The following is a 132,000-nucleotide window of genomic DNA, read 5'->3' as shown; positions in this document are numbered from 1 at the left end:
AACTTTTTCCTGATCGAGGTTTTATGCAAAGTTCGAAATTGGTGTCTTTGACCTCCCCACTCCGTCGTATTCTTGTATGTCTCTCAATGCCTTCATAGTAATAAAATCAAAACTCTTGGTAGTGGTCACACTGATTTTTAATGTAAACGGGCCACGGTTACGACATAAAGGGTGATATTTAAATTTACTCCAAACGCGGGTCTCTTGACATGGAATATTACAATGGAAAAGTGTTTTGATTTAATTCATATAAGAATCACAATTTTTTCAGCAAGATAAGTATTATTCCCACGCTTTCCCTCTTTTCTCTTCATACCATTCTAACTTCCACACCATCTCTCTCAAGGAGTTCAATTTTGGTTATCCTTTTTAGTTTCCTCCATCGATTTTTCTTTCCATAACTGTCTTCATCAGAATGGCACATGCCTTGAGATGTGCCCAAGTGGATTTTCTTCTACCTGGGCACTAATTTTGAGCATATTTCGTTTTTCACACGCCCCCTGTAGAGTTGATCCAGTATTAATTATTTTTAATCGTTTAATCCTTGTCAATTTTAGGTAACGCGAAAACTCCCCGAGGGTTCAAATGCTCCCTTTTCTGCCGCTGTTATTTTCCAAAAGCAAGCAATTTAAGTGAAACGTTGGATAAATATTTTTACTCTCATATGTAACCTTCCTCGGTGGATAACGAAAACAGAAGCAATTCATCTCACTCCCACATTCCCCTTCGCGAAGTCCAAGGGGCAGCCTCCACCCCCTTCGCCCCCCCCTCCCCACGCTCTTCCCTTCATCCCTCTCCTCCTTACTTACGCCCCCCATTCCCCAGTTACAATTTTCCTTCTTCCTCAATCTCGACCAGTCACATCGCTGACGCTTGATCCGCTATCTCCCTCACGTCCAACTTTTCCTCGAATTTCGCTATCCTATGTTTCATCCCTTTCACGGCTCTTTTCGCTCGCCTTCTCCGCACTCTAGATAAGGCACCACCCGGGAAGCACCCGTTCATTCAAACTACAATTGAGAAGTCAGATCAAAGTGAAAACGAGGAAAATGTACCAGACAAGTAAACGGATAAAGCGAAAAGAGATAATTCAACCGACGGGAGCACTGGTTGGCAGAGAAGTTTCCAAGGGATAGGTCTCAAAAGACTTATCGAATGTCCTCGTTCCGAGGGATTTTCAGATAGGAATTGATGAATCCTCCACCTGAATGATTATTTCCTTGGCTCACATTTTGGAAAGCATAGTCCAGCGATTATTTTATATAATTATTATTAGGTAATCTACCGGTTAAGGTAGGTTTTTGGATGGGCATAACTACTAATTAAATAATTTGTGACTCCTAGCAAAACACAACATCCTACTCTACATCAGGTGCCTCTTAATCTCTGAGTACTTTCTTCTTCCCTTCATCCCGTCCAACATCCCTATCCTGTTCTTTCCCTTTCCTCGTTTGCCTAACATTCTCCCCTCAATTACAGTCTTCAACATCCCACTGCCGGTCAATACCCCCTTCATCCACTTTCCCTGCCTCCATAGGATTTCTCCCAACAAACCCCTCTCTTCGCCCACCATACCAAGTACTTCCTCATTTGTTTTCTTCTCTGTCCATTTCGCCTTCATACTTCTCCTCACCCACATTTCAAAAGCCTCCAGTCTACGTCTATCCTCCTGCTTCAATGACCACGTTTCCGCGCCGTACATAGCTAAGCTCCATATCAAGGTTTTTACGAGTCTTTCTTAATATCCTTACTCAACGTCCCTGTCATCAACTCCCTCCTTGTGAAAACCTCTTTGCCTAGCGCAATTCTTCTCCTCCCGTCCCTACTACTTTGACCGTGTTGGTCCAAAACACTTCCGAGGTACGTAAACTGTTCTACCTGCTCTAGTTTTTGCCCTCCTATTTTAATGTTTAGCTTAGCCTTTTTCTTTCTAGAAAATCGCATAACCTTTGTTTTATTAATATTGATTCTCATCCTGTCGAAATGAATTTCCAATTCACTAAGCAATGCTTGCAGCCCCTTGGCTGACTGACAAACTAAAGCTTGGTGATCAGCAAAGCTAACTAATTTTACGAATTTCCCGCCGACTTTCATTCCGACCTCCAGTTCTTCCCAGGATAATGATAATTTAATCATATGTATACCCCACTTTTCCTGATAGGCCATACACCCACAAACACTCACGCCTCGCTGCATATTTGTACGCAAGGTAAGAAAGGGGTAGGTGCAAGAAAGAGAGGGGGAGTAGGCATTGCAGTGAACCATTTCAACTAATCTTGAATACTTCGTATCAGGTAGAACTTTTGGTGCAGTTGGCAAAAAGGTTGGACATTCAAACATTTGCTTTGGATAATTCTAATGTTATCTTACTTTTGTTAAAAGATAAATGACCACCAGAGATTGCTTCCCTTTTTAACCGTGAGCACCATTTTTTGGTCACGTACCTGTTTAATCAAAGCAAAAGCATTTGCAGCGGCGACGGGTCACGCCTAATCACTCATGAGCGTATGCAAATTTCCATTCTAAACTCATAAACAATACCGTTTATATTTCGCGGTCCATTTTTGCATTTAAACAGCGTCCCTGCAACTAATTGCAAGTTCCTAGTCCTTCCCCCTTTTTCAACGCACCCCACACCAAAATTCGAACAACCGCCTTCACCATTGAGCGGCAATCCGTCTCGCTGCGATAGATTCCCTTCTGATTCTCATTCGTTCATTAATTCCGTCTCCCCTTTGCCGAACTCCTTCTCGCCCCGCCACGCCCTCCTCTCTCCCACAGCTCACATCCTCGGTGCCCCTCTGTCGTCACGTCCCGACTCTCTTGGCCACCCAAACCACTCTCTCTTCCCAAAACTTCACTCCTCCCCACCCCCTTCCCTCTTGCTCGTTCTCCGGTCTCCTCCCCAATCATCCTACCTCACACCCTCCGCCCGCTCGCACTCCCTCTCGTATCCCCGGAGTACCCAATCCACAATAACTCCTTTGGCTACGATCGGTTCTAATTTACCCCGCAGAGCCTCTCCCTCGCCCTCTACCAACCCCACATCCACCTCCACCACATTCCCCGCCCCACGCATCAAAGCCGTCCCTTGCACACCTCATCGAGCAGCCAATAGATTTATGCGAGCATACGATAAGCACGCATCCATACATTCATGTACTCACACCTACTTGTTGTGTGTACTCTCATTGCCCTCGTACATCGGCGTGCCGACTGCGAAATGTGGAAGGGAGGGGGGTGGGTGGGTGGGAGGAGATTGGCCGTGGGGAATGCATAATCCCGCTTCGTTTACTCGTCCATAGACGACGACCGTCACATTTTCGTGGTCCTCCTGTTTATTCTTTCTTTCCCGTCTCACGAGTGGCGGGAAGTCGGGGAGAGGTTGTGCACGCGCCATTCGAAATGCAAACTCCGCGCATTTAAATATTGGTTCATGTCAAATAAAAAAAATTAATCGAATGTCCGTCTGACGCTAAGCGTCGAACAGTTCTGCAATTTCGGACGTAATCCAAATCACCCCTCCAACCACATCCAAAGCACCTAATGGGGTCATAGGGATGTGATGTCGCAGGGACCTGAACTTTCATTGTCCACGCGAGAAAACGTCTACCGAATGCGAACGCAATCTTACTTGCCGCTGTTTATCATAGGGTTTTACACAATGGTCCCTCTACGCAAACATCATCTAGTCACAAATTGATTCTAAAACTGATACTTGGCTCCGTCTACTAATATAACCGCGGCTATATTCTCTGTTTGTCATTCTTATCGTTCCGCCCAGAAAGCCTTGCCACATAAACAGAAATAATTTCCCATTCTTCTCCTGCCTCCAAAAATTCCTTTTCCCCTCCCTCCTCCCCGACCTCATCTCTTTCTTCCCTCTCCTCCGAGCCCCTATCCCCCCTATTCCCTCCCCGACCCCTTCCCATACCCACCCCCAATATTCCCTCACCCTCAATTCTCTATCTCTCTCATCCCCACCTCCGACCTCTCCCACCCTTTCCTATCGCTTCGAAGACTCTCCCTCGCCCCCCTTCCTTCACTCCCTCCGCATCTCACTTTCTTTCTCCCTCTCCCTCTCGAAGCCTTCCCGAAAGCCCTCCTCCTCCCTCAAGCCAAACCTCTCCACCCCTTAACTCAGATCATCTCCCCGATCCAAATCCGCTCGAGATAGTCCCCGACTGGGTGGGCGTCCGAATAGCACACATCCCCCCCTCCCACACAGACGCACGCCCCCCTCTACACCTCCACTCCCCCATCCCATCTCGCTGTCTCCGCCTCCCCGCGTCCGGCGGGCTGCTACCCTAACCACCCCCGGGCGATCCGCAAACCTCTGCCCCATTCTTCTTTGCCATCTCCCCCATCCTATCTCACTATTCACACACACACACTAACACATGTATAAACACTTTCCAACCCTATCCTTCCATTTGGCCTTTTCTCCTCCCTCTCCCAATAGCATCTCTTTATTCCGAATTTTCGGGCGGCGATGTCCCTTCGATGAATTCTTGTCACCTTGCCTATTGCGTGGATTTCCTAATTGCATGATACTAGATTTGTGTAGCATGGCTACCGATCAAAAGGCTAATATTTTTGAATATTTATATGAGTGATCAAATTTGACTATGTACATAAATTTCAAAACTGTATATTGTGAAATCTTTGCCCGAGTATTAAGGGCTTATATAAATTAAAAACCTTTCCATAACCTAGGTACGTATTTATCCATTGTTTCGTTGTTTGTCTATTCCTTGTTAACAAGAACTTTTAAATGATATAGCCATGTCGTTGCCTTAGTCCACTTCTCGTATAATCTTAGTCACCGAGGCACTTCTACGATCGAGCTCCAATATTTTTTACTCGTAATATTTCCTCTTTTCTCAGGTTATATTCTATTGTGCCATGCCCTTATGACCTAGAACCAAGCGAGGTGGCAAATTGGCTACGATTTGTGAACTTGAGCAATTGTCTATAAGCTTATTGTCCCAGACGAGAAAGATATCAGTTTCAGTTTCCGTCCTTCCCAAGAGAGACCATGGCCCACCCACCAACCAGGTCCTCCCGATTCCTACCCCTTGCCCCATCACGCATACCCTCCCTCACCCTTCCCCTTCCGACAGGGCCCCCTCCCCTCTCCTATCCCCTCCACAAACCTCCGCGCCCTCTCCCTCCCCCCCCCTCCTATCCACCTTCCACCCTTTCTCTCTCTCCCTATCCTCGACAGAAAGGAGTTGCGACTCCAATCGACAGCCAGCCAGGCGCTCGCAAGAGCTCTCCCGCGCGGGACGGCGTCTTTCTCGACACCATCCTCCCTCTCTCCCTCTCTCCCTCCGCGTCCACCGCTCCGACCGCCGAGTGTGCCTCGTCTCTCTCTCCGCGCGCGCATCCCGGCATCGCCCGACTCCATCGCCGCTCCCCGTCGACGCGACTCCCGAAGCGCGGCGCGGCATACCCTCGGCGAGAAGGAAAGAAAGAGCGAGAGTCGCTGGAGAGGACCGGGGATAGTTCCGCCGCCGTCCGCAATGACAACCGTGTGAAGTTCCACGCCTTGTGTGAAGTTCGTTTCTCTCTTTTCGACGAGCCCGTCAATTAGTTTCCCATCCCCCTCGAGCTCTTCCGGATGTGCACACGTCGTGGAGGAAAGTGATCGACGGCGGTTTGCACCACCTCCGTGAGGACGAATAAGTGAGAGGAACGAGGGAGGGGAGTCGAAGTTATCGTTATCTTTCTCCCGATACAGTTGTTGTGTCGTGAAAAAAAGAACGTTCGTGACGCATTTCGGGAATTTATTCCTCTCCCATCTCTCTTTCTCTCTTCGAGCACCCCCTTTTTCCCTGCGAAATTTCCACCCCACTCCCTCTCCGGTCAATTCCATGAAAGCCATCTCCCTCTCTGCCGGAACCTCACCCTTTGCCTCGCCGTAATCATTCCAAACACTGCCTCTCCGTTCGCGCAACCGATCTTTCACTCTTCCCCGTCACCAACCCTCACTTCCTCCCTCGTTCCCCTTTCAATCACCCCGAATATTTACACAAAGAGAAGTGTCCTCGTCAACTCTCTCTCTCTTTCTCTACCTCCTCCGTCTCTCCCCCAACAGAGTTTTCCCGCACGCTTTTCTCCTCCTCCAACCGCCCTCCCCATCTCGCCCACCCCAATACTCCAAAAGCGAGGAGGGACTTGGGTTTCCCAAACGGCGGATTCTTCCCTCCCCGTGGACACGACACGTACGCACACGCGCGTGGGCGCAACCTCACTCTCAATCTCCATTAATTCTCCCTCACTCCCCGTTCACCCCGCTCCCGACTGACCCCTGCCCTCCCCTCTCAACCTTTCCCGACACTGCCCCCTCTTTCCACCGCCCCGCGAAGGAAACCAACCACCGCCGCCGACACACGTCCTCCAAACTCAATCTCGTTCACGCCACACCCCTACACCGATACACACCCGACCCCCCCATCCTCCCGTGCCACTTTCTCCCGCGCGCGTTAATGACCTGAGGCGTCGATACGGCCACAAAACAAACAAACGACGTTTTTTTACACTCGCCCGAAACCCGGCCGCCACCTATAACCATATCCCGACCCATTCTCTCTCCCATATCGCCCCATTCCCCCCTCCAAACGCCCCCTATCAACCTCGATCCGGGCGGGGATGCCCTTTGCCGCCCCCATTCGATAGACGCACCGCCACCTTCTCGCACACGTCTTCTTCTCTCGTTTTTTAAAATTTTTTTCCAACACTCCGCGCCCGCCCACGTACGTACACACACGCGCGCACGCACACACAGGCGAGGCCGGCGGAAGGGCACGTAGACTCCGCTCCGCAGAGGCGCCCGTACGAAACACGAGACGCACGGAGGGAAGACCCCCTCTCTTGGCCCGTGGGGGCGGGAGACGTTCATTCCCGATCCGGTCGATTAGGTTTGGGAGGAGGAAAAAAATAAATCGGTTCTTTTTATATTTTCAATTTCACAAGGAACACACACACTTATCGCGTACGTGCTTGAAACCACCCTCCCCAAGGCCGTCACAAGTCGGCCACCCCAACCTCCTCCCCTAAATAAGCCTGCTAGGGGCCCGGCCGCCCCCTTTCACGACCTTCTGGACCCAAGGGCTCGCCCCTTAGGCCTTCCCCATCCTCCCAAGGGGGAAACATTTCTTCCCAGCCCAGGATTTTCGTCGGTCGCCGTCGGAGAAGAATGTGTCTCCGCCCCTCCGATACTTGATACGCTTCCGAGGAAATTCCCCCGGAGGATCCTCTTCCCTTCACTTATGACCATTCGCCGCCACCGCAAGAGAGAATCGCACATTTTTACTCCATCACGTGCAAAATTATCGCGAAATTCGGGTCGCGTGGCACTCAATGAGGGTTTAATCTACAACCATTGGGCTGCTTGCTGTCATTCGTGCGGCGACTGTGTTCTCAGTAACAGAGCAAATTTTCTGTCTCCCTCTCCTCCCCTTCACCCTTACCCGCCCACGCACACATTTTTGTTGCGTCTCATTGCTTCGTCCTTTACCACACCATAGCTTCACTCGAATTTACTTTAACCCCGCCCTCCTACTTTCCCACCTTTCGATTTCGTCTTTCACTCTCCGGCTTTTTCACTCGTTCACCTTTCCCGCCTTTCATTTTTCCTCCCGCGAAAGAAATCCTCGCATGTCCTCCGACATCTCCCTCTTCTCCTCCTTCACTCGCTTCTTCCGGAACCGCTAGCTCGTCGCAAACACGACGATTCCGTCCCGCTCGGATGGTGGTGTATCCGCTACAGGTGGCGGCGTCAGCGGCAGGTGAGTACACTCACGCTTTCAGCCCTCTTCCTCAACGTCGTCCTCTCCTCCCTCCATCCTGCACCCGCCAAGCCAACTCACGCCACTTCGACGGGGCCTCGCGGACCTCTTTCTACAGCCGTGCTTTCGAGTGAGAGCCGTCCACCAGTCACCGCACGGGGGTGTGGGACGGGCGGAATCGCGGACGCAAGGCGGGCCAGCAAAGAGGCACGACCGAGAGAGCTGGCGAAATTATTAAAGTTTTAAGTTGACCCGCTCATCTCCGAGGTAGTGGTTTTATATCTCAATTCCCTGTGTAAAACTATATTCTGCGAAAAAACACGAAAGCAGCCCGTGCTTTCTCCTCTTCCTCCCCCTTTGGTTCCTCCGCACCCTGCCAGATCCTCTATGACCCTGAAAGAGCATTGCTGCGTCCCATTGGCAAGCCTTTAAAGGGAGTCGAGGATAATAATTTTGAAAGTATCGTGCTCAAAATAATCCCGCGTCCATGGTTTCTTGGCATACATGTAAAATTTGAGCAGTATTATCCATTGTTAGACACTAAAAATGATCATCGGTCTAGGTTTACATGTACCCGGCGATCGAATAGTATAGGAACGACACCGATAAAACCTCATAGGCGAAGCTGGGAGATGCAGCTATGATCCTACAATTGTCCACTGAAGAACTCACCGTGATTAGGTAGGATGCATACTTAGTTAACGGTATGAAATGAACGCTCCCCATTACACGTCCCAAGTTTTCGACGCGCATATATTATTTCGTGGATATTTCTTAACAGGTGAAAAAGTTTCGATTTGCGACATCAGTCTTCCAGTTGGAGAACCTGCATGGCTGATTGATTGTATAGAGACGAAGTGGTTCTTGGATGACAAGATTTTTCCATTCACCCGCTCGAAACAAAGCATTCGAAAATCTAATGCACGGGAAATAGTACTGATGCCAATTATTCTTGAACCACCGAGTATCTTTCGCTACGGTCTTCTTCCCTCGCGAACGCCTCAGAAAATGCTCCACCACAGTTTTAATAACCAAAGAATCGCCACACGAAAGAAATTAATATGATTTACAGTGAGACGTGCGTGAATCCCTATTCTATTTTGGAATCTGACTTGGAGGAGAGATCGCGGCAGGCGCGCGCGGGATTTATTCCCCCTGGACAGGCAGGCATCTCGAGTGTTGACTTAATGTACTTGGGGTTGCATAATCAAAAGGTTATGCTGCTGTCGCATCTGATTGCTTCGATCGCCCGCATTAACACAGCCACCTCCACAAATGTTTTGGTCAAAAATAAATCTCCATGCTTAATATCCTCGAAGTGAACATGAGAAAGGCTTCCCGCAATAAATATTAACAGCTGTTGGCTGCGCCCGCAACCAGAAATTATTACGTCAACAATTATGCCGCTTTGATTTCAGATGCAATCGGAAAGCATCTCCGCACAATCTATCCTCTGGGATATCATATTCAAATACATGTTGCAACTGAATTTTTGAGCGAAAATATCATGAATCTCCATGGTAATTTAAATACGAGTAACCCTATATTATTAACTAAGGAGAGTATTCAACTGTTCCCGGCTCAACTTTGTGGAAGTTCATGTTTATTAAATGATGACGCCTAAGCGTTGAAACTATTTGTACGTGCATAAAGGAAAGTGGAAAGATACATTGTGTTCTTCATTTAATTATTAACTAAGGAGATATTTGCATTCTCTGTTTTTTTTTAATTTAAAGGGAGATGAAAATATTCTCCTAATTCAGTAAAAACAAGGCTACTTTTTTTTTAAATTCCGTATGGGTGAGGCCGAAGAAATTTCTATGCGCAGAAAACTTTTCATGCAGTCATGCGAATAATTGTGAACATGTTGTTCCTGTATGATTTAATTCTAAAATGAAGATGCTGAAAACGAATTAAACGATTTGGACAAGTATTTGTTCCATTATGATCAATAAGTAGGATTAAAAAATGGGAAAAGAAAGGCATACCGTCGGGAACTTTTGAATGTAGGTCTCTTTCACATTTAATAAAAGGCCTCTCCTAAAGTTAAATGGACTCAGTCGTTTAAAAACATTTATTGCTAGAATTAATGCATTCACTCAAAAGTCTTCGAAGTGGCATCCTTGTGCGTCCACACATCGCTGCCAGATTAGTTTTTCCCATGCCTCATGCGCCTTCTAGAAGGGGGCGTCCGGAATACTGCTCAGCTCCCTCGTCACAACCTGTTGTAACGCTTCCACCGAGTACGTGGTGGTGTATTTTCAGCACTGATTTGGGACGGGGGAAGAGGAAGAAGTCTGGTGGGGCATTATCTAAAACATTTGGATCCTCTCTCACATGGTCAAGAACCTCTTGGCAGATCCGTGTGAGAGTTTCCTTTTGTTCGTCCGAGAGCACTCGCGGCACCAACTCCGCACACACCTTTCTTATTCCCATGTTTTCGCTCATTAGTCGATGCACCTCAAATTTAGGAATGCCAAGTTCATCAGAAACCATGCGAACACTAAATATACGATCCCTGTCCAACTAAGCCTTCACTCGTGCAAGATTTTCGTCACTTTTTGAGGTCGAAGGGCGTCCTGAACCTCCGGCGTCTTCGACATTTTCTCTACCCTTCCGAAACAACTTGAGCTACTCATAAACACCCAATGTATTTATGGCGTTATGACCATAAGCTGCCTTGAGCATGCCATGAGTCTCTTTCCCGGTTTTGCCCAGTTTCACGCAAAATTTGATGGCGTAACGCTGTTCCAATAACCTGCTCATGACGGAGCGTAACGAGGTCACGTTACAGAGGTTTCGCAAACGAACGATCAGAACTTCGCAAAGGCTGGGAGCCAACGGCCACCGGCCTCCAGCCATTCCTGAGACTCCGCTCCCTCGAACCCAGCCAGATAAACCGCCACCTGTCCATCCGTCTATCAGGGGAAAAATAAGTTTGACTACATTTGAGACAGACCTTGTGAATCAAGGCCATAAACATAAAATAAATATCAAATAAAATACCAAACATAACATAAAATATAAAATAACGATAATGACATTCCTTAGAATTATTTTCATACCTCTCTACCGAAATAAAGGTATACTCTATAGATTACAATTTAATTTGCCAATTCGTCCAGCACTTTGCAATCAAAAGTCTTTGTGTTTTCCAAATGTTAAGACTGGGCCTTAAATTTTACTCAAAAGAATGTTGCCCTGAGTAAATGACGAATTTGTAATTCTTTGCGCAGCTTATAACCTTCTCGGGGTTTCAGTAGTGAGTAAAAATGTTACCTATATAATTGTACATACTTTTTGGAGGTCGGGAACATCTACGGAAATACTTAGAGACTATCGATCAGGAAGCTTATTTCACCAGCTCTTTGAGGACAATGTCGGATTTCCCTTGGCGAGATGTAAACTTATGCTTACAATTCAACACGTTCTGAGAATTGAGGCGGGGGATAAAAGCATTGAATGAAGGACCATGGGATATTTTAATGAGCGAGATCAGAATATATCATCCAATAATGACGTAATTAAATTATATTTCCAATAATATGCCGATATTGATAAATATATAAAACACATAACTAGTGAAAATCGATTGAAACACATGAGCCTTTCCAAATGGTTTCCGTCATGCTAAAATACACATTAATGTAAACAAAAAATAATTTTCTTACAAAAACTTTTTTTTTGGTAGAAATAGAAATTTTTTTCATTCTTCTCTGCGTTAAACTGATCAATACTGCTCTCTTCAGGCTGAATGGAATCCCCATATGCTTTAATCTCGTAAGAGCCAGAAGTTTTACTAATTATTAATACGAGGGTCATCCGGAAAGTAGTACCCGTTCGTGAAATAAAGACACAAAAGTAAATATTAACAAACATAAAAAATTTTATTTGAAAGAGGATACTTTAAACTACTTCTCAACATAATCTCCAAGCAAATTAAGGCATTTGTCATAACGTGTGACAAGTTTCTGTATTCCTGCTGCATAGTCCTTCGCCGCCAGCTCATTGAGATACGCGAGGGACCCATCTTGCACAAATTTTTGCATAATGCAGATGGTGTTTAACAATTTCATGAACAATTGTTCGAGAAACATTGGGAAAATGCTCACAGATGTCATCAATTGTGACGCGCCGATCGTTCCTCACGAATTCGTCAACTGAGCTCACCAGTTGGTCTGTAATGACAGACGGTCTCCCCGAACGCTCATCGTCGTGTGTGTTCCCCCTCCCCATGTTGAAGTTGCGACACCACCGCCGAACAGACGACTCGTCCATTACATTGTCTCCATACACCTCCTTTAATTGGCGATGAATATCACATGGGCGAACGTTTCTTGCATTGAGGAATTTAATCACTGCCCTCACTTCACAACTGGCGGCGTTCTCAATTTTTTTAAACATTGTAAACAATCACAGAAACAACACAGGCAATGCTAGCGTCACGCAACTTGGCTCAGAGAAGGCAGACAAGCCACTGAAGCTATCTGACCTCGTCCAGCGGCTACTCGCGTCGTCAGCACTTCATGCGGCACGAACGGGTACTACTTTCCGGATGACCCTCGTAAATAATAAGGAATGCCTCATTTTCATCTTTATATTTAGCAACCCTGCTCGTACAGTCCCACGACTCATTGCGAACGTATCGCGTAATTCACTCGTGCCTACTTCAGAGAAAAAAATAAAACAAAAAGACGTTCTCTCATACCTCGTGGCAAAGCTGTCTTTTGGGGAGAATACTATTTTTGGCAGCGTAAATATTTCATCGTGGCCACGGCGGCGACGCCCAACCGTGGGATTTTTGTCCGCTTCTTGTCGTGATGCTCCCACCTTACTCTTTCTTCCGGACCCACCCTGGCCACCCTGATAGGGAAATGGTGTGGCGTGGTCGGGGAGATAACATTTTCGTTCTCGGTTTCATGTTCGCCATAAAGCAAAATGCAAGGTCGGTAATAAAGAGAAGTCGACGCGTGGAACCTTTGAGATACTTTGGCAAACTGGAGCGGATGCCCCCGAAGCACGTGGCGCTTCTCTCAGGGTTGCGTTTCCCATTCATTTGGGGGAAGGGGAGGTGGATGTAGGGAGAGAGGGGACATCTCCGAGACGGACTCCATGCAAAGGAAGATGTGATGTTGGAAATTAATCACCTGAATGGGTTTCAAGTCGGTGGCTGAGGTGAAAAGAGTAGATGCTAATCCGAAATATATATATATATATATATATATATATATATATATATATATATATTTATTTATTTATTTATTTATTTATTTATATATATATATTTTATATATATATATATCCATCCTATACAAAAGTATGCTAAGACATGCTTACTCTACCAAACCTTATCCCATCGCAGAAACCCATTCTCTTTCAATTTGTACCACATACTTCCCTGGCCTAGAGTCTCTGAGTTTAATCCTAAAAATCTCTGTCATATGCTTACAAACCATAGTTCAACCACAAACTTTTTTCCCAAATGCCCTCCGTTACTTTCAAACGCCCAAACAGCTTATAATATCTCCCCAAATCAACCAATCCACTCCTTCTTTCCCCGCCCTATCCCAAAGTCACTCTCATGGCCTGCAATAAACCTCGATGTAAAACATGTCCTATTTTCAAAATCCGAACCCCATCCCTCTCCCACCAATTCTCTACTCCTTATGTACTTTCAGCAATGTAGTTTACCTTCTAAGTGCCAAATATGCCCTGCCTTTTATATTGGACAATGTACTACCTCCCTAAATATTAGAATCAAAAACCACCGGGCCTCATGCAAGAATTCTTCCCTGGTTCGGATGCTCCCAATCCCAAACAGGCCTCCTAACACAACACTACCTTTGATAAATGCTATAGTGAATCCATTTTAGCATCCCTCCTACCCTCTGAGCCAACACTCAAACTCAAAACAATAGAACAGGCGTTTATCTGGCACCTGGATTCCTGGAATTACCCAGGTATTAATATTAGATATTAATTACCCCTATCTTCATATACTTTCATCCCCCCTCCGCTCCCAACACCTTCCATATTATTCCTACATTTTTTTATTTCTCCTTTCAACTCTTCCCCTCGCAAACCTTTCCCCCCCCCTCTCCCCTTCTATCCAGCGTTCCCAGCCCCTTCTGTTATAACCTTCTCCACAGTTCCTTCCATCTTTTCTTTGAGACAGTTGGCTTGACTACCCAAAATTCGGAAACGTGTGAGTTTCACTTCTTCCTTTTTTGTGTTTCTGTGTTTTTGTTTTTTTTCGCTAGACCAGCTAACTTGATATACATTATTATTCCATCCGTGAATCTTTCACATAAATTATATATGTATATGTATTTATCTATATATATATATATATATATATATATATATATATATATATATATATATACACGTATATGCTAAGGTACATATCAAGTCCATTAATCGTTCAATTTATATTATATCCATGCCTATCAATTCACATCATTTTTAAATAAGGGCGAGCTAATAACGGCGTCATTTCATTCTTTGTTAAAGTATATTTCGGTCATTCCCACGCATAAATAAGAGGGAGAGTTTTATCTAAATTCGTCCAAACAAGTATTTACTTGCCTTTAATTTTTCTTCTATACACAAAATCTTCACTCAAAGATTGGCGATTTCATGAGAAACTCGTGAAGAAACGTCAAAAACATTTGAATGTTAAATATTTTAATACGGTATTCCAATTCTTTCAATAGTTGTTTGCAGTGGATTAAGTGCTATAAACAGGTCAAGGCTTTAGGCCATCCCATGGTTTATTTATTCTCTCTCATTTCATTATTATGCATGTGTGACACTCGTTTCACACATACTAGTATTTACTGCATGGATAAAGGACCTGTACAAAGGGCAAGTTGGATACTCTTGGGACGGCTATAAGGAATTAAAAAGGGGGCTGGAATAAAAATTCCTTACAACCCATTCTCAGATGTGAAATTCAGCAAAAGGATATCTGTTAATCATAATAAGGAACTCGCCATTCTAAAAGAAGGTATTCATTGATCAATAAACTCACAAACTCTTATTCTTAACAGACAATTACTTTATCAGAGAAGAATTATTGCAATGATGTACTAAACATGCAGTTGCAATAAGGAGCACTAACAATTGCGGACCACCACAGAGACTGACAAAGGGCATGAACCTCCTAGCGTATATTTGAAGTGGAACCGCTTTGCGTGCTATGTTTAAAGAGGAAAGTTCATTAAATCAAAACAACTGAAACATCTAACAGAGTTAGCTGAATCGTGGACATGTACTGTCTCGAATGCCTAGAAATGTCTAAATAAAAGGCTGATGAGTTTCATAAAGTGGCAATCAATATTTTAACAAGGTTGATATAAAATGAAGGTAATTTTAATCACGGGAAATTTTGTAGCTGAAATTCAAACCGAATTTCATTAACATCTCAGCATAAATAATGACTTTTACTCGTTGTAAGTTAATTAAAATAAAAATAATGAAAGATTTTTAAAAAATCAAACAATCGAGTACTGACTCACGTTAATTTACTGATATTCAGTCAAAATAAACCGTTTTTATTGCAGAGTCACTTTTTAAATTAAAATTATTTGGTAAACTAAATTTTCTCCTGCTTTATTCAATTTAATTATTTTTAATGTCTCCATTATGAAGCTTTTAATTGGTTTTATTAATTTCATCGAAATTATCGGGATTTCTTCAAGTCCACAATGTCCAATGTTTGATGCGGCGTAACTCCAATAATTTTTGCATGGTACCTCGCTCCACTTTGTGTATCTATTATTTGTATGTTCTATTTAAGTTGTAGTAGCAGTGATAAATATTAATAATTATATCTTCCAATATAATCGAACAACGGAACATGTACATAGGCTCAGATGGAATAAACTAAGTTTTTCACGCTCCATTTCGAATATGTTGTACGTATTCATCGTAACATCAGAAGGATTACTTTCAGACAAATTCAATCTCACTCGTCCATCTCCTCCAACCCCCCCACACAGATTTACTGCTCAAAGATGAACACCCAGAGAAAGTAACACACTGAAGCGAACATGCAGCTAGTTTGAAGATTCAAATACCATAAAATAAAAACTTGGAGCCACCCAAAAGGGAGATCTCATCTCTTGCTGAGATAAATACCTCGCCGAGGATTTCGAAGGGTAGTCGTCGGATCTTCGAGACACGCGGCAAGGGAGAGGGGGAAAGGCAAACTGAGCGATGCATTTGACACATCTTTCGCACTCTGAGGATTTTTCCTCCTACCCAAACAACCGAGGGGCGTGAATAAACCCTTAACCGCCACCAATCCGTATTGGTAGTGGCTGGGCTATCCAGTTTGCAATTGAATATTTCAGATTCAAAGACATGCGGTTCCTCAAGTCAAGTCGAAAAATATACACCCAGAATAACTTGACAGAATATGATGGGCTTTTCCGCTGTTTACAATCCGTTAGAATAATATTTAAACACGATTAGTGACATGTTTTGACGGGAAATTATAGATAGCATGTGCAGACTTCAAAAACCAGCTCGGCAAGAAACTAAGCAACGAGCAAATTCTGATCGGGAGTTGTGATTTTATTTGGCAAAAAAATCGTCACAAATTATTGGCAGAAGTTAAATCTAATTAAGAAAATAGTGGGGAACCCCCAATAATGAAAGAGTTTCAATTCTAGGCCCAATTTCAATTCTAGCGTTTTATCAAGGAGAGATGCATGGTAAAAGACTTCTGAGGACATCTCCGATCACGTCACATACCTAAAACTCTTACTGATCCGTATTATACGTGTACGAGCTCGTATATAACCCTGTGGCATCGTCAAATTAATGGACCTATGGTAAACCCATACGCCTATGCTGATGTTCAGAAAAATATCACTTTCCCGTAAGACGTCGCCAAAATTCTCTGATGAGCGCAAGTAATTTGTAATGGCCTCGCTCAATATAAGTATTTTACGCAACCAATTCCTTTAATTCCTACATTAAAAGTAATTCAACATTTCGATTTGTTGCTGACAACTTGGATGCTATACCCCATCCGTCAAAGAGCGACGGATTTGTCAGTACCAGTTAATTTCGGGCCCACCGTGTGTCATTTCGGAGAATCAATCGCGTCTCGTGGACACATCCTTACGGCGGGAACATTTTTAAGAAATCCCGTTCACTTATCCGTATCTTAAAATAAATTTCCCCTCCGCATTTCCCGCAAAATCACTTCCACTCGTTTAATTAGGAGGATGTAGAGGCATCGCGTGCAGGGCCCCCAAACGACGCGATGTCTCCAGACGGCAACAACCTGGCGGTGGGGACGGATACGTATTTTGGCAAGGCACGAGCGAATCCGAACCGACGACCGTGACCGTACTCCGACGGAGTTAAGGAACTGCCGTCGGCTGGGTGACAAATCACTATACGCCTCGATTCTTAGCATTTCCATCAACTCACCCACATTTAATTGGAGTGTGCGGACAATAGGAGTTCGATCGGAACCAGGATGAACTAGCGACTTCCCTCTCGACGCCGAAGCCCCATCCCACGTCCGCGCGACTCTTTCCCCTCCCCCTCCCCCCTTTTCCTTTCTCCCCATCCTCAATTACGTTGCCACCCTTCCTGGTTCACAGTTCTCTGACTGGAGGCTGTCAATACATTACGTCGCGCCCAAACGAGGAGGAATGGTCAGGCAAAGTGTGATACATTGGAGGGGAAGAGTTAGGGAAAGATTGACGTCACTCGAAAAATACCCAGGATATTGAACCCAAGAACGCCAGCATACCAAAAATGTTGACACTTTCCATCGCATCACGGAATTATGATGTATTCCATTGCATAGGGGAATTTTTCAGCCAACCTTGTAGTCGGGATATTTATTTAATTCGAAAATTCATTGAAATAATAATTTCAAATTCATTAAAATATACATTATAATTGGAACAATCATGCCCACTTAGTGGTAACAGTTTATTATTGGAAGAATGAAACATTCGACGCGTAAATACAAATGAACCACTCGTCATTAGGTCATCATCTACTATTCGCTGAGTAAATCCAGCTTTCGATAAAAAATAGGGCACATAGTTTTACTACCTCCAGGTGGTTATTCGGACAGTTCACATGAACAATAATAAAGTGGATCTGACGCAACACTGTGGCAGTGAAAATTTGTGGCCAAGTATGGTACAGAGGTGAGAGAGTTGTGAAAAGCCAAAATAAATAGTGTGACGCAATCCACGGCTAACCCCCCCACCCCCCACATCGCCCCTTTCATGTCGGAGTAGGCTGGGGAGGGAACGGGGGAAAGATAGCGATAGGCGGGGGAGGAGTGGAGTGGCGGAGGATGGCCCCAGAGGGAGAGGCACGAGACAAGGGCGGGGTGTGTGGGGGCGTGGCAAAAGTGATGACCCCCAAGGCGGCTTCGAGAATACAAGTCCTTTATCCGTGACCGGCTTGACGTGCGGTGAGCGCGAGACGATGCATGCTAAATCCAAGACGGGCAATTCCTTTGTCGCCTTGGTCGGACAACCTAAGGGCCATTGCGCAGTGCGAAGGCAGGTCAACTCCGTCTCCGAAACTTTGGGCTAATAATACACTATCAGCCTCCCCCTCCACCGCACCACCGTCCCTCTCCCTCCTCACCCTTGTACAGGCTTCCGCATTGCGCTTCGGATGAGAGGAAAATGAAACCGACGGTGGCCGAGACGATAGTGAGCGAGAGAATAGGGAGGGGCTAAAAACACAGGCAATGACTGAGGAAAAGAGGTTTGCCAGGGATGGCGTTGGGGGTGAAAGCCGATGCGTAGCGCGCTCGAATCACGCAGGGCATAAACAAAAACAGCGGCCCATTCCCGCGCATTAGGCCCGAGATCAGAGTCTTGGAAGTGTCAACTGTCACGGGCAACTTCCTCCGAGCGTCGTCTCACGGCCCGAAATTGCGCCTTTTCCCGCGGCGCAGATCGAAGCAATAGGGATTAGGATGATTTCGAAACTGACAGTTATCCGGCCATGCCAAACGCTGATTGAAAATTAATTCATGGTTTTAATTAAATATATGTATAACTACTTTATCCATTTCAAATATTTTCACAGTTTTCTACGGTATGTTTTTAGCATGGGTCATATACCAGCAAAATCTAACCTTGACCGGCAGTTAACCTTTAATTCAAGATCATAAGCAAAAACTTTCGTGAACCTTTATTCCCTAATTAGAGGATCAGGCTATGATATTTATATTTTTTGAAAGGTTATTTTGATCAAATAAAAATTTTCTAAATTCGAAAAACACAAAATAATGAATTTTATTGCCCTTGCCATTTTAAGAGAGCTCGTTGAATGTACTTGGATACATACTTAACCACCTGTCCTCTTCATAGGAAAGGTTGCTACCACAATTAATAACCTATTAAGATGCCCTAGTCACATCCAAGGTGTTTACAAATTCTGTGAGTGGAAATTACTCTTATATTAACAAATTTCCGCTCTCAATAATAATTTAAGTTAAGTCAAAAGATATTAATAAAATTAATATTGTTGAGTTGAACCTGGGAGCCAACGATACTGAGCGATTATCCAGCAACCATAGCTCCATATTATACCTAAAGTAACATTAAATCATTTATGTCATTAATGTACATTAAACGAAATTATTTCCCTTTACAACATTAATTAATTGTAAAATAAGTGACTGAATTACATTCGCTGAAACATATGGCACCAAAGTTTTACAAACATTTTGAAATGGCATTTAATTTTTCGTTGAATTACGATTATATTATATGTATTCAACAGAAATTGTTTTAAAATAACTCCTTTGTACAATCAAGGTATGTAGAGATTCCTTAGATGCTTTCGTACTCCTAATATAACTCATTTGCATTGTATAATAGATTAAGTGAACACTATTAATTTAATAAATAAGGTATGTATCGCCTCGTTTAATGTGAGGATACACTTTTTAAAGATATTTTGACTTGTTTAGCGCTAAATGTTAACGTCTTCCAAACAAGAAGGCACCTGAGACTAGTTTTTTTTTAATCTAAACAGTATTTGGACAGCAATCACGATCGTGGTACAACTCAAGTTAGATATTTTGCCATGCATACATTTTTGTACTCTTTGAGGCAACCGAAGGTAAATGACAAGGTATTTAGACACCAATGTAAAGAGGACTGGGGAATCGGTCAAAGGGAGTAGGTTTTTAGCGGGTTCGGGTATCGGGTAGGGGGAATAAGTTACCGTTCTTCCGTATTATTCGCGAAAAAGAAATTCTCAATTTCCGTTTCTGTGAAATTTATATCTCCAATTTTATATCTGCGGTTCCATCGGAATATTTAAGCTGATCACGACGAGTTGATATTGTTTCGGATATGAAAGAATACTCTCAAAAATATTTTCATTGATTTAAATTTACCAATGAATCTTCTTTTCCAGGCTAGCTCTTAAATGCATTCGCGACGTTTCATAACCATTCGAAATAAAATCAAACTACCTAATTCTGAACTTCCTGGTTGTAAAGAATCGCATTATTTTCCACTGGGTCAACACACTAAACGTGTACGATAAATGTGGTCAGAGGAGAGCAAGAAGGCACCTTGAACACCGTGGAAACAGTGGCATCACCGCAATCAGGTTGCAAGTCTATATAAGGCGCTCTCCCTGCAGAAGTTTGCGAACAGACTTCCGCTAAGCATCTTTACGGACTGAAAACAAGGATTTTTTTCCGTATTTTAATAAATCGGTGTTCCTTCAATCCATTTCCGTTTATTTCCTCTCCCTGTTGTTCCTCCGAGCCGTAGTGGCGTCATCACCAAAAGAACAAACGGATGCCAGAAGTGGGGAGAAGGGATGGGAAGTCTGCTCTCGGATTCTCGGAGTGGTTCACGGGTGTCTTACGCTCCCCTCGTCGACCACACCCGTCGGCCCTGCCATTCAACACCTCGGGGAAATTTACGACTTCGTCGTCACGATTTTCATCCACGTTCCCTGTCTCGGGAAGCCTTCCTCTCCAAGGCCTCCAAAGAGATTAATTCCAAACAAAGGACATTGACGTGATACACCTACCCTAGGCCGTTGTACAACCCATCAACGTTCCACGCAACCCTGTGCTTCCGGAATACTTTTTGCTCCCACAGCGTAAATGAATGTTATTGATTTAAAATATTTGTAATTTACCCTTTTTTTATTTTCCCATCGTGGTTTGACTGACTTATTTAATAGAAAACTAAATTGGAGATATCAAATTTGCCATGACTCCGGATATTCTCTAAATTTTCCAGTTCCTGCGGCAAAAAGTTCAGCTTCATATATAGATGAAAATTCCCTTGAGAACAACGCAGTGGCAAATAATTCTAATACTCTTGAAGCATAATATGACAATCGCTATTGCGATAATGTAGCCGTACTGTATAAAATTGAATTATGCTGTGTTATGCTTGATTATTCCGCAAAAATATTAAACATCCTACGCACTGATTTATAATATTTTAAAATTACCAATCAAGAAGCATTTTCTGCTACAATTCCATGTAAGATTAAAGAAAATTTGGTTTTAGGATTACTCATCCGAAATCTCAGGAATGAAAGATATTTCCTTGAATTTTCTTGACTTCCCAGATTATTTAACATTTACTAGTCTTGTATCGATCTTGGCTCTGCGTGAAAAGACCCATCTCCCAAAATCTTCATGAATCATACATGAGGCGAGTGTGCCAAAACAGAAAGCGCTCTTCGACATTCTTAGCTGTTGCGATCTAAAACTTGAGAGCCCCCATGCCCCCAGCAATACCCTTTCTGAGGTTCATCCTGGAACATAATATACAAATGCAAATTTTCCCAAGGATTCCATAAGGTTAAGAAAATATTCAAAATGCGAACTGCAGAAGCAAATTTTACAAATATGCGAAAGAAAGAAAATAATTCTGGTGGAAAATAGTAGGCGAAAGTATTCTCACTACTTGAGGCCATTTTTAAAACACTCATAGGCCAAAGGACAGTTTCATTCAACTCTTATCGAAATCATTTTAAAGAAAACTGAAACTAGGGTGGCACATAAACAAGTTAAGGCCATCAGCCATAAAGGTATTTAATTCTTTTCGTTGGAAAGTTAAAGATTTTTTACTTAAATTATACACATATCATGCTTGAAATAATAATTTTGAACAGTTAGTTGACTTTTAATTTTCTAAAAGATTAACCAATTTAGAACAATACTTCGGCACAGTTAAAATGGTCATCTTTAAATCCAGGGACACATAACTGTATGCTGACTTCCAACACATTTAAAAATGGACACATGATATTCTTTCCGCCCACCGAATAACTTTAAAAATTGTTTGATCCGCCGAGGGCACGGGACTTGTGTAAGGGGGCTTCGGCATAGTTACATGTCATCCCTCTGATCTAAAAACCTCCCACCTAATACCTTGAGGATTTTGACCAACCGTTTAGTTTCACCCCAAAATGCCAACTTGGAAGTTCTAGATTCTAGAACCAAGTTTCCCAAGTGTAAAAGCTATAGCAGTGGTAATAGTGAATGTGATTATAATCATTGTTTGATATAAGGTGTTGGTAGGGAACACATTGTCAAAGAAATGTCATGGTCTCAAGAAAAAGATATGGTTCATATCAGTTCTGAGAGATTGTAAAGATGAGTTCAATAAATGTATACTTGATTGACTGTTTAATACATGTGTATTTGTAGAATTGACTGAAAGGTCTCTTTCTCTCTCCCGCCCCAACAGCAGTCGCTCTGACTGTTCCGACGCGTCGCAAGCCGTCTCCTCCGCCCAAGGTGAGGCGATAGCGGAGAAGAGGAGCGGGGCACGCGGACGGGGACACCTAAGATGACACCGGTTGGAGTTAAAGTAGAGCCTTACTGCGGAGAAGGACTACGTGATTTCCAGGTGCTGGTCATCCCCAGAAAGTGTTCCGAGCACTAAACCAGAACATTTTATGGTTCCAATCAGAGAAAATCATGGGAATCAATGGAAAATTCAGGGCAGAGTGTTTTATATAACGAATTTAAAATGAGAAAAAGGTGACCTGTGTCTGTGAAATAATGAGAATTTGAGGTTCCATTTACGTGCAATGATGAAACACAGACGTTTCTTTAGTTTGGTTAGTCATTGAGTGTCCATGAAATACGAATCATCAATCAAACATATGTGAGAGGAGATTAAATCGCTTAAGAGGTCGGAGTAGACAGCTCATCTACCCAAAGAAATTCGCCAGACGAGAATATTAACTGTAACGAACGAAAGAGAATACTTGAAAGAACGCATAAATTCGACAAGGGAGAATAAAGTATGTACAAATAGGACAGCAGTGGATAAAAGATCATAAGGTAATCACCCTGGTGAAGGAATTCCGCTTTGGAAACGATATGACTATTCAATGAAGTTCTCGCTTCGTGTTATGAAATCTCGGTAAGAAATTTGAAAGCATATATGCCTGATTGAAAACTAAACTTTGGGTTGATTACTCTATTTTTCGGACTGATTTTACTCGTAATATTTTTTTCTAATTCTGTGCTTTAAAAATTGACAACTTTTAATGTTTAAAATTGAGGAATCTCTGACTCGTACAGGCTTTAGAACCAACTATTCAGCCTCATTCACGGTGTCAGAAATGGACAATGGGATATACAGTTATATATCCTATGACCTAATTTTGTTGGGATTCGATTTGTAATAGTATTATAGTGGGATTTTCAATGTGACAGATAATAGCCTGTCTGTGTTAATAATTTCGACGGCTAGTTAATCAACTGATCCTACAACAAGGCTAAATCTACGAAAATCTTTGGGTTCTATGATTTTGGAAGGTTTCACGAAGAATTTAGGTATCATTATGTTTTCATTACATTCTCAACATAAGTAGCGGTAGCTGGCTAGGCAAAATGCTGTAGGCCGTATAAAACTTCATTCTTAAAGAAATCCTGCATGAAGTTTTGACACCATATAGGACAGTGCCGAAAATGTTTCCTAAGTACATACATATCCTTGAATTTCATATCATATCGAGGTTCTCCATACTTCTATCAATGTTAATTTTTACGCAAATGCAAAATTCAGAATTTGGCTTGATGGGCATCTTAAGCATGAGACTCACGGAAAGGATACGTTACCGAATTCATAAAACATATTTTTTTCTAAATTAGATTTAATCAGTCGACACACAGAGATAACTAGGCAACCGGAGTTACAGTGCGACGAAATAAATGTGCCAAAAAGAAATGTCACAAAATAGAGTATGGACTCAATGGTAACAACAAAGATATAATCTCATATCATGTCTCAATTTTATAAAAACTAAACAAAGTGATTGGTTACGGGGGAGAAGGTAAATTCGTATAATATTAATTTAAGACATTTATCGTATCACACAATATATTCATATTACCATTATCGATTACTTGAGACCACTGGTAATATTTCAACATCAAAGAAGCATTTTAAGTTTATTTTGCCCATTCAAACTTTTTGGAACTGGTTCAAGATAAAATTACGAATCGACTTAGTGTTTCCACATTGGTTAAACATGAAAACTGTAGGTTTCGTTTCTGTGCTCCTGAAATAATACTGCTACAGCTGGCTGGAATCAGCGAGAAAGGTCGAGGGTAACAAAATTACGTGGAAAAATTAATTTTCTGTTGTAATTTCTATGATTAACGATGGCTTTGCCATGATTAAGACTGCCACGTCCAATGTCTGTGTCACTTGGGCCCATGCACCAAGCTCGGATATTTTTTTTCGACAGCTCACCGCTTTTCAACTATGATGAATTAAAATTGAGACGTCACACTGCTGTTGAATATTATAAATTCAATTTGAGAGCATAGCGCGAGCGGACAGACACTTTCTTTCATTCAACTGTGATGACATTAATCAAACTCAAAAACTCAATTCATTTTTGGTTTTTAATTTTTCAAGTGTCGAACCTCTCCTTTCCTGTCACCAACTCTTATAATGAAAGGCATGTCCTCCGGCTCTTCCAGAAGTGGTACAGGCCGATCCATGGACCTCTGGCACTCGTCATTTGTACCCTCGGCTGCGTGGCCAACGCCGTCAACGTGGCCGTTCTCTCGCGGCCCCCCATGCGGTCGCCCACCAACGCCATCCTGACGGCCCTCGCCGTCGCCGACCTCCTCGTCATGGCAGAGTGAGTCTACGGCAGCGGCGCCCTCGTCAGTGTGGCCACACACCCACCAAGCATCCTTTGATCCCTCTTCCGAAAGGCACACACTCGTCTGTGTGCGTGGTCCTCCCAACAAAATGTTTCGTCAATGCACAAAAATGTTGAGCAACCCACTCCACGGAGAAAGCAGGTCGCCCACTCACTACGTACAATCAGGCGGTGTCTTTAGTGTTTCTTTAAAACTAAATTTGAAATATTCTTCCCGAGTCGAGGAAGGGGATTCTAATTCCAAGGCCCGGAAACCGACCGTAATTTTATAGAGTAAAAACAATTATACTGAGCTCAATTTTCTTTTGAAATGTACTCTCAGATATGTGAGCATGATATTCGATGATCTGAATGGTTCCCAATTTTATGCGTAGACAGAATGAACAAAATACGAAATCCGTGACAGACACAGCGAAATGAATTACTTAATATTTAATCAATTAAATGAATGACATTACAATAAATTAAGCAATTTAAAATAATTCATTATGCTATGATTTTATCACGTACTAGGTCAGCTACTTTTAAGAACATATATAAATTGGTGAAAAACAAAAAAACAAGCACAAGTCTCCACCACTGCTCGCAACCCCTTATGTTCATGAATTATTATCGCGTCGTGAACCCCGAATATATTCAAACCTCCTCTTTCGTCCGGCAGGAACAGCAAAAACGACTTGCGGTCATCGATCGAATATTGTGATCACTTAAGTTAATGCCTATGCAATTTCACGTTCTCTCAGAACAAGGCTGCTGACTCACAAAACTTTTGGGAGCTTCCAAAAATCCTTCACTTGGCATCAAGTGAATCCTTAAGGACAGACATGCCAAGCGATTACTTGAAGTCCAAGCCCAGGTCGGAGCTCGAAGAAGCTTCAGACCTATTTTATCACTCACGAGGGTTTCGAACCCAATCTAAAGAGTATATTTCAGGAAAATGAATTCGTCTGACCAGGTTTTCCATGATTTAGGTATTCTTCTTCAATGACAAACATTCAATCATCAAGGTTGATGCGGGGCACATATACAATGGGTAACTATAAATCATTTTATCGGTTGATTTGGTATTTATCTCACGTTACAACAACCGCGGGGACACCCTCACCCGAGTACCTACATAACTCGCAATAACTAACACATTCGAGCGTGAGTATTCCTTCATGAAAAATAGAGGAAGTCATCTAGTCTACGACCCCACCGGTGATGTTCTCTCACAATTGGCAGTAAAGCTGTGGTTCTAGCGGACGGACAGTCATAAGTTCGCTGCGTAACAGAATAAAGATAACGATCAAAATTATCGCCCTACGAGAAATAAGCATGGACTCCGTGCCATAGGATTTAAAAATTTTTATTCCAACGTATACTCTCGGTCTCCAGCCACAAGAGACTATTGCTAATATTTTTGGCGGAAACGGCAGGTATATATGGCTGTACCACCAAGATAGGATTTTTCAGTTAGCCAACGCATATGTGCCATCCAATACGGATTTATTTACTCACATTTCGCACATAAATATTTTCCAAAAACCCATTTCCTTTCGTCTTTCCTAAAGAGTGAGTATTATTTTGAAAAAGGCATTCGGTTTTCACTTTCTACATTAAATTTCAATACCATGAGTGTAAACGTCATATGAAGTTCAAGTATTATCCAAAACATGCTGTGTTTCCTGAAAGGATTGATTTGCCTAACGATTAACTTGTTGCAACCCGCAACACATTAATCTTCTCTAACTGTCTAATATGTCACGTCTTATACTGCATGGTTATTGATCTCATATTTTAAGTGATTTGAGAATTTATTGTCGGTGAATTCAAACAAATGTTTCCAGTCAGAGGCACTCGGGAACTTCTACTCGGTAGCAAATGAGCTCTTAATGATGATTGAACGAATACGCTATACACATACACGGGGGTTATTCATGCAAGCACGAATGACCCCTACACTCCAACATTTGCTAAAGGTGAGCCTGAGTTTAAAAAATAATGTATAATATATTTCCCTGAATAATGTACGACTTCCTTTGGAGTCAGATCGAATCTCTCGAGTATATTATTACTATGCCTCAGTTAACACTGTCAACGTAACTGTCGCGGTACCTCCCGCAGTTCTTTGAATAAGTTATTACCTGTTATATGCCATCAAAATAATTTAAAGGACAACTGATATTTCCTTAATTAATGAATCGACTTATTTCTAATATGCACTAAGATATAACTAACCATTACTTGCTCGCCAAGTCAGATAAAATGAGCGGATGGTCAGATTCTACACGCACGCCATGGTCGAACCTCCCTTCCTGGAATACGGAAAACAATACCTAAAATGCTTCTCAGTACTAAGCTACAACATGTACATTTAGTGCAAAAATATCATTGCCTTGATCGTTCAATAATTCCAAGATCAGCCAAAAGTGGTAATATAATGAATGTTGGAAATATCCATAATCATACAACACCGTCTGTCTTTCAACAAAACAATTGATTAACTGCGTTTCCTCATTCTTCACAATTATCTTAGACTACATACGCCTACTATACTGGCTAAATATACGCGGGTTGTTCAATGATTCCTAAAAAAATTCAAGAGATTGTGCTCATGGTATCGGAAAAGGCTCTTTGCCGTAAGGTTCATCTCTCATTAGACTGCTCTTGAAGTTTCAGCTATATCATCACGTGGCTTCATTTTCGCAGTCGATTGAAGCAACAAACTTTTGCTTATTTAGAAAAATGGAAAAAATGAGTTTAGTGCGACGATGAAACACATCTATTTCAAAAGTTTAACACCCAAAGAGATCAAAACCGAGTTGAATGGACTCCATGGTACATCTACTCATGTGTTTGCCACTGTTTACAATTGGGTAAATGAGTTTAAACGTGGCCGTACATCCACAAATGATGAACATCGTTCGGGACGTCCAGTGGAAGTGACTTCCTCCGAAACGATTGATGAAATCCACTTTGATTTAGAGTAATCAACGAGTTTAAGTCCCCGAAATAGTTGAGGCCACAAGCATATCTCAAGGTTAAGTATTTTCATTTTGCCTGAAAAAATGGTGTGAAAAAAATGTTGGCAAGACGGGTGTCGCATTTACTCTCAGGGTAGAATAAACGCCACCGTGTGGCATATTCGGATGCTGGTTTGGCGCCTTTCCGTCGCAATTCTGATGAGTTTCTGCGTCGATACATAATTATGTACGAAACATGTATACACTACAACAATCCTTTTTTCTTATGGCCTCTTCATGACCCACGCTTTACTCTCCAGGTATTTTCTCTCAGATCTATCAAAGATGACATGAAAACACCAGATACATATAATAAAAATATGAATTTTCTTGGATTAGTTTATATTCTTTCAGATAATGACACCTTTGCGGATGTACTCTGCACATGCTCGCTAGTCTAAATTTCAAACCTTAGTTCGAAGTTCTGGCTGGGAAGACTGTGTGCTGGGAGTGAGATTATACACGTGATCAGTGCCAACATGAAAAGCGCAGCCCCTTCCGTGGTTCGTAAAATGCGTTATTACATCTGTGAAGCTACTGTCTTTAGACATCAATTTTAACTAGAATATTATATAATTAAACATATTCGACATGGGTTCTTGGATCAGAATCTCCGTAATTGATGCTTATCGTGAGACGGGAAAACATATTTTGAATGTGCGACTGAGATTCTATAGGTAAGATGAAAGCTTTTAGCATTAATGCCTGATTTACGTACAAAAGTACCTTTTGTCTAGAGACTCCATAAAATGTTCTGATTTTTCCATCAAAAATAGATCTGAACCAATACTAATTATTTTGGTCTTTGTTCAAGCATATAACTGATGTTAGTTATATTTTGTCTGAATTGACCACACATTTCATTTGATATATTTTTGTTATTCACATTACTCTCCCTTGTTAGAGATATAAAAGTTCCATTTTCAACATCAACAATAAGCAGCCTTTGCTAGAATATCCTAAGCCAGTCATGCATTCGTCTTAGAAAGCAGCCAAATAATTGGGGAGAACGTTCTTTCAGACAAAAAGTGAATAATAAATTACCTATATATTCAATCGAAGCAGAAAGCTAAATATCAACAATAAATCATACATTTTGCTCGTGACATTTTTATGGAGGCTCGCAAAAAATTATCTTGCAATTGCGCTCGGGCGTCGTCTGCATTCTGATGCTCTTTGAGGATGGAATTCCCTGAGTCAACGTGCCTGCTTTTCCCTCCCATGTCCCAAGGAGACGGGGATCAGTAGAATGGCATCATCTTTCGCCCTGGAAAACTACAAGTGTAGTATTAAGGTGACACAACTCAGGATTTTTCCCGTAGGTACATCCCATTTGCGGCATACACGATTCTCAGCACTGGGCAGCCACAACACCGGATCTATACCTTCCCTTGGGCCGCCTTCACCCTCTTCCATGCAAACTTCGGACAGGTGAGTCACCAGAAGCCACCCCGGCGTGGCCCTCATGCCCTTCTCGACAATGCTTCCGTTTCATTTGCCTGACTTGGCCTTTCGACTAAAATGTATGAGTCTTTTGGGCGACAGGAACACATATCAAGTGCATACATAATGATAGAATTATACTCATACTATTTATCTTCCTTTTCCTTGAGTCATTGAAATTTTACAATGCCCTCTGTCTTTCAGTTACTTTGAGAATGTTTATATTAAGTTCTATTTTAATATTTCAAGCCCTATTCATGTAAGTTCTTCAAAATAAAATATTATCTTCTATTTTTTTGTGCCTATGTACATAATTGGCTATTTCTTTGTTAGATGGTACAAATTTTAAAACAAATGTTCCTATTATGTATATTTTAATGCAGAGGGTACTTCACTAACAACGGGTTAGTATAATCTTGGTTTTCCTCTCAAACCTAGCCACGAGTGCAATTCTTTTTCGCTTAGGTCTAAGCTAATTCATTTTATTTTTAGTTCTTACTCTTTGCAGATGAGTATACGAGTATACTCATAATAAATTTGGTTATATACCCTGAATAAAGTTGGCTATTCTCCTCCGTCTATACACAAAACGATTTCTTCCTATCTGCACCCGAAAGGTCTTCCACACCGTCTCCATCTGGCTGACCGTCATGCTGGCCGTCTGGCGGTACGTGGCCGTGGGGCACCCGCTGCGGAACCGGGAGTGGTGCGGTCGGGCGAGGGCCCACCGCGCCATCGCCTTCGCCTACATCGCTTCACCAATCATCTGCGCCCCGCTCTACTTCGCCATGTCCATCCGTACGGGGCAGAGGCCCGCTGCCCCGCCCGCACCTAACGGTACTAACGTGACCCTCTACTTCGTGGGGCCATCGGAGCTAAGCCAGGCCCGGGACGACCTCCTCCAGAAGCTCAACTTCTGGCTCTATGCGGTGATCATCAAACTCCTACCCTGCGCCCTCCTAACACTTCTCAGCCTCGCCCTCGTGTCCGCCCTCGCAGGGACCGAGCGCAGGAGACGGCAGGTGATCAAGCGGGGACCCAACTCGACGGGTGGCGGCGGCGGCGGGGTCGGCCGGCGGCAGGGTGGAGGCATGGGGAGGAGGGCAGATCGGACCACGGCCATGCTCCTCGCCGTCCTCCTCCTCTTCCTCGTCTCCGAAGTTCCTCAGGTGGGCGACCCAATACTCCCCTCACCAGCGATTAGTGTAATCATCTGAGGGACGTGGTAGCACAGCGGGCATAATACAGGGCTACCCTATGGAGGATCCGGGTTCGATTCGCGGTGGCGCTCTTAAGATGTCCTCAGCTTCACCCAAGCTGTGTGATTTTATTTGGGTCCAGTTTCCTGGTAAAACATAGGCAGCACTAAGAAAGGAGCTGCCCTCGCCCCTACACTGGTTTGTGTTAATTCCACACACCTTGGTATTAGATGGGTTCTACCATCACCAATCAAATGGATCTTCAGGTTGATTACTGTGGTTGGGTACACCCGCCTACCACTAAGGGTTAAGTTAGTTCCAATTTGCGTCACTAGTATATTAATGCGCTTTCAATAAAACACCTTTCACTCTTTTAAAAATTGGATTAGACACAAGTTCGTCAGCATCCATTGCCATCCAACAGTCTTTCTGATTATGCAACACTTTTAAGACAATTGCATAGGATTTTAAATATAATTCTCTTTTTAGAACGAAGGAAAAGCGAAAAGGGGAAGGTCCGTGGCCACCTATCAGTGTTGAGTCTTCCTCACACCCTCTCATTCCCTCGTGATCGAGAGTAGAGTTATCACCACTGGGCAAAGGCTGACATGCAGCTATTCATGAAAATACCTTGTGCTATGAGGTGCTAGAAATGTTGTGCAAGCATTCAGGATCGATTTATTCAATTCCCAAGATCCATCCCAACCACAACATGCCATTCTTTTTCCTGACTGTGGTGTCAGAGAAAATTACTTGTACTGGAAAAATCACACAGCCTTGGGTGAAGATAGGAGCGTTTAGCATCACTAGCGATAGAAACTGACCCCTCTAGTAAGTAGCCCAGCTCTCTACCCCCTGGACTACTAAACCACCTTCTAAGACTGAAATTCATAGTTGGAGTTTGAATGAATTGAAATCATGGAAATCTCATAAAAATGGTACATGCTATGATGGAAAAGGATGTAAGGCAGTCAGCTGCATGAAAATCCTGTCATTAAACACATGATAGCTTTTCTCTCCATAAGTAGATGGAATACAGTTCCTAAGCATACATTAAGGCAGTCTTTGAAGAAACGCATTTAGAACAAGTATGAAAGTCAAATTTTCTTACAACGATAGAGAGAAAGAATTACAGTGGCAAAGTCCTGCACGCTATGATGTAAATAGATGCAATATGGTTGCATATGTACCACTTTATTGAATGCCAAAATCGTACTGCATTTTAAACTCTCAAAATTATTTCATCTCTTTTTAGAATGTCCACAACATGGGAATTTGGCATTTTACCACGTAAAAATGTGACTCACATTCATCAAACAATTCTTTACAGGTCAATTCAGTAAAGACATTTCATCATCAGCCTCGAATAAATTACATAAAATGACATCCCTCAATCAGACTTAAATAAAAATTATACCAGGTAGAGATGCTCTGCAGGTAAATGTATGCAAAAGCAAGGGTTACCCGGTTAAAAAAGCAGCCTTATTCAAGGCGTTAATGACAAAAAAAATAAGAAAGAGATAGTAATGGCAGTAATTTTTGATGCTGGCATATACATCAAATAACTCAATTCTTCTTCCGTGCATGGATTCAAATGAGTCTAACTTAACCTCCTAAAAACTACCATGATTAATGAAAAACTTTGCAACATCCACATAAAATTATATTTATATTCATGAAAACAGCTTTAACAACAAAAGATATAAGTTCAAGACAACTAAGAGCAGCCACAGCAGTAGGATAATTTTTTAAACCAAAAAGGACAAGATGAACATGAGGAGTGGAGAGTTGAAAGTGGGGACAGAATATGATCACCAATCCATTGTATACAACATTTGCATCCCTTGACAAATTCCAATAAGAGCAGGACAATTTCAGCGCCCGACTCCTTTCATTTCTACCCACACCAATTAATCTTAATCAATTTTACCTGATGGTCCCAAATGATGATTGTCTCAACTGATAAAAAATATAACATTAAATAACTAATAACAAATATATAATTATATACATGTATATAAATACATGCAAATTTTATAACACCATAACCACTCCCTAACTTTCATGATAAAATTCCTTTTGCCAAGAGAGATTTTCTTAGCATGAACTTCAACATTCAAAAAGATAGTGCCCTTAAAAATAGTTTTGCTTGCATTAATATAACTTATAACAAACGGCGAGAGGATTCTTTCCATAAATATAATTGACACCTGAACAAACGGTCACGTTTGAATTTGTCATTAACTACAGAATTAAATGCCTACCATCACTCTTTTTTCATTTTATATATAATTCTAAATATCCAAGTAAGACCATTTCAAAGATACTTCCACTGATTTAACTTTAAATTTGCTCTTAAAAAAAACAAATCTTGGAAAAATAGTAGGTTCTCATAAAAAGTAATAAATAGTACTACTCAGAATGAGTACCCAATATGGTTAAGGATTTTCTAAAGGAAAATTATCATTGAACATTCAGATTATATGAAAAAGTTACTTAAATTTTGTTTAAGCTATTAAAGTTTTATATTATTATTTGTGAAAAGATAAAGAGTTTAGGTGGTAAAATAATTTTTATGGTGATTATGTTTTCACATTTAGAAGAAAAGTATTTAAACAGGTTTGCCAAGTTAAGTGAAATTATTTAAAGTAAACAGGAAATATAGACTGATTCCAACATTTGACCTATACTACAGAAATTTCAGTACTAACTTTCGGTAAAGTTTCATATTCAGAAATGTAAATTTACCTCTCAAATGCTCCTGTGAGCTGTGGCTCCTAACCTGGAGATAATTGATTGAGTCTTGTGACCAACTTAGCATCCATATAAAACCCATATCCTCAAGGTCTTGATGCACATGTCTATCAGCAAACTTCACCAGGATATGAAATAAGTTGCTTGTAATAGTAATTCCTCAGAGACATTTAATAACTGAAATGTAAATTAAATTCTTATAATTATTTCTTAATTTGATTCAAAAGCTGATGAGAGAACAACTGGTTAAACATAGGGAAAGTCCAAGAAACCACAGGAGATGCTGTGACAGTAACTTTTAACGGAGTCATCTGCCAAGTGTGCCTTACAATTTAACAATATCAGAGAGCACAAATCATTCAAGTAAAAATCATTTCAATGTGTCCGAATCATCCCGGTCAAGGCAAATGATTTTTAAAATCTAAAATTGTTGCATAGTTTGGTAAACTTTAAGTTCAACAATTTAACTACTTTTTTCAGCCAAACACACAGTTTTGAATAAATTCACAATATCTTGAAGAATATCCACAAAGGTGATTTATATACATATCACAATAAGTAACCCACTCCAGGCTAGTCAGCAGCAGATTCAATTGCGGAAGCATTCCTAAGGTTGGATACAATTGAAGATTTTTTCCCACACACAAGTTATTCTCTCATTGGTCCTTGGCATTAGGCATAAAATAAAAATGAATTCATTACATAAAATTGATCAATGCCATTCTATATTCAGTCACCATTTTCATTTGTGGTTTCATTATGGCTACCATGATGATGCTTTCTGAACAGTTCTTGTGTCCTGGAGGTGTTTGATTTTAAATAAGCCCCTTATATTCCAACGATGATGTTGACTGAACTTAAAATTCTTGGGTATTTGAGTTTCAATATCAAGATAACAGGTGATAGATGGGGTAGAGGTGTTTTTATGCATTAGCATTGATTTTAGAATGAGGTTGGGAAAGTTTTACATTTCTTTGTTCCGTTATAATATCTATATTCCACGATGTGTTTTCCTTAATTGGCTGTGACAATTGAATTAAAACTTTATTTACTTTACGCTCATGGAGTGATTATATGCACAGTTACAACTGAACAGAGTGGTAGCTTAGTGGGTCTTAGTGCTTAATACCTTGAGGGTATCGGGTTCAAATCCAGGATGATTCTCAAGACAGCTTCAATCACAATCCAAGCCGAGGTATTTTGATGCAGTTACTAAGACATGGTGGGCCAAAGATGTCACAGGAAAAGAACTCCCTCCTTCTACCCACTTGGCACTGAAAATGAGTTTCACATGCCTAGTTTGGGGTATGCAGGATCCTAGCCTATAAAAACCAACATTTGGATTTGAACCTCTGATTACAATAACAATGAGAGAGTAAATAATTATGGGTACTATTCCATCAGCACCCATCTCAACACTGACAAAATTAGCAACAGTCTGGATATTATGCCTAAATCTCATAACAATCTCCACAACTTTCTTCATTCCAGGGCGTCTTAGGACTTCTTTCAGTTATAATTGGAAAACGGTTCTTTCAAGACTGCTACCACAGCCTGGGTGAAGCAATGGACTTATTGGCCCTCACGAATGGTGCTGTTAATTTTGTTGTTTACTGTACAATGAGCCGTCAATTCCGAGATACATTCTCATCATTATTTTGCCGATATATATCACACAAGGACAGTGCATCTGATGATGGCAATGGCAACATAAGCCCAATCACAAGGCCACCCATGGAAGCTCCATTGTGTGGGCAGTCGACGTGGGTCAGCAGAAGAGACAGTGGAGCAGCTGAAACTCAGGTGACTGCTGTTTAAGGTCAGGTAAGGTTTGGAATCCTTATCTGAAGCTAAAGGCAGAGTGAGTTAACAATTAAAGACTCCTAAACAACTGTTTTCTCCAGCGTTGGAATTCTGATGCTATATATACCATGCAAATTATTTTCATCGCCTATAAACATTCAAACTTCATCAGGAAGGGACCATTTAGCCACAAATTGATGCTCAACAGACTGAATTAGTCTCTTAAAGAGATTAAATATGCAAGGAGAATAAAAGAGCATTCAAACTTACTCATTGACATTTGGAACCAGTAAAGCATCATATTCATATAATTAATCATAAATGTAATTTTGGTGAACTGACCTATCTAAGTATAAAATTATTACACTTGGTAACCATAACAGTGTAATCATTTACTCACAAACTTATTCCTAAGACCTGAATTTGTATTTAGGTAACCGAGTGGCTAACAAATCATAAAATATTAATATACATGTTTTTTGCTAAACATTAACAAGTACCATTTGAGGTTACTACATTCTTGAATCACCATCAATTGTGGCATAGTCCAAAAGAGGGAATGCTGAGAGTAGGGGAAAGAGTTAAAGAACTAATTAAGGGCACAGATATCCAAAAGTAGTTTACATTGCTCTCTCGACAGAATCTGAGGGGGTTGGCCGCCAGCAAATTAGCTTGACTACTGTTCCATATTTTATTTTATATAGACATTAAAAATGTGCTAAAATGAGAGGATATAACAGAAAATCAAAAAACAAACCAATCTCAGTTTTAAACTCACTTGAATGGCTACTATTTATATGAATATTTTTCCAGATAAGATTAAAAACAAAAGATACAAGAGATGTTCAACAAAGAATGATCGTAAAAATTATACTCATATAATTTATTAAGAAAAATTTGTTTAAACTTAATGTGTAATGTACATGTGGCACAGGTGTCATTGATTTAACTCCAGTATTTCATCAGTGGCAGCCATTGCAAGTTGAAACATGTTCGGTTCACCTACAGCAACAATGGAAGAAACACATGTTTATGCAATGAAATCGTCCTTTCACCTGAAAAAATCACCAGTCAATGCCAACAGTAGGCTTATATAGTCTGCTCTTCCCTATTGCTAAAATATGGTTTTCAATGTTTCAAGATAGAAGACAATCAATTGCAAAGGAAGATGGATCCAGAGCACCAGTCAATGCTCTTCCAGAAGTAATTATGTATTAACATTGCTGTTGCCATTGTGAGAGTAGATAGTTGAAGAGTACCATTAGAATTATCAAAAATGTCATTGGTTGCCACCCTTCAGTTGGTAACAGACACCTTACACATGAGGCATGTCTGTGTGTGGGTTCTATGCAATAACAATTATTTTGCAAAAATCAATGTGAACTGTGTTCTTCATCCTCCCAGTAGTCCAGACCTGGCCAAATCTTAACTTTTTTTCCTATCCACCAAATTTAAGAAACACCTTTGTGGAAAGCTTTTCTCATCATCAAAAGTAGGGGTAGGTGAAGTGTTTCAACTTGCAATGGCTACCATTGATGAATGTATACTGGACTCAAATCCATTATTTGCATCACATATTCATTACACAATAAGCTAACAATTGAACATAACATTAATTTTTTGCATACTAAGTTATGCAAATAAAAATTTTATGACTACTTTTTATGAATAGCCCTCATAATTGTTTACTGGAATCCCTTTTCAACTGATGCTAAACAACAGCAAATTTTTTTTTACCACATCAGGACTCCAGGGTTTCAATGCATTTGCCATCTTTCTCAAGGTACTATCATTCATAGGTTCATACTATGACAGTATTACTGACTTAATATTTATTGTTCTGCAACCAAAAAGAAAATTAACAAGAATAAACAGCTAAGGAAAATCTGACGGAGGACCTCCCATTTTCTAGAATAAATGTTCATTTACATCACATGCAGTGACCACCTTTCTCCCAGACCCCCAATTGGTAGCTCCAATTGAATCATAATGCCTGCCATCATAACAGAATAAAAGCTGAAAAGACTTGAATAGAGTAACTTAATACCAATTTAGGTTGTTTCATAATAATAATAACTTATTTCCAAGTAGTAGTAAAAAAGAAATTTAGAAGAAATGTTACAAACGGTAGTACGTCATCTCATACTTAAATATTTATGAAATCAATCACTACATTACAATCTGAGAATTTTTTTGAGCAGTTACCTAATGCTTTATCATTATAAGTATTTAATCGTAACTTGGGTAAAAGGTTTATCGCCATTCTCTTACATTTAATTTTCAGCAATGAATGGCCATGATATTCATCGCAAAAGAATGAGCATTCACCACAGCATTGGTCATTTGGTGTATTAAAATTTCCATTGATCTCCGCAAATGAAGACAACCTGCTGAGAGAGACGAGAACCAAACTTCTCGCATCCACAGAGCCTGTAAACAAAATGCATCATTCTTGCGGTGAAGTGATGCCAGATTCTTCAAATGCAGCAACAGCATGGGTATTGCTGAATGACTGAAATATTGCTCATGGTGAACAGGCATGCTGGATTTCAAATTAGATCTCGCAGGACAAAAATGAGAGTAGTGGGGTTTTGGATTGTCAGTGGCTTGGATATTGTTTTCCCTTAGAAACAGCCCAGGCTCAAGTCCCAATAGTGACGAATATTTTTTATTAATACTTCAATCTCTAATTGGGTGATGTGATTTAATACGTAGCTTGAATACGACAAGTTGTACCTCTATCACACTCGGAGTAGACAAAATTATGTATTACGTCTTTTGTGAACCTTTTTCCACTGGTTCTTTCTATGAGTTCATATTATTTCCATATTTTTGCATGATACATAAATATTTTTTGGAGAGGAACCATGGTTACCAGGTTAATCCAAAAGTAAACTGCACAGTTGAAATCAGTTCATGATTAACCTGCAGGACAAATCCTTCAAATGCAGGATAACCCTGTGCATCCCTGATTCATCAGGCATCCTGATGTTTAAGTAGTTATGTGAGTAATATGTGTATGTTGATAAAATATTTTGTATATGAGGCACATAATTAAAGTTTGATACTGAAGTGAGCGCTTTACAAAAATACTTCTCAGAGGTCCCAATGCCTTTTGCAAATGCATTGTTTTTTCCAACTTAAATTTAAGCATTTAAGTGGCCGAAACCAATCTAAAGCCCAAAACATCAAGTCTGTAAAAATTATCGCACATTTGCATCACCCTGGATGTATGACAGAATTATCAGAAGTATATTCTTTACATGGAGCATTAAATTAGTATTAGAGAATATCAGTAAAAAATGAATGTGGGAATGAATATCAATGGTTTTCCATGCTGATAGGACAACTATTGGGGGTAATAACAATTATAAGATAACTGCTCTTGGTCAGAATCTTGAGAAATGATAAAATACTAAATGACAGTATAAAATATATTTCCTGAGCATACACTGCAGACAAAGCCATGAAATGATAGTACCTTGGAGTATTACAACCTTGGCTCCAACTGTGGGTAGATGTTCATTAAACAATAACATTTATCAACAGGAATTAGCAAGATGTGCTGAAGAACAATAGAAAATGGCTTGATTACAGATAGTATAAGTAAATTAAATTCCTATTTCCAATCACGAAATTTTAAATTTCCTTTCACCACCGGAAGAATAGCATTTGGGATAAGTGAAAAATACTTGTGTGGAACAAACTACATTGGAAATTAAGGGAAAACTATCATGGGCTTTACTTGTGTGGTGTCTACACCATAAAAGTAATTCACATAGAAGCCATGGATTCCACCAAATAAATTTTATAATTCCATCCATTTGATTATCATATAAAATGGTCTTCCATCCTTTTAAGCATAAATACTAGGAGTTAATATTTACAGTCTATTACCTTGACTAAAATACGGGATAACCCAGGGGCCTGGCCAACTAGCTGGAAATTAGAAGGTTCTTAGTTAAACTATTCGTCACATTAAACACGCATAAATTTAAATAAAATATTGCAAGGATGATTTAAATACTTTGGCAAGTGTTCCAGATAGAACATAGAAATTTCCATTCAAACAAATTCAGCATTTGCAGTCCTTCCAACTGTACAAGTATCTTCTAGGGGTAATAAGAACTTAAATAGTGAAACAAACTATGATAGAAAGGAAAACACAATCCTACTCTAAAAATAGTGGATATTCCCCCACTCAAAGCTTTGGCCTTTCTCACATGGTTGATAGACAGGGGAAGCACACATCAGCACATTACACTTCTGAGTAGTTTCCTTGATTTTCAATGTGTGTGTGGCCATCATTAGAAAACCTTACTCAGTGTGCACATTCCACAGACTCTTTTCATCACTCTTCCACTCTTGATAAACTCACATCCTCTACAGTTGGAACAGTATTATGCTTTCACAGATCATCACTCTCAAGGCAATAAGATTACAGGTATTGGAACAGATAATCAAGGGAGAATTGGACTACATTTCATTGTTCAGATAAATAGATAGGCCCTTATAAAAATTTTCCATGGTAAATCAACAATTAATTATCTTATCATAACCTACTCAGTGTCTCACTGGCATTTGTAAATTTCTTTTTTCAAAAGAGGAATTGATCACATATGTGTGCATACCAAGAAAATATTATAATTCATATAATCTAAGAAGAAATTTTACGTGGGAAATTACTGGCACATTTCTTGCAAAAATTGGCAACATTATAATACAAATTTTAACAATTTTGACCTCCAACCATAAATAATCATTAATTTTTGTGCCCCTTGGACATTGAAAATGGTAGAAAACTAATGGAACTCCAAACCAAAGAAAGACAAAGATTTTACTGGATTCAAAAACAGACATTATTCCCTAATGAAACTTGAAAAAGTGATTACATTTAAGGTAACTCTTGATTTGAAGAAACACAACGTGATTAGTTCAGATGAACATGCATAAGAAATAAATTACTCAAAAGGAGACCCTTAAAGGCATTTGACCAAAACTCGAGACTTCTGGGATGACTGAAGTTACTGCAATATGGACAAATTTCAAAGACAAACCTGAATAAATACACTTCCATGTACACATCCACTCTCCATGAATCACTATTCATGGAGACAATCAGAAGCTCACACATCTTGGCAAAGAAAATAGTACTTAAAGATCATAAACCTCATTCATATTTACCACTGACATTGATGCAGCTGTAAATAGGAATAGCTTATTCCTAAATACTGGTAATACATTTTCAGAAATCTCATTAGCAGCAGCTTGGAATTACACAGAACACACAATGCCAATAAATTGCATCAGCTCGGGATAAAATAGATTGTTGCAGCGAGAGGACCTGCAATATGAGCCCTAGACACTTGGACATATGCCAACCCACACTTTACCTGCTGCCTGCATACTTGTACAAACATGGTTCAAGAGCAACACAGTAGAGGTGTGGAGGTTGCCCATCCAACTTCTCACTGGGCCTAACACTGGTGATCTAACATGAACTAGTGTTCCAACATGGCTAGACCACAGCTTTACCACCAAACTGGGACTATTGACAGAAACCAATCAAATTAATAATCTTCATAGCTTCATGAATTGATCAATGACTCCCTGTTAAGTTTAAGATTCCTATTGGGGATGTTGCAATTGGAGGTTTGGGTCCCCACGGATTTATACTACACTGATATATTGAGGGGACATATGCCTTCCAACGTGGTCATCATTACTAGGGTATATGTATATATTTTTCCAAATTAACCAAAATGAGACATCCCAGAAGGCCCAGGTCACTCATTGCCCCTATTTCCATTTAGCTGATGGAATGCAATAATGATCATAATTACAAAGTAATTTACTAACTTTTCATGAGATGTCAATAACACCTAAAATTTTAATTATGCTGGAAAGGTTAAAAAGAAACACTAACAACTGTAAATTACGAATCTAAATAATTTATCTGTGCAGCAATTGCTTTGGTAACCAACTAATTATGCTTGTATTCACATATTTTCACAATGTTTTTGTGTGTCCATTATTGCTTTCACCACAATCCAGAGGTGCCAAAAAACCTATTCAAGACTTCAATCTTCTCCTACAAAAAAATGTTCAAACTACCTCCCAACTTATGCCACATCATGCTGTTATTTCAATCGGCTCGGCACTTATATCAGTTCTTAAAATTATAATAAAACATTAAGCAACCAATTATTAGCATTTAAGCAGGTTTGGTTTAAGGTATTTCCTATTCATTAGCATTTTTGAATAGGACTGTAAACTGCTGCTTACATAGCTTATTAAGAACTTGGAACTTGCACTAATGGAAAACATGTACTGAATGGAACAATAGAGTTACAGAGATTATTTGGAATTTGTGAATATGGGCCCAAATAGATGCGGAGTTGTAATTTTCAATATGTTCACGGAAGAGGAATATATGATATGAGGAGAGCAATTCACATTTGTGGACTTCTCCTTGGTGAAACTGCTTTTGGTCCTACATGAGCCTTTTATAGAGACTAAGTAGACTATCTCTTCAAAATCCATGAATAATCAGTACTTCTGGTCCAGCTAGATTCACTCATAGTCAGTCAGATTCATTAACTAAATTGAAATATGACCAGTTTACCTTAGTTTCTGCAGTGAGTTCCTGCAAATATTGTTGATAAATGTCCATAATAAGTTCATGCAAGCATGAATGGCACCAAAATAACTGTGTCACAGTCTATTTCAGTATCATTCATGAATCTAAATCAATGCCACAAACTCAAAACGATAGGTTGAGGTGGCATCCTGTATTACCTTAATGGATTTGTACTAATGAAAAACAGACCTTGTTACAATAAAATGCTATGGATCAGGCTGCATAAGAAAATTGTCAAAGAATGCAATAAGAGTTGGCTTCTCAAGATCAAATCCCTAATTCAAATCATAATCACAACTTTGAGCAGAGAGTTATGTTCCTGATTTCTGATAAGTTGGGACATCTGATAAAATAATTAACTTCACTATTCATAATTGGCTCATAAAAAAAGATAATGATAAGCAATATCTACAGCAAATGAAGCAATCCAAGATAAATTCATGGGTTGTGCAAAATTATTAACTGAATCATTCAATCCACAAAGCAAAGCCAGTTTCACTAATCTGACATCTCTGAATATGAGTTGCTACCCCTTCTGCAACTCTTTAAAATATTAAAATGTTTGAAATGGATATTTAATCATGCCCTGTATAATAATTTACCAAAATATAGACAAAAAATGCAATGATATCTTAAAAATCCACAACTATCCTCATAAGTAGAGAATAATCTGAGAATAGGTGAGTCTCTTAAAAGCATCTGACCAGCTAATGCTCACACCGGGCCTGTATGACCCAAGCTGAAATATCTTTCCCAAATCATGGCACCACCAATCACAAACCTAGTAATTTGAAATTTATTAATTTTGGTCACTTGTTTCTTATTAATGGAGCATTTGACATGGGCCTCAATGCATAAGGAGTGGGAATACCCGCATTTATTCGTGATGCTGAGAGTTTCATTTTGGTCTCACAGACCTGGTGTCACCAATGAAGGAACCATATTGAAATTCAAAAGGCTATCCTTTGGTTATTTTTTATAGCATCCTAAACCCCGCAGAAATAAAAATGCATGTGTTGCCCTCAAAACAAATAAGCTGAGAAAAGCAGTAATGGAAAGCACATGACATGTCAAACACTCAACAGAAGTTGCTTGTTCAGGAAACACAGTGCGCCTGTTAAAAAAAACAGCTGCTCCCAGTTAGCTTCATCTATTGTGGAAGAATGCTTGAAGATCTCTCCAAGATGTGAAGAGAAGTCAACTAATGGTAAAACATATGTTTCTGCTTTAATGACATAAAAATGTCAATGTCAAATATGACGCCGAATGTTGAAATCAATTTGCACTTCCCAAGGAACAAAACTGTAACTGGAAAAATTAATCTTTTGGTCATGAAATATCTCGTATTATGCTAAAGTTTATTAGTTTGAACACAAGGTTAATATCATGACCAAATACTTTCAAATCCCTTAAAATCACGGAGATATGAAATCCAATCAAAATCTCATTTTGCTAATTTACCACTACCATTCAAACTTTACTTTTGTCTTCCAGAAAAGTCATGAGAAATTATATACAAAGTTTTCCCTTGGGAGATGTAATTTATCCCTGATTAGAGATACTTAATTGTGCCTTAAACAAATCCATATCATATTGCTCATGAACAAGAACCTTATTATTGTATCCAACTTGTTTATATCAACCTATTTCATCAAAAATGTCATTGTTCTTTGTATAAATCCCAACTCCAATCAATTATTTATCTGTTGAACTTGGATTTTCACAAAAAATGTGTTTACTCCAATCATATTTTTTTATGAATAGAAATTAAATCGCATCAATAAATAATTTTAAAATGTAAGCAAGTTCTGTAAACAAACATTTCATGATTTTTTAGCCCGAGCATGTTTGTAAGACTTTTGAACAACAGCCCTACACGCAGGTACCAGAGGGAAATAATTCAAGGAGACCATATACTATTCTATAGTTTTCTTACATTCAAAGTTCCAATACGTTCATTCCAACACAGAATAAGTATTTAACTAATGGCAGTAATAAAACATAAAGCACACCCTAATATCGCAGAATATACACAAAAACATTTTATGTATTATGATTGTCGGTTGTCTACCCATTAGATATATGCTTTGGAGAATCCCTTTAAACTATCAATCAATGCCATTGACTTCTAAAGCACTTTTGCATAACTGAAATACCTTTTTCCTGCACCATACCCTTCTCCTGCTCCTCATACGTCCAATCTACCTGTGCCATCCATTTTACCTATTCCTTCCCTCTCTTTGACCTGACTCACAAACTTTAACATAAAATTATTTCTTAGAATCTCTTCCATTCATTTCTGCTCTTTATTTAATTAGCACTTCCTCCCCTACCTCACCTCTTTCTCATCAATTTTTTCAACCATTTGTTTTCTTCAGCCTATCTGCATAGATAATTTGAATCTCCAATCTCATGTGTAAAGAACACAAATGATGGCAGAAGGAGTCTTAAGTACCATTGAACCTTAATTAATCTGAACCGGTTATCCTAATGTAACATCAAAACTTTCAGCTTTTTTATAGGCATTTACAGGTAATTTCGATCTTTGGCAGCATTTTCTGGAATACCAGTTAAAACATTCATTAACATGTGAGCAGTGAGATGAAGGCACACATTTCTCTCTTGACCTGGCAAATTACCCTGTTTGAAAGTCAACAGGATACTAAAGCACAAACAGAAACTGCTAAATTATTAGAATGTTCACATTGGACAGATAATGATAGTAATATTGTATCACTCCAAATAAATTTGCTTTAGATATTAAGTTTTTCCATTGATCAAATGAATTTACCATATTTGATAAACAGCCAATCAAGAGCATTTTCTCATTATGGCTCCATATATCTACAGTCAACATGCTTCATATCCTTCCCAAGGGTCACTACCACTAATTTGTAACCCTTAACATATCTCCCAACCAACCTGCTGTTATCATCCACAGTGAACCCCTCTGAAAACAACAATGACTTGTAATGCTATCAGTGCCACTTTTCTAAATGCAATTCATCTTCCGATTCATATAACATTTGATAAGGAACAGAGTTATTGCTTGAAAGATATATCTTTCTCCTCAGGGAAAATGCTTGGTGATGGCTTGTATTTAATGATGTAAACCAAAAAATCAAAGCATAGTTACCAGTTAATTCAACAACTTACCATAGATATAGGAACTGGCATGCCTTTATTTTGTCCATTTATCTATGTGGGTTGTCATCTCTATTTTCACTCTTACATTTTCAACTCAAATATTGAAGTTGAATATAATTTCAACTTTTCCCTGTTATTTGATCAATAATATTTTTCAAAGTAGAAAAACTTATTAGCACCCGGGATTATAAAGTGGCATGACCATAGATAAGAAAATAAATAACCCGAAAAGGTATACTGTGGTGTTCCTATTCCAATGCATCAATATACGACTATAGAGTTACAAATCTGGCATCATGATTCATATTTTCAGATTTAGTAGGCTTTAGGCAATTACAAAATAGCTCTTCCAACTTTTAATCAGGCCCCTAAGTCCTACAACATGGGATAACTAAACTTTATGTATTGTCATTGCAGAGTAGAATAATTTGTAAAAATAATGGCAAGGAAACTTGTGGTCATCAGGAACCAATTTGCTGATATGGAATAGTGAGGTTTTTTTTTAAATTGAACTCACACCTACTATTTCCAGAGCTTTCAATTTTTGTAATCCACACTTTCCTTGAGGGATAAATTTTGAGGAATGAAACAAAATATTCTTAGGAGTCAACATCAAATAGCACGTGATGCACACAAAATGAAATTATATTTTTGCAGAGCTTTAAATGACCTCCCCACCATCATGAATAGTTATCTGTCTTGAGATGGCTTTGATGTCACTTTCTCCACGTCCCCTTTCACTCCAACTAAAACCTTCTTTATTTTTTCACTTTTACACCGGCTACTTCCTGCTACAAATATCAAAATATGACTATCTTCCTTTACATATCTTCATAATTATTTTGTCTTTTATGGTTTTCTTCAGTGGCATATCATACTTCAAAATATATTTAGGATGTTTAAATCTTCTAATTTTCATTGTTTTATACAGAATATCCTCGTCTATCACTACATATTTGTAGAGCATACTCGTTACTTGACCATTTAATCCACCTTCTGATATTATCACACACCCATTGTTCACAGAAAAACAAAAGTGTTAGTTCCCAAGCTCATAGGTTTTGTCATATACTGCTATTATTTTACAACTGTGGCCAAACGATCAAATTTAAGAGGAGCAATGAATTTTAAAGCCTTGACTGAAATCAAGAGAACTTACTCAAGCAAAATTTTTGTAATATGTAATCAAAATCTATCGTGTATGCCTCTTCTCATTAATGATTTCCAATTCTGGCCAAAAATCATTACAAAATTTTTAATGAATTAGCATGCATGTGTGTATTTCACAATGTTTAGCATAATAATATTTTCCAATTGCTGCAAAACCTCTTGAAAGGTTACAGAAGTAAATTAATCTGTCGCCCCTAAAAGAGCTGAGTCACTACACTGCAAATGAGAAACAGAAGAAAAATAAAACTATAAATAAATAAAGGAAAGAGAGTAAGGATGCATTTGCTCACTGGCATTGCTAAACATTTCCTTTCATGATAAAACATAAAAAACGAGTAAGAATCAAAGGAGTTGATGGGGAATGGAGGAGCTTAAGTGGGGAAGATATAAAAATACTCCATATTATAGATCAAATCCTTCTAGGAAAGGAGAAGCTTTCATCCACAGTGGAAATAGCAAAATATGTGATAGAAAACAGTCATAAAATCAGAGACAATCAAGAGCATAATCACTCAAGGTAAGGTTTCCGTAATGAGAGAACTATTATGTCCAAAGAGGATACAATTACAAATAAGGAAGTACTCATGAAAATATTTTTGCAAAGTGAAGCACTAGAGATAAAGAGTTTAAATGGGGAAGAAATTAAAAAACTCCATTTTGTACATGGGATCACAGTTATGCCATAGAATCAAGAAGACTTGGACCATTCAATGAATTCAATGAGATGAACCATTCAAAAAGCAGGCCAGAAAATGATAGAAGCCAAGATAAAAAAGTGAATTTGTATTATATATGCATAATTTTTATATGAACAATGAAATGAACTATTCACTCCAGTCAAATGGAAAACTATTCAGTACTGTAAACAAAGAAGTATAGCTCACTATAAACTGAATAACTTCCACATCAACACCATACTCCATTTTTAGCAACAAATAAGAATAGTTAATAATGAATACATACTTTCAAACTCCTCCTCTATTTTGGTATCCAGTAAATAACTTATATTGAATCATTAAAAGTGAATAGTGTCACATTAAATACTTTTTTGTTAATATTTCAAAGTGGATCAACCATTCATTCTCTCATCTTAATGGAATATTAATTTTTGTTTTCTAGTACATCATTTTTCCTTCATTTATAGGTTTGCTGTTATGCATTAAATTATACTTTCCTTCCCCTGTCTTCACCTTATTGACAGAATATTATTAAGGATACCTTATTAGCAAATGTCTCAATGTTTTATCCAATGAAGGAGGTAATTGACTATTGAGATGAGTTTTTCAAGGTGCTCCCTGATCACCAAATAATATATTTCATTGTATAACAAGAAAAAATTAACTTTAAAGCAAATTTCGGCATCATACATTTCCATTCTTTAGACCTGGACACTGATGAAATTACAAATGAAAGGTTCATTGCATTTTAACAGTAAAAAAAACTTTTGGTGAACAAGTTCATTATGTGACAAATGAGCTGGGGAAAAAGGAAATGTAAAATAACCACCTTAAAGAAGTAGCAAAATAAGACATTGATTTCATGATATCATTTGATTTTCTGCTGAATTATTGCAAGGAACCCGCTTAGTATGTACTTATCATAGAGATACAAAGTAAGGAGTAAGTAACAATGTTATTTTGCAAAACATGACCTGGGTCATTTTTTGTGAAGCAATTTGCAAATATTATGATACTTTCGTGCTGAATGTAAAAAAGAATTCATATGAAATTAACAGAAAAATATACTTGGCGCCTCCCTTAACTTTACATTTGGCATTTTCTTTCAATTGATAAGGAAGGCTTTGCTCTTCCTATAAATTCTTCCTATCCTCAACAATAACATAAGCAAACATGAAATTACCATTTACTTTTCAGATTTGATAAAATTAATTGTTTCCTGATATGTACTCAATCCAAACATAAAAAAATGAGGGGTTCCATTAAATAAGCTATTGAAATGAGTGAAATAGCTTCAATGCACAGCCAATCTCATTACTACTAGAAATGATTCTGGAATTTTGGATGAAGTATTCAAACAAATAGATACAAGATATTTTTGTAAATATAGTTACAAATTTACCAAAATACAACATTCAATGACCACTGTACAAAAGAAATTATGTAAAAATTACAATCACGACTGGCTACAAAAATATTTAGATTTTATGCTAAATGTAAATTTCATTTTCAACTTGTCCAAGAAATGAACTTCTTCAACTCCATTTTAATAAAATCACAAAACAACTTTTGATCATACATATTAACAATGAACACCAAATAATAGAAAACTTAATTTCTGGGATCACTACCAATGGAAACATTTTTTTGGTTTCTCATGAGGGAATACATTTATGCATCAAACATAAAGAAAATAAGTCTTAAAATCTTTGTAAAAAATATTAAAAGGGTACAAAATATACATCACACTAAAACATAGGCATATAAGGATACATCACTATACAATCTTATAACAGCTTTCTTAAATCTTAGGATAAATAATAAGTAATTAAAAGACTCTTTTTATCTAACATTTGGTATTTCATTACTATCACCTAAGATAAAAACAACCATATAAGTGGATCCAAAAGTTAGTGCCATATAGTAAAAGAACACAAATGAGGTTAATATCAATAAACTGATTTTCCTTTAAAAAAATTGAATTGCACAGCTAGAGTAATTATTTTGTTCAAAGTTCAATATACATTTCATAAAATGAGTTACAGAAATGGAAGCTCTTACCCTAGCACTAGCTCACTACAAAAAGGACCAGATATAAAGCATTTCACTTACTTTGTACACATACTGAATATTGGTAGCATCAAAACATTTAGATTTAAAGTATCACAAAAACAATCTCGAATACAGCTCGCCTCAAACATTCTAGTCAGACTGCAGCTTATTGTTAAAATCTCAGGCATATATCTTTGAAGTCTGTTGAAGATCTCAGAAGGAACATAGCATCACATGATAAAAATAACCTAAACTGCCACCATTGGTTGTATTCATCATTTTACACTCTCTTCACAAATGTTTATCTTATTAGGGGAGAATGAATAAGTAAGATGCTTATAATGGATTTCAATTTTCCAGGAATAGAAACAAAAGCACAGAGAGTTCCTTAAATTCCTCACAATTTCTCTAAATCGTCACTGATTATGATGATTAATACTAATTATATCCACATTGCACAGCCATAACAAATTAATTAAGCCTTCCCAGAATTTGATTGCATATACCACCCAAATACAGGATTTTGTGAACACTCTCATTAAGGGATATTATAACTTAATTCTCAAAGAGAATGCAACATAATGGTAATTTTGCTACATGAGCGCAAGACTGTATTGTAGCAAAGGTCCATTTCAAAAGAAGGTATTTTGAAAGTATCCCTGGTTTTGTTCTATTCTCTCTAAACATCACAAGCATTGGCTCAGGTATGATATTTATATGCACTTAGGAACCATGCATTATTATCTCTTTACATGTGTTAGATTCATTATTTTTCTTTTCTCATAGGATCTTCAATAAGTTCATCAAATTTGATGTAAAACCAATACAAGCAAAAATGTATTTAATATATTGAACAATTAACTTAATAATGATGTTCATTGGAGCTTATCCACAACAATTGGTACAAAATTGGTTTGAAAATGCACATTCAAAGCCCTCAAAGATGCAGCCTAATAGAAATCATGGCGACTCATTTTTGCAAAAATGAGTAATTAAATAACAGTAGGTAGTCTTTAAGCATTGTCTTCAGCAAGGCACCATGTGAAACAACAACATCAAAGAGCTTTCCAGATCTTTCAGGGGGTCACAGAGGAACATTTCTAGTTTGAGATTGATTGCTCTAAATTGTTCCAATGTAATAGTTATTTCCTCAAAATAATATCAATAAATTGGTACTAGTTTTTTTTCAGTTTTTCCAAGAACATATAACATACTGAATTAAGAAAATGTTCCCAACCAGATATCAAATACAGAGCAAATTCAGTCACAAAGGCTCATACCTTTGTGAGATGATAAAATCTGAACTAGTACATCAAACAGACCCAGCCAAAGTTGAAGAGTTCAACACAGATTCCACAAGAACCTCAATCTTTTGGACGGAACTGTTAAAATAAGATCACTAGTGGAAACATTTGAAGTTTTCAGTCCCAAGGCCATGCTACCAACAGTTTTGAGGATCAATCATGTATTCAGGATAAAGGAAGGTCACAGGCAAGCATACCCAAAGGTCTTTTGGAAATTTTCATCAACAGCACCAAACAGTGCGCTCAGCATCTGCGCGAGCAATTGCTGGACTACCAATAACATTGGGGAGAGCTGCATCTTCTTCTTTCTGGTCAAGGGCTGGATGAACCCCTGGTTGACCCTCATACACTTTAATGCTGGTACGTTGCGTGGGATCCTGAGCAAGTTTCACCAAGCCCAAAGCAACACTTAGGAAAACATCTTCAATCCCTAAGGATTAAATATTGTCAAGTTCATTACTATTGTCATACCAGTAGAACTGTTTTTTCTTACACTACTTCGACTTAAAAAGAACCCCAATCCAGAGTTTTTTTTGTCAATTATTCCAGCCTTATGGAACCATGTATTTTCCTATATAAGCTACTTTTTGCTTGAAAACGTAGCCCTAAAGCCAAACAAAAAGGTTACTCAGTCACCATGTTTGAGACATAACTCATACCTTTGGCCAGCATGGTGCCTACAAAACTAATCTGACTGGCAAAATTTATATGGACGTATCATTGACCTCAATCCCATCAAATGATCAATTAAAAAATAAGATAACCGCCTTCTCAATTAAAAGTGGACATGTAGAGCAATGCATGATTCGTACGTACGAGCCATTGCAGGTATTGCAGGATATCTTCTGTAATACTGCCCTCTTTCAACATGGAATCAATCCTTTATCCTCAAAACCAATGTCAGAAAATTGAACACAAAGCACAGCCATATTTCTTACTATCTAAGAACTCCTATTATCTTCTTCATTTGATGGGCATGAGCATGTTATTTTCAAAAGTAAAGATACATTTGTTACCACATTTGGAGCATAGGTGCCAGGAGTTATAAATAGATCAATTTTCCCTCAAATGTTTTTTCACAGGTATTACATTCATCCAGAACATATCCTAGATAGGTTTAAATGTTGGGGTTATCGAAATAAACTAATATTTTCAGGAGGGCAATGATATGGGCAGCACGGAAAGGGTGCATGGCCCTCCTTGTCCTTCCTGCCAACACCCAATCACTGAAGAAAATACTCCAAAATAGTACATACTTAAATAGATAAATAAAGAATAAACAGGTATTTACTCCCAAGAAAGAAGTTATTTCTCCTTAGAGGAATCACAACAGGATATTTTAAAAGTTACAATTACACCTGCTTAGAGAGGCTGAGAGTCTTAATACAGGGTTCGTCCGGAAAATAAGTGTACTGAGCTCAGGAAATAAAATTTATTACACTTTTACATATCTTAAGCTAATATTCCTCAAAATAGGACCCTTGTGAGTCGATACACTTGTTCCAGCGGCGTTCCCATTCCTGGAACGCTCCCGCGAAGGCATCATCGGGAACCTCTCGAAGACACGTCGTCACGGCCTCTTTGACGGCGTCCAAAGTCCCGTATCGCGTTCCTTTCAAACTCCTCTTTATCTTTGGGAACAGAAAGAAGTCCGGTGGTGCCAAGTCCGGGCTGTAGGGCGGGTGCGGCAGCGTTGCCACGCCGTGCTTGGCCAAGAAGTCCGACACGACAAGCGCGGTGTGAGACGGCGCATTGTCGTGATGCAGCCGCCAGATGTTTTTGATCGCTGGCCGGACGCGGGCGACTCGTTTTCGAAGCCTGTCGAGCACTTGGACGTAAAATGCAGCATTTACAGTTTGTCGTTCAGGTACAAATTCGTAGTGGACGACTCCCCTTTTGTCAAAAAAGACAATGAGCATCGCCTTGATCCGAGATTTGCTCATGCGAGCTTTCTTTTGACGGGGCGATGATGGGGTGTGCCACTCCGCACTTTGTCTCTTCGACTCCGGGTCGTACTCAAAGATCCACGTCTCGGCACCCGAAACAACGTTCTCTAAAAAATGTGGATCATTTTTGCAGTGATCCGCAAGTTGTGTCGCGATATCCAAACGATTGAGTCTTTGATCATCACTGAGCACTTTCGGCACCATCTTTGCACAAATTTTTCGCATCTGTAATTGGCGCCTAATAATCTCGTGCACTAGTGTTTTTGGCACATTACACTGCTCTGCTATCATCCGAACACTAAGACGACGATCAGAGTTCAGTACATCGCGAACTTTTCGCACATTTTCGTCGGTGAGTGTCGTTGATGGGCGTCCAGGCCGTGGTTCGTCGTCGACCTCTTCTCTGCCCTCCACGAACATCTTGTGCCACCGAAAGATCATGTTTCTGGACATGGCTGACTCCCCGTAAGCCTGGTTAATCATACCGACAGTTTCGGTAGACGATTTCCCAAGCTTTACCGCAAATTTGATGGAATAACGCTGCTCCAAAAACTTCGGCATCGCGTTCCGTGACGTGGGTCGAGCGTGGAGGTTCGCGTTAACAGAGCTCCTCACTACACCACAGCTCAGAGCCGACTGCCTTTTTCAGCGTCGCTTGCCAACATACCCCCCTCCAATCGCAGCCCGTCAGAGCGGTGCTGGGCGCGCCTGGAGCGGCGGGAAAAAATCAGTACACTTATTTTCCGGACGAACCCTGTAGCATTCCCTCAAACAACTGGTGTATGAAGAGACCGGAGAAGTGAAGGAAAAATGGTCAATCACAAAGAAGCAGATGGTAAAAATGTTTTCATCACCAGGTAAGCCAACTTCTGGCAATGGTTTGCCTTTTTTTGTCAGAAAATCAGATGACTTAGCTCAAGAAGTCTACCACAACATTTACCCATCCTACACCCTAATAAAAAACTGGCAATTGGATGTGCTAAGAGGCAAAAAATCAGCAGCTTGGACAGGAGGAATCTCTTAGCTACTCCTAGCCGAGACCAAGATTCACCATAGACATCCAAGTGGAGGCAAAATGTCTTTGCATTTCCACAAAAAAGGGCAAAGAACTACCTTGAGAGTGCACCATGAAACAAAGATTCCTGCTTCAGCCACCTTAGAGAATACAGTCTGTCAGGCATACAACAGATTCTAGGGGTCAAGACCCTCCACGGGAGAACTGAAAGACCTCCAGTTGATCAAAAATCAGCACAAAATATGAAAGATGCATGGAATAAGGTAGCCAGAGGGAAGGTAAAACATCCTACTAGAGGCACAAAGGCAGGCCACTAAGGAGGCATAACTGTGATAAATTCATAAGAAACATGGCTGAAAAGTTTAAAATGTTTCTAAAGATCACATTCTTCAAATCTCACTCACTTTCTCCCATTGTAGTGATGAATTAATCCAAAATTTGATAAATTTGAGGCCAAAACTTCCCGCCATCTCAATTTTTTGCACAGGTATGAAACCTAAGGCCCACAAAAGGTCCCATTTGGCCAGCCTCCTTTGAATTAATGCACTATACTGATTTGTAATTGTAGAAGCTAATTACAGGGGTACGTGGGATGCCAATTTGGGACATGACTAAAAAAGTCATTCAACCCACAACTTTGTTGTAATCTAGTGTCACAGATTCCTATTTCCATTGTTTTTCCACTTTCCACTCCTTCACCTACACGATATGTATGGCCAGTGAACATCAGAACCACTGGCACTACACAACCACAAAATTGCTTTTGTAGTGAAAAGTTTGCAATGCAATATGTTAAGTGCCTTTACAATATCATTTTGGCTTGAAACCTAAATCAAGCTTGGTAGCACTCCTAAAAGTGACAAAATTGTATTTTATTCTGAATAGTAGAAAGATAAAACTGCTAACATAAAATCAAATACAAAAATGCAACCACAACTTATAAGGTTATGAGAAATTCAGAGAGGTGGGAAAGTTGAGAAAGTTAAAAAATTGGTTCAACACCAATATTAAGTTTTAGGCAAAAAGTAAAATTCTCTAAAGCTGAGGAAAGCAAATTCTAGGAGTGAAAAATCAAAACATTTACGTGCTTTGACTAATAGATGTATCAAGTCATCAGTAAATATTAAAGTAATACCATCCTAAGTTATCAAAATGCTGAACTGTATAACTATCCCAAAGTATAAACTAATCCCAAACTTCAAATGCTTTTATTGAAGTAATCCCAGCTCAATGTTAGTTAATGTCTCAGTTAATGTGGCTTGGATATGCAATAGCATAGAGTTTAGGGCTTAGGAAGTTCACTCATATCACAGAAAGACTAAATCAAACTAATTTTAAACTTCTTTCCTACCATAACCACTAATGAATATACCATACCACCATACATCATGCAATGCTAAAAATATAGTATAACCATGGACAGCATATAATATGAACAAAAATAAATAACAAATTATACCTTGGTCTTGAAGGGCTGATGCTTCAAAATATAAGCTTCCGATAGAAGTGGCATACTGAAATGCTTCGTCTCTGGATACCTTTCTTTGGGATGCAAGATCAACTTTGTTTCCTACTACACATAGCACCATAGGTTCTTCCACGTTTCTTTGAAGTTCTGAGCAAGAAGAATGAAATTAACAATATAAGCAAAATCAAATCAGCAGAAAAATGTCAATGCTACCCAATTACCCTGCATGTATTTTATTCATAAAACAATCATAATTAGGATACTACTTTCTTGATGTAAAGATGTAAGTTGTAATTTTAGCAGCAGGTTAAATGCCAATTTTGGACAACTTGTATGTATGGTGCAGTGGAGATGGAATGCCCTTAAATCTAAAAATAATAAAAGGTAACTTTTTTTCACTCTTACAATTCTATGTTGCATAATTGCCAAAGTAACAATTTGCCACTTGGTAGGGCACCATCAATGAAAGACCCGAATGTGATATTTACCTCAACCTTAAATTTCAATACTCATGTTGATGTGGTTATTAGAAATGCCCTTAAGACTTTCCTTTAGACTTTGGGTTATATTTCTAAAATCACCAAGTCTGTTTTAATATTCTTCAAAAGGAACTTATTACTCACTTCGGTTTTGCCTATCTTTGAATAATGGATATTGGTTTAGAGCCAGCATTGAATGCCATTAATATGCACTAAAAAATTGACATAAATTTTGCTATAGTCCGCTTACATTTTGTTTTCACATTAGCAGATGTAAACAATCTCCCTTACATGCATGGAAGAGAAGTAACTGGCTTTCCCTTACCAATTTCTCTTTCCTCTCAAGATTGATGTTTGTGTATATCTTCCCTCCAAGTGAGTATTACCTCCGCTATCATCAATGATGGAACAAATCCATTAGTGAAGTAGGCTACTGACTGTCAGCCCGCTTATTAAGACTAGACTACAGAATGAGTGCAAAAAATGTGGTGTTGACACAATACTGATTTTTAAAAGTTAAGTTTGAGAATCGCCCATCAAACCTGAGGAAATCATTAATTGGATGAATTAAAAGTAGATTTTATTTTTGCATGAATATGAAATTGTTTATTGCTATTCTGATTGTTTATAATAGCTGATTATTCTAATTTTTTACTCTTCTCAGCTACTGCAGACGATTCCATTTCCTATTCCCAATACTTCCACATGCAGTTTATTATTAGGTAACCTGCCAGTTAAGGTAGGCTTTCGATTTGATTCAGGTAGGCCACACTTGGAATGAGTGGCAAGTATCCCGGATCCATGGGGGAAACTTGAATTCAGTATTTCGAAAGTGCTCAGAGGACATTCATTTACTTCACTGAAATTGCTACAAGAGGACAATAGGCATGACGGCTTTGCTGGAGGAAATTAGGCTTATAAGCTCTTGATTCTCAAAGAGAGCAGGCAAGACTTTTAGAAAGGTAAAAAACACAAGAGTTTTTTTGCGACACAGGAATTTATTATTATCAAGTAATCAACCGGTTAAAATAGGTTTTGGATGGACATTACTACCAAATAAATATTTTGTGACTCCTGACAAAACACAATCCAGCAACCTACTCTACATCAGGTCCCTCTTCATCTCGGAGTACTTCCTTCCTCCCTTCATCCCATCCAACATCCCTAATCTATTGCAATGCCTAACATTCTCCCCTCTATTACAGTTTTCAGCATCCCAACGTTGATCAATACACCATTCCTCCATTTCTCCTGGCTCCTTAGGATTTCTCCCAGCAAACCCTTCTCCTCACTCACTATACCCAGCACTTCCTCATGTGCTTTCCTTTCAGTCCATTTTACCTTCTCCATCCTCCTCCATAACCACATTTCAAAAGCCTCCAATCTACTTCTATCATCCTGTTCCAGTGACCAGGTTTCCACGCTGTACATAACTACGCTGCATATATTTGACGAGTCTTCTCTTAAGATTACTCAACGTCCCTGTCATCAAATCCCTCCTCATTGGGAAAGCCTCTTTGCCAAATGCAATTTTTTTCCTTAAGTCCCAACTACTTTGATCGTTCTGGGTCAAAACACTTCCAAGATACATAAAACTGTTCCACCTGCTCTAGTTTCTGCCCGCCTATTTTAATGATAAGCTTTGCCTTTGTCTACCTGGGAAATTGCATAACCTTTGTTTCATTAACATTTATTTTCATCCCATATCTATCGCACTGAATTTCCAATTCACTCAGCAATGCTTCCAACCCCTGATTTTATTAATTCTCCTCCAACTTTTCCTACCTCCAGTTCTACCCATGCCTCTTTTCAATCATTTCCTCCACATAAAGATTGAACAGCACCAGTGACAATGGACAACCCTGCCTTACACCTCTTCCTTACACTGCCAATCCGGTCTCTCCATTCCCCACTCGTACCTGAGCAGTCTGAGACATGTACAGGTTCCGGATTAGCCTCCTGTCCTTCCAACCTATTTTTATTTCCTGCAATATACTAATTAGTTTTTCTCAAAGCTCTCTATTGAATGCCTTTTCGAAATCTACAAAACAGGCAAATACATCCTGATCATATTCTATATTCCTCTCAATTAGTGATCTGATTACTGCAATGGCATCGCGCGTGCCTCTCCCCTTTCTAAACCCAAACTGATCATCTCCTACGTAATCATTTGCCTTGCTCTCCATCCTTTTGTTGATAATTCTGAGGACCACTTCATGGGAAATCGAACATATTGTTCTGTAGTCTTCACATGATGTAGCGCTATCTTTTTTGGAATAGGAACTAACACTGATCTCACAAAGTCTTCCAGCCAGATTCTTTCCAAATAGATGCTACGAATCAGTCCATATACAGGTAGACTCTTCCTCCCACATTTTCCTAAACCTTTTCGTAGTTCCGCAGGAATGTTGTCTACCCCCATGGCGATATTTGATTTCATCTCCCTTGATGCCCTTTTTATCTCATTGTCAAGTATGCCTCGACCTAAGCTATCTTCATCTACATCATGTTCTCCTTCCTGTATGCCTAACCTTGTTGGCCTAAGTTCTTTACCATACAGTTTGATATATTCCTTCCATATCTCTTGGATCTTTTCTGTTTCAATTATTATCTTACCCGACTTATCTCTGAATGTTAACACAGATCTTCTCTTCTTACTTCCTGATAGTATTTTAATCTTCTTGTATAGCGCATCAATTTCAACCTTCCTCTGCAAACTTTCCATAGCCTTGCACTGCATCTCCCATGCTACTTTTAGGGACTCTAAATTAACTGAAAATCCTAACGAGGATTTTTAATAACTAATTATATGAATGATATAAGATGATACATGAACAATCATGAAGAATGACATCAAATTCAAGAGAATAAAACCGGAAGACAGATGGAAAAATGAAATGCAATATTAGCATTAAATGGGGTGAAATGGAAGGAGAACCAGAAAGCAATGGACCATACTTTGAGTGAGGATATTGGACTAGGTTTTGGAAGCTGAAGAAGCATGAGAACATCTTAAATGAGGGATAATAAAATTTCAAATGAAATAATAGGAATAGTAAATAGCAATAAGATGAGAAATTCCATGTATCACATTAGAGACAATAAAAAGGGGAGCGAGAGAAGGAAATGAAAAAATTATGAAATAAATACACAGGTATATCAAATAAACTAACACAAGAAATTTATATGAAAAAAGGAATTTAGAAGGAAGGTCACAGCAATGATATGGAGAGTTGGCAGATTCAGGCTTAAATGGACGAGTTTTACAGGCATAGGAGAGCACTGCCAGGGAGAAAGGAAGGAAATCCCCCACTCACTATCAGAGAGATGAAGGGAAAATACTTTTTGGAACCAAAAAGATTTAGGCAACATGGAAAGGACACAGAAGAATAGTGAAAAAGATATTATGTCAACAAGTTTAAACATAACAGTTTCAGGTTTAACTTTGCGGAATTCCTTCATGATGAGGGCAAAAAAGAAACTTTACTCTTCCACAATAAGGTCTTTATTGTGGAAGTGTAAAGTTTCTTTTTTACCCTGATTAAAAAGATTAGGCGGAGAAGGATACTATGATATATATATATATATGAGGATAGCTCATGTCCAGATAATTGATAGCTAGAAAATGGCAATAAGTGAAGTGAAACTAAAAAATACAGTGATAAGATAGCAACCCTAATAAAAAATGCAAGAAAGATTTCTTATGGACTTGATCACATTTTACATTAAGGAGGTTTAGCAAGAACACTTCAATAATCCATAATTCATTCCATCCTAAAAAGGGGAAAATCAGCAATACGTGGGGAAAAACCTGAATCGGTGAAAGTTAATGCTTTCCCGGTAATCTACCACAAATGGGCTAAAAATAGCAAATGATTAATTACATAACATATGCACAATGAACGAGCACAATGAAAATATGGGTTCTTATTACCTTTCACCCAAGTCTTTACTGATGAAAATGTGTGGTACTGAGTAATGTCGAAAACAAGAAGTGCTGCATTTGCATTGCGGTAGTACATTGGTGCCATGGAACGAAATCTTTCTTGGCCTGCGGTGTCCCATACCTTAAATATCAAAGCAGAAGGCACATAACTTACACAAATTAACTCCTAAAGACGTAACATCAAGCCAATCAAAACTTCAGAGCAATAAGTAATAAGGTTTAATAATGATGGAGGAAGTTGGTATAAACAAGTACTATCCTTAGCTTATAAAATATTTACATTTTCACTTAAAACATAAAATTACTGCAATTCTGAAATTAAGGTATACCTGTAACTTCACTCGAGCATCCTCAACGTTTATTTTGCAAGTAAAAAATGATGCTCCAATCGTGGGACTTATATGGTGACTAAACATTTTCCCTATGTATCTAACAACCATACTAGTTTTTCCTACACCTTTTCAAATAAAAAAGAAAAAGATAAATAGTTCGTTCTGTTTTAATAGATTATTTCCAAGGTATTGAGGCTAAAATTACCGATCAAAACTAATGAAAACAAGTTATAACATAAATACGTGGAAAACATTCTTTACCTTGAGCGCCAAGCACTACTATCTTCCCTTCAATAGTTTTCATTTTTGTATGATGGACGTGTCCTCATTTACAGGTGTCCAATTTGTAAAGCAGTCAAAAGTATGTATTTAGCCCCTAACATTTGTATGAAAGACACAACCGACGTAGCTAAATTGATGGTTACATTTGTTATCAGGATTTACAGCTGATGACAAATGAATAACAATATACGCCCGCAGACAGCCGTTCTCGTCGTCATGAAAGGAACAAGAAAACTACAGACCTATACTCTTCTTGGATAGTAATTTTGATCCTATTGGCAATATAAAATGGTCGAAATTCCATCAGGCTGATATTCGCCACATTTTTATCGGAGAAATTCGGCATGTCGCACAAATTAGTAGATCTTAAACACGTCCAGCGCGTAAGGTTTCTATATAAAGTAATTCTCAAACTACACCGTGGTCTACCGGAAGAAGTGAAATCCCTGGGAGATTTGTATGCCAAGGAGGAATTTAAAAGGCACAAAAACTGTTCTGACCACGAAGCATCAATATTTGTAAATGAATGGACGGTAAGTGAATATATTTCCTAAGTAGAATGGTTGATAGCATCGACAGGAAAGTTCATCCACGTAAAGCGCAATGCCGAATTGAACATTCTCTTCCGAATACGAATCTTAATAGTACATCTACCTGTTGGAAAATCCTTAAGAGACAGGTGAAATGGTATACTTTCATTGTACTGCACTACCCGCCAAAATTGTGAGCTAACCACCCTGGTCTTTCCCATAACATGCAGACGTTCTTTCGGAAGGTACTGAACGTCTTTTCATGATCCTGAACCTTCACTATTTGCCAACCTTTTTCTTCTCTGGAATATTTGCAAAATTGCGGCATAAATGACTATTTTAAAGCTCCTTGTTGCCCACTCTAATTAATTTGCAACCAACGTAAATTACGTACTCCTTGAAGAGGTTTTAATACATGTGATCAATTAATAATTTTACCACCAATTGTTAGATTTGAAAACACGTAGCACAGGTTCGGTGGTTATCATTCACCTTCGTATTGCCAAATGTTTTTCTTTGAAAGTACAGTTAATTGGAATACCCTAAACGCGTAGCGATATTATGATATATGGTGGAGCCTGTCCAGTGAAGGTCGAGGAAATTATTTTGTTTCCACAAAATAATTTATTCGCTTGAACAATGTTCGTAATTTCATATAAAAATTGACTATTTTGAGGACCCTCCGCTCTAGGGAATCCTTGGCTCAAGTTTTTGGCTATATGCATTATTACTGGGTGTTTCCCATGTGCTTTGTGTTAACATACCTCTGGCATATGGTGCAATTAGCAGCTTGTTAGTAATGCCCGTCCCTGAAAAAGCAAATGATGGTGAAATAGCACATCTCATTGCCAAGGAATGTCTATTTTCACTCATATGTAATTAATTGAATCCTATCGTGAATAATTCCCGTCTGATTATAATTTACCCATTTAATTTTTTTATGCAGGCCTATGCTTTAACATTGAGCAAGCAACTGGGTCTGAAAGGGCCAAAGCATGCAACCCCTTTGGGTCATGATTTATCTGAGGAGGAACTTGACAAGATGAAAGAAGACCAGGTCCAACAACTTTATGAGCTCTTGCTCGCATCGAAAGGAGAAACTGAGGAAGCTGATCAAAACAAGAGTAGTTGACATACCTGCAATGCATGTGCAATTTGAAATGGATCTCATTCAATATGAGCTTCAGTTTTTTTATATAGAAGTTCCGTCATGGAGCATTGTTAATTTTCAATTTCCCCTGGTTTAAGTGGCATTTGGACAGCGCTGAAATCATGACCATGCAGCTTCCTACACATAATTTATTTTCCACATTATGGCAAAAACCTCAGGTAATTGTGAGCTCATTCACTTTTCACATGCTTTAATGGCAGCAAACATTTGTTATGAGAAATATTGTAGCTCATGTTGCACATCAGAATGTTATCAGGATATGAATATGTCTGGTGTCACATGTTATTTATTGATGGATAGAAATTTTAGCCATACATAAATTTATATAATTCACACGTTTTATATGTATGCTTTATTAAGATAATAAAAGTGTTAAGTTATTTTATCTCACTTTGATTTTATTCTCCACATGGCTTTTCCAATCAAAAGACTTTCTCATGAAAAGTCACTCCTTTCTCTTCGTATTAACACCCAACCGAAGGAAATGCTCAGATAGTAACAAGTAAAGAAATATTTCAAATAATGGGTTCAAAGAAACCTATTGGGGGCCCTTAAAGAGGATGCATCTGAAGTCACAATAAATAGTTAACTGAAGACCATAATTGAAAGGAACATTGAGGTAAAAGATAACTGATGGAGGGAAAGGATTAAGTATTTCAAGCAAGTAATGGAAAATGTTGCTTCTATTAGAGATGATGGAATGAAGTTTGGAGAGCTGCAGAAAACTAATCCTCAGAATGATACTCCATGATGATTTTAAATGTTATTTCAGGGATGCATTTAGCAAAAAATTGCTTTTCAGGAATAAGATTAAGGTGCTTGATGACATGTGTCACTCTTATTACTTGTAAATAATAAAACCCATAGATATGCTACACACTTTCCCTAGCTAAGGGAGATTCATGAACCAATGATCTTTAAGCTTATCCAGTCGCCTCTCAATTCGTTTTATCAAGTCACTAAATTGTAAATAATAAATATTCAACTCATTTTTTCACCAGGACTCCCCACAAAAGAGAACTGGAGTAAAATTATTTGATTCCTTTTAGCTAGATTAGACTGCCTCATTTCCCTTCCCCCTTGTTTTTAGAGCATTGGGTACATATGAAAAGATTTTTGATTATCGTCTAGGATTTTACATACGTTAAAGTATCTGCAAGAAGTATAATAAAAATATATCCTATTCATTGGACTAAATGTTCTTTTATCCTACATCATCATAATTTTTGCCCTACTCAGCTCAAAAGACCTTTTGGATCAATATTTAGCTTTTTAAGCAGAACTTTTTTATATCATAACTTGAATAGCTTTTTGATTGCAATAAAAATATAGTCTTTAATCCATCAGGTCATACATGTGAGGGTGTCTAATTAATAAAATGCAACATTACCTTATATAAAATTAACAGTTCAAATATTCAGAGGCACTGTAAAATGCATTTTAAGGAAGGAAAATCTTCAGTTGTCTTCTGAATTTCCCTTTAGCAAAAAATATGAGCACAAGTTATGTGAGCCATTTTTGATGAGGGTGGAGTTAAACCTTCAAGGTGTACTTCATTATCACTTAGAGTGTCATTGGAGTGGAAAGAGCTTTTAGTTGGGAATATATTAGTATTTTACTTACTATTTACTAAGGAGCATTGCATAGTTGAGGTTTTCAAAGATCTGAAAAAGGGCTTTCTATGTTCTCTAATTGAAACTCCAGCAATTGCTTTGATGGATTGTTTCTGCTGAGAGAAAACTCTTACATTGGGAAGAGTTGCCCAAAATGATAATGCCATAATTGAGAAAGGGATGAGTTTTGGCTAAGTTCAAAACTTGAGGCATTCCAGAGATATCGAAGAAGTGACCCATATTATCACAAAAATACCAGTTTCCTCTCTATGGGTTTCATTATTTATGTGCTCCTTACATGGTATTATCATGGATGGTGAAGTCCAAGACATTAGTGGCTTCAACATGTTTTATACTGGGGTAGGCTGAAAAGTAATGCACACATGCTTGTAGAGTGCAAACAAACAGCAAGATCAGGCAGAAAATACATTGATGTACAATCCTTAAGTTTTGAAATCATACATTTATTTTTCAACATAGTCACCATTAAGGCAAACCCATTTCTCCCAATGTGTAACAAGTTTTTTCATTCGGTCACTGAAAACGTCCGACTTTTCTCAAATCCAGGACTAGACAGCTGCCTTCACCTCAATGTCTGAGGTGTAATGATTACCCTTGTGGTCTCTCTTGAGTTGAGGAAAAAAATAAAAATCGCAAGGCGCAAGATTGGGGGAAGGAGGGTGAGGAATTGGTTCAAATTTCAGGTTTCGCAGAGCCTCTCCAGTTGTGCGCAAGGTATGTGGACAAATGTTGTCATGTTGCAAGATTATTGGCACCAGGCTGCCTTTAACATGACAAACTCGACTCATGGGGAACTCCACATTTGATTTCATGAGGAAGTAGACTTTGCTGAGATAATTCCAGTTTTGGAATGCTGATGATGTTTAACTGTTTTCTACCAATGAGGAAGAATATTATTGAGTTAATGAGTTTCCCTTAAATACTCAGAATTCTGAGTTTGCCCTTACAATATATGGTTGATGCTGTCATAAGCTTTTATAAGGCCATACAATATGCTCAGTTCATGATTTTTCTCATTAAAACATGAGTTCATCCTATTCATAAGTTTGGAGAACACAGGAACTACAGAAATGGGATGGTAACTGTCTGAGATGTTCAGCGCACCCTTCCTGGGGATGGGAGTGATAAGGGCAAAATTCAAGTAAATAGGGGAAGATATCTTCACACTGGCTTTGAGGTAAAATTTCTTTTGAGGCTTGGGGATTAAGATACATGGATTACTAAATATGATACTTAAGGAGTAGCAAAAATTAAACTGAAAAATACAATACTTATATGCCATAATTTACAAAAGCAATGTCTCACATGTCCATTGATCAAATGTCTGACACATTCACATGCTGGTCTTTCCACGCCATCAAAATAGCTTTATTCAATTTCTTGAAGAAAATAGGGACACCTATTTCATAAAAAAATTTTCCTGATACTGACCTGCTGTACCATGTAATATCAGTTTGAATCATGCATAATTAGATGCTAATGTCCAAAGAAAATAAATCGATTTTCAGATTGTCATCTCCTTTCAGCCCATGCCAGCTCTCTGAATATGTATAATAAAGAGTACATAAGTTAAATTAATTCTCCTGATCCTGCATAAAGAGTTCTGGATCAAGATCACATATATAATTCGAATTTGAATCCCATCCAAGATGTTCAAGGACCAAAAATCACTGCAGCAAAAGTGTGTCTGAGTTGAACTTCTTTCTCAGAAAAGAGGAGGCATCAACACCAACTTGTACATTGGACTTGCACTTTATCCAAAAAGGCAAGTCACAGCTTCGGTGCAGATCAGGCTAAGCAAGTGGTTGACTAGTAATATCTACTTAACCCTTCTCGCCCTACAATTCTAAAACATTCATCCTCTACTGGCAGTGGCTAAACAGTTTTTAAAAAACTTCACTTTGAGGAGAATATCAGTAAGAAATGACCTTAAACCTTCCAAAGCAAAAGATGGCTGTTCCACTTCCACAATGCTCTTGCTTAAAGCCCTTTCCAAATTGTAATGTTAGGCCAAGAAAAGGCTTTCGAGGAAACCCATCCTTCAAATTCACTTGATCTCTTCCCTTTTGCTTTACATTAACTTTTTACTTTACCAGAAACTGAATTCAGGCAATAGGGAGAAGTATTAATTGTGCCAACAGTAACAAGATGACTCTCACTAAAAAGTTCAAAAGCCTCTCACATTTCCGTTTACACTTCAAAAAGAAGCAGGAATATAAATGCAAATCATGAGAAGGTGAACACTTCAAGATAGACAATCAGAGTTTATGTCAGAGGTAATATCAATGATCGAAACTTCATAGTTCCTTTCAAACAAAAATTCTTAATTATTTTTTACCCTCCAAAAATGGACAAACTTACTCAGGCACTTACTATTGCTCATAACCTTGTGGAATACTTCCGTAGGGTACAAATAATACTGTATATTATTATCCCAAGCCTCATTTTCATTTTAACGGGGCATTGATTTATTTTGCCAAAATGTGCGATGTTTACGTAATAAGATAACGGAGATAGAGGCAATAGTCAAACATGGTGGCTACAATGTGCTATGTCTCAATGAGCACTGGATCACGAAAAATGAATTTGATGTGTATAAAATTAGTGATTTTGGCTTAGCATCTTTCTACTGCCGATCTGCAGCAAAAAACGGTGGTACCTGTATTTATGTCTTGAAAGGTATGCCCTTCAAGGTAATTGACTTGGACAAATTCTGTCTAGAATTGCACTTTGAAATATCTGCGATCATATTGAAGGACCTGAATTTGATCATTGCTTCTGTGTATCGCTCCCCTAATGGTGTTTTTGAACACTTCTGCAATCAACTGGAACTAGTACTATCCCTATTCTTGACTCTGAAAGCCAATATCATAATTTGTGGAGATCTCAACATTGACATAACACTAAAAACTAGTGATTGTCAGGTTCTTGAAAATCTTTTGCTTTCTTATAATTTATCCTGGGCAAACAAACAGCCTACTCGACTTTCTGCCAGCCTAGATAATGTAATTACCAATTATGGTCCTGAACTGTACAGTATAAGTGTTATTGACTATCTCCTATCTGACCATCAAGGTATAAGCTTCACTTTTAATACTCAAATAACTCAAAAGATATATCCAAATAGAGGTAAAACCATAATCGTGAGGCCCATAACAATAGAAGGTTTAGAGAGTTTCCAACTGCTTCTATCTTGTATTGATTGGCATGGTTTTTGCACAGACTCAGTAGAACAAACATGTTTTTCAAGTTTTTTGGGTAATTTCCTAGGCATTTTTGAGCAATGCTTTCCTAAAAAAATTCTAAACTCTATCCCCACTAAAAATAAAAAAAATCTCTGGTATACTGGGGAGTTATTAGCTCTTAGAAATGATTTACTTAGTTACTACCACTCTTACAAAACCAGTGGAAGCCGGCATGACAAAGAGGCCTACTTGAAATACAAAAGAGATTATTATAATTTAGTTAGGTGTGCAAAAAATAATGCTTACAAGGATTTTATATTGAATGCAAAAAATAAACAAAAGGCAGCATGGAGTGTAATCAATCAAGAAGTTGGTCATGGTAATGGAAAAGAAAATCTTCCTTTCACCCCAGATGCTGTAAATAATTTTTTCTTAAAAGCTGTTGAAGACAATTTGTTCTCTCGAAAAGTTGATGCTGCCAATATTGGTAATATGCTGCAAAATCTTCCTCCGAATAATTTAAATTTTAAATAGAATTTTGTTACTCCACTTGATATTATATCGACTGTTAAAAAATTTAAAAAATCCAACAGTAAGGATATTTATGGTCTTTCTAACTCCCTAATAAAGGACATTATTGTGCTCATTGCGGAACCATTAGCAATGTTAGTCAATTTATGTTTTGAGACAGGAGATTTTCCAACAGCTCTAAAATATTCCAAAACAGTACCTGTCTATAAGAAAGGTGATAAAGATGATTTAGCTAACTACCGCCCCATTTCCATAGTCCCCGTTTTTGGTAAAATTTTTGAAGCTATTATGAAAGATCAAATATGTAATTTTTTTGAGTTAAATAATCTCTTTTCCAAATCCCAGTACGGCTTTCGATCTGGGAAATCTACAATTTTGGCAGTAGAGTCCATAGTTAATTATGTCATTAATGCATTTGAAGAAAAGGAATCAGTCTCAGTGACACTATGTGATCTTAGTAAGGCCTTCGACTGTGTTAATCATTCAATATTACTAACAAAGCTAGAATATTATGGTATTAAGGGAGTTGCACTGAAACTAATGAAGTCATATTTGGATGATCGCCACCAATTGGTTGAACTTGATGGCTGTCGGTCTGCAGCTCTTAAAGTAAAATGTGGTGTACCACAGGGCTCTGTGCTTGGCCCAGTACTTTTCATTATCATGATTAATGATTTGCCCTGTAATATGAAACCTAGATCTGTTTTATATGCTGATGACACTACTTTTGTGCAAAAGTGTCAACATCCAGAAGATGCAAAGTTACGATCTAGCGCTACCCAAAAACAGGCTAAGGAATGGTTTGATATTAATCATTTACAATTAAATACTAACAAAACTCAGCATATTGTGTGCAGTCTTAAATCAAAAATAACTGATATTGAAACTGCTAAAATACTAGGAATTTATATTGATACAAAACTTAATTGGGAGACTCACATCAGTCAGACCTGTAATAAACTTAGTAAAGCTGTTTATATGTTAAGAAAGCTCAACTTTATCATTTCAAATGAGTATCGTTTAACACTTTACCATGCCTTCTTTCAATGTCATTTGAATTATGGTGTTGAGTTATGGGGTCATTCCCCTCATGTTAAACAAATTTTGCTACTGCAAAAGAGAGCTATTCGCTCTCTTGCTAATATACCACCACGTGATTCCTGCAAACCTTTTTTTATTAGGTATAGAATCATGACTGTATTTTGTTTGTATATCTTTAAGGCTCTGATTCATGTGAAAGTTAATCTAGAAACTTACCAATTAAGATCCAACCTCCATAACTATTCCACAAGAGGTAAATCGAATCTAAATACTACTTATTGTAGATTGTCATCAACTTACAACACATTTCACAATATGAACATACGACTGTATAACTATCTGCCTACTCAGTTGAAATCAGATGGTATCCAGAGTTTCAAGAATAGGGTATATACCTGGTTACTTGCTCACCCACTTTACTCATTGGATAAATTCTTTTGTGACAATCTTCATCACATTTAAGAAAGTATGTTTATATGTTAAATAATACTTATATTGACGACATTTAATATGGTTGTACCATTTTTAAAATGAATAAAGTATTATTATTATTATTGATCATGTTTCTAAGCAGCTGAATCAAGAGTTGACCTCAAATCCATGCCTAGGTAAGACTTGAAGCTCATTTGGTTAACAGGAAGTAATGTTACCCACTTGTCTAAAGGTATATCCAAGCCCTACCACACTTAGAAGCAAAGGGCATGTAAAACTCAAATGCTAGGGTATAGAACAGTTTTTTCCATGTTGCTCAATTAGATGTTACAAATAGTGACACAGCCAAATCCATTTGGCAATCTTCAGAGCAGTCACCAAGATTTAAATCTGAAAATGAAAGACTTATGCAATGCAATAAGCCCATTTGTCGATTCCTTTAATTGCAGTGTCTATGAGAATTAAAATAATAACATCAGAATTTCTTTCTCATTTTAATTAATGCCTATTTTCATCTTTAAAGGCAGCTATAAACTGATTTAGTCCTGATTAATGCAGAGGCAGGAAAGGTGAAAGCATAGCATTTTGATTGGTGATGCAATGTTGCGGACTGTGATAAATGGGAGAACATTAGACAGGCAAGATTGGGATAGGAAAATGATGGGTAGATTGGATGGAATGAAGGGAGATAGACGGCATGTGGAATTGAAGACTGGTTCACTGAAGAGTGAGATATATCAGACCACGTCTCACTAGTTGAGACATAGAAGTGTAGCAATAGTTAGTCCATGTCCACTCAAAACTTATCTTACACAGTAAACTGCAAAACAAACGACTTATTTAATCCTTGAATATGCAGGAATAGGGTTCACATAACATGCTCCTCTGGTGATATCTGACCATTAAGGAATCAAAATAACACAGTCATGAGATTCTGACCCTCTTTGAGAGTATCATTGGTAGGGTATCAAATGAATTTTACTGTTTCATTACTTTTCTTAGGGAAAATTAAATGCTAGTTGTTATCCATCATTCGTTGTAATTAAATGGCCTCATTTGAGCTCTTTCAAGTTCAAACTTAATGGCTATGTTTTTATCGCATATATGTAGTAAGAATTTATACGTTGTAATAATTACATATTGTCCTACTTTTCACCATCAAGGATGTTGTAGTTACGTATTTAAACGTCAGTATGGAACAATACTGCCGGTGCTTTGCTTTATTTACTTATGTAGCGTTTATTTTCCCCTCACAGAAGCACGACTGTTGCAAAATGTTCAACAATACGAGGCCAACTATGCTTTGTCTGTACCTTTAAGATTGTTCTCTGCTTTAAATTATAGCTGCCTCCCAACTACGGGTTAACATATTAAATATCCAAGTAAAACTTGATACGACACAGCCATGGACTAGCATCTTGATTATGACACACAGGCAGTCAAATTACCAATTTGTGCTTCTGCCACGCCTTCGTTCAATGCCACGAGAAAGATGTTGCATTTTCTACACCTTTAAATTACCATCTAGACTCCTGTAGGAATAAAAATGTGCTTCCCCTGATTTATGCTATACAAGCCCCAAATAGAGTTTAGAATTTCTCACTTCACTACGAAGTAAGGCTAAGCGATGACTTGTTGTCTCTTAATAAAATAACGGACGAATATATTTTTCAACCAATGCATCAATTAATATTAATAATTAAGCTTGAAATTCATTCATAAGAATAAAAGCATTTTCACCGCAGAAGAGGAGACAATAAGAACTTTTAACACTGCCCTTCCAGACGATAACAATATTTGTCCTAGCAGACGATAAAGTTATGACATACTATTTTAAACACACATATTCAATCACATTCATTTTCCATAAAAGATATCCGAAATAACAATTTGAGCACACCAAAAATAAGTTTAAAATCCGACATTTGGTTGCAAACACAACAATTAAGGTCGTCTATAAAACAGACTCAAGAGCCACGCCAATCATAATGAAGAAAATCATTAACTTTCGAGCCCCCAACATAAGATATAGTTGCCTGCCGCAGAAAATGTTCGATATGGTAATCCCTTCTCCATTGATTCCCCTGCAACGACTCTATTATGCATTTATGATTATGTTTCATATAGTCAGGCCACACACACACACACGATTTAAAGCGGTAACAATTGATGACAAATTTATGAGAAAAATTTATTTTAAAATAAAAAGTGACAAACGCTATGAAAAATTTTGAAGTACATTATCATATGCCAGCTCTTACGCGTTTCATAACAAAATTTTCTACCACCTTCAATTGTGGAATTTTTCTTCCTTGCATGCAAACACTTAAACAAATATTCATTTATTTTTCTCTGTGAACTATTTTCTATCATCAAATCGTCTCCTCTCAGTCCAGTGATTTTGAAAAACTGGGTCGAGCCATCTCACAGGTGGTAGTCAACAGCGGGAAAGTGAGAGGCCAGAAAAAGACGCTCGGAGAAGAGAGGGAACTCTCTAGTCTGTGCTCGCTTGCCAGAGAGAGAAGGTGCATTTTGATACTCATATAGCATTAACTCAGTCTTTACAGTGTTCCTTGGATTAATAAGTCTGATATTTTGGGAATGCCAAGTGAAATATTTCTGTGCAAGGTTTATATAGGGGTATAAGTAGCAGTTGCTCATTTAAGTCCAATTCCCGTCCAGCGGCATGCCTGTGCAGTGACGCCGAAACATTTCATCCATCGGTGAGCCCATCCATCTATTCTCCTACGGTAGCAGCTCATGTTAAAAATACAACTAGTATGGTTTTTGCCAATTATATTATTTGTGTGTAATCCAATAAACCTTTTAAAAAGTTATGTCTGAAATTGCATTCCCTCATAATCACCCATTCACTTCCGTGATGTAGGTCGCTTGACAAAAATTCTAGTAGATGCGTTTTCATTTTTTTAAATTGTCATTTTAGTTGATTTTTAGATGCTTATTACTAGAGGGTTTCTTGGGCATATCTTCTTTGGCAATTATCTTATACGATTCTGTACTCTTTTATCATTGAAAAACTAATTCTTTATTTTAAACGAAATGTTAATCCTTATTTGGCATACACATTTTTCTATTCTGTTTGAGACAGAAGTTTTCAAAACTTGGAAGGTGATTCTTTTTAGTTCTTAATTTTTTTTCCACAACTGTATCCTAATTTTTTTTAATTAAAAAAAACTAAAATTATTGTCTTCTTCCCTGGGGCGACATCAGAATTCTTTCCGAAGTCATAAATAAGATAATATTTCCCTGTTAGAAAGTCTCATTGCCTTTTAAACTACCGCAGGAATTTCTTTACCCGAAACTATGAATATTTTGAATTGATTTTTTAAATCTGTTGAAACTGGCGCGTTTTCTAAAGGAAATCATTTTGCAAGGCCACTGATAAAAGAGGCATCATTAACTTTCTATCATAATAAATGGATTCTAAAGGCTATCGGACACCACTAGGCACAGACTGCACAAAAAATAAGGGGCTGAACTATTTTGGTGTCGAGGTGTACTACTATGAGCCCTCCAAGGCTTAGAGCGCGCTTCCTTCAGTAATTGAATCATACGCGCATGCTGCGCGCTCATAGTACTTCCACATCCCCTTTCTAACATTTATTTTCATTACAATTTTATTACAATCGTACTTTTTCCCACACATTAAGATCGCCCGATCTTAGGCAGGGAACAAGGCGGCAGGTATTGAGAACTCCATTGGCTCGCGCACTCGCGTAAATAAATCGATTATTTTTGCTTGGACGGCACTGCATCCCACCTTGGCCTCACTCTCAATTTGTATTGGGTTTCACAGGGCAATATCGGCCTTGCCTTTTGGCGAGGTTGGTTAAAAAATTGAATTTTACTCAAGTTATCACTCGTGACCATGAAGCTTTTCCGTCGGTGCATGACGATGATTTTTGCATCCAGTTACCGGAAATTCCGTCGTCCGGGATTTGGTATCCTCACCGGCCACTCCCACTTTGCGTGCATCTATCGCGAAGCCTCCGCGACATAAGAATTCCTCACTGTGTGCGTAATTTATTTAAATTATAAAGTGTTTAATACAAGGTGTAGAGTATACAATTTACACATTTTAAAACACTGCAAACATTATGTGGTGTATTTGATAGTGTGATGGCCATATAATATCGAGAAAATTACAAACTCAGAGAGAATTTGATGAGGAATGCGGAGATACCACGAACCGTCACCATGGGCACCATTTTTGGAACTCATTGGGGCAATGCATTTAATATAACATTTATTTCGTAATCACATCAACTTCACTGAAATTAGAATTTTTATTTCCGCGTAAACGCAATTCTAACCAATTGTTACACGGATGGATGCGTGGATGTGGAGTCTATTGTTTTATTGCTATTTCCCTTCAGAATTAATTAAAATCCTAGGCTGATAAAGGATCGTAAGGCGAAATCCATTTCATAGATATTTCCTGTTGCCATCTATCTTTCGTGAGTTCATCAGACGAGGGCTTAGACGAGGCCGAAACTCAGCCTAAATTTCACTTGACCAAGAATTTAATTCCCTTTGTATCATTACTTTCTCCCGAATAAATAGAGACCTCACGAAAACAGTCGTTGAATATAGCACCACAGAGGGCCGGATTCTCACAGCTGTTTTTCTTCGAAGGAAGGGAAACATAATGAAAAAAGACGGATTTCTCCTTGCATTAAACTCACTCACCACTGCCGAATGAGTTCGCATTTGAGTCCTGCTCTTCTGAACTCTCCAAAAAGCCCCATCCGCGACGACATACATTCGGCGCCACAACTGACGGATACTGAGAGGTGTTAAAAAACATTAGACTACTCGAGGTATTCATCCGCATGCATGCATTTTAAATCGAATTAAGTAAGATCCTCAAGTATTTCAGTCAATTTACCAGGTAAAGTGGAATTTAGATGATGCTTTTAGCGATATTTCTGTTTCGCAGGCGGATACTAGGAGAAAAAAATAACCGTTAGCGAAAAAATACGTATTAGCATGAGAGCCTTCAGTTTGAAATCTCACGGGTATGGAGGAAGACTAATGAATCTTCCTAATTAGTATTTACCTTCCCTCTTCCAGAGACGTCATTTTGTTTCAGGGTGCATTACTGTAGGATATAAGCTGGGTTTAAAATAATCATGGTGTATAAGGGGCAATTCAAATTGATAGAAACTCCAGTCAATAGATTTATTCCCTCACTGTCAGCAGTCTACATTAGTTAATCGAGCTTCAGTTACAGCCCGTATTTTCTGTATTTTTTTTACCGAAACATTGAATTGATTTAAAAAATGGAAATCCATCCATTGCGCAGCGAAGGGTTTTGGAGAATCGCTTTAGAATGGAGTGGAGGGACGGCTTTACTTACACATTCGCAGTCTTTGTAACTCGATGCGTGTCTCGGAACCAGTGAAGCGGAGGGAATTCACTTTTACGGGCCGCGCGTCTAGGAGCTTCATTCCAGAAAGTGACTTCTATGATTGCTGTTATTCAGCAGAAAAGAATTCGCGAGATGCTTGCTATTGAAGGTGCGTTTGTTGTAGAGTTACATAACGGAAGTAGTACAAAGAGAATTGCTATGTCGATTCTACTATTACGTCTACTACTTATTGTCTAACAAACCCATCGAAGTCGCATGATGTAGCACGTAGCACATGAGGGCCTACAACGTAAAGAATTTTCATCCTATCGTTCATTAAGGAAAATACCCAAGGGAATAATGTCTGCAATCTAAAAATATTCCAAAATAAGTGAAAAAGGATAATAGAAAATTGGCATTAATTAAGGCGCGCTGGTTCGTTTATGAGAGGTCAATTTTCCGCTGTTTCCCAGTTCTGACAAATAATTTGTAAAATCACTAATGAATGTACTAGAAAGAACTCTGTCCCGGGCCCATGAAATTTGTAGACACAGAAATGCATTAAATATACGAATTAATGCGTGAAACAAGGACCAGCATTTACACTCCGGAAAATAAATGTCGTTGCCGCCGGAATTACCAGTTCTATTCGCCACCCTCGGGTAGAAGCTCCTCAATACACGTCTTCACTGATGACTGTGACTTTTATTCGCCTATTATTAAACATTATCTCTACCTTCTTCTCGATTGAAATTCATTAACAAGGATCAATGCAGAACTAATCTCTTAAGGGATAGCACCAAAGGAAATTTGTAGTTATTTTGTTAAATTGAAACAACGTCAACAATAGTCGTTCACAAACCCAACCGCATAACTGCGACGGAACTGATGATAGTAATCTTGCAACACTGGCATCTCACGCGCTTCTGTTTCCTCATAAATTTGAGAAATCGTCGATTTCAACTCACGCAGTCTTTCCTGGACCTTCTGTTCACGTGTATTCCGGTGATTGGCCACCATGCCTTCGAAAAAGATCCCTTTTTTCGTCCGAGGAGGCAATTTTTACGAAATTTCACATAAATTTAAAGGCGTATGAGGAAAGGGGTGTGTTTTCTGCATCGAAACATGAGATTTTGTCTCACAGGAAAGTGCATTCCTAGATGTTATCCGTCTCCTCCGTTTGCCTATGCACCTTAGCATTTTTATGCAAACTTTTCTTGTTTATGAAACAATTCCAGCTCCCCTTTAGGTGACCAGCCAGGTTTTTGATAACTTCAGCACAATATTTAGATAAAGACCCGGGGCGTATATTTGCAATTGCATATTTTTGCATTTTTACAGATTTATTTACATACAATAAACTCGCCCAGCTTTACCAAGCACATGGTCGGAACGTATCACGCAGGCATTGCCAATGAAATCGTATATTTTTTTACCCCTGAATGGGGGTGGAATAAAATTATCGCTCATCTTACTCCACTGTCGAATTTCGCCGAGGGGAAGCCATCTTCATCGTCTGTGGCGGTTGCGTAACGCTGGAAAACGAGAGCTGCGGCTTCGTCGCATCCTTGAGAAAGAGGGTTTGCGGATCTCAAGGTACTCCATAGATCAAGGTGCAAACCTCGCTCCGCCTTCACTTTCTCGACTCTCAAAAATAAAAAGAGAGTTTCCGTGCGGTTTCTCAGTGATTAGCGGGTCGCGTCGTTAAGGCTTGAAAACAAATCCTGCGGGGAAGATGAGCTGTGGTGGCATGCATGCGCTAAGGGGAATGCTGTTAATCCTGGTGAATCTCACAGCGAAGATCAAGGAGTTCACCTGTTTTAAATTCCTTGGGTACTTCAATTCTTGCACGTTCTTTCGTAAGAAATGACGATAAAGAGATCGACAAAAAACGACAGCAAAATCAACTGCAAGGTTTCGAAGGGAGCAGTTGCTCACCTTGAATATTGTGAGCCCGTTTCAATTAAAGAAAGTATACATTTCTTCGTCATTCGTAGCCGTCTGAAATAAGTACAACCCTTTTTTGGGTGAACTGCCTCGCGTCGAGCTCTGACGACGAATTTTATGAACTCCTGACTTGTCTCCAGACGGGCAGTACTTGAACATGCGCTAATATCGTCCTCATGCCTAGGCAGTTTTTCAATTCAAGTTAAGAATGATGCTATTCCTCCAGAGGGATAAATCCTTTAATTTACGATTAAAATATACAGTATTGTGCATAAATATGCGGTAATATTTATGGAAGTGAGATATTTTCAAAGTTTTGAAGTCTTTTTAAATTTACCCATCTTTATTTGGTAGTACAAAGCAAACACATTGAACCATTAAGTTTAAGAAAATACAGTCTGACCGAAAATTAGGATTGATTAGCATCACGAAGTTTTTGCAGCCTTCTATAAATTGATATTTCATAGTCAGTTCTCTAAAAAAACTTTTAATAGATGATTGTGAATTCTTGGTTTATCTGCGTCGGTTATCAATATGTTTCACGCCCCGTAAACTTATGAAAGCCATATATAATTTCGTTTGAAAAAGTAAATGTAAGATTTTTTCATATTTTATTCTCCCGCTAAATTAGGAGGTATCCCCACGGTGGACCATAAATTCAGATACACTTATGTATAGCTGTACACATTTTTTTCAAATTTGAACCCAAATAAACCTTTCCATGCAATGCTCCGGAACGCCAGACATATGCAAGGAAATGGCTCCACCGTGACGAAGTCTCCAGAGGAGGAAAAACGTTGTTAAAGTGCTTATTTCCACACAAAATCATGCTCCTTTTTTCCCCTAATTATTTTAATGGCTAGAATTCAATTTTCCTTTTAATTTGTCCATTTGAAAGTTCAGAATGACCCCATTAACTTGTAACTATATTATTATTAAGTGAAGAAAAACTCCATTGATGTTTTCTTAAATTATGCATCCAGCCAGAAACGGTACCCCATAATTTTATGATAATAATATGTTGGATTTTAAAGATATTTCCCAAAATTATGAGGGTTAAAAAGAAACTTTACACTTCCACAATAAAGATTTAATATTTCACGGCCATGGTTTCGATGATACGCAGCATGGAAACCATGGTCGTGAAAAATTAAATCTTTATTGTGGAAGTGTAAAGTTTCTTTTTTACCCTCATAATGAAGGAATTCCACAAAGTTAAACCTGAAACTGTTATATTTCCAAAAAATGTATTGGTCCCTATCTATATGGCACTGCCTTCATTCGTGTACGTTCTAACCCCTGCACTTAATTTGAAACGTAGATTGCTGTTCTGGATTTACATGTATGCAGATACTTCAGAGAATGAAATGGCAGATTCATAGGAATCAGTCATTATTCTCACTATCTCACACAAAGTTCATTAATCATAAATATAGCATAGTTTTTATATGTGTTCATCAGCAGGGTCTTATACCACTCTAATCGTTACAAATTATGCCTTCAAGACCCAATTCCATACGCAATCCCTTCTACGTAGATACTCCCATCCGTTCTTTCTCCCTCGAGAAATTTGTTGGTGTTCCCGAAAGGGAATATTGCTCGTTAAGGTTAGGATAGGAGTTCATTATATTTGCAAAATTTTCCATCAGCCTAATCAGCTATGTGAGGAAGCAAGCCAGTTCACCTGCTATAACGCCCACAATCGTAAAAGCACCTTCAACTCTTCGCCTCGAACGGAAAAATCAGGTTTGAGCTTTCATAAGGTTCACTCAACTCTATCAGAATGCTTAACACTCCCAAGTTGGCTGTGACATCTTAGGCAGGCGGTGGATGTAGTTTTACGAGACTTATTGGGAAAGTCAGTTCAATTCATACGTATTTCTCAATTCGTTACGGTACGGATAGGCGTCAAATCGGTTCTGATTCAATTTGCAGAGTAAGGACATACAAATACATAAACCTTCGAGAGATTAGAAGAGGAGTGAAGGCATAAAGTAAATAAGAAAAATAAATCACTTTGCAGCTCTTCGAAAATGTCATCAATAAGACCTGTATAATGAGAAATATGATGTTTTTACGTAGCAATTTTTATTTATAAACAATTTATAATGGCCGTTTCCAGATTTTTACGAAAAACAGCAATAAAAAGAATCCATCGAAATAAATTAGCGAACGAAGAATGAAATAGGGTTTATTTATTAATTACTCTAAAGGTCGTAAGCACAGGCGACACTGAAGAGAAGATCTGGAAACTATACATTTATCTTACGTCAACTATAGGAGCTTGGACTCTCGCTCAGTGCAGTCATTGGACAGGATCTAGACGCGGATAGTGGTTAAAATATTCACAGCTGATGAATTTTCCATCAGTTTAGAAGATCATATTCTCTAGTTATCAAAAAGGGTCAGTTCCGAGGACCAGATGTAACGCGCGGGTGCACATTTTATTACAGTTAACACTCTGCTGAAGGATTTTTAGAAAATGAAACAGCTTCCGCTTAGTTGTCAGGAGATTTGGAATTCCTAAATTCAAGCTTTTTTCACACATGAACTTTACAAAAATTTCCTGGTTAGTTTTATTCTTATTTTTTCCAAGGAAAGTTAGATCAATTTGTGTTATTATCTCTTCTCTATAAGCAAGAAGAATGTGTATCATTACATCGCTGTAATAATATTTTATTTCTTCAATCCAACTGGTCATTTCGCGTATTCAGCCATATCCCAGTCTCTCCTAGCTTTAAACGCATAACTTTGGGTCCCATGATTACTGCCATGGCATGGCATTAGCGCGACCGATAAATCAAATGCCTAGATCCTTAAAAGGTAGGTAATATGATCCTGCTAAACAAAGTGACGAGTTTTATTTTAAGAAAATTTTTTTTATTATTTTAAAAGAAATAATAATGCGGTCCAGTTAGGTAAAAATTATTGATGGGATTTCTAGTGCCTTACCGGAAATGTATCCCTGGAAGATCACTCTACAGGTTAAAGAACTTTGGAATTCTCTTTTTCCCTTCTTTGGAAATTTTTTGGATGAATTTATATATATATACAAATAATAAATATTTTATATATATATATATATATATATATATATATATACTCATATATACAGAAACAGATATAAGGAAAAGGGATAGGAACACACATAAACGACGAACACAATAGAGAAGAAGAACGAAGAACACAATAGAATTTGGCGGGATTTCGTGTTTGAATGTGTATATATATATATATATATATATATATATATATATATATATATATATATATATATATATATATATATATATATATATATATATAAGAGAGAGAGAGGTAGAGCGTTGAACTACTGATCGGAAGGCCCGGGTTCGATTCTGCGCACCTGCAGCTCCACCCAAGCTATGTGAATTTTTTGGCACCAGATTTCCTGGGAAACCATAAGCGACACAGGGAAACGTATTGGCCCCCCTACCCTGAGGTTTGAATTTCATACGCCGTCGGGCTTAGTACTGGGTGGAACTCTACCATCCTTCGGGTTGATTACTGTAGTTATGGTTTATATATATATATATATATATATATATATATATATATACGAGTATAAATATATATATATATATATATATATGTACATACATATATATGTATATATATATATATACATTTTTTTACGAATATACCAGACATTCTTCAGCTAACCATGTTGCCATTGCATTTCGTTCCGATCAAAAAAATCCCGGAAACACGTTATTCTCTTCCAAATCATTTCACTCTCCCATGAACTCGACAATCCGACAAAAGGTCAGCCTCAAAATTAGTGAGAGCTTTGGGGTCTTCGTGACGTCATCCAACCAGCCCTCCATACTATACGGCTTCGTTGGTAAATACGTTGGGCAATTATATAAGAATATCGGTGGTCCATTGAAAATCATCGATGGGTCGTCCATAACAATTTCAGTTATGCAATGTCCAGTGAAGGTCCAATAGACGCATTCAATTTTTCATTTCAGTATTAGTCAGTTATTTCATTCAGTAATTTTATAGTATTTAAATACGGCCTGACATTGCAAAGTACGTAACTGCTTGCGACACTGCCTCGTATTATGTAAAATTATCAGGAAAAGGCTTCAATTAAACAGAAGATTCTATTTACTCCGTGGGACTTTGGGGTATTTTACAAATGAGACAATGAGAACGGAAATGGAGATCAGGAAGATGTACCGCTAAATCTGTAAAAGAGCGGAGGCACTACAAGCCAAGACCTTGTATTGGCATAACGACAGAGGAATTCTTATAGCAACGCATTATTGGATCTGACAAAAAATAATTTTTTTCTACTGAACCTCTCTCATGTCAGAATAATATTCTTGGTTCTTAAGAGATAGGATTATTTTACCATATTTCTATTTAAATTGATGAATCGAGGAAACAGAATGTGTGCTCGAAATTGAGAATTCATGCAGGCTGCATATGAGATTCTCACTCCTTGGAAATATGAAATCTACCCCCATTGTATAATATCTATTGACAACTTTAATCATTTTTTCCATTAGTGTCGCTATTAATAGCGGAGGTTTTCGGTTTAATGACGAACTTGGTGGAGGAAGAGAGAATGCCTGTCCGCATTAACCATGAAGAAATTCCTAGATCCGTCCTGGCTCTGAAGTCATCCCGAAATGTTTTGAATTGCGAGGCATTGCGAACGGAAGAGGTACCAGACATTCCTCAGGGTTGGTTGGGAAACCCACCGGTCATATCAAATTGGCAGAAACTTTTAAAGGCGTCACGGGCCGCTCGAAATAATTTGGCTCTGATGAAAACGGCTGCTTGGTTCCCAAGTCGATCGAGTTTTCGACAACTGATGATTGAGTCCCGTGTTAAGTTAAGTTCCCGGTACATGCTATTGTATATCCCGTCTAAAAACCCAAGCGTTGCAGAATTTTCCAGGTTACCAGAACTGTGCGACAAACCACAGCTGGCACCGGGAAAGGAATTGCACCCCTCACTCTGAATATGTGAATTAAACTCGTTAGTGCAAGGTATTAGTTCGGGGTGATTTCTACCTTCACCGAAGTAAACCGACCTTCTGGTTGATTGCTGTGATTGTGATCATGAGTGCTCCTCGGATTCATTTCCACGCCAGGAGTAAATTGTCGTGCGGCCACGTCGCGGGGAAAGGCAAAACATGACAGGGACTGGGAATGCAGTTTGTGCTTATAACACATGCTTACTTCGGTGGAATAACGACATAAAAGGGCGTGGTCCTCTACAATAATCAGCTCCGCGTGTCCTTCGCCTCCCGCCATTGAGGAGGGAGTGGGGAGGAGGATGGTGGGGGGTGGCGGCCTTGGAGGAAGACGACCTTTCCCTCCACCGGACGTCCCTCAGCAAAAATCCGATCCAATTCGTGGAAGGTTTCGCACGCCCGGCGTCACGCTCCTTAATGCGTCGAGCAGCAGTAACTGGACCGGTTGAAGTCTCCGGGAGGGATTGACTGGGCGGGCGGTCGGAGTGGGGCCCCGAGCGGACCATATTTCATCGGCCCGGTTCAAGTCCGTTAGTTTTGAAATGGAATCGGCGATCCTCGGTCGGTCCCCGGGATTATACGAAGTCTCTGGGGTGGAACTGCTCTAGCCTCCTTCACGTTATCTTATTGGGCGAGGAAATTCAGTTGGCAGGAGAGAAGTGCGGTAACAGTCAACATATTATAGGTAAATACAGCATGTTCCAAAGCCAACTTGTTATTTAATCAATTTATTGAATGACATTAATTTGATATTATTACTTGAAATGAAGCAGATGCAGTGCCGACACTCGGACGAATTCTCACCTAATTTGGGGGCGTCGAAAAGTATTTATAATGGTTCGATTGATGACGTTACGAGCCTTATCCGCTTGCTAGCAGCACTTCAAACTTGACTCTCATGCAGGACCGCCAGTATTAGAAAAAAACAGATAAATGGGTTTTCCTATTTTCAAAACCTATCTGTAACCGTCGTGAAACGTGGTGTCCAACCACGTTCTGAATGTCCGCAACCAAGTTCAGTTTTAGTTTCAGTTGCCGAGAAATACCAACGAATTAATGTTTCGCAGGAAAAACCATTTTACGCATGTACATTAACCCAATATTGTTAAGACTGGCGTAGTCTGTGCATTTTTTAAAGTCGTGATCTGTGAAGAACGCGAAAGTGTAGAAATAATGAGGCTGCTTAAAAATGTTGGTTCTCGAAGAAAATTCGGTCAAGATTGAACTGCATCGCACCACCGCTTGATGCTCAATTAAGATTAAATTTACGGGCACAGTGATGATATGTTAGAGCGGCTTACTGGTGGAGATTTAATGCATTGACCTTGTCGAAAACCCAGATGAGTGGTGTGCATGGAAGTTGCTTTTCTTGGGGAAGGAGTGTATTATATTGGGAGCGGGGTGCATATTTTATAATATCTTTTGTAAGAGATTTCATTACTGATGAATGTTTAACGTTTTTGAGGACTAGGAAGAAAAAAATATGGTGTCAAAAAATCATCCACTTTTAATTTCTTTTCCCACCCAATTCTAAAGGACCATAACCTGTTAAAATAGTGGCTTTTCTGGCGAAATAACAAAACATCTATTAACAAGAAACAGGTGTTAATGGGGAGAAAATGACGATTGGAAGAACAGGAAATGAAATGCGGAAAGCACTAATAGCCCTAGAGAAATAGCGTGTGAAGTAAAAACAACAGGAAGTGCTCGTGTGTCCTTGGCTTCTGAATTTGAATTACTAAGCAGAAACAGAGATGCTACGATTTAAACTCATTCGCAGCGTAAAATACCGAAATTACGTAGCTAAACGCGGGCCGTTGGGTAATAGCAACAATAATTTTGAGCGTTAATCACATTTCGCAAATGGAAAGGACAATTACCGATATCACTCGATTGTCAATTTTTGGTCGTCACGATTTTTTTGCAATTAGTAGTGACCAAAATATGTGAAATGATTCAGTAGTTATAAAAAAATCTTCAAAAACTTTTATTGCGGCGTGAACATCGGGAGTAAACCAATTCCAGAAAGGAGTCACTTAAAAGTTATCAAATTATATGTATATTGTCCATGCACTTAAAATAAATCTATTTTCTGGTCTTTTCAAATACACAATGATCCTCAATATACGTGTAATGTTCCAGTAAAAATTACGTAAAATATTTCGATATTTCGTTAAATTAATATTTTATCACTTACTGTTTAATATTCAATCACCGGTTGTGAGTAAATGAAAGACATTACTTAAACTCTCGCGAAGAAATGAATCATCCTCTGAGAATTTGAAATGTGGCCTCGTTCTTCGATGGAGATCTCATCGAGACTCTACATTCATGCTTGACCTATTTAGTTAATTCTTTGAGGTACCTTATGGGGATGTGCACTATCTCCTTCGGTAAATCTTCTTCCGACAATAAGCCTCCTGGGATTACCCCTTATTGTTTGTTCCTTGGGGGACGCGGTAGTCTAGTGGGTAGAGTGCCTCCAATACTGACCGGGTTCGATTCCCGGGGACGTCTCTGGGCACCCTCAACTTCACCCGAGCTGTGCGATTTTTCGGGTACCAGATCTTCCTGAGAAACCATAGATAGCTCAGGGAAAGGATCTACCCCCCTGTTAACCTGATGCGTGACTTTCACACGCTTTTGCGCTTAGTAATAGGTGACCCTCCCAACCTATCCAAACAGCCATATACTCCGTAAAATACTTTTTAATGTTAAATTTAATACAGTTAATCTTAGTTGGAGGTGATAGACCAGTAGTAGAGCGCTGGGATACTGACCGGAAGGACTGGGTTCAATTCCCTCTGGACAACCAAGTTGTGCGGCTTTTTTGGTACCTGATATTCCTGAGAAACCACAGGCCGCATAGAGAAAGGAGTTGGCCCCCCTTTCTCTGATGTGTGAATTTCACACGCTGTTGGGCTGGGTACTTGGTAAACTCTGCCCTCACGGATCCAACCAGCCTTCGGGTTTATAACTGGTTGTATTTTAGGAATTGTGGGGGCAACACTTAAGAAATATATATTCACTACCTAACTCCTCGTATCTTCACATCGCATTTTCTTATTTCCCATGATATAAATGGTATAAGGTTCAGAGTTTCTCTGAAAGCTAAGATACGGCAGAGATGCAGCTGAATGGCACCAAGAAATAACCAGGCCTTGAAACTTGAAAATTCTTCCATTTGCAAGAGGGATTTTATGCCTAGATTTGGAAAAGATTTCGGCGTACCTACGCATTCTCTTTCAAGCAATTCCTTCTAAAATTATCCGAGTAAGAGCACTCCTCACACGCGGGACAAAATTTAATCCACCAAGATATTATAACTATCCTGTATCACGCTGGACATGGAAAATTTTGTGTAAATAGGCGTTCTAACCCAGAAGCTAAAGTAAGCAGCCTTACCGCACTACTTTTTGAAAACATAATTTTCATGTATCGTGCTAGATATCTAGAAAAAATGGTGAAAATGCGCGATCTAGCCCAGAAGCTGAAGCAGACAGCTTTACACCAAAAATTTTAGAAATGATCAGCATGCGATACTTTCGCGGTCTAATTATGACAAGAAAGCTGGGTCACATCGCTTTTTCGACTATCTCCTGCGATAAAAAAGTAAAACGAATCTTATTGTAATCATCATTTTTTATGGAATGAGATGGATACGGTCTGACGATCAGGTAAGAGCCTTCCCAGTACATTTTTTCCGCATGTTTGGACACTAAACATTTGGAAACCGTCTCCTTAGCTTATTCGCCGTCTTATTTCGAGTGCCGCCCAAAGACTATCTTGAGACTTTTTCTCAGCCTTCTCGAACCTTTTATTTCCTTAGTCACGCCGTTTCCCCGCATATTTCAGCATTATGGAGTTTGGAGCCTTTCCTGCCCCCAAGCCACCCGCGCGTTGAAATCACTCATGCATATCAGTGGATTCGTTTTAAAGCCTCAGAAAAAATGAGAATGCATCATATTTTCTTCCACCAAATGGATTTCATATTGACAAACTGATGCAATTTTCAGCATGTTCTTGGCTTGGGATTTATTTTTGACAACCCACAATAAATAATCGAGCGTGTTTTCACGTCACTCTGTTAACTTTAATTAAATAGCGGGTGGACTATTTTTCATCAATACGAATCTATTAACTATGTGCCATCCACTCTCGTCACTTATTGCTCCGATTTTAGCTGAGGTGATATAATTAATTTTATAAATTTATGTACGATCATCGATCATTCCGTATGGGTACAATCTAAGACGAGTTGCAATATTAAATGGTATCTATTGACAATTGTGTTTCAAAAAACACGTTTTTTAAGCTGACTCAAGTGAACTCAAAAATAGGGGTACCGCATTTCTAGTAAATGATGGTAAAATATCTCATATTTTCAAATGAAAAATTAAGTTACGAAAATATTTAGCATTATTTTCATTGTGTATTCTGAAAAACATCTCGCCAACCAGTTGTCAGTTTGTATACTGTTTTCATAAATTCCGGTCCCGTGAAATGCAAAGCATTCCTTTCACCGAAAATCTTTCGCAAATGCAGCTTTTCACTTTTCAACTGTCGTGACTTGGGAAAAATACCTCGAATTCATATGCCCCGCGGGCAACTGCGGCCTCACGGAAGGCATTACGTTCCCCCTCCCTTCCCCGTGACTGGATCTGAAACCTGCTTTCCGACGCAGAAATCAAGCTCGCGTTTCCGATCAGGGCATGATTTTCCACTCCCCATAAGTCAGCGCTCCCGCGGCCCCTCCCGGCGACATGATGTCATTCCCTCTACGCCGCTCGCCCACCGAAAAACCCCACTGGCCGCGCGTGGGGCCCACGTGAACGCAAGCTCAACACGCCCTTTGGTTGCAGAAGACATGCCCGTTTTACTTGAAAATTTGACCGTGTTTACAAACTTGATGAGAGTCGACGCGACATGGTAGCCTGGTGGGTTTTACTGCGTCTAGTTGCAGGCAGGTAGGCGCGGTCTTCTAATTCAGAATGTCCCGCTTAGATCGAGCGGATTAATTTTATAGGTACTGGAGTTTCCTGTAAAAACAGGGGGCACAGGGAAAGGAACTTCTCCCAACCCTGAACGTATGAACGTAAGGATTTGAAGTATTATTGATAGTACCAGGTGGGCTCTACTCAAGCAGAATTTCAGGTCGAAGACAGATTCGTTTAAGGGTCACTTAAATCAAGACAACACATATTAGCGAAATATCAATATCCCGATAGGTCTATGGAAGTATTGGCTCTGTTGATTTTTCAAGAAGACTTTCATGCTCGCGAAATAACGATAGTTACGTGCTATGATAGACAGACTTCCTGCCATATACCATTCCAGTAGCTTGTGAGGTAGCATGTATATTTACAAAGGCTTGGAGGATAATTCAGTTTTGTGCGAAATTCTAACCTATTAAAGCGGGGAAAGAGTAAAGTTTCGGGGCGTGTATGGACGTCACTAATTTATACAATATAATGAATAGCTTTGGGAATAACTCCTTTTAATTAACATTATCCTCGGAGTGGGAGATATCAATCTTTGTATCTACATCAACAATATATCCCACAAGCAGGCGAAAGCGCGTGTGGCGGGGATTATTAGGTGACCCGCAATCCGATTTTTAACGTCAGTTTCACTAACCGTTTATGCAATATGCAAGATACTGAATCATTTCAGCATAGGAATTCTAATTATTCCTGATCCACAAATAATATGTATTTTTTCAAACAGAATAACTACGGGTCCCGTATTAATACGTAGGGCAGTTCCTACTAATGAGCTATACTTTTCGAAACATGAAAATGAGTTCACGAACTTTTTCCTGGCTGTGTCGATTTTACCGCGTAGTTTTGAATAATTCGTCGAATATCGTTTAAGCTCATCAGGCAAACCCAGTCGTGGAGCCAAAGTTTTTGTCTCTCAGGGCGCCCCATGATTTTGCCGCCCCCCTGTCTGCCCTTCACCATCTCCCCCCACTCTTCTCCGAGATTTGCATTTTCACCCTATTCACAGCTCGTTGAATAAATAAAATAATCGTACTATTCCAATGAAAATTTAACGGTACGACGTTTTACAGTATTTTGATGCCGATCAACGGTGAAACCAGTCGCACCATTGATTCTTTGCGAAGTTATACTATTTTTCTTTTTCAGTGGAAATTTAAAACTTCCAAGAAGTGAAGCCCGCGGTAGTAGAGTATGCACAGTTAGGAATAATTTACCCCGGTTCCCCGACTACTGCACTACTTAGACTGAAAGTGCCTCCAGAAGCGGGCTGTCCTCTCCGCCCTCTAGCTACATACATACATAGGGTGCATTTCATTGTGATTTTCGAAATTTAGCATTTCCTGCAGACCTCCTGCGCAGCGTCGTTAGCGACTTAAGGAGCAACTGGAGTTCATCACGTCGTCCTCTTAATATATCGGTGTACAACCCGGCCCAAACTCCTTTTTATGAGGCCCGCCACCGCAGAATTTATTTCTATTTACACGATAATTGATATTCCACATCATAATTTATTTTTTATTAAATTACTTAAATATTTAATTTCGTTGATAAATTAATTTGAAAATAATTGTTTTCATTTACCCGATAATGTAATAATAATATGTAATTCAAATCATCTATGAACTACTGCATTCCTAAGGAGGCTCGCATATTCAGAAAATGTGAATTGTGCGAACGTTGGCAATGTCTCAATATCAGTGGCTCATTACGAGTAAGGCGGCTGATTTGTGCATTCAGCTATAAAATTACTCAATTACAACAATGAGCCCTTAGCCCCCACACTCGTCCTTACCTAACACACTTATCTCGGCGTCTCTTCCACTTTTCAAAACAATCGGCGAAGTCCTTTTTCGGAAGTCATCAGTAGCCTCGTAGCATTCTCCTTTATTTCGTCAACCGACGGTTTGGGGTTGCGGTAGTCCAGGGGGTAGAGCGTTGACTGACTGGAGGGGTCGATTCCCGGGCAAGTCTCTGGGCACCTGCAGCTATATACAAGCTATGTGATTTTTTGGGTACCAGATCTTCCCGGAAAGCCATAACCGGCACAGGGAAAGGAACTGGCCCTCCTACCCCGATGAGTGAATTTCACATGCCGTCAGGCTTAGTACTGGGTGAACTCTACCATCACCTACCAAACCGACCCTCGGGTTGATTACTGTGTTTATAGTTTATATATATATATATATATATATATATATATATATATATATATATATACAGATGATTTCGTCGATGTAACACGGAACTGCCGAATAGTACATTACACAGTAACAAATAATGTAGAAACACAAAAAAAGATCACTCACACGTTATTTCTTGATAATTTTGACGGAGTTATATATATATATATATATATATATATATATATATATATATATATATATATATGTGTGTGTATATATATATATACACACACACACACACGCAAAAATTGACCCTTTTGATTTCCCCTGATGAGCCCATTACAATGAGCGGACTTCGAATACTTTTCTATTTTTTTGCGAAAGGTGCGCTCGTTGATTCATTTCGTAGAAACTTCATTGTGGATGCCTAAGAGGAGAGATTGCTAATTTAAAAGAATATTATTTTTAAAGTTGCTACATTATATTTAATCATGTCCGAACCTAACGGGTTTGGAGAAGAGGATAGGGCGTTCAAAATTGGGGTAATTGTAGGTCCCTTAAGAGGTTCAGATTCCTCGTCGGAGGAATGCGGGGGCGATTTGATCAGGCGAGGAAAAGAGATGTGCGTGGGTCTAAGGCGCAATCTAGGTGATGGATTGGAAAGTGCGTTTTTAGCTTTCATATTCATAAGCCGTTCTACTGAGTATAATATGATTAAATCGTTTTTTTAGTATGTTATTACATAATATCATTTGACATGTTTTTGAACTCGAACTTAATTACTTCCGTTCAAGGACAACTTTTGTTTGACAGTGCTCAAACGTCTTGTTTTGACGGAAGCACTTCGTACTGCCATGCCTACGCTGACTTATGTACGTATGGTACGTGAAAGCAAAAAAAAAAGAATAATAATTTCGAAAGCCCGTGAACTCCATAATTTGGACGTGATTTCCACTGAGGCCTAAAAGACTACGCCCTCATTTTCACTTATAATTCATTCTCAGAATTGTATTTTAATATAGTTACTTGCCACAGTAATCACTAATTGCAGTAGAATGACGTGATTAAGGTAAACAGAGTGAAGGGGAACTCATGCCATTTGGCGATTTAGCGTCCACTCACCTCTATGCACTTTTATTCCCAATTATTTGGGGTTCCTCGGCATTAAATTGTACCGATCGCTATGAAAGATTGAAGAAAACAGGTATTATTCTATTTATGTTTTCTACGAGATTGCACCAATTATCCATTCAACATAAATAATCCCCTCCCTCTCTGTCCGGTACCTATAGCTCCCCGAATCGGTCCGTGAAAACCCTTTCTCTTCCTCCTTCCTACTCTCGCTCCTTTTGGGTTTTTGTTCGACTAGGAAGAGGGGAGTGAAAGTGAGTCATGAGCTTCAGCAAGAAACTTCACGCCCACAATTTTTTCCTGACCTCCGGAAAAATTTGCAAATAAGTATGTACATTTGCGACGGGAATGGAAGCTGGGGTTCACGGTTCAATGATTTTTTCCATTCGAATGATATTACGCAATTGGCAACGGCGCTAGTGAAAGCATTTGTAGCTCATACAAGAGCGTAGTCAATAAAATACGCATAATGGCTTCCTCCACTTTCATAAATGAAAGACAATTTGTCTCTTTGACATTAGAATAATCGAAATAACATAACAAAAGGGTACTTTAACTGAGAACGCATAAAAAAGGTGTATCGGCAATCAATGCTACATCAAGTATAAATGACGCGCTCATAGCAATCTTAAAAATATTCCGATAGAGCGTCATCATGCATTTCTTCGCATTTATGGAAATGAATTACCATTTATTAAAATATTGTTAAATTGTGGGCAAAATATTACAATTTATATTTTTTTTATTTTTAAGGTAATCTACCGGTTAAGGTAGGTTTTTGGATGGACCCAACTACCAAACAAATATTTTATAACTCCTAACAAAACACAAAATCCATCATCCTACTCTATAGCAGATCCCTCTTCATCTCTGAGTACTTTCTTCCTCCCTTCATCCCGTCCAACATCCCTATCCTGTTCCTTCCCTTTCCTCTTTTGTCCAACATTCTACCCTCTATCACAGTCTTCAACATCCCATTGCCGGTCAGCACCCCCTTCATCCACTTTTCCTGCCTCCATAGGATTGCTCCCAACAAACCCCTCTCTTCGCCCACCATACCAAGTTCTTCCTCGTTTGTTTTCTTTTCTGTCCATTTCACCTTCTCCATTCTTCTCTACACCCATTTCAAAAGCCTCCAGTCTACGTCTATCCTCCTGCTTCAATGACCACGTTTCCGCACCGTACATAGCTACGCTCCATATCAAAGTTTTTACGAGTCTTTTCTTAACATCCTTACTCAAAGTCCCTGCCATCAACTCCCTCCTCCTTGTGAAAGCCTCTTTGCCTAGAGCAATTCTTCTCCTTACGTCCCTACTACTTTGACCGTGTTGGTCCAAAACACTACCGAGATACGTAAACTGTTCTACCTGCTCTAGTTGTTGCCCTCCTATTTTAATGTTATGCTTGGCCTTTTTTTTTCTAGAAAATCGCATAACCTTTGTTTTATTAATATTGATTCTCATTCCATACCTGTCGCACTGAATTTCCAATTCACTCAGCAATGCTTGCAGCCCCTTGGCTGACTGACAAACTAAAGCTTGGTCATCAGCAAACCTAACTGATTTTACGAATTCCCCGCCCACTTTCATTCCTACCTCGAGTTCTTCCCATGCCTCTTTGATCATTTCCTCTGCATAAAGGTTGAACAGCAACGGTGATAATGGGCAACCCTGCCTTACACCCCTTCCTAACACTGCCCATCCCGACTCCCCGTTTCCCACCCGCACCTGAGCAGTCTGAGACATGTACAGGTTGCGGATTAGTCTCCTTTCCCTCCAATCTATTCCTATTTTCTGCAATATACTCATTAGTTTTTCCCAATTCACTCTATCAAACGCTTTTTCGAAATCTACGAAACAGGCAAATACCTCCTGGTTGTGTTCTATATTCCTCTCGATTAATAATCTCATTACTGCAATGGCATCACGCGTACCTCTCCCCTTCCTAAACCCAAACTGATCATCCCCTAAGTAATCATTTGCTCCACTCTCTATCCTTTTGTTTATGATCCTGAGAACAACTTTAGCTGCGTGGGATATCAAACTAATTGTCATATAGTCCTCACATAACGTGGCCTTTACCTTTTTCGGAATAGGAACTAAAACTGATCTCACAAAGTCTTCCGGCCAGATGCCCTCCTCATAAATACTACGGATCAGCCCATATAGCCTCTTCCTCCCACATTTTCCTAAGCATTTTAAAAGTTCCACGGGAATGTTATCTACCCCCACGGCCTTATTTAGTTTCATCTCCCTTAATGCCCTTTCTATCTCATTGTCTAGTATGCCTGGACCTAAGCTGTCTTCCTCTACGTCATTTTCTTTTTCAATGTCTAACTTTGTTGGTCTGAGTTCTTTACTATTCAGTTCTTCTATATACTCCTTCCATCTCTCTTGGATCTTTCCTGCGTCAGCTATTACCTTACCCGCCTTATCTCTCACTGTTAGCATAGCTCTTCCTTTCTTACTTCCCGATAACGATTTAACTTTGCTGTACAGCGCACCGATTTCTCTCTTCCTCTGAAGACTTTCCATATCCTCGCACTGCGTCTTCCACCATGCTCGTTTTGCTTTATTTGTTGCCCGCCTCAATTTATTGTTCAATTCTTTGTACTTCATTTTGCCTAATTCTGTATTTATATTCTTCCATTTTCGCTGCTCATCCATCTTTGTAATCATCTCATCCGTGATCCATGGTTTCCTAGTCCTTTTAGCGTTAACGGTTCCATAGTGTCTTTTGCGGCTTTAGACAACCCTTCCTTGATCATTTCCCATTTTTCTTCGATAATACTAAGCCCTATACCATCCTCCATGATTTTCTCTACCGCCTGTTTGTACTCCTTCCTTTTCAACCCATTTAATGCTTCTACATTCCATTTTCTAACTCGCCGCCCCTGCCTTATCTTTTTGAAACTTACGCTACATTTCATAACAACTAAATTGTGGTCTGAGTCCGCATCCGCTCCCGGGAAGCTGTGGGAATTTATCACACTGTTCCTAAACCTGTGTCTAACCAGGATATAATCTAGCTGATATCTTCCTGAGTCACCTGGCATTTTCCATGTATACCTGCGTCTTTTGTGGTGTCTAAACCAAGTGTTGGTGATGACTAACCCCTGTCTCCTGCAGAACTCAACTGCTTTCTCCCCGCGGACATTCCTTGTGCCTAAACCGTAGTCCCCCACCTCATCACCATCTCTTCCTTCGCCTACCGTCGCATTCCAATCCCCCATCACTATCAAATGTTTCCCTGCAGGAACACACGCGATTGTGTCCTCTAACTGATCGTATATCCTATCGACCTCTTCTTCCTTATGGTTGCTCGGTGGCATGTATACCTGAATAATAACTAAGTTCGTCGGTTCTGCTTTTATCTCCGCTAGTAGTATTCTATCCGTTACCTGCTCTATGTTGACTACGCTTCTTCCTACCTCTTCATTTAATACTATGGCAACCCCTCGTTGGCTCTCGTCCCCACCGCCGTATATTATTCTATACTTATCACTCCAGTAATCCCCGCTATCTTTCCATCTCACCTCGCATAGACCTAAAATATCTATATTTCCCCTTTCCATCTCTCGCTTAACATTCTCCAATTTCCCTGTCCTCATCATTGTCCTAACATTCCACGTTCCTATTCTAACTAATTTGGTCTTCTTCTCCTGCGTCTTCTGTCCTGCTGCTGCTGGTTTTCCCTTGCAAGGGTTTCGTGGGATGACGACCGCGGAAGCCTTGCCTCCCCCGCTGCCGGGCACGACACACGGCCGATTGGGCCGAGCCCCGTGGTTGCCAGGACTCAAAATATCTGTATAGTCCATCATATGTTTCTTGGGAATGATAATTGAGGTGGTTTCCCGTTGCCTTCCTCAATAGTGTTTTTAACGTGACACCATCACTTACTGGCCGCCCCACTGGGGTCAGACGCCATTGCAGTCGCCTCACTGAGGAACAGACGCTGCGTGGACTACCTTTCGTCTGGCTCCTAACCTTCGACCTATCTGGCATGGGTGACCCTACTAGGAGCAATTTTTATTACTCCCGCCAGCACAGCTCTAGGGGTCATCAATTTATATTTTATGGAAAATAATTTAGCTTCAAAAGGTGAACCAGGAGAATTTGTGCGCCAATTTGAGGATAAACGATAAAAAGTAGGCTCAATCAACGATACCTTTTTTTATCTCCTAACAAAGCCAAAGCCTCTGACACTGCATTATATACTTCTTCAATTCCCCATATTTCCTTCCTTCCGTCATTCCTTTTAACGTGACTATCCTATTCCTATCCCTTCCTCGCTTACAAAGATTCTCCCCTCTACCGCAGTCTTCAACATCCCATTGCCAATCAGAATGCTCTGCATGCATCTTTCCTACCTTCTTTGGATTTCTCCCAACATTTCCCTTTCCTCCCCCATCTTGCCTCGCAGTTCTTCTTTTTTTCCCTCCGTCCATTTTACCTTTTCCATCCTACTCCACACCCACATTTTTTTCAAAATTCTCCAATCTACGCTTATCATCTTGCTTCAACGATTTTGTCTCCGCTTCGTATAAAACCACACTTCATTTAAAAGTTTTCACTAATATTTTCTTAATATCCTTTCTTAGTGTCCTGTTCCTCAACTTCCTCCTGGTAAAAGCTTCTTTGCCTAGAGCAATTCTTCTTCTTATATTCCCACTATTTTGATCATCTTGGTCCAAAACATTAAAGAGATAGGTAAACTGTTTCACCTGCTCTAGTTATTGATCTCCTATTTTAACACTTAACTTAGCCTTTACACTTTCTTGTAAACCTCACAACCTTTGTACAGAGCTGAAGCATAAAATGCTGCTGAAAAATATAATGTTGCTAGAATCTTCTTCTTACCCGTAAATGTAATCTTTTCGAAGGCAGGGAGATTTGAGGGGAATTGATTACAATATGATTCACGCGCTTATTTGTAAAATAAAATAAGGAACGGTCAATCACCCTAATCCAAAGGTGCGCTGGTTTTGTTTTGGAAAAAGATGACATCACCCTATCATGCATCAGTTTCGGTCTACCAAGTCTACTTTACATTCATTTCACTGACGTAGTAATGCATGGCGGACGAAGCATTCATGCAGAAAAAGCAACATTTGGGCTCGAACAAATTGCGACTGAAAATAAGGAAGAATGTCCTTTGTGTGGAGTGAGGCATTGTATGTATGAATTAGAACCAGGTCAAAGAAGACCAAAGAAGCTTTCGAAACGCGGTTCTGAAAACGGATGCTGAAAAAATCCTCGTAGACAAAGTCAGATATGAGCAGCAAGGTACAGATTAGAGCAGGGGAGTTGGAAGCACACTGCTTTCAGAATAAATAACCAACGCTAGTACTTCAGTGACATCATTAAGAATTCATGAGAAAGGGAAAAATTATTGTAATAAAAGAGCTGGAATAGGGAAAAATGATAGACTGAAGGGTTCAATTTCATGGCCGGAAACAAATGACTGAACATCAATATGCAAAGTATTGTAAACGTGCCCGGGACACTTCTTCCCTTTCTTATGCTCCTCATGGACAACGAAGTACACTTCGTCTCCGTGTGTCCAAATGCTCATCGACATAAATTCATCAATGCTTCGAGCGCGATGGGGAACATCAGCTATTCCCCTTCCCTCAGAATAAAATCACTCCGCCCGCTTGAAAAATTATGGCCGACGGGTATGATGCAGCGCATACTTAAGCAACTCTCCTCGAGTGCGAGATGTCGGAATGTTATCACTTCGCTGAACACCGGTTAGATTCATTCTGCTCGGAGGGCGGGTGTGCTAGAGCGGACTCTCCTCCGCGGGATAATGTTGGGTAATTACATTGGCGGAGATGGGGGGGGGGAGAAAGAATCGAGGCCGAGTCACTTTCCACAAGTGCGAACGTTAAACACTCGGCGATCGATTTGAATTCCAGAATCCTTCGATTGTACCGTTAAGTGATTGCAAAACGCTGGCGGAGCTCCGATTAAGGAAATAGTACAGTTGCGGCGGGGGGTACGACGTCTGCGGCAAACCTTAACAAATCGCCCGGAGCTCTCTCTTCCCCACGCTCTTTTTATTATATCCTAGAATTGCGGTCCCATGATCCGGGGAAGGGAACGTGCCTAAGCTATCATTTGATTCCAGCATGCTAGAGAAACTCATGTAGCCCTTGTATTACAAAGTGCCGACGCGATAATTTTACCAGAAGCCCCGGGATGATCTAAAGTTCAAAGCAATTATCTCGACTATTTGGTGTGCAGAAAGAGAGCGCTCGCCACGAGTGAATCAGTGTCTTTACCCGGTGAGTGAGGGAGGATAATGGAATAAAATATTTTACGCTGCATTGTTTATTGCATTATTTAATTAGGGGAAAGGATTGGTAGAAATACAAGACAAAAATATATATGTTGTGAGTGTCCAGCGCGACCAAGTGGCAATAAAAAGATGGTGTGTTTTCAGAAAGGAAAATTGTGATATCAGAGCAAGCGGTGTTTAACTAAAATGCCGTATTTTATCCCAGAAGGCTTTTCTAGTCTAGTGACAATATATTTAAAAGAACGAAACTGATGGTGAATGAATGCAATCAATGCAATATGCCATTGATTGTTTTTTCATATTTAGTATTGTTTTTAATTGAACACACTCAACACGAGTAATAGGATTTGAAGGATAAATGAGTATGGAGTAAACGGGTGTTCGGAGCGGATGGTAATTACACTTATTTTAGGCTCAAGGGAGTATGTCTAAGGCGTACACGGATTTTTGTCGTCTGGGATCTAATTTCTTTGATCGCATTCACTTCTTACACAAATCAGGTATAACCTGAATCTTAACTTTTTCTTTTCCCCAAAATATTACTCCCAAGTTTCCTAAGTTTTTTATTTACGTCTATTTCTAGATTTTTAACTCTCCAAGATGACGACATTAACAATCTATTTTAGGAACACACCGCTGGACAATTGGAAATCCGTTGGTTACAAAGTTGTATTCCTTTTTCGCTTGGTTCAGCTAACCCAAAGTTCTCGGGATCCCATTCGTACCCGAGAGTAGAGGTTGAGGCGTACGAAATTGGTGCCATCAATTTCACCCATTGCTGATTAATAACACCTCAACCTCCAGAGTACCACATAAAGGCCAATTTTACTTTGGCGGCTACTCATTGGAATATTTCCATGAAACGGAGTACCTAAATTTTGAGAAGGGCGTGACTTAGCTGTGGAATTGCCTGCACACGGACTTTTCCTCTCGAATAATAATTTTCCTCATCTCCGACTGAAATAAGCTTCTTTACCTAATATGAAAATTACATAATTACTTCCAATCTTGAGTTAAGATTGGAAATTGTGGATTTAGATAAATTGTATTAACGATAAGATTTGGTAGAATAAAAGATATTCCATAGATTTTTTAAATGATCACTTGCGGGGACGAGTGCGTTAAAGCAAGCTATCGGTCAGTGACGAAGAGCGAAAGCTGTTCAGGGAGAAGTTGCCGATATCCTCGTATGATCAATTTGCTTGAGGGCTTCTTGGCTTTACAATGTCTCCATGATCTGCGGTGTTTTCTCCGCAGAACCCGGCGCAGTAGATTAGAATAATTATTATTTTCCTCGCAGATTGTTTAATTCATCCGGTTCCCTACAAATTAAAACAAATTTTTTGTTATTGCAATTATTGAAGACGATTTATGAGCTATTTGTTTATTAACGTGCTCACTTTAAGGTTCAACGATATTGACATATTATTGGTGGCAAGCACAAGTCAATGCCAACAAATGTCTTTGCTATTTTCACCTATAATTTATTTCAATCCCGTCAATATTAAAGTGTATTCTGTAAATTTGTATTAAATCAAATGAATATTAATTTCAAATGAATAATGACTGTAATTGTAATATTCTACCTGTAGAAACTTTTCTTGGAGAAAATGTGTACGAATGAGCAAATACAGATGAACTATGGATACAGGTATACAAATGTATAGATGATCTTTCCCAGCGATCAAAATAAGTTTATATAATAGATTTAATGCGCATGATTATGCGTGACTTCATGGTACTTGTGCATACGGCAGAACTGGCCAAACATCACTTATTATTAAGGGCAGCCTACTGTTTAAAGATGCTATTTTGATGGATCAACCTAACAATTACAAAACGGAAACAGCCTAACATATTGCATTACATCAAATCACTTTTAGATTGCATGTACCACACTGAGTTCCATGGTTAACCCCGCCATTCATTTCGACCAAAATTGATATACTTTTCCTCCCTTTACCCTGCCCACAATGGCTTCTTCCCGCTATGACGGTCTTCAGCAAATTACCTCATCTCAATACGAGTACATCCTCCATCCAAATTTCGTACAATCCAAGCAAAAAGGCAATCCATGAAAATGCGTAAACTTAAATTATGGTTTCGTTCCCGGAACCAAATCAGGTGCCAATCCAGTCGAACCACTCGAAGGACTTGGGTCAAAGCGTGGGCGCGATCACAATTTCGTCCCAGTTACTCGAGCAAACGGCGTTATTTTTGTGTTCTGCATAGCTACCAGTTCCCCGGTTGGTGAAGAGGGTGAGAGCGAGGCGTCTAGTATCGACGGACTTCTCGACTGGGACCGGGTTGACCCGGGACGTGGGCGTTCGTATGCATCATCGCCAATCCCCCCTAACCTCTCTATCTCCTCCCCAACCCGGCCCCGGTCAATACGGGACATAGTCCCCCCTCCGCGTGGGCGTGCCCATGTTTGGTGGACGTCGCCGACAGCGCCATCCCCAGCGCCTTCCGCAAAAACATACCTCACTACGCCCCACCTCCCCCGAGACGCGACCCACACTCGACCCCCCTCCTGCCCCCCTGCGCTCCCCTTCACCTCTCTCTCCCTCCCGCCCCCCCTCTGCCTTCGGGAGGTCCGCATTAGCTAGACTCCTCTCTGCTTCATCCACACTTTTTTATCATTTAGACGGATTCACATCGGAGGCTCACCCTATCCCTCTCTCAAGACTTCCCTCCTCTCTGCTTTGAACACAGGACAGTGTCGCCGCAGATGGTTGTCACCCGCCCGGGAACGTCGGGGACGCGGGGCCACGCGGCCCCATCCCTCGCCCTCATCTCGCTGCTGATCCTGGGCCTCTGGGTGGCCCTCGTCCGCGGTGGCTACGTGGCCCCGGGACCCAGCCACCGCTGCCCCCAGAACTCCCGCCGTATCTACCCCTGCAAGTGCATCAGCGGGGACCGTGGCGTGTCCTTGAGGTGCGAGAGGGCCAGCCTGGCCCTCGCGTCCGCGGGCCTCGCCTTGGTGCCATACGAGACGACGAAACTAGTGAGGAGCCAACACGACGCCAAGGAAGTTCCGTGAGTGATCACGAAGGGCGATACAGACGGGAAGGAATGGGCGTGGGTGGATGGGGGAGGGACGGCGGGCGTGGGAGTTGGCGCGTACTTTCCACGTATTACGCACTCACCCCCGGCTCGTCTTGCCCTCCAACTGTGACCCCTTCGGGAATTCCATCGGCTCGTGTCGTCTTTTTTTACTGCCTCGTATGCCCGTGTTCCATGGTTCGCATAGGCAGTAAATATATTTGGCGACGTCGGCTGTGAATTTTAAGAAGCCGTTACTTTAGAGCATACCGGTTTTGAAGCACTTTTTGCGATAAATTTTCTTTTGTGTGCGTATGCCTTACCCAAACTTTGGATTAACATGTTTTCTGCTATTATCATCAGATTTTATACATGTATCAATTCTCACTATTTACACTCATTAAAACGCCTAGGATTGAGGTTAAGTCGAAAGAAAGGTACGAATAAAAGTCGATCATTCGGAAAGGCAAATTCGAAGAATAAAGCAAATATTTTACCAGGCTTTGTATTTTCACACATTTGCCGGTATTTTTTGCGAAGATTAATGAAGTATAAAAATCGCAGACGAATAAAACGAATAGTAAAGCATGCCAAGAGTAGCTTTTCAGTCTGGTATATTTCAAGGCACAACGGCTTACTGAAGGGCGCATTTAAGGGTGAACATAGAAAGATCAAGGACAGTTTACGCGTAGCCGTTTCAAGGGACGTGAAGATGAATAATACTTTAGCGAGGAATTAATAGGAAGCAAGAAGTTAATATTGATCATTTAAATTAATAATCAGTACTGTTATCAGAACAGTTGAACTCTTTAATTTTAATTCAAGCTCATTACACTGACCAGGATTAGAAGAATTCTTATGGTGGATTTAAAGTACATATTTTATTCCTATCACAATATTGCCGGGAATCGTGGATAATATGAAGTCTTGTTGTCATCTGGAAGGGAATAGGACACAATCCGATCCCTGGCGCAAATGGAATTTATTCAGGGGGCATTTAATTTCCATTTAACAGCCATTTTCAGGGATACTATACTGTGTGTGACAGCAAAACTTTGCTACAGTTGAGTGCTTTTTTAGGATCGACATAAGAAAATTTAGAAAATTTTACTGACGAAATAATTTTTTTATTTGTTTACTGCTTTATATTGCAATTCGGTAAGAGCTAGGTGGCAGTGACAAGAAAAATGTCCATCGACATACAATCGAAGAAAATCAAATATCACATCACGGGATCACAGAGAAAACGTGTCGCGATGCGCACTTTCACATCGTTCGACAAGTGCCGCCCTGTTGTGAATTACGAATGAAAAGAATTTCCATTTCCCCGTCATACCAAACTTTACGTATTGACGAGACACAAAATCACCGCTATGATTTCACGCATTGAAACCGTGTCAAAGGATTGTATAAATAGCCAGAGTCATCAGAATCTGGATTCTTAGGGAGTGCTCCTTGAAAATTACAATACGTAAAACTCGATATTTTTCCATTCATGCGGCACTCTTTGTTGCTTACTTACTGTCCGTCTAAAGTCACATCTATCGTTAAGTGTAATTTGTTGAGTAATCATCAGATGCAAGTGAACAAGTTCAGACTCCATCACAGGTGCGGGTTCAGTATGATGTGAGCCATTCTCAAAATATCTGCTTAGTACTCGTATTCCTAAAATTACGGCAGGAGCTCATACAGTCCGATCACCAGCCGCGAATATCCTTTTCTGGATTTGTCCTCATTCGTCCGGACAGCTCGTCAACTAAACTTGGAGAAATCCACTAAAAGTACCAAGTGTGCGTCAAATTTAACCTCTCCATTTGGGATAGTGTACGTATTCGAAGAGAAGAAAGTGACGGCAGGCCGTAGTCGGTGGTATGGTTGTAGAGGCAAAGGGGGTGGAGGGTAGGAGGGCGGTGGACGTGGGTTGGGAGGAAGGAGGTTGGGCGTCAGAGGGCAGAACGCGGGTGGGAAGGACACGGGGAAGGTGAAGCCCTCTTGTGAGACGCGAGAAAGCGATTCTTTTAAAAGCCACGGGAAGCGCGCACACCTTTGTTGGGTTGTTTTTCGAAAGTGCTTGTTTCTGTTTCCAACGCCCAGCGACGGAGGCAGTATTTTGTCTTCGTTCTGTTCCTTGTGTGCTTGGAAATTGGTCCGTCTTTCCTTGTGAGAGGCGAGGGCCTTTTGTACGTCAATTCAAGGGGAAATTGATGAGTACGATCGTGGTAAAAGAACTCCTTCTAATGGGATTTTCATTAAAACTACTGGTCCAAATTGAAAAAATAAAAAATAAATATTCAAATGTTCTTCGCAAGGAAAAGTATTGTCCATTCCAAATTTTTTACGACATACCTCGTCAAAGTTCGAAATTGTAGTATAGTAAGAAATCCTTTCAGTAAAAGAGCACAAGTGATTGTTTTTTTGGATAAACATGATCAAATATGCGCTAAGTAATCAACACCTCTCAATTTCGGCAATCACCCTCATTCATTCATCTGGAATGAAAAATTACCGAGAGAGGGACTAAATGCAAATGCATTTTGTTTTATTTGTAATGCATATCGTACGAGGATTTTATTCTTAAAGATAAGATTATATTTTTATTATTATTAATATTATGATTAGACAGCATGTAGTTCATAATTACATTCCTTGAATATAAAGAAGATAAACTGTTCCAATACAATACATTTGGAAAAATGTAAATCAATAAAATAATTTCACTCAATAAGTTAAAAATCATGAACCCCAAATTGATAAATTAATTTCACTCTGTAAGTTAGCAATAATCAACCCCAACTGAATTTATTGACTTCAACTTGCGATTGACCATTTTTTTGGGAAAATTAAAATTTTAATTTGTGTACGCATGTGCCTCATCAATACTGATAGTGTCTCAAATCGAGGCGGGGGTCCTGGATGCATAATATCCTTGATTATGGGAAAGTAACCAAATATACAGACTTTGCGTTCCAAAGAAAGAAATATTTATTCTTTAACTAGTTCCCCTATAAGATGAAGACAAAATAGCACTTGAAGGTACTAAGCGTAGTGAAATTTATTGAAGACTAATTATAATTTTCTGTAGAAACCAATTTCTTAATGTTACGTTCATTTCCCATCATTATAAATTCTATTCCTCAACGTCTGGATCTCACCTATTTTATAAAATTTTCTCTTTTATTAATCTTCTCCTATTGACTTTCAAAATGAGGAATACGCAGATTTCAAAGGTCTTGAAGATTTATAAGGTCAAGGTTTTACAACAGAATGTCTCGTGCCAAACATGAATCATCTCAGCCTCAGCAGGCGCAGCTTCTTAGACGGCGCTATCTCATTCTCTAAAAATAGGAATGGGATTATTTCATCGTAGCTTTACTGAAACTGAATCACCTCTGAAGGAATTTTACTCTTCCCCGCTAAATACGCTCCCTGTTCAAGTATACTAAACTAATTCCTTCTGTTTGTTTCATTATTAGTAATTAAAGGAGGATTTTTTATCATATCTCGTGAGGATTATGGTCTTTGTCGTTAAGATAAATAAGAAATTCAGTTTCTTCCATCAGATTCTAATTCATATGAATAATAACTATTAGATATTATTATTATTATGTGTTTGCCAGAGCACGATAGTAATCTTGTACTGATTGAGGACCCAATTGGCATTCGTTTCGTTAGTTACTAAAATAAAATACAAGCACTAACTCCACACGAAACTGAACTCAAACCAGCTACATCTGAATTATCAATAATTTGAAGTTATATAATGCACTCGACTTAGTTATCAATTTATTAATATTCACCGTGTCTTTTGGCCCTAAAAATGTTTCGAAACGTCTCATCCAATATATTTTTAATTATGGACAAATTTCTCAGAGAATTTTTATAGCTCTTCGGGCTACTGAACTTTTGTAATTTCCTATTTTCTAGAAAGCGCGACTTTTAAATTAGGTTTCCGCAGATGTCTCTCTAAGATGGTGAGAAGTAAAGTCTTGGCTCTCACGCGCCGTTAACTTCAATGATGACTTCTCTTACACCGCCAGTCGCACAGCATCAAAAGTCGTTCTGGGCAAATTTCGTCCCATTTCACAAACACCCCACAATCAAGACAACCGGGAGGAAGTACATGACAGCAACCAAGACCATGAGAAAACGGCCAAAAACCGAATCTCTGAAGTTTTTGAAAGTCACCACCTCGTTCTCTAACTGATTGCGGGGTTCATTCCCGTGGGCGTCGGACCGGAACAATGGAAAAAATAATGCAATGTAAAAAAGGCAATCTGATTTAGAACGTGGGTTTCACCAAGGTGGGAGACTTCACCGTAAATTCGTACGTGTCACTATAAGTGCTACGTTGTAATATAATTGTTATTATATTCGGTTTATTGATCAGCGAGAGAATTGAGTAGCTGTTTTAAATACAGATATGGCCTGAGTGGGGGAACGTTATGACTAATATCTTTCATTCGTAAAAATAAATCATATATAAAAGCTTTATCAATGTCTTTGATAAATCCTTCGAAAAATGAACAAACATATAATGTACGCTTGAACAAAACATATGTTCAAATGTAATTAATATCTCAAAATAATGTTTGAAGACGATTACTAGGTATATATCATACGGTTTTAATCGGAATATTTGACATTCACTGGGGAAGTAAGCATTTATCAAAATTAAAATCAGTAAATTTGAGCTCATGCACTCATCTGAATGAAATTTAACTTGGCTACCTCGACATTATCTTTCCACTCCCCAGGAATCTTCGAAATGTTTCCACACGTCTGCTCATTAGATAGGTTTTCCTTGAGTATAGATATTGCTAATGTCATGTTTCTGTATAAAGATTACGTAAATGTACCTCCCCATTATACGCAAAATGGGCTGTCAATAGAGAGCAACGCGGATACGATATAAAGTTTATTTGCGAGCATTTCTTCTCGAACTACATATTCTTAAATTTCATCGAGCAGCCCTTCTTAGGGTACCTAAGGTGTGTGAAGATTGATGAGGAAATCCTCCGACTCTAGACACCACAGAAACGCTTCGCTCCTCTTTTGATCGACACCAAAAACCGTTTTTCTCTTTCAGTCCGGCGGCTGTCGAGTCCCTAGTGCTGAGCGGCCTGCGGGTTCATCGCCTTAAGGGTGCCGACCTCCTCCGGCCTCTGGTGGGCCTGCAGACCCTCCTTGTCGAGAAGACGCCCTCTCTCGTGGCCATCGGCGGTGACCTCTTCCCCCTGCCGATCAACGCTACCCTTCGCACCGTGAGGATCATCGACACCGCTCTCGCCGAGTTCCCTTCGAAGGCTTTCCAGGTAAAACTACAGTGACACGCGGCCGAACCTATGTCACACTTCGATTCTCTTAAAGCGGGAAGTATGCTTTGGTTTTGAATGCCCCACCGGAAAGTTGTGTCTGCATAGTGGGGAGGGATCCCATGTGCGCTTCCCAATCTTATTTTTGTAGTTCCTTCCCTGAATAATAACTTAAAATCACATATACCTAACGCTTCACGTGCTGTTCCAAATGACTTTTGCACGGAAGTTGCCAATGCGAGACATACAAACGAGGTGGACAGTATAAAATTGCCAACGTTTCTCTGGCATATTGAATTTAAAATACTGGTCTGAATAGAGTCAAAATTATTTTATCATTTCTGCATGCCGGTCGCTATTGGTGGCCCGTCAATTTATTTCTATATTATTTCGATATGATTCTCAGTGACCCACCCAACAGAATTATACAAGCGGTTGGATTTGCTTGGTGTCTAATAGGATTACAGCACATACTGTGTGCTGACGTAAAAAGATACCAGATTGAATCAGCATCATTTTCTGTGTTAGTATGCGTTATTTCATGTGAAATAACTGTAATGATTGTGCAGTTTCAATTTGGCCTTCATGCTAAAGCATACTAACTACTTAGAGTAAGGCACAATATCTGATTTGACTGTTGGTCAGACAAGTCACTTTCAGTTGAAAGCCAAAACTCTCCTTTGGGAAAGGATGCAGATGATTTCAATGGATTTGAATAATAAATTCGAAACTTGATTAAATTATTAATTACATCGAAAAACATTTTAGTCTTTCATGGTACCCAGTTTAATTATTTTTCGCTTCGCTCAAATCCCTTTCCTTCGCCCCTCCCTTTCTCATTAAAATGTTTGGTTTCGCACGACTGAAATGACATCCATCCTTGGTCTCATCCTTGTCTTGGTTAAAGCTTAAAAACAAGGGAATTATCCTCATGCAATGTTCCAAATAGTACCCGTTCGCACTTCCCCTGACCGCGACCGTTTTAATTTAAGAAAACGGAAAAGCATTCAGTTCTCCATCTCGTGAATCTTGGGAAGGTCACTTGGAACCTTTCTCGCCACGCCTTTCCTTCGTCCCGGGTGAAGAATCTTCAATACGTAGTTACTCTTCGCCGGGCCTTATCTCTCGAAAATCGCTTCCTCGTTAGAGCGCCTATTACCCTTCCGCTTGCTAGAACTCGGGTGGCTAGTTACCGCAAGGCTTTAAAACCCTCCCCCATTAGACTTCCGAAAAGCTGTTTTCGCGTTGGGAGAAGCTGCAACGCACGCTCCACACGTTATCCCTGCTCGCTTTTGCTTTTATTTCTATTGCGGAAGTTCTTAGGAAAGTCCAATCCGTTTCCGAGGTAATTTCCATTCAATAGGCTAACGAATCGTAGGGAGTTTTGGATGGAAGGAATGTCCTGCATTCGAGAAGACTCGCCTTTTCATTACCATTGTATGGAAATTTCGACCCGCAGGAAGAATTTTCATTTCTGGTTCGCCCTGATGATTTGATGAATCTTTCATTGTATGACTTTCACTGTTTCACTATGAAATTTCTGATATTTACCCTGGTTATCTCAAAATCTCACCTACATGAAAAGGGAAGTCCCGGCCCCTCCCCTCGGCGTCCAGTGGCAACAGAACACAAAGGCGGATCCATGGATCATGGGATCCCGTATGCAGCTTTTTTTATTTGAGGCCGTATTCATTTGCCGATATAGAAATTATATGGTCCGGGTCCAGGAGCACCGCTACTCCATGCCCATATTTTACTTATGGGTAAATCTGCTCTGGATGTAACAGAAAACGTGTTTTTGACCACTATCATCCTCAGGCTATGACGGAGAACTATTAGAGAGTAGTGAAAAAACGGTAAATTATTAAATTAATATAGCGAATTATGAATGGCCGATAATAGTAAGTAAGAGCTAAATAACTATAGTACCACCCGGATTATCAGTAAATTGTAAGTGTAATAATCCATTAAAAATATTAAGTGTAAATATTTGAATAAATATCTAGCTTAGATTAAAATTTTTCTCCTTTTCTGAATATATACTCGTGCAATTTCGTTTTCTTTTCACATTCATCAAGGAAATATAAATGGTCTTTCAATACTCGTAGATCGCGCACCGGTATGAGATTTCAGTCAAGTTTTGATCGCGTATCTCGTATGTTATCTACAACCATCCACTCAGGTATGCTTGTTCTTGGCCTTATTTATCCTGAATCTATAAGTTAACTTTCTCAGAAAATGTTATTCAATGTCGTCTGTGTTACATCATTCTATTGTTCGTTTTTTCTTATCAAGAGGCATATTTTTTTATATGTGACCTTCGTTTCAGTTTCTCTCATTAAAAGTAAAGACCTCTTCTCCGGTCTACCGATAAGCCTCTGAAGTCGCCACCCGACGCATGGCCCTCCTCCTCGTCCGTCCCCTTCCCCCCCAACACGTCTCGTTCTTCTTTTTCCGCTTTGCTCCACAGATGCGGAGGACGCGCAATTAAAGTGAACTTTTTAATGGTGGAGTGCGTACCCAACTGCCGTAGAACGGACCAGAGCGAGTCCGCGAAATTATTTTCTTTTTCATCGTTAACATTACCGAGCAATCAACCGAGCAAACGGAAAATGTACCGCATGGCTCGGAAAGTATTGGAACGACTAATTGCTCATCAGATCCGTCCTCCGTATTACTGCTTTGACCCTCGTTCGTTGTTTATACAAGCGTAGACTAAGTTTTTCCCTTGTTTTCTCTGTCTTGAGTTTTGGGTGCTTGGGTATCATAGGTCATATATCACCGTATCCACGTCGTAACATTAATGCTGTGACGCATCTATTCTCGAGACTTGATTGGAGCCCTGCGAGTTATGATTATGCTCTTCGTACAATATCCCATCGATACCCAAACCTGCTGAGGGGAACTTTCACCTTATTGAATAAACAGAATATATTTTCACAGCCCATAAAACACGTAACGTGTAGAAAGCTCCTCTTTCTAATAAAAATTACAGTTTAGCAATCTTGGGACATCATTTACGTACTTCCTTCTCTCACCACAACATTAAAACCTCACCATTGGGAATACAGAGGCTTATCAACTCGAATCGAATTGACTATACTTGAGTTTCCTTCGCTCTGCTCCGCCTCGTGACATTTGCGATTGCTTTCTCGCTTACTTTACATAAATTTCCCCTTCTCTCTCCCTCAACTTGCATCGCAAAACTTATTAATTACCAAATACACAGACCACGGATGGCTGTTTCTTTTCATATCAGCCAAAAATATTTATGGGTGTTTGTTTCCAATATGTACATAACAACTAACTTGTTCAACCCACCATTTTACTAACTTGTTCACGGAATTCACCAACCCGTATGCAGTTTTTCTCCAATCGAGTGATCGACAATACATTACCATGAATGTATGTGCTGCGTAATACCGAGTATGGAAGAATGTATACTTTTAAGCAATACATACAGCATTAATTTTTTTGCTACTTAATTTTATATGTGCATATATTTGAGTTAATTCGAGGATATCACGTGCTGAACACATTGCATAGTCGAAAGGATATTTTATATTATATATATATATATATATATATTAATTCCTATAACATTGCCAGATAAAAACGTACGGACTTTTTCAATACCGATTTTCCACTTTAATAAACCATTTGATATTGCATTAAAATTCTGGAGATTTAAACCTTTCACGTGTCTAATTTGCGTAGCAATGAGACATTGACACTCATCCATCATGTCTAAAACCTATCATTAATATCTGGGGCTCATTTGAATTTTCCATGTTTCGCTGTCAACAAAGCCTTTTTGATACCATCGCACAAAAATAACTGAAACGCGTTGGCATCACCAAAATTATTTAGTGAATATTCCTACAGTTAAATTTTTTTAATCGCAACTTTTTCTTTCAATTAAATTATCTTTCCCCTTGAAATACAGAGGCTCAAAAAGGAACAATAGTGCACGTCCCTTATTGGACTCGCTCATAAAATAGCTAATTGGAACTTATGTTCTTACCAGGGAAAGAGATACGAATGAATATTTTAAGGATTTTTAAAATCCTCACTCATGACAATCTAGTTGGACTTCATTGTTTTTTTACTTTCACATTTCATTAAATATACATTACACAAATTAGGCTAAATATATTTTTCTTTGAACCAAAGTCATTAGAAAAAATATTAGCAATTGTATCCATTGTTTTCTAGAATTCCGGTGGGTTTGGTGGATCTAGGAGTGGTCCAAAATTATATGTCCTCACTTTTTTCTGTGCACTGCGATTGTTTTCTGACCTTTACGAATCACTTAAAAGCTTAAGAGTCATTGATATTAATGACTCAACTAAGTTTTTGGAGCTCATGTAGAGCAAAATAGATTTAATTAATATGCGTCCAAATGTATAATATTCCAAGTATATTAAATTCGAAAAGAAAAAGCAAAATAAAAATCAATAATTTTATATAAGAAAACTTGGGGTATTTTCTCTTCAACAATATGTTTCCACTTCATGAGACTTAAAGTACCATGATATTTAATTTGGCTCCTTATCTTTTTCTACAGCATCTAGGAAATGTGTCGCTCGTTGAAATTTCCGGCCACAACTTCAAATCCCTCCCTGCCGATTCTTTCGTCGGGGACATCGCCACTGCGGCCAAACTCGAAAGGCTACACTTGACCGGTGGACCTTTGTCTGAGCTCCACGCCTCCGCCTTGGCCCCTCTCCGCCGACTCAAGACCCTCAACCTCTCCTCCAACGCCATCGCCACCCTGCCGCGGGGATGCTTCCGCTCGCAGAGGGAAGCTCTGGAGTCCCTCGACCTCTCAAGTAACCGCCTATCTCAGCTGCAACCCCACAACCTCGCCGACCTCACACGACTGGTGTCACTTAACCTCTCGGGCAACGCCTTCACCACACTTCCCCGCGGAGCCTTCGCCCGGAATGCCCTCCTGCGGATCCTGGACCTCCGCCGGAACAAGATCGCGGCCATCGACTCCAGTCTTCTCCGCGGCCTTCGGTTCCTCCGCCGCCTCCGCCTCTCGGACAATGCCCTCCAGGAGATCAACAGGGGAGCGTTCGAGTCCGCGACCCGGATAGGCACGGTGGACTTGGCACGGAACAATCTGTCCGTCGTCCCGGCCCGCGCCTTCGCCGGCCTTAGGTTCGCTGAGGAGATCAATCTCTCCGGGAACAAGATCCGAACAATAGAATCCGGGGCCTTCAAGGACCTTTACCTCGTGCAGATCGACCTGTCTCACAACGAGCTCTCTGAAGTCGAAGCCGAGGCGTTTACCAACTGTGCCAACATGACTTTGTTGGATCTGTCGCATAATCAGCTGGAGAGAATCCGCCGAGATGCCATGGATGAAATATCTTACGCGGGGGAACTCATAATGTCCTTCAACAGGCTCTCGGACTTCAGTTCCTTGCCCATCGCCAATATGACGGGTTTGAGGGTTCTCAATGTCAGTGACAATGCTTTGACTTCGGTTCCTAGAAATTCTTTTCCAACAAAAGGTATGTAACTGCCACCGTGGTTTGAACGTTTTAGTAATATAAATTCCAAAATAAACGTTTTTGTAGTGCTCTTTTTTTTAATATTGGTCAAATTCACAGGAGGAAATGACAAACAGAAGTTGCTCATTCCTTAGACTCAATGTATTTTTAGGCATGAGCACCTTGCATTTGATTACAGAATGATGATTATTTCATAAATTATATGAAACAAAAAGTTAGTTGTCATCATTGTTTTTCCACAAATGGGTATACTTTGATTTTTAGGGATTTTTGTACCACATAATTAACTTTTGTTGGTTTCGGTGTGCCTGCCAGTGTGTTTTCGTGTTCAAAAATTCAGGAATCAAGAAAGATGAAGTCGTTTCACGACCTGTTTCAAGCATCTAACTTTTCACTTGTTTTATCTGTACATATTGTCTTGGGATATTTGTAATCTTAGAAGTCTAGGGTTATTTTTTGGAGCAAAATAATTTGAAAACAGACATATTTCTCCATTTGGACTGTCGCTTTTACGCCTGTAAATATGCTCGTCACTAAAATTCTCTCTCATCTCTACAACGTTCTCTGTTTCTATAACAGGATTGGGCTTGCCGGAGCTGAACACGATAGACATGAGCCGCAACAACATTTCCAGCATCTCCAACGGGGTTTTCGTGCCGCTCCTCGGACTCCGGACGCTCCTCCTCTCTCAAAACTCCATGGAGAATTTGGGGGGCTCCGTTTTCGGCGCACTGCCCTCCCTCTTGCATCTCACCCTCGAGAGCAACCGCCTGAACTCCGTGGGCAGAGCCGCCTTCACCCGCTGCGCCTCCCTTAGGACCCTCAACCTCGCCAACAACTCCCTCTCCTCGGTCATCTTCGCCGTGCCTCCCGCCCTCGCCTCCCTTGACCTCAGCTACAACCAGATCTCCAGCCTCGGCCCACCCCCGCCCGCCGCGCCCTCTGCCCCCTGGCCGCCCATGAACGCCATGCTCGATATGGACATGACGGGGAACAGGCTCGGGGCCGAGGGGATGCTGGAGTCGCCGGAGAGGGCGGAGGTCGCCTTCGCCAACCTCCTCACGCTCCGCACCCTCAAGTAAGTGCGGTCACGTCGCGCGGTAGGGGTAGACCACCGGCGAAGACCGGGTTCATTCAATCATTAGACCTTCGACCCGAAGATGACCTCGCTACAGCCCTCTTCATATCCTCGCACATTGTTTATTAACGTACGCTCTGGTAGCTTCTTCGTCTTATATCCTTCTGTATTTGGCCCAAATATATCCCCTGGGTCTTCCACGTGAAATCTTTGCTTCTCTCTCGTTTTCAGTTATGTTCATTAAAAATAATTTCTCTTTCAAGGTGTCCAAAGTCCCTCTGGTTCTTCCTCTTCGCGTGTTTCCTAAGGATTCTGCCCCTTCTGAGACTCTCATTTTCTATTTACCAGTCTATTTAACCATCAACGTTTGCCGTCACCACCATGTTCCGAGAGCTTTCATTTTTCTTTGGGCCGGTTTTCCAATAGTACATATTTGTGATCCATGTGGTGCAACGCTCCGCACATTGTTTGTGAACTGATCTTCTTTGGGTATTCTCAGTATATTCAATAAATGAGTTAATGGCGAGGTGGTCTGTCGGCAGTACACGAGGCTGCTCAAACATTTCGTTCTGCGTTCGAATCCGAGAGGTTCCCATATGCATTTTTCGCGAACCACCACAAGGGTGGGGGAATCAAACACCAAGAAAGCACGAAGAAAGAATCGAAGACTGCGTTTTTCACAGGCGAAATTTCAAATAATTCAAATAATAGTTGCAACAGCTTACATTCACTACATTCCCTTTACGTTATCTAAGTGTAAAATACTTGATTGAGCAGGCGAGGAAGGGTGTTAGTAGGAAAAACAGTAAAGTAATACTTAGATAAAATAATTAACACACATAGAAATGACAGAAATGTATAGTAATACACATTTCAAGAAAAGCAGAAAGCTACAATGTGTAATCAAGATATGAGGTTCACAAATACAGAGGACTGAATATCACTGATTCTTGTGGTATACAAATTCTTCTCAAGAGTGCTACAAAATAGACTAGATAATCAATAGGGCGAACAACGAGGAGAATACCTAGAAGGATTGAGAAAAGGGAGATCCTGTTCAGAGCACATCCTAAACGTCAAAGTCATGTGCAAATGAATGACAGTCAAAGACATCTCTGTTAAATTTCTTGATTTTAAGAAGGATAACGACCACATCGACAGGGAAACGTTATTAAACAAATTAGAAGAATGCGGAGACGGCAACAAATCAATGGCGATCGCAAGACATATCTTAACACATGCGGAATCAAAAATAAAATTTGAAAAACTTTCGAAATCAAAACAACAGGGAGGGAAGGACTGTAATGGATGGTCTTTCCTCTTTGCTAGGTAACTGTGTTTTGGAAAACGTTTTAAGAGAGCAAAAAAAAGAATAAGGAAATCAAACTTAGAGGAAAAAGAGATAATCTGGAATTGAAAAGATATTTAGTATATGCAGATGATCTTGGAATCCTAGCTAAAAACATAAAAGGAGTGACAATTCATTCAAGCATTTTAAAGGAAGTGGCCCAAAAAAATAGGACTTAAAATAACTTCCGAAGAAACAGAATATATGACAAATGTGACAGACGTCTCAAAGTATATGAAAAAAAGGTATTAAAGAATAAAAAAAGGCGAAATGAAGGCAAGTTCAAGTATTTTGATGAAATAATCCAGCGAAATGCATTATATAAAGAGGCCAGACTGGTGAGGGCAAGGAAAATGGAATCGACTTACCAATTGCAAAAACAATACATAAAAAATCCATGCCTAAAAATGCAGAATTGAGGTATTACAGCATAGCGATGGAGTATAGTGCCTTTATGCATCAGAATGCATCGCATTAAACCCAATAAAACAAACGTATGAATTAAAAAAGAAGAAAGTAAAATTAATATAGAAAATTTAATAACCTAAATTAAAGAATGGAAAATGAAAGCTGAGAAGCAATAAGGGACTAAACGAAAAATCAGGGAGAATAATATACATAATGATAAGGAGATCATTGTACACCATGTACTTCCATGTACATCCGAGGAGGATGGATAAGGAATGGCTGACTGAAACAATATTGGAATTCTTTAACCAAAACCCAAAAACTCAAGTGACATTGATCACACAATTCAAGACAGATCTAAACGATAGACAGATAGATAGTCGTCTTTACTTTGGGGCGAGATTGGGACTATGGAGTCTATTCCACCACCGAACCCCTCGTCTCACATTTTAAATATTAAACATACAGATAAATTTCTCAAATTATACATAAATAGCAATAAAATCAATATATACAATATCTTAGGACTAACATACAGCAAAAAGATACATTAGGTGATTAATAACTATAACACAATATATACAACATACTTACATATAATAAATACAAATGCTATACATACCATACCGATACGTGCAAGCAATACTTGTCAATCAATATTCCTGGTTATATGGATGGATCTCGAAGTCTGTTTACAGCTGAAAGTTTATTGGTTTATTTGCTGTGAAATTAAAATGAGCAAAATAATGTATTACTATTACTCAAAATGAGACAAAAGGAAATCAGCAAAAAAAAGAGGCTGGAATAGGAAATCGAAATGAATACACGAAATATATTCATAATTTTCAGGGTTCCCATTGAAAAATGAAAAAGGAAAGAGATGGAATATGGACAGAAGAGAGAAATGAGAAACAGGAAGACAAAATTAAAATACATTGAATCGATAGAAAGAACGAAAATCAGTCAAACGCTATTTTACATGAGTCGGAGGCAAAATCGAAGAAAAAAGCACGTTTGCACTTTTTTCTAAGTCCTTATTGTGCTTGAGAAAGTTAACATTTTAAATCTATAGACTCTATAGTTGATCTCTCTATCTTGTTTTTATGATATTTCCTAATGTAATACAATGAGGATAGTAATACATTTTGAACATCATCGGAAAAAATCCCTACTTCCAATTTGAACACTACATTTAATTCGTTTTTTTTTACCTTCGCGCCGTGGTTGATTCATAACCTTGTTCCTCCAATAATCTAGATATGCTCCTCCTACATTCATCGCAACAACGTTTTAAAAATCTAGCTCCTCTTCGCTGTACACCATCTCCTTCGGCAATCAAACCGATTTCGAGTGGACTCGATGTATGTTCCAATAGTATTTGCATAAGCACGGGGGTAGGACGGATCAGTTGCCCTTCAAACTTTAAAGTTCAACCCCACGTATATCGCAGATATCCAAGGATTTTCAACATTAATTTCGGCATTTGTTAAGCACAGCTACATATCCAAGCCCAACCTAACAAGGCACTAAATAAATACTCTAGAACCTGCATTACAATAAATAATTCTTCAAATTTACATATTTCCAGCACCCATTAGTCTCACGTAACACGCTTATTCTTTTCCTAATGCTATGTCTTTTACCTACCATCTCCCCTTTTCCACTGTCTTCAGCATCCCATTTCCTCTCAGTACCTAAGTACTGCTTCTTTACATTCTGTTGCTCTAACCCCAGTATCCACCTGTTCTGTCTTCATAACAACTTTCTCCCTCCCCGTACCATGCCTAAAACTTCATCGTTTGTTTTTATTTCCTTCCATTTCACTTTTCTATCCTGCATTCTACGTTTATCCCATTTCCTCAATGACCAAGTATCCGCATCGTGCAAGTATCGTGCATCGTGCACTGCATATTAAAGTTTTCACTCATTTTTACTTTACATTTTGATTGTGATACCTGTCTTCCACTCCCTTCTCTTTGTCAAAGTTTCTTTACCTAACGCCATTATCCTTTTATGCCCTTACTATTTTGCTCACCTTCTAAAACACTTAGTAAATAGTTAAATTGTTCTATCTGCTTTACTTCCTTTCTCCCAACTTCAATGTTTGTTTTACCATCCCTATTCCTCGAAAATTTCATGAATTTGTTTATTTAATCAAGAAATGCCAAAGAATTTTTATCAAACAACCACAGTAATAAACCCGAAAGTTAGTTTGATAGGTAAGGGTAGAGGCAACCTAATACTTAGGCCAACGGCATGTGAAATCCATGCATTCGTCGTAGGGGAGTCAGTGTATATCTCAGTGCCCTCTGTGGTTTCCCAAGAAGATATGATACTAAAAAGCCCCACAACTTTGGTGAAGCTGAGGGTACCCATAGGCGTTCCGGGAATCGAAATCGGGCCCTACAGTCAGTATCCCAGCGTTCTACCCCTGTCCTACCACCTCCTACTATCATTACTTGAGTTAAATTGCACATATTTTCGCCGCTGTAGTCTTAATTATTCATTTACTACATGTATGAGTATCAGGTATCGTGCATAAACCTTGTATGCCTTCTTTGGATTCCTCCCAACAACTTTTTCCCTCTCCGACTTTGTCAAAAACTTGGTTTGTTTGCCTTACTGTTCATTTTAATTTCCACCCTCCTCCACACCCATATCTCAAATTTCTCCAATGTACACTTTTTCTCGTCTCAATGACCAAGTTTTAGAGCAATTAAGCCCTATGTCTTTAATTGTGGAGTGTTTATGAATGATGATATAATGTATCCGTCCAAGATCTAATTTGATTGACATTAATTAATAATGATTCATTCATATAATTCATTAGTACATATTAATTATGTATTCCATAAATTGTTTTGAAAGCACTTTTCATTGCTAGCATATTTATTTTTTGCTCTACGCAAAAGAACACATCAGTTTCTACTAAATTCATTATTCATTCGCTCTAATTTTGCAAGTTAAACAATTTGCAGCTCTTGCGCTATTCTTCAGAAAATACATTGACCATTTTCATTCAAAACACTGCATAAAGGAAGTACCCTAGCAGCCCTAATTTATCCCCTCTAACTTAACTAGCCTTCCTGTCTCTGGGAAACCCCATTAACTTAATTTACTTATTGTTCCAATTTCAGAGTGTAAAAACCATTCGCCTTGACTGGGATTCGAACCCAGATCCCTCAATATCCGGTCGAGTGCTTTAGCCACTTAAGCTACCGAGGCGTCCTATTAAACTCTGAAATTTTGGGGCTTTTAAAGGAACAAGATGTTGTGACGAAATACCGTACATACAATGTCACAGGCATTCGTAGTCGTGCGTGAGGCGCCACAGTCCACGAGGTTAAAGCCAACTTTAAACACTTATGGTCTTTTACTTTGACAAATTCCAAAGAAACTGCGGGAGATGCCGCAACAGTAACTTTTAACGGAGTCATCCGCTAATGTGCATTTCAATGCAACAATTTCAGAGTGTAAAAATCATTCGCCTTGACTGGGATTCGAACCCAGATCCCTCAATATCACTCGACCGGATATTGAGGGATCTGGGTTCGAATCCCAGTCAAGGCGAATGATTTTTACACTCTGAAATTGTTGCATTGAAATGCACATTAGCGGATGACTCCGTTAAAAGTTACTGTTGCGGCATCTCCCGCAGTTTCTTTGGAATTTACTTATTGTTTATTAGCATCCCGTTACTCTCACACTAATTCATCTAATTATAAGGAGTAAGAAAATCTTTTGTAAACACAAAATATATTTGTCATTGATAACGCATTTCAGGAAAATATCAGTTTCAAAACGTATTTTATGGAATCAAATTACATGCTTTCTAGCCAACTTCGACTGTAATACCCGTCTCATTAAATACTTCTTTCGAAGAACACCTTCATCACTCTTCGTATTTCTCGTATTAATCTTCATCGGTCTCTATCTTTACATATCCGGAGAATAGTATTGTTTTTACATAATCAAATATATACCTATATCATCTTTTTAATATTTGGTGTAATGTACTTGATATTATAAATTTTAAGTTATTCACCTTTGTCCGCGTTATATTGATTTTATTACTGTAGTCATGGTGTAAATATGGAAGGGATCTTGTTTTAAAAATAATCAGAGTCAAAGACAGTCATCAAGTGGTGTCGGTTCTATGTCAGTAAATAATTCCAAATAATTCCTAAGGTAATAATTTCAGATGAAGCCACGGCATCGCCATTGTTCTCACATTTTATGTTTCCATATTTTATCGTACATTGCTAATCGTCATGTGAATCCTTCGTACTTGTGTGCACTGCGCACCTGATCATCTTCGCAATAATCACAAGGGAAAGGAAATTTAAATCAAAATCATTTCCGTCGCCACTAAGTTACTTGCTATGATCTCATCATAAATATATCATATCTTCTAATTAAATTGAAAACGCATCTGCAATATTCGTTACTTCACATAACAAAATCTAATTATGCTTAATTATACCTAATCACCCTGTATTTATTCACCATTCATCAGGCTGGAAAGTAACGGTTTGAGATCCATACCGCACCGTGCTCTCTCGCGATTGGGATCGCTGTCGGACCTCTCCTTGGCGGGCAACGATATCGACACCCTCGGGCGGAGAGCTTTTGGGGTATTGCCGGTGATCTCGACTTTATCGCTGGCCAGGAACAACATCTCCCAAATAGAATCGAGAGCCTTCGACGGACTCCTGCAACTGCTGAAACTGGACCTTTCACTGAACAAAATCAGTCACTTGAAAAACGACGTGTTCCAAGGTGACGATACAGTTAACTTCCCCTTTGACTGCTGGGGATATTTAATCCCCACATATGCCAGGCATTTTTCATTGCATTCTCCTTCTAGATTCTGTAATAACCCTTTATTCTCTATTTTTTAGAACAAATTACCTTGCATACAATGTGATATGGTCGATACCACATGACTAATTATATTCTTGAGTTTTTTTAGTTTGAATTTAGTGCAGCAATCTTTCAAGGTGATTAATGGACCAATCTTATCATAATTTAATAAAACATTTTTATTTTAATTGGGTCAAATGAATATTCATAGTAATAATTGCAGGCAAACCTATTCTTTTTAAATGCCAATTTTTGTATTTATGAATCAAAAAAGGGCAATTTGTATTTGAAATAAATTGGAAGATTCATGATGAAATTGTTGAAGTCCATCTGCACATTAGTATCTATGGTATTTTGAGATTGTTTGGGACTATGAGAATCTATTTAATAAATTTTTCCAGTAACACCTGCTGATCATTTTCAAAAATGGGAAAGGCTTCTCCATAGCATATGCTTTTCGGGTGTTGAATAATAGAGGAATCAATTCAATATCATCCATATTTAGTTGTAATTATGACAGGGACAGCTTTATTCTCTCCTCATAACTAACCTCTTTATTTTTCCGCTTGATTCCAGGATTGGTTTCTTTGCAATCCTTGGACCTGTCCTACAATCAGATTGAGAAGCTTGACAATAAAACCAACAGCCTTCTAGAGGATTGTCTTTCTCTTGAGAGGGTACAAAACTTAGGTTTTTTTAATTGCATGTAAAGGTGATGGACATGTTACAAGTTTAGTTAGTTTATAGTTTCTCCATTGTCTGGAAATTTATGTCATCCTAATGGTTCTGTTCACAACCTGACCTCAAAGTCCTTTGCAAACGCATAGAGAAGTAAACGAAAAGTGAATATGTATAGTGAGAGGATTTGATTTGTGCTCGTAATTCTACACATGCGTACATGAATGCTGTATTGTGACTCCTTAATTATTATTATTATTATTATTATTCCATTACAGCATTAGTCAAGGACAATTATCTGCAAAGAATGAAATGCTGCAGAAATTAAGCTTTTAGTGCAAAACCAAATAGTCCCTCCCATTAAGTATTTAACTTAGAGAAAGGTATTTATTCGGGGTAAAATCAGATACTAAAGCAATGATTCGTATATATTAAAAAATCACGGTTTCAACTGGGGACCGCCATTTAAATATCATATCATAGTTGACAGAAATCGATTATGAAAATTTTTAATGCGGAAAAATGTTCAAATATTTTTGATTTCACAAATGGGACCTTTGCATCGCAATAAGCCTGAAAAAATCAGACCCATAAAATAATCAATTTTAAAATATTTCATATCAAACAAGCCATTAGCAAAGAAAAGTCTTCCAAAATGAATTTAATTGTTGGATTCTAAAGGAATGTATGCGATTCTTTCGATTAAATTATGTCACGTTTTCATGTCTTAATTGAGCAACAAGAGTAATCCCGAGTTCAAATTCTAATTTTATTTTTATAAGCGTTTAATTAAGAGAGGAATATACTCTTTAGCGCTGTTTATATTTATGTGCATGTGAACCTATATTGGGTCTTGCTGGCTTTCTCTCTTTCTTGAAAAGGGAATGAATATTTCTCACAATCAATACTCATTTTTTCATATTTGAAAACAAAATGTTTAAAATATCTCAAATCTCATTTACAGTTTAGAGCCAAAAACAACATAATAATTGCTTTTATCTTCACAGCTTAACCTAAGCCACAATAGAATTGCCTTCGTGACTCGAAAGATGTTTCCAAGTAGCCCATACGTCCCTTATAAGCTGCGTTCCATCGATCTAAGCTACAACGCCATGCCAGCTCTAACGCCTGAACTCAATGTGGGTACGAGGCGCGTCCATGTACTGAACGTCAGCCACAATACCATCAACGAAATACGTGGAAGTAAGTTAACCAAAGTCCTCCACTTCAAAGGTCACGATTAATGAACGTTCCTCAATAGAACAATTATCGATTTCCGATATTTTTCTGCAGATGTCATCGGCAACCTGACTTCACTGCGTGAGTTGGATATCTCGTACAACGATTTGACTGAATTTGAACCAAAGCGTCTCCCAGTCAACCTGACGATTTTAAATGTGGCCGGTAATAAACTGCCGGCCATCCCGAAAATCCTGTATTCGAGTAAACTGTCCAAGCTCGACCTGAGGGAGAACGAACTGAAGCGATTCCTCCACGAATTGATGCCAATGATTGAGAATGGAACCAAAGTATTATATCAAGGTATTTAACAAACATGGTCTACGAATTTAATGTAACACAAATTAAAGTCGCAACGCTGTCTATATTAATGGAGGTAAAATGACTGTCAGTCTAGTTAAATTATATCATTTCTCATTAGTATTGCCTTCACAAAAAAAGAGTTATATACGGATATATTAATTTCTGGTGCATTAAGGTAGCCTTGGGAAAACATAGAAACTGTGCTGCGAATAATTTTAGAAATTTATTGACCACTTCACATCACTGATAATTTTCTTCAGTACAAGGAAAATACTTGTTTTCTTACATATCTGACAAGTTACCTCAACTATTTCGAGGTAAGGAGAGGATTTGGTGCGGAGATTTGGGTGGTAATTCACGAGTGAAAAAAGGAATGAAAGGACTGCATTGAACGGGTGCTATACAGTTATTCTTATCAACAGTACCTCGTGGAATATAAAAGATTCTAGTTGTATAGTTTTTGTTTATATTATTCTAATTTTATATTTATGATCTGATCGACAGAAATAAGAGGGACGACAAATAATTGAGTATATGTACTTAATCCGCTGAAATAAAAAAATAAAGTCAGGCTACCGTTAAATCTTCCGTATCAAAGTCTAAAAGTACTGAAGGAAACTGTTTCATGCCATGAGAATTTGTTTTTACGAGACATATATTTATTGAATATTACGGAAAGAAATGTCTCCAATGAGCTTCCATCTACGCATCCAATAATACACTTGTTCAACATTATACTTTTTACTTGTTATAATTTTGTTTCTTTCACGTTTTTGTCACTTATTAAATCAATCATTGCCTGGGGTTGTATATGAAGGTTTCACAAAACATTGCGTATACATCCAAACAAAGTATTATGCATACTAGTATATTCACGAGACTTATGCATTGCTACTCGAAATTTAACTACTACATTTAGCACTATTCTCTTCAAACATTAAACCCGGTCGTAGGCATTTTTTTATGAATTTAGAACAGAATACAAGTGTATCCACCTTTTAGTTTCATTGAAACGTAGAGTCAAAAGTAGAAGCCCTTGCAGTATTACTTACTTTCAAAGTCACAATCCGAATTCGAAACAAGTAAAAATTGGTCAAGGTGACCAAGTAAACTTTAACCATGGACTACTTCAGGTTTTCGACTTCATGGAACCTCCTCGTGAACGTAGTCAACTTATTTGGGCCTAATACACGTAAAATTATAATCCATTGTGAAGTGAAGGGCGAGCGAAAAAGTCTTGAAGATTCGTATTGAGCTTGTATATTTTTATATAAACGTGTTACAAATGTGCGATCAAGATGCGTAGCTTTGTACGATTTCTGAATTTAACGTTTAAGGGATGATGTTGACCGTAGATTGGTTTTGAAGCATGAATTTTAATAATGATAGAAGAAGTGAGTTATCATCATCAGTGTTTCAATCCTAGGATTGGTTTACTGCAGCCCACCATTCTACTCTATTTAATGTCGATTCCCTCAATCCCAGATACCTTCTCTATTTTACATCCTTAATTTGTCCTATGTACATAAAGAGAAATACAAGCAAAGAATCAGGTAAGTTGAGAGGAAGTTGGGAGAAAATTTGACGCAGGGAAAAGATTTTAGGACATTTTGAAAAGTGAAATTTAGGAGGTGATGAGATTTAAAAATGTTGGGCATGCGGCCACCTCTATCCATTGACGTTCCAAATCCTCTTACAAAATGATGGGGGTATTATAAAATGGCAGTGCTCTTAATGAAATGGTTAGTCAGCTGAGATGCGCAATTGCCATAAAAATCAACAAGTCTTGGATTTAATCCCGTCACAGACTTGATATTGTTGTTTAGGCTACTTTAAATGCGTTTACTAAAATGATTTATGTATATTAATGTTATTTCAGTCATGGATGAAAGAATTGAAATTAATTGTACCATTAAAAGTAATTTTCTACAGTTTAAAATATCTTTCCTCGAAAAATAAGTGCTCACTTATTCGTGGCACCTTATGATTCTGATACGTTGAAATTGATCAATAATGATTCCGTTTCCAGGACTCCTATCTTGCCTTGATATTTTATTCTGAGTAGCTTCGATGCTTTGAACGCAAACTAGTATTAATAAGGCTTGAATTATTTTTGTATGAGCACAACCTATCCCCGATAATAAGTGAAATGTTCGCGGTTTTGAAAATAGATTAAATAATGCTTGCACCAGAGTGTAGTTCATAATTCAAGTAGAAATACGCAGTCAAAATAAAGGTATTTTCAATCATGTGAACACACCTTTGAATTTCCAGGCTTCAACTTTTTCCATTTGGAATTTCTGCTGTCCATACAGGTTTCCATCCGGAGTGGAAACACAAAAAAATAATCAAACGAAACCAAGTCCCACAATTCCGCCATGGAGGGGAATAACTATTCAATTATTTTTCCAAGGATTGCTAATTTCGCGTCTCCCTCCCAGGCAACCCCATCGGTTGCACGTGCACCCTCCGCCCTCTGCACCGCTGGCTGGACTCCGCTGCGAGCGCCGAGGAGCAAGCCGACTGGTCGTCCCTCGTGTGCGCCTCCCCGGCTTTCCTCCGCGGACTGAACGCTTCAGAATTACCGGAGGACAAGCTCGTTTGCCCCGAGCCCTACAAGGAGATCCCTGACCTAACAGTCAGCCCGGATGTGAAGCTCAGGAAAGCAGAAAGGTAGGAACACCAGCGGTGGTATTTGTTGACGCGTGCGTTGCGTAGGATCTGCCTGAAATCTTCAAATAGCATTCCACTTCAATCTCATAATTAGGGATGTTAATTCTCAGTTTGGACTCAGAGCTTTCAAACGATTAGCTTCGGCAGAATTTGATATTTTCGTTAGACACTGGCATTTTTTTAAACTGCTTGGCCCTTAAACAATGATGAATACTCATTGTCACCTTAGAATGTCGCATTAAAAATCAACTAATGGCGCACAGAAGAGACAGTTGTTTTTACTTACTTCCATGCCAAAATCTGAATATTATTATTCGAAATTAATTAATGAAAATTCATTATTTCCCGACTTTACGATAGGAATTATTTGCTAGCATTAATTATTTGAGTTAAATTGACAGCAATTGTGTATTCATAGTATATTTTATTTCATCAAACTATCATTCTGAGAGGAAGAGTTTTTGGGATGGTAATAATGCAACTGTTACTGGCAATGCACATTATAATGCAACTATTTCATTAGTAATGAATCAGTTAGATTCAAACAGTAAAAACATTTTTTTACATGCATCGTAAGATGAATGTGAGCAGAAAATGTATACCTATCGTGTAATTATGTGCTCATTAGGTTATTTGTGTGTTCATGTTAAGCTAATGGGTTTCGAGCAAGGGAGAAGAGAAGATAGCTAGATAAAAAGAGGGAAAGTTTGATGTTTCTTGGCTTAAAAACTCTCAAGTTTCCAAGTATAAAATAATCTACGGACAGAATATTTATTTGCAAGTCTTATCATAAGTATTGATTGGTTCGCTCTAAGTTCGCCATCTTACAATAATTTTTAACTGCGTAAATAAATCAGGCCTGGATGACGAGCATATTTGATGGGAATATACAGGATATCCAGATAATGTTTACTTCACCTCTTTGTAAAGCTTTACATCACAAAGTGATTCCTCATAATTATCTTTTCCTTGCGGAAAAGAACAAAACTATCTATTTTTACCCTAAATGCTGAAAGTTATCATTGAAATTTAATTCAATATATTGTTTAAACATATTCGGATCCTTTGTATATTAATTGTCCGGCACTGCAGTGAATACGTATAAAAAACAGATTCATCTGCTGAGAGGACATTTAGACAAATGCAACGATATTTTCACTTGAAATTTCCTAATTCAACTTACTACCAATGTGTGTGTGCAACGAAAGGCTCCTTCCCTGTATTATTACATTGCAGGAATAGGGTCGAACTTCATTTGAATGAACACGCAAATTCACGTTTTAAAAGAACAAAGTTGCTTTAAATAATGGTTACTCTAAAGAATGTTAATTGAATATGTATGATCCTCTTGAGTGCTTTATCTTTTACGGGATGTCGCCTTTCTTCGCCGCAGAGGTCCCTCCGAATGCATTGTCCACATATTTACGATACACAGCCTCCGATACGCGAATGAAACGGATCGCAATGCTTGCCCTTTTAATGGCGTTGTTTTTCAACTTCCAATTCAGGACCGGTCCGGACACCGCCTCCATTTCCTGGTACGTGACCACTCGAGAAGATGTTGGCGAGTTCTCGCTAATGGCAAGACAACTGGACTCCGAGCAGGGAAGCACCGAGGCGAAGGAGCGTCGCAGGATAGCGTACTCCCAAAGAAGGTAATTATGAGGTGGAAAAATCGAAACGTAATTTCAAAGACGCATGCGGAAAATACTCGAATGACGTCGACGAAGCACTCTGGTCAAAACTCCTTCCGAATGATAAAATTTGCACCCACGATTCACCTCGCACCTTGAAAGAGAGGGTTGAGTGTCATTCGGGTGATGACGAGTGATGACCCCTGTTGCCTGCTCTGCTGGCTGACTCGACCGTCTGCTGACCAATGGGTCTTTGGTTTGAGTCCCACCTCGGACATTGGCACTGTTTGAAATCCACTGGATCGGCCATTAGGAAGGGTAGCCCATTGGAGTCCAGGAGGCGCTCGGACCTCCGGATCAGATCGTCCAAAGTTTAAAATTATTCATTCTCCCGGCAATAGGTATACCTATGACGTATTTCCCGACATACTTAGGGATTGAAAACCACCAAATCTAGATTAAAATTAATTTCCAGTCTCATGGGCGAATATATATGGATATACATGGGATAATATACTGCTCTCTTTGGAATTGTACTAGATGTCATTACATACAAACTTATGGTTCTTTAAGGATTGCATTGAACAATAGAACGAGAGTAAATAGTAGGGGTGCATATTCATGTATTTTTAACATCAAATTTACGTGCAAGGTATTTAATTATCAAAAAAAAATTTATAGCCCTCAGTCGCATCATTTTCAGGTCTAGGAATTCCGTTTATGAATGTACAGTATGGTAAACGAATCGCTAATTCGTTTCAGTGCATCTCCGCTCGAAAAAAATTCTTGAATGCAGTACTTACTAAATATTATTGTAGTAATACGTCCAAAAGTAGGACATAAGACTCATTTCAATTATATAAACCAGAAAAGCGTCTTAAGATCAAACCAGAATCCGGAGGTTAACATAAATACTAGAGTGAGAAAGGAATTAGAATTTTTTATATAAATGAATGAATTTAGATGTCCGGAGTTCCATTTGATTTGTTTGAATTATCTAAAACTCTTTCATTTGCATTAGCACTCAATTGTTTTTTGCATCAGTAAGGGATGCCATTTATTACACTTTTAATGGAAGCTGATTATTCACACTGTATAAGATGGGGGAAATGGTCTCTTGCTAGTGACCTTGGAGGCCGGATTAACCGTTAGGTCGGTCATGACCTCTTGCACGCCACCATTCTTTCGGTGAAAGTTAAATGACACTGTCCGAGAAATTTATCTTATTACACCAAGCTTTTTGAATGGATTAATTTTCCGCCATACGCAGAGAGATATTCTTAGAAAAATGAACTAACACTCAAGGAGTCTTGTTACACGATAGCCGTGCTTACGTCACTTCAGTCATAACCATGCTAAGTCTTTAGCGTGTTTTTTAGTCGTTTCACATTTTTAGAGAGATAATTTATATGTAATTTTGCAAGTAAAGGCATTAAAAAAATTTTGATCGTCGCTACAAAAGACGCATGGAAGATATCATGAAAATTGCTACCACATAATTAGCTGCTATATGAGAACTTCCCGCCGTAGTCGATCCAGCGAAATAAAAAAAGAGGTTGTGTGAGTTTTTTAACAAATAGGGACTTTTTCAAAGCATTAGTAATTTATTTTTGAGAAGTCTGAGGGAGTGATACTTAAATTTATTTTTAATAGCATAAAAATGTCCGGTGTGAGTTCATTTTAGATGACGTACTGCAGATTCGTAAAACAAGCATTAAATGAGGAATAAGATGAAAATATAAAATAACGAAACATGTGACGTGTTGTAGGGAAAGAAGCTTTTCAAAGTTTAGTTAAATTCAAAGGAATCGGATTTGAGTAGATTAATAGAGTCGGATGATTCCCGACCATTCCTAACTTTCTGAACATAATTATGTTGTCGTCATGAGTTGGTTGACCCGATGAAATTGCCCAGCTGCCTTTTTCTATCAATTTCTTGATTTCTATGTAAGGTTTGATAAAATGGTAACAATATGAATTCTTGGCTGATCATCTTCTTCCAAATTGGCGCTAATTCTAGAATCTGATTCTAAGGGGGAAAAAAGGCTTAAAAGTTCATAAAACGTGGAGCAGAGAAGGTGGGAAGCATATAATAGAGCATAAACGTATTTTGGTGGCAGTAAAATTTAGATACATTTCCATTATAATCCGCATCGCCCACCTACGAGTTGACAAACTTTGCGTCCATAAAGAGTTTTTGTTTTCATTATTGGATAGACAGGCCAAATATTCAATTGTTCCGGTCAAACTTGATGGAATGGTTGGTCTTAGGTGGGCATATTTCTAGTGCGATATGTTCATTCAGTTGTGAATCAGTAAGCAATGCAAAAACAGTAGCCTTGACAAATATTATTTATTCTATTTCATAATTCGGCGAGCAACATATCTGGCCGAAAGGTTCATTCTGTGTTCCTGTAGTCGTCGCTGTTTATGCTCAAAATATATATTTAGCTTCAATGTTCCTTCGAGAGATATGATTACCCACTGGATACGCACAAAATATTTCAGCAAAAACTTAATTCAATCCAATAATTTTCATTTTATAAGAATCTTTATAAAGTGGGAAAAAATGTTTCCAAATTGAGCTCCATTTTCTATACAAAAATGTCAACTTTAAACTGACGGTGAACGTCCTTTGACGTCTTTTCTTTCTATATTTCTGTGTTATATTGTGGCTTCCAAGTGTTATATTGCTCTCGTGAGTGCTTCTACATAATTGATATAAATATATACACACATACATATATATATATATTTATTTATTTATAAATAATCTACCGGTTAAGGTAGGTTTTAGATGGACACAACTACCAAATAAATATTTTGTTTCTCCAAGCAAATCAAAACCCAACATCTTACTCTACAAGTCCCTCTTCATAATAATAATAATTATTATTATTAAGTAATCTACCGGTTAAGATAGATTTTTGGATGGACACAACTACCAAATAAATATTTTGTGATTCATAACAAAACAAAATCCAGCAACCGACTCTACATCAGGTCCTTCTTCATCTCTGTGTACTTTCTTCCTCCCTTCATCGCGTCCAACATCCCTATCCTGTTCCTGCCCTTACCCCGTTTGGCTAATATTCTCCCCTCTATCGCAGTCTTCAACATCCCACTGCCGATCAATACGTCCTTTATCCATTTTTCCTGCTTCCTTAGTATTTCTCCCAACAAACCTTTCTTCGCCCACCATACCAAGTACATCCTTTTCCTTTCGGCTCATTCCACTTTCTCCATCCTTCTCAACACCTACATTTCAAAAGCCTCCATTCTACGTCAACCCTCGTGCTTCGGTGACCACGTTTCCGCGCCGTGCATACCTGTAACTACGCTCAATATCAAAGTTTTGGCGAGTCTTTCTTAACATCCCTACTCAACGCCCCTGTCATCAATTTCCTTCACCTTGTGGAAGCCTCTTTGCCTATCGCAATTCTTCTCCTTACGTCCCTACTACTTGCAACATGTTGGTCCAAAACACTTCCGAGATACGTAAACCGTTCTACTTGCTCTAGTTTTTGCCCTCCTAATTTAATGTTTAGATTAGCCTTTTTCTTTCTGGAAAATCGTATAACCTTTGTTTTACCAATACTGATTCTCATCCCATATCTGTCGTATTTGATTTCCAGTGTACTCAGCAATGCTTGCAACCAATTGACAGGCTGACAAACTAAAGCTTGATCCTCAGCAAACCTAGCTGATTTTATGCATTCCCCGCCAACTTGATTGATATCTCCAGTTTTTCCCATACCTCTCTAATCAATTCCTCCACATATACGTTGAACAGCACGGGTAATATTGGATAATCCTGCCTTACTCCTCTTCCTAACACTGCCCATCCGGACTCTCAGTCCCCCACTCGCACATCATCAGTCTGAGACATGTACAGGTTCCTGATTAGCCTCCTATCCCTCTAATCTAATTCTTTTTTCTGCTATAGCTACCTAAACTGGTAGTCCACTGCTAATAATAATAATTGAGATTTTTTTTAATTGAAGAATTGCACGATAAGACGTTTGCTTTTCTCTTTCTTTCCATTGATATGATGTTATTGTGATTTCGGCAGTGAATTATAATTTAGGAGAACTCAAGGGAATGACGGAGGAATTTGATTACACATCGAGCCAAATAAGAAAATTTAATAAGTATAAGTTATGCAATGTTTAATTGTTTATAGTTTTGTATAATGTCTTGTGTATAGTAAATAAAATGTATATGTGTATTTCAACAAAAATTAAGTACGAAAAATACAAAGGTCTTCTGGTTTGGGAGGCAAAATGCAATACACATATAATTAATGATACATGGAGAACCTCTAACTAATGTACACGGCTATACTTATCCAAGTAGAAAAATAATAACAAAAAGATAAATCAAAAATGGGAATGTCTCAGAATAATAAATCAGGCAGAAATAGCTTCCAATGGCAGAAATTAATGTTTGAATCCAATTGAATAAACCTAAACATAAAAAAATCACCTAAAGACATTTCTGTGGCGTGTTTTTTGTACATGTATGTCACTGAAAGATGGAATGTCAGAGCGGAATAGCGTTGAAGATATGAAACTTTTTCGTTATGGTGATATCGATGATTACTTAAAGAGTTCACTGTGTGGATAAGATGACAATCATAGAGTTCTAAGAAAGGCACAAGAACAACTAACACTATGGAAAACATTGCATCTAAGAGGAAATGAGTGGATAGGGCACGTGTGAGTGGACATAAGTGCCTATTTAGGACCATAATACGTATAATGACAAATAAATGGGAAAATAACTATATTGGTAGACCTATGAAGGGATATATTAATATGTGGAGTGTTTTAATATTATATGAGATTAAGCCTTATATAACAAACCAAACTTCGGGCGAAGATTATGACTCTCGAAGTCATTTTGTCAGATTAGACCATCCAGCTATGATGAAAGACATTACTAAGCTAGCAAGTGCTAAAATTTTTTTTGGGTGATTTCATTTTTAATATCTACTCTTGTTTCTTTGACAAAGACACTCTTTCCTATATTTACTGGCATCCTAAAACCCCCAACTATATTCCCTCGGGCCACTAGTAAGTTGTGATGTTTGTGAACAGTTTATTTTCTTTTATTCTGGCACATTGTTTTTATAATGCTTTGTTCATGTCATTTTCGCCAATATGCATTTTATTTATTATTCTTTGTTAGTAATTTTTGAGTTTTTTTTGGTTCACGTATATTCAAGCTAGCTTCTCCTTGATTCTCTCTCTCTCTCTCAGGAACATTAGGACACATGTTGCTTATTTTTTTCCATTAAGCGAATTAAAAGTCACCACAGTTGTGACCTCTCTCTACCTTGACCAAAAACTACTCCATAAATTGTGTGGATGAAATAAATTTCTAATATGTGGGGTTTTCTAAGATGCGCATTGGCTACATGATCAATTTTGTTTGTACGTGGTTAAAGTGTTTCAATACTCTATTTTCACCTCAAGACGACTCAATATCTATCAGACAAATTGAATGTTTTCCATTTCTCTTGTTTAACCCACAGCGTCGTCGAAGACAGCCTCCCCTCAGACAAGAGTTGGGAGCTGTGCCTGCTGGCAAGGGACTCCGACGGCAACCCCCGAGCCTGGAGGGAGAGCCAGTGCGCAGTTCTGCCCCCGGCGGGGTCGTCCGTGTCCAGGGGTCTCGCCGCGCCACCCCTATCCCGCGCCCTGGCCCTCCTACCGGCCCTGCTCCTGGCGCTCTCCTTGGCGCCCTGAACGTTCTGACCGGCGCGCTAAAGGGACCAAAAGCGTGTTGAGATGAAGTGGCGGAGAGAAAGGCGACAGGGAAATGAGGGTGAGAGAGTAAGAGTTTGTGGAAGAGTTGGAAGCGAGGAACACGGCGGCGTCGTCCGACACTTTACAGACTCACTTGCTTGCCGGCAGATGGATGACGGTGCAGGCATCGTTATACTATATATCCCAATTTTGATCGAAAGTTCCCCCATTCCGACGATCGAGTGTCGGAGGGGATCTGGAATCCTGGAAAGAAAGAGGAATTTTTGTTTCGGATACGAAATCATTACCGCGAAAAGATCCCAGGGCGCGAATAGGCGTGGCCTCATTTCATTCTAAATGCACCGATGCACCGGCGAGTAAAAATGGCCATTCTGAGTACGCGGAACGAAGGGTGGGAAAGAGGGAGGCGCAGAGACCGAGGGAGCGAAACAAAAGAAGGACGCATGCGCGACGTGCTTTTGCCATTTATCATCCTGAGAGAAACGTTGCGCTCCCCGGCGTGCGCGAAGAGGAAAGACGGATCATGCCGGAGAACGCAAGACAAATCCGTGGAAGGGCGGACGTTTGCCATCAGGTGCCTCCTAAGCGTAGAACTCGCGGATAAAAAGTTCGCCAGCCGGCTCGCACAGATAGCCCCCTCCCTCCCTCCGACCCTAGCTGTGAGACGAAGACGATGTCAGGACGGTGGAAGGAAGAAAATAGTGGATGAATCTGCATAAATGTATGTCCACTTTCGAAAACGAAAGACATGGAAAGTGGGAGGGGGAAGGGCATGAGAAAGGGGATTGGAAGAAGGAAGAGACACGAGTGGATGATGGATAGGAGATGTGCTCGTCGGGATTCTTCAGATACCAGCGCAGATGAAACCGCAGATTAATCGTGAGATGATTTTGTAGATATCGTCGTAAGCGAGAAACGGCATGAATGATGGCGAGAATTCAAGAACAAAGGAGGCTGGGAAAGGGGATGAGGCGCTCGCGGAAAATTCCTGAGTAAGGAGAGTGCTCGGGTGGTTTTTACCCAAGCTGGGCGATGTTTTTAACGCCTGACGATAGCACTTGCACCCAGTGCCCGAGACGTGGTAAACAGCGCCTTGCTCAAAGGAAACGATCACCTACGGCTATCTGATGATCAAGGGACTCAGCACGAGGAAGGGAATACCTTTAATTTTGGACAGTCGAAAGTGAGCATGTCGATAATTTTGTTTCAACTGTTCGTTAGATGGGGGAGAGGGGTGAAAGAACTCTCGAGCGTGTTCGAAATTAATAGAGACTTCTCAGGCGATAAGAAAGGGAAATGAATTGCAGAACAAAGAGGTTGAAAAGCGATATTGGAAGGGTGAATGGACTTATTGGTAGCTGAGCGAGAGACAATGCAAATAATATGGGAAGACGGAATGCAGTAGGGACCACATAAAAGGAACGGAAGGGATTTGAAGGGGAAAGGGCATTGTTTGGTGATTGTAGAAGTGGTGTTATGATTGCAACTGCATAATGGAAGCTGAATTTTTCGTCACCAAATTATCTCATAGGCGGATTTAATGACCAGTGAATTGGTGGAAAATATGCAAGAGGAATATTAAACGTATCCTATCGTGCAAATCATTGGCGACTTACAATGGCTAAAATGAAAACTATGATGCTTGAACCAATTATGCACATGTATATACATACCTATTTTGCCGTTGCAATGTTTGAATAAAAGATCGTAAATACATCAAATTTGCATCGTGAGAACTTTGAGACCCGCAGTGTAACCAATATGATAACTGAATTCCAAGCCATCTAGCAATAAAGCTACAAACTGATCCAATTCCTTATACAATACCAATGATAATTACGTAATTGGAAAAGCTCCAATGATGTATTACTATTTCATATTTTCCAATTAAATGGACCCACCAATTCAAGTAGAAACGCGAAAATCGCCTAACCAAATAAAAAAATTTAATGGACCCCCAGACAGGTACCTCGAAAGTGGAAATGGGGTAAGTGGATTTTCAACAATTTGAGGCAGGCATCCCACGAGCAGGGATGAAATAAAAACCACATTCCTTGGGGCATAATGATAAAGTAATTTCTGGAGGAAGCGAATTAGTGACTCAAGTTTTGATCGATGTTCGCACCGGGCCAAGATACATTTTCGGTCGACGGTTGGGGGGGGGGGAGGGGGGGGGGGAGATGCAGTTGATTCGAACGTGGGTCGGCAGTTTTGCACTGAAATTGAGACGGAGAGCACAGAGGGTTTGCCACAGGGGAAATTTACGACGACGAAAACTTCAAAATTGGCCGAGGGAAAGACTTAATGCCGTTTGGAATCTGTATTCGTGTTGTGGGAACGTTTTGGGATCCTTCGTCATCAGTCCTCGGTGAGAAAACAGCATCAGAATTGAGGTAGGAAGGATTCTGAGACTGTCATCACAGGCAGAATGATAGATGGTTTATAATTGGCAACTTTTCGGCGGCGCATGCAAACCCTGAATGAAAGAAATCAGTCCGTTCATCGAAAGGAGCAGGACCAGTTCCCCTCCTCACTCCCTCATATTGCCCGGAAAGTGACGACGCAGGCCGTGTCCCCACACCTCCTTCCCTTAGTCACGCCTTTCTTCCGAGAAACGAGCCAAGCCAAAGCGAGAACGAATCTGTGTGTGAGTAAACTTTGTACATAAGCGACGATTTATTTTTGTACCTATCTTTTACAATAAAATCCGCACTGCGCAGAAGAGATGAGGTGTTTTTCCCTTCCCGCTTGGTGCTCTCTTTCCGACGGGACAGCTGCACAAGGGTGGAAGAATAATGCCTATGGTTAATGCTACCAGCGCCCACTTGGCTGGTGCGGCATATGCTTAACGCTGCGAGTCTTCCGACTCGAAGGCACGGAGAAAATTTCCTCCTTCTCCCTCTCTTTCTCTCTCTCTTGCTGGTGAACGCAGCATGTGTCTCCATCCATCACCCTTATCTCGGCTTCCTCCCCACTCGGGATTGGAACGCAGTCATCTAGATCGTAGTCTGCGACATAAAGTGCCTTTTCTTTTTTGGTTTCCTAAACGCAGCCCATTAACGACTGCCAATGGAGCCTGC

At 39.2% G+C, this 132,000-nt stretch overlaps 4 protein-coding genes across 4 annotated transcripts in view; 3 read left to right on the top strand and 1 right to left on the bottom strand.

Annotated features, from left to right (window-relative positions):
• Nucleotides 1-35,466, top strand: part of LOC139690055 (G-protein coupled receptor dmsr-1-like) — a 46,587-nt gene extending 11,121 nt beyond the window's left edge. The window contains exons 3-7 of the mRNA XM_071587664.1: nucleotides 22,489-22,578; nucleotides 24,719-24,947; nucleotides 29,299-29,407; nucleotides 30,037-30,588; nucleotides 34,864-35,466. Coding sequence (XP_071443765.1) covers nucleotides 22,489-22,578; nucleotides 24,719-24,947; nucleotides 29,299-29,407; nucleotides 30,037-30,588; nucleotides 34,864-35,190 — 1,307 coding nt within the window. The 3' untranslated portion in view covers nucleotides 35,191-35,466. The remainder of the gene's footprint in view (nucleotides 1-22,488; nucleotides 22,579-24,718; nucleotides 24,948-29,298; nucleotides 29,408-30,036; nucleotides 30,589-34,863) is intronic.
• An 11,584-nt stretch (nucleotides 35,467-47,050) lies between these two features.
• On the bottom strand, nucleotides 47,051-59,784 carry RabX1 (RAS oncogene family member RabX1). The gene is made up of 5 exons (XM_071589643.1): nucleotides 59,613-59,784; nucleotides 59,349-59,476; nucleotides 59,008-59,140; nucleotides 54,586-54,741; nucleotides 47,051-50,595 (listed from the first exon to the last, which is right to left on the bottom strand). Exons 1-5 carry the CDS (start codon nucleotides 59,653-59,655, stop codon nucleotides 50,387-50,389), a joined length of 669 nt encoding a protein of 222 aa, XP_071445744.1. The 5' UTR covers nucleotides 59,656-59,784; the 3' UTR covers nucleotides 47,051-50,386.
• A 48-nt stretch (nucleotides 59,785-59,832) lies between these two features.
• On the top strand, nucleotides 59,833-61,719 carry Sdhaf3 (Succinate dehydrogenase assembly factor 3). Its single transcript, XM_071582637.1, has 2 exons — nucleotides 59,833-60,166; nucleotides 61,110-61,719. The coding sequence occupies exons 1-2, from the start codon at nucleotides 59,978-59,980 to the stop codon at nucleotides 61,293-61,295; spliced, it is 375 nt and encodes a 124-aa protein (XP_071438738.1). The 5' UTR covers nucleotides 59,833-59,977; the 3' UTR covers nucleotides 61,296-61,719.
• An 8,987-nt stretch (nucleotides 61,720-70,706) lies between these two features.
• LOC139691771 (chondroadherin-like protein) lies at nucleotides 70,707-131,066 on the top strand. The gene is made up of 12 exons (XM_071589631.1): nucleotides 70,707-70,880; nucleotides 97,762-98,085; nucleotides 103,178-103,403; nucleotides 107,971-108,925; nucleotides 109,505-110,003; nucleotides 116,276-116,538; nucleotides 117,199-117,299; nucleotides 118,308-118,503; nucleotides 118,594-118,842; nucleotides 121,284-121,515; nucleotides 123,024-123,170; nucleotides 128,686-131,066. Exons 2-12 carry the CDS (start codon nucleotides 97,778-97,780, stop codon nucleotides 128,897-128,899), a joined length of 3,390 nt encoding a protein of 1,129 aa, XP_071445732.1. The 5' UTR covers nucleotides 70,707-70,880; nucleotides 97,762-97,777; the 3' UTR covers nucleotides 128,900-131,066.
• The last annotated feature ends 934 nt before the right edge of the window (nucleotides 131,067-132,000 follow it).

Source organism: Hetaerina americana, unplaced genomic scaffold (assembly GCF_022747635.1).
Source record: "Hetaerina americana unplaced genomic scaffold, ioHetAmer1.1.p SCAF_1, whole genome shotgun sequence".
NCBI classification, from domain to species: Eukaryota; Metazoa; Arthropoda; class Insecta; order Odonata; family Calopterygidae; genus Hetaerina; species Hetaerina americana.
The sequence above is the reverse complement of the archived record's forward strand: the minus strand, read 5'-3'. Positions and strand labels throughout refer to the sequence as shown.

What these genes read in the sequence shown, in the direction of transcription:
- LOC139691771 (XM_071589631.1), top strand. Translation starts at nt 97,778, where the DNA reads ATGGTTGTCACCCGCCCGGGAACGTCGGGGACGCGGGGCCACGCGGCC. An exon ending in CATCAACGAAATACGTGGAA is followed by an intron (nt 118,504 to 118,593) that starts GTAAGTTAACCA and finishes ATTTTTCTGCAG; the next exon opens with ATGTCATCGGCAACCTGACT. An exon ending in AAGCTCAGGAAAGCAGAAAG is followed by an intron (nt 121,516 to 123,023) that starts GTAGGAACACCA and finishes CTTCCAATTCAG; the next exon opens with GACCGGTCCGGACACCGCCT.
- Sdhaf3 (XM_071582637.1), top strand. Translation starts at nt 59,978, where the DNA reads ATGTCGCACAAATTAGTAGATCTTAAACACGTCCAGCGCGTAAGGTTT. An exon ending in TATTTGTAAATGAATGGACG is followed by an intron (nt 60,167 to 61,109) that starts GTAAGTGAATAT and finishes TTTTTTATGCAG; the next exon opens with GCCTATGCTTTAACATTGAG.
- RabX1 (XM_071589643.1), bottom strand. Translation starts at nt 59,655, where the DNA reads ATGAAAACTATTGAAGGGAAGATAGTAGTGCTTGGCGCTCAAG. An exon ending in ATGCTCGAGTGAAGTTACAG is followed by an intron (nt 59,141 to 59,348) that starts GTATACCTTAAT and finishes TTGATATTTAAG; the next exon opens with GTATGGGACACCGCAGGCCA. An exon ending in AGTAAAGACTTGGGTGAAAG is followed by an intron (nt 54,742 to 59,007) that starts GTAATAAGAACC and finishes CTTCTTGCTCAG; the next exon opens with AACTTCAAAGAAACGTGGAA.